Source organism: Glycine max, chromosome 19, assembly GCF_000004515.6.
Source record: "Glycine max cultivar Williams 82 chromosome 19, Glycine_max_v4.0, whole genome shotgun sequence".
NCBI lineage: Eukaryota > Viridiplantae > Streptophyta > Magnoliopsida > Fabales > Fabaceae > Glycine > Glycine max.
This window is the reverse complement of record NC_038255.2, coordinates 3,643,244-3,787,422: the sequence shown is the minus strand read 5'-3', so window position 1 is coordinate 3,787,422 and position 144,179 is coordinate 3,643,244. Positions and strand designations below refer to the sequence as shown.

Here is a 144,179-nt window from a genome sequence, read left to right as displayed (position 1 = left end):
AATATCATATTATTTTAAATAATTCACCAATATGTATCATTTCTCTATATTTTCTTCTTTTTATCTCATAAAAATCTCATGATACCTATATTTTTTTTGTCCAATAAAAAATATATTGTTTATAACAACTTCTCACTTCAATTTTCTAGCTATTTTTATTTTAAAGTTACATTAATTAATTGTTTTCTGTATGAATCTTTAGACATAAAAAATAATATGATATTTCTAAAAATATTTGTAAATACAAGAAATAAAAAAATTGTTCTGAAACTCAATTATTATACTATATAATTATTAATAATATAATAGACCTTTAATGTGACTTTTTTATTATTATTATTATTATTATTATTATTATTATTATTAATAATAATAATAATAATGTGACTGTATTCACATTATTATTGAGTCCATCTCGTATTAAATTCAATTATAATTTATTTCTTAATTATTAATCATTTATTTATTAGTTTCTACATAACTCATATATTTCTCATATAACACATTAATTCTAACAATGTGACGTTAAAATCAACCACAAGTTTAAAATAATGTGAATATAATGTTGAGAGAAAGTCTCAACCCTGATCCATTCACAAAATTGCTGCAAAGGATTTCTTCAAAGCGTGAAATATTTGTGCAGCGTTGATATTTTAACACTCAAAATTTACAACACTCAACCGACCAATACCTTTTATTTATTTATTTTTCTATCACATCATATCATTAATTCTATTAATCATTTATTTCTATCAAAATATCCACATCATAACATTTGATAAAAAAGAGAAAAATAATATTAAACAATTTTTTTTTAAACTTACACATTTTATACTTTATTTTAATTAAAAAATTCTTTTAATTTTATAATGTTTATTTACATTCTCTAAACCAAACAAAACACACTTTAAGTTGTTCAAATATATTTTTTCATATTTTTGAGTAAAATATTCTCACGAGGAGATTATTGTATTTGAAGAATTCTCCACGAGGAGTAGTGGTGACCACCGCACATGTTACTATACTAAATTGGAGCAGTGCTATTTGCTGCAATAAAAATGAAAACGAACCAATATTGTCCTTTAATTATTTAAACTAAATCTCAATTTAAGTATTTAAAATATGTAATGACGGAGAACGAACCTACTTGCACTTTATATTAAATTTGTTTTTCGTATTTAATTAATAGCACTAGCTAATTAATTTCCTATTGTTGGTTAGCTTAAAATATGTTGTGTGAATGCATGAGCTAGCCTTTTGCTGAAGAGCTTCAGAAGCAAAATTATATAAAAACCACCTTTCAGAAGAATGATTGATCATACCAATAGCTATAAGGTTGAAGTTCTTAGAGCCATGGAGCAACCAACTAGTGTGAAAGTTCTTGAATTTTGTTCATTGGCACCACCACAGAAAACAACAACAACCAATCCCACCACTCCAACATCTTTGCCTCTCACATTCTTTGACCTACTATGGTTAAGAAGTCCCCCAGTTGAGCGTCTTTTCTTCTATGAATTCCCCAACCAAACCATTTCATTCTTTGACACCATTCTTCCAAATCTCAAACACTCTCTTTCCCTAACACTCCAACACTTTCTCCTTCTTGCTGGCACCATCACTTGGCCCCTTGACTCACCCCACCCCATCATCAACTATGTCCCTGGCAATGTTGTTTCCCTCACCATAGCTGAGTCCAACAATGATTTCAACGTGCTTTGTTCCAATACCTGTGATGCTTCTCTACGCAATCCCTTGATACCCCACTTGAACACTTCCAATGAAGAAGCTTCTGTGATGGCCCTCCAACTTACCCTCTTTCCAAACCATGGCTTTTGTCTTGGAATCTCCACACACCATGCTGCTATGGATGGAAAAGCCTCAACTTTGTTTCTCAAAGCATGGGCCTATGCTTGCTCCAATAATACTAACCTCACAGAACAATCATTGTCATCATCTTTGTCATTACCACAACATCTCACACCCTTCTATGATAGGTCAATGATAAAAGACACAACGGGAATTGGTGCAATGTATCTGAACAGTTGGTTGAACATTGGTGGACCGAACAATAGGAGCATGAAGGTGTGGGATCTTGGAGGTGCAAATGCAGTGACAAACGAAGCCATTAGAGGGTCGTTTGAATTAACCCCGTCTAATATCCAAAAGCTTAAGCAACATGCAAAATCCAAGCTCAAAGAGAATAATGCTCATGTGTCAACATATTCTGTTACGTGTGCTTATGTGTTGCAATGTTTGGTCAAAACAGAACAACCAAAGGCCAATGGAGTGGCCTTTTTGTTCAGTGTGGATTGCAGGGCTCGCTTGGAGCCACCAATTCCTTCCACATATTTTGGAAACTGCATTATTGGCCGTAGGGTTATGGATGAGACAATGAAGTTGTTGAGAGATGATGCTTTCATCAATGCTCTTGAGGGAATAAATGAAGCTATGAAAAAGTTGGAGGATGGAGTGTTGAATGGGGCAGTGACTTTGTCTACAATGATGCAAATTGCAAGGGATAATAGAATACTTACCACTGCTGGGTCGCCACGGTTTGAGGTTTATAGTATTGATTTTGGATGGGGAAGGCCTAAGAAGGTGGATATGACTTCTATAGGCAAAACAGGAGCATTTGGTGTTTCTGAAAGTAGGAATGACACGGGAGGAATTGAGGTTAGTTTGGTGCTGAACAAACAAGAAATGGAAACTTTCACGGCTCATTTTACCCAAGGACTTGAATCCTTATGAAGTTGTTAAACTTTAGTGTTTCAGGGGATTGGTAAGATAATATTTCATGGAATTTACGTGTGCCAGGCATTTCATTTGAGAAATAAGAATTACTTGATGATTATATATTTTTGAAGGACTTAGTTTTCATATTATTTTATGCTTAGAGAAATTAAATTTTAATTTGGAAGCTTTATGATCTAGTCCAAGTTTTGGTGGGTTTTTAATTCTTTCTGTTTAAATTATGCTGCGATTGCTTTGTCACACAGTTTTAATTCTTTCCATTCCCATGATTATTATTATTTTGCTTCATGTCAATGTTTTTCCTCTCTTGTCACTTAAAAAAACTATTTCTCTTAATAATACTTGTTCCCTTTTAATGTACTTTTGAATATAAATTGAGCTACCTTAGGCCTATAAAAGGAGTAGGAAGAAAAGAAGAAAGATACACTGAGATACCAATCCCTACACACCATCCCGGATACTCAAAGCTCTCTATCTATGTCCACTATCCCTTTTTTTCCTCCTTTATCCATCCCACTTCTCAGCATCTCTAGTAGGAGAAACTCTCTATCTATGTCCACTATCCCTTTTTTCCTCCTCTATCCATCCCACTTCTTCTATTCAACATCAGTCCCTAAATTGTAAAACCTCTCATGGCAATGAGAGGCTAAACCCCCTTAGTTAGGGTCTGGTATGCCTAAAAAATCAAAAGATGTATTGTATGCTTCATATCTATCAATGCAAATAGGTGTTTTCTTTCCTATTATCCTTTTTAATTTTAATTTCATGTATCATTCATCATTGGATCATCTTTAGGGGTTAGGCGCTCAAAAGAGGTTAATCCTTAGTAGAAATAGAATGAAGGTCTTATATGCATGAGTTTTAGGGATTAGTCACTCGAAAAAGGGTAATTTCTAATAGAACTCAAAGGGAGGGGCACCTTAATAAAATTATTGTTAGACATAGAGTGATTGCATTATGCTCATGTATCAAAGCAAACATCTAGAATTAGAACTGTCTGCATGTTATATATTGAGTCTTTGCAAATACATTTGGGAAATGGATAGGTAGGATAGGCTTGTCATCATGAGACACTAGGGGCAAGTGTTCTAATAGATATGAGTAGGAAAAATTAACGTAATTGATAGAGAAAAATCTAAAATAATACATCTTAGACAAATAAGACATGTTACGTCCCAACATTATCACATTCTGTATTCATTCTTTTATCATTATCTTTATCTTTTACTTTTCTTATCTTATCTATTTTATCTTCTACATTTCTTATCTTTTACTTTAATCTCTTATCTCTTTAATTTTTATTTTATCTCCTCATCTTTTATTTTAAATTTTTTATCATTTCTCTCTCTTACTTTTTTTAAATTTTACATTTAAATTTCTTATCTCTTGCAAGTTTTAAGTTTTTAGGTGAGTCAATCAAGTTTTTTAACGGAGATTAATCATTAGTAAATCTGGTGTATAGTCCGTACCAATATCATGGTAATAAAAAAAATATTAACTAATATTTATTGATTAAAAAAAATTATGTCATAACAATAATTACGCACAAGAAGCGAAGTTTAGCAAGTCTATGGGGCAACTCGATATGTACATTATTTTTCCAAAGTTTACAAGTGCTTAGATGCATGCACACCAGGTTAGCAACGTCTTAAAATCTCATAAACAATGGAAAAAAAAAAAAGAGAAAAAATAAATAGAAATAACATAAGAAATTAAGAGAGGATAATTGTTAATGCATCTAAAATCTCAAATTGTCAATCCATTAATTTTTTTTTTTGGTGAATATTGTCAGTCCGTTACATAATGCTCATAATTTAGCTTACCACATTTATAAAGATTAGTAAATAATATTTAATTATCAAATTAATATAATAAAGAAAGGCTAATAATTTTGTAAATGTAATCGTTAAAAGCTTTTATAAAAGTAATAATGGATAATAAAGAAAATACTGTTCAAAATAAAAATAAATGATATTTGAATATTTTATCTAAAAAGAGAAAGAATATAATTATCTTTGTAATAATATATATATATATATATATATATATATATATATATATATATATATATATATATATATATATATCTAAATATATATATAAAATTTCATTATCTTCACAATAAAAATTATTAAAAAAACTAATAACAAAACATTTGATCAAAAAACAAGAAAAAGATAGATAGTACTTAATTTACTATTTAATTCTAAAATAAAAATAATTTCCTAATTTTTTTCTCTTTTATTTGGTACATGAGATGAGTAATAGAAAACAAAGCAAAAAAAAAAAAAAAGACTAAAACAAGCTAATTAGCAATTGCTAAGTCGCAGCCAAGGGAAGAGAGGAACAAATTCGATGGAGTATTCCAATAACTTTTAATTTTATTTTTATTTTTCTCATTTTTGTCTCCTGTTTCTTTTTTCATCTAAAGAAATAAAAGAGCGGTATTTAAATAAAATAGAATTTAAGGTAAATTTTATATGGAATCTAGTCTAATATAATTTATTCAGTTTTTATTTTATTCTTTCAATTTTTTAAATACAAATAATTCATTTAATCCATTTTATAAAAATAATAAATTTATTAATTAGGTGTTTTTCTTTTATATCGTCTATTTATTCATATTAAAGATATTCAATTAGAAGAATTTCTGCAAAGCGTGTAATATAAATAAATATATAAGAGAAAAATGTCTGTGCACCCGTTTGTCACGCGGAGAATATTTTATTTGAAGAATTCTCCACGTGATTTGATGCCATGATCAAAAGCTGCATGGTGAACTGTTGTCTGGACATAAAAGAAAAAAAAAACACCATAAATTAAAAGGTGTAGTGAATTACGATTTTAAAAAGTCATTTTAACATTAAAAAATCTTGTAAATTTTTAAAATTATATAAAAATATTATCATATTTTTTATAAGATTTTTATGATATATACATGATTAATCAGTACACGTGATTAATTGCATATTTAATAGGATTAATTTTATTTCACAAATTATTAACTTATAATTAGATATTTCTCAAAAAAATTATAATTAAATATCTTAATAATTTATAATTTTTTTGAGAAATATCTAATTATAAGTTAATCATCGTACCAACAATTTTTATTTCTTTTTATCTATTTCTTCTTATCATTGTATCATAAATCATATAATATGTTTTCTTCTAGCTCCAGGTGTTTGAATAGTATTTGGAGTGTTTATGAAACATTTTTCTTAGAAAAAATAGAAAGAAAAATAAGATGAAAAAGAGGATAAAAGAAAAAGTAAATATATGAGTATATTTGTTTTAAAAATAATGATACATAAATATCATATTATTTTAAATAATTCATCAATATGTACCATTTCTCTTTATTTTCTTCTTTTTATCTCATAAAATTCTCATGATACCTATATTTTTTACTCTCCTTCGTCCTCTTTATAAGGATTTGAGATTTTCATTAAACATTTTTCTTTTCCTATATACTATTTGGTAAAATATCATATGAAGAGAGTGGGAGAGTCACAAAACCAAAATACGTACTATATATTAGATTGCTACGAAGCATGCTTGGTCATGTCAAGGATCAAATCAATTAGTTTCTTAGCCATGGAGAAAGCAACAAGAGTGAAAATACTTGAAATTTGCCTTGTGTCACCACCACAGGAAAAAACGACAACACAAACATCTTTGTCTCTCACATTCTTTGAGTTACTATGGCTGAGGCTTCCCCCAGTTGAGCGTCTTTTCTTCTATGAATTCCCCAACCAAACCATTTCATTCTTCGACACCATTCTTCCAAATCTCAAACACTCTCTTTCCCTCACACTCCAACACTTTCTACCTTTTGCTGGCTCCATCATTTGGCCCCTTGACTCACCCCACCCCATCATCAACTATGTCCCTGGCAATGCCGTTTCCCTCACCATAGCTGAGTCCAACACTGACTTCAACATGCTTTGTTCCAATATCTGTGATGCTTCTCTACGCCATCCCTTGATACCCCATTTGGCCAATTCACACGAACAAGCTTCTGTGATGGCCCTCCAAGTTACCCTTTTTCCAAACCATGGCTTTTCTCTTGGAATAGCCACACACCATGCAGCTATGGATGGAAAAGCCTCAACTTTGTTTCTCAAAGCATGGGCCTATGCTTGCTCCAATAATAATAATAACCTCATTGGAGAATCATTCTCATCACCTTTGTTGTCATTACCACAACATCTCACACCCTTCTATGATAGGTCAACGATAAGAGACACTTCAGGGATTGGTGCAGATTATTTGTCTGCTTGGTTGCACTATGGTGGAGATAATAATAGTAGGAGCATGAAGGTGTTGGATCAATTCGGTGGTGGTGTAAATGCAACGACAAAAGAAGCAATCAGATGGTCGTTTGAATTAACCTCATCGAACATCCAAAAGCTCAAGCATCATGCACAATCCAAGCTCAAAGAAGAGAATGCTCACTTTTCAACATTTTCGGTTACATGTGCTTATGTGTTGCAATGTTTGGTCAAAGCAGACAAACCAAAGGCCAATGGAGTGGCTTTTTTGTTCAGTGTGGATTGCAGGTCTCGCTTGGAGCCACCTCTTCCATCAACATATGTTGGAAGCTGCATTATTGGCCATAAGGTTCTGTATGAAACAAAGAATTTGTCAGGGGATGATGATTTCATCAATGCTCTCAAGGGGATAAAAGAAGCTTTGCAAAAGTTGGAGAATGAAGTGCTAAGTGGAGCAACAACTTTGGCAGAAAAGGTGCAAATGCGGATGAATAATAAAATATTTACTGTTGGTGGGTCACCACGGTTTGAGGTTTATAGCATTGATTTTGGTTGGGGGAGGCCCAAGAAGGTGGATGTGACTTCTATAGGCCCAACCGGAGGATTTTTCATTTCTGAAAGTAGGAATGACAGTGGAGGAATTGAGATTACTTTGGTGTTATACAAACAAGAAATGGAATCATTCATGACTCATTTTGCTGAAGGACTTGAATCTCTTTGATCAATGTTGTTAAACTTTAGTGTTTCAAAGGGATGGTAAAATTTGAGGGAATTTAAGGATGTGTTTGATTTGTATTTTCATTTCCTGTTTTCATTTTCTGATTATTTTATGCCTTTAGAAAATTTTGCATTATGATACATGTGGCCTATTAGGGTGGGAATGAATATTTAAGTTTTAACTAGTATTTTAATTTCTGCATTAGACATCACAATTTAAATTAAACATCTTAATTTTAATCATGAGCACCAGGCACCAAATCATCTGTACTAAAAATCAAATATTACATTAGAATATTGAGATTAATCCATCTTGATACATTGTTTTACTCATGCTCCTGAGTCCCGAGTCTTTCGTCCATGCTCCTGCTCCAGATCCATGATGCTCCTAAGTGTTTTTTTTTATCAAGATAGCTAGCTAGCTTCACTGGTTTATAACGTTATATAATGTTGAAGGAAAAATTATTATTGAAAATTTAATGTTACTAGAACTTTAATTCAAAGTGAACTTAAATTATGTTCTTTACCCGGACCTGGTTAAAAGTGTTTCAAAAGGATTTCTCTGTATCATATCAGCAGAGGCAGGTGGAGTCGGGGCTGTGTCTATCCAGTTTGTAATGTTCCGTTGATTTCTGTAAGGCTTTTATAAGTTTTTATTTAATGCTGGAAATTTTATTGGTAGGGTCCGTATCTTAGTGTATGCAATTATTGGTCTGTATAAGAGAGTGACGATAAGTTTTAGGTGTGATTAAGTTCCATGGACGTTTAGTTTTGTAGTGGATTCAAAGGAACAAAATTTGTAGGAATACCTTTGGGTTTGGGTATGACTAAGGCCCTAATTAGGATGGTACCAAATAAATAAAAAAGATTAAGATTTGTTTCCTTGTTGGATTTTATTGGTTCTATAGGCTCTCAGGTAGTGCTCTTTTTGTAGCTTGGGGGCTCCCGGTTTGTGCTCTTTTTAATAGATTTCAGATCCTTGTAGAGATATTTATGCCGCTGCATGGGGAACACAAAAACTCTTCATGTCTTGTATTATTTAGCACTTGTGCTGTTAATGAATTGCATTACTGATCTAAAGAAAAACTAGGCAAGCCAGCTACAGAGCAGGGATATCAATCCTAAAATCCATCCATGTTAACAAAATTTATTGATGGTAGCTTCCTTATTGCACAATAAGGCTTCATATTTTAGATATATGGGTTCTTTTTATAATTATAATAACCATTTATTAAATAATATGTTAACAACTTTATAGGATTGACTTCTATGAAGTTTTTTCTAATCTAAATGTGATTCTTGGGTTTGGCTTTGGCTTTGGCATTGTTAGATAGAACAAATTTAATGATTAAAACAAGGTTAAATTATCCTCTTTTTATTTACACTATTCAATATTTTTTTTTTACCTCCGTCTAAATTAACTTAACTTGATGAAAATGGACGTTAGTAGAGCTTAGTCTAAAGTGTGGATATTTTAAGAATTATATGACTGGTTCAATGATTTTGACCGTGTTTATATTTGATAAGATATATTTAATACTTTTACATTATATCCAAAAGAAAAAAAATCCCATTATTTATATACTTTGTCTTGGTCAGGTTATGAATTAAGCTTTCAAGTTTTAATTCCATTTTAATGTGTCTTTATTGTCTGTGTTAGTTAAATAGAAAGTGTAGAGTTTTAAGCTAAAAGATAAGGTGCATTTAATGTATAGTGGAAATTGAATTTTTTATCATTAAGGTTTAACTGGTTTAAATGCAAAGTGAAAAATTACATTTTACTAGATAGAGCTTATTTGAATGGATACATTGAAAATTATTTTTGATTCAACTTCCAAGAGAACTTATTTATTATAATTTGTGGCAATCTTCATTATAAATAGAGAAAATAATTAGTGGAGAAACAACACAATGAAGAGAGAGTGTGTGAGAAGAGAGATTGTGAAACAAAATCACTTTGTTGAGAGAAAAGTATCTTTGTGTGAGAGTGTTATCATTTCTTGTAACCATTGAGTGAGGTACTCGGGTTTATATAGTGATACACTATTTAGGGTGGTTACAATTTTATAATCATTTTTGTGATAGTGAAATACTTTTGAAACGGTTCTGTGAACGTAGGCAAAAGGTGTCGAACCACGTTAAATTTCTGTGTTTGTTATTATTTTTCCTACATTATAATATTTCTTGTGTTATCACGATCCTTTGTGGGAGTAGGTAATTTTATTTGTGGGAGTATTGATTACCCAACAATGGTTTTAGAGTTATGGCCAAGAGCACACAAAGGTTTGAGATACTGTTGTTTGATGGAAAAATAAATTTTATGATTTGGCAGAGTACTATTCAAGACATTTTGGGGAAGCAAGGTCTTAATCAAGCGTTAGAAGATGAAAAGCCAGCTGCTATAAATGAAATCGAGTGGACTAAGATCCAAAGGAAGGTTGTGAGCACGATTTGGTTAGCCTTTGCTCCTGAGATAAAACACAATATGTTGAAGGAGACAACATTGAAGGTCTTGTGGGAGAAGCTTGAGAATATCTATGTGTCAAAGTCACTAACCAATCGTCTCTGTTTGAAGATAGAGTTGTATCAACTCAAAATGGAGATGGGAGGAGATCTCCATGACCACATTAACAAGTTCAATCAGCTAGTAAGTTAATTGTTGAATGCAAATGATAAGCTTGAGAATATCTATGTGTCAAAGTCACTAAGCAATCGTCTCTGTTTGAAGATGGAGTTGTATCAACTCAAAATGGAGATGGGAGGAGATCTCCATGATCACATTAACAAGTTCAATCAGCTAGTAAGTTAATTGTTGAATGCAGATGATAAACTCTTTGATGAGGAGCAAGCGCTGTTGTTGTTGGCCTCACTACCAAAGTCGTTCAAAGCTTTGGTTCAAATGTTTCTTATGGGAAGATCAACTTTGAATTTCGATGAGGTGATCACCGCTCTTAGAGAAAATGATGAGAACTAAAAATGTTGATGATGCACACCATGCAATAGTTATGGTGGAGTCTGAGCGAGGGAGGAAGCATTCAAGGAGACATGATGGACCAAGAGGAAGATCAAAATCACAATCGCGTCCGCAAGAAGATATGAGTAACATACAATGTTACTATTGTGGTGAGAATGTTCATGTGCAAGGAAGGTTGAAACAAATGAAGGAGGACTTGAAGAAATTAAGAGATATGAACAAAGATGGAGTCAACTCCCAAACTAATGTAGTAAAAAAGTGTTGAAGATGAAGATGATGTGTTTTTTGCAACAAACAATGTGGTTGCTAAAACAAAATGGGTGATGGATTTTGCTGCCTCAAAGCGCATTTGCAGAGATCGAGAGATGTTTGATACTTTTAAAACTGATGGAGAATTCGGTCATTTCAAGTTAGGGAATGATGGAAAAATAAAGGTTAAAGGCATAAGGAGCATAAGGATGACGCTCCATGATGGTGCTATTCGAACTTTATCAAATGTGAGGTTTGTACCTTCTGTTGTAGTCAATGTCATTTCTATGGAAGAGATGACATCACAAGGGTAAAAGTATGTTGGTTCAAAGTGGGGATGCAAGGTGTACAACAAGAGACACTTGGTGTTGCGAGGATAGAAAAACAAAGGTAACATTTGTTATTTGGATGGACAAGTCTTAAAGAGGAACCATGATAGCAAAGTGAATAAGAAAGTGAAGTTTTCTAATGTTATAAAAGTGTTGGGAGATAACTCCGTTGGAGGGGAAGTTTGTTCACTTTCAAATTGATCGAAGGATATTTCTCTTTTGGCTTGAGGAGGAGAGTTGTAGAGTTCCAAGCCAAAAGATAAAGTGCATTTAATGCATAGTGGGAATTGAATTTTTTATCACTAAGGCTTAGGTGGTTTTAAACATGGCAATGGGGCGGGGCGGGTACGGGTATTGTCTCCCAAATCCCTTATCCTGACTCCCCAACATATCCCCATACCCGTACCTGATACCCGACGGATTTAAGTTTATTGTCTCATCCCCGTACCCATTGGATATCGGGTATCCCCTACCTTGTCCCATACACAATTCAAATTAGAAAAATATTTTTTTTGTAAAAAAATATTAAAATTTTGATTTTAGAAAAAATAAATTAATTGTTAAACATTTATTTTTAACTACTTATATATCAATAAATTTATTATAGCACGTGTGTCTACAAAAATAGTTAAAAAAATAATATTAAATTATGTAAAAATTATAAAATAAAATTAACTAGTAATAAAAATTCTATGTCTTTTGATTAAATTATGCAAAAATTCTAAAGATTTTAAGTGGTGGGGCGGGTTCGGGGTCGGGGTCGGGACGGATCTAGTAATCTCATACTCGTACCCGTACCCGACTTTTGGTTATCAGGGAAAACTCGAACTCATACCCGGTCAACTCGGATATTACCCGTCAAAACAAGGGAAAACAAGTTGTTTCTTGGCCCTGCCATTCTTGTAATTGGTACATTCTAGGATCTTAACAAGCTCATCAAGGCACCTTGTGGAAGATGCATAGTTCTCTCAAAACACAATGATTAAAATCTTTCATTCTTCAATGGCATTGGATAGAGCAAAGCCAATTTATATTTAATAAATGGAGTACATTCTTAAATTGGTCTTTCAATGACCATAGTTCCCAAATTAAAACATCCATATATGGCTATATTAGTTTTCCAAAAAAAATTGGTCAACATTAGTCTAAAAAATTTAAAACTGTATATCCACCAAAAAATTAAAACATGACCGTAAAAACAAAATTCCAAAAAATAAAATTAATATTCTCATATAAAATTAATCCTTTGTAGTTTATATCAGATTTAATTGTAGTGATGGTTAACTTTAAGCAAACTTGGTCACCTTCACGATATTGAAAAGGAATTCAGCAGGGGAGATGATAATTCTTTTTCATCATGTTTTTGTTTGGTGCTATCAACTCCATCAACAGGAGGCAATATCTACATTGGAAAAAAATGAGTAAACAACATTATAGTAAAAAGATCTTGATCTTGTAAAATGCATCCTAGGCACTTTAGATAGTATGGTGTAAGACTGTAAGTGATAGCAAATGATATTATGATAAGAAAATCAAGGGAGTTAATGGCTACATATCCATGGCCTTTTATCAAGAGTTTGTATTTTATACATTAACCTATGCCTAAATTAATTTTAACTTATAGAATAAACTTAATTCATTTTGGTTTCTCATTTGTTTTCTTGTAAGTGCACATGGTTTCCATTTTAAGTTTGTAATGGAATTCTGCCCTAAGTCACAGTAGAAATTGTTCTTGCATATACTAATGATCACAGATTTGTGTTATCCTCAAGAAACACCTCGATAAGGCCACAACAAAATCTATATTATAGTTTCCCTACCACACAGTCATTGTACATTAAGCTAGTTGAAACTTATTAGCAACTAGATTCAATATCATTCCTTTTTTAACACTCTTATACTAAGTAAATAGCTGATTCCAAACCAAAATAGTGAATACACCCAAAGTATTGCTTTATTGTACAAGCTTTAGACCTTTGATGGCATGTTGGCATCACCCGCATTCTTGTTCTTGTCAACTTCAAACTTATCAATTGCTACCTGCAGTTCATTAGTGCCTCCAACAACCCTCATGGTGTAAAAGTAGGCACCAAAGACAAAAGCTATCAAACCCCCAACAACCAAATTCTTTGCCTTAGGTGGAAGGCTCCTATATCCCAAAATTCTAGCCATCTTGATCAATAGGGGAAGAAGGGTTAGCACAATTTCACACAATTACAATTACCCTTTGTTGATGCAAGTGCAGAAAGCACAAAAGATAAAAAGATAAATAATTCTAAATTGTGATAATGAGGAGAGTGAAAGAAAGTAAAAGGTAGACATTTCCACAAACAGAATAAGGGCAAGGCAGCCCCAACACAATTGAAAGAGGAGTAAAATGAAACGTAGAGAGGTGGTCAAATTATTTCATCAAACAGAAACAGTTTTGATGGGTATTACTCATATTGCTACAAAGAAAACCTTTCAATTAAGTTTCTATGATGAACCAGACAGCATCAACAAAATCAAAATTTTCAGAAATGATGACATAATATGAAATGAAGAAACCAAAGAAAAAGAGAGAGAGGGAATTCGCATTACCTTATGGAACAGAACAGAACAGATCCAAGACGGAGCTTAAGCGTCGTCATCACGACACCGCTGCCATTGCGACACCACACGTGACGGAGCTCTACGGCCTGAACATGATGGCGGACGGAATCCAAGACGATCCGAGTAATGTCACGCGATTCGTGAAGCTGGTGAGAGAGATTATCATTCCGCGCACGAACCATCCTTTCAAGACGAGCATTATTTTTGCGCACGACAAGGGAACTTCTGTGCTCTTCAAAGTGCTTTTCACGTTCGCGTTCCGCAACATCAATCTAACGAAGTTCTCTGTTGATTTTGAGGCCTCCATGGCTGAGGTTAGGGCAATGGAGAAGTGTGAGATGAAAAGAGTGGTGGGAAGGGAAAAAGGGAAGATGCTTGGAGGGGAGCTCGAGAGGCTTTAGGGGATAGGGTTTCAAAGAAGAATAAGGTAGCGTGTAAGTAGGTGAGAGAGTTTTTAGAAAAAGTAACAACATTGGTTTTTCAATAACCAATGTTGTATATTTCTTAAACGATGTTAATAAAATCAATTTATTTGCAAAAATATCACCGCCCTTTTGTTAACATCAGTTTTTTTAGTAGCGATGTTGAAAGTATTTTTTTAGTAGTGGTGGAATAGCTTTCTTGATTTGGAAAAAGTGTATGGAAGTGGAGAAAGTGGCATGGGTTGTGCTTTTCTAGTTTCTAGCATCACCGGCATTCATTTCTTGTTCCTTCTGTTTGGTGTCTTGTGTTGTTATATCCACCACTACTACGGATAAATATTCATTCCCCTAGCTAACTCTATTTCTACTAATATGTACAATTTTCTATTCTGGTGCTTTTTTCCCTTTGGTTTGTGTTTCATTAAACCATTCTAAGTCTAAAGAAAAACATATATGTTAAATAACAATGAAATTGGGCAATTTTATTATATTCAACATATTTGTTTGAGGAGGCACTAATGTAATTCAGGCAGTTTATACAAGATAGAATCTGCATGCATGGTTTATGAGTTCAATGTTTTTTATTATAGTGATTTTATTACTTGTAGCTCCTTAACTCGATTGTATTGTTAATTGTAGCTCCTCGAGAAATGAATTCCTTTTGACAATAAGACAATTGGCCTTGGTTTTAAGATACAATTCTTCCATATAAATGTTTGTCCTATTTAATATAAAAAAACATGTATGCATATAATGTAACCATCATAATGCAAATTGGAGTAGGGGTAGTTGTTGAAGTCTTCTGTCTGGTTTTAGCTTTTGGAGATTTTCTTCCATCAGGAAGGTATGCTTGCACATTTTGAACCAAATAATATATCTCTAATCTTGCTACCATCACTCAATTTAATGCTGGTTAGATCTTGTAGCTATTAACATTTTAGTTTTTATTTCAATGCTCACTTTGAAATTTAATAATTAATATGCTGACAATGCCATTTTTGTTAGCATATGGTATAGCTTGTAGTGTATCCATACTATCTATGTATGTAGTAAGTTGACATTTAATAATTAATATGTTGACAACTAGAGGTAATTATTCGTAATATCATCGAGTCTTTTTATTGATCCAATTCACAAACTCATAGCCTTTAAGTTTATCCTTTTATGTGACAAAAGCCCAATGTAGTGTTTACCGTCCAATCTAGTCAAAGGTGTTTTTTTAAAATACCTTGTTATTCTTAGCCAACTGTATATTCTAGTATTTAGCTATATATTAAATTGAAGAATAAATTCATTTAACCATTTCTTGATTTTTAAGATAAGACCTACTGTTGAAAAACTTACAAAGGACTCCACGAGATTGGGTGCATTGAAAGAGTTGCTATCATTTTGTGAATGTAAAGGAAATTTGCATAACTTACAAAGGGGGTTTTGATTGCCCATTGCTCCTAATGTTCTTGGAACCAAATGCTTAATTAATTGTTTCATAATTTCTTGACATATACGCCTAGGAAGTTTTGTATAGTTGTCTTTCTATTTTACTTGCCTATATTTATAAATTTTCATTTATCACCACTTTGTTTAAATTTGACCAATAAATATGAATTTTTAGATTTTTTTTTTAAATATAGATGCTTATATTTTGTTGAATATTGGCTTATGATATTTGTGATGTTATTCTTAATAAGTGATATTGTTATTTCAGGAACATGGTTTAGATGGTGATGAAGATGTGAGAACGCTTTGATTGGAAAGACATTGATATTTTAGATCTCTTGAGTGGATGTTAATTAAATTCAAGTTTCAACTTTCAAGTATATAAATTGTTGGTGGTTCCTTCTATTTCAAGTTTCAATAATCCTTATTTCAATTATATTATTTTTTAAAAGAAAAAAAATATATTTAATTAAAAATTATAATCAACAAAGAACCTAATTATAAACTTTTATTATTATTATATGACCTTTACCTATAGAAGACCATAAGTACAAGTAAATGACCTTTACCTACAGAAGATCGTAGGATACAGTTCTTACTTATGGATTTTGGATTTCTAGTGACAGTTTTTGTCTGTAAGTATAAGTCATTTTCCTTGTAGTGAGTTAATTGTTTTGTCTCAAATTTAACAATAAAATGTTAATTATTTATTAAAATATTATACAATTAAAGAGAATTGTTGAGATAAAATTGTTAATTATTTATTAAAATATGATACAATTTTTTTGCCTAACGAAATGAGTACTTAATAATATTAATTGGTTAGTAATGACTTACAACAAATTATATCGCATAATGAATACAATTACATAAACAATGCATGTTTAGTCTTCATTTAGGTCGACATAATGTCTTTTGAATGACATAAAGCTTGTGTATTGCTGCATTCTACTAATATATGAAGTTGTCCAGTGCTTTGTCTGAGAATAACAATTGCTTGATCACAACAACGCTGGAGGCAGTAAGGGACAATGGTCTTTCAAATAAACCTGTTGTACATGAACAAAGATTATATCATGCGGTGACCGTGTCAAATGAACTAGCGAAGTCATTGCATAATTGTTATACTAACTATATTCAATGTACCTGAACAAAATGATTTCCAAACACGTCACCGACACATATCATGCGGTGCCTAGAAGAATCAGGTGGTGGTTGACTTCTAAGAGGAAAAAATGTCATGCTTTGTTGTTGGGACAACGATACAAGGATTACGTTATAACGTGATGCAATCACATATCCCATCTCCGTTATATCCATCCACTTGTCCACACTAACCTGAATCAACCAAACATACACATGTAAGTAATTTAAAGTTTGTTATTAAAAAAATTAACCTAAAAACATACCTTCGAAAACCCATCAACAAAGTAGGGACAACTTTAATTGTTCAAATCTCTCTGTGCCACCGAAGAGGTTCATGTACTCATGCGACCACCTGCCAAGTTCTTTAATCAATTCATTACGCACTAACGGCCAGAATCTTCCCCATACCTAATAAAGCGGCAATGGACCGATATCCACAGTTACCATCCGCTTTCACATCCACAACGTCACGAATGAAACCTTGAATGAATGGCGCAAATTGATCCAACATCGGGATGATCCTTGTTGGCTGAGGCGGTTCAGAACATGATGCACTACGTTTGACTGGAGAGTTGCTGCTTTGAACAGAATGAAAAGCATCAACATACTCCTAGTAAGACGGATCACGCTTTGTGGATCTTTGACTTCTTTTCATCGGTTTCTTCGGTGCACCTTTAGTGTTGACCTTTGACGGAGGAGGGCACATAGAGTTATGATCAGGGTATGCAATTTCTCGAAGTTTACTCTTCAGAGTTACTTTGCCAGACACATCAAGTTCATCAAACCTTTTAGATATGGTCTCTATCTCTTCCTTGATGCTGACTTCCGTCTCACATAACCCTTGGTCTGAAAAGCAAAGTCTCCTCCAGAAAATATGGACTGACTCCATGGGATGCTGCCAGCAGTATACCTAGAAAGCTCACATGCACAAGGAAGACCGTGCGTGCTTCTCATCACACAACCACAAGAAGAGGATTGTTGCGAGATAACGTAGACGGTCAACCTCAGAAGCAATCTGATTTAAAGCGTCCCTTGAAACCATCCCAAGAAGCCTCTTGTATAAGGTTTTTTTATATACATGCCCAACCACATGCGTATTGGTTTCAAAGGATGCTTTAATTTCACGTGTTGCAGCGTGATCATGTTGTTCATGGCATCCCAAACACTACATAGGTCTCCAACGCTATTTTGTAGTACTCTTTTGAGATCCCAATGAGCTGATTCAACCCTACATTTAAAATACACAACAAACATGAAAATATACAACAATTAAATACCATTTATTAATAATCCTTACTAACAAATAAAATCAGTTCTTAATACCTGTTTGTTGTTGTGTTGCCTAGGTGCATGACCTTATTCGTCCATGCTGTAATAAATTTTTCCTTGTGGGGGATAATCCATGTGTCGTTAACATAGTCAATGAACATCGGCCAAGGCGAACAAGCAATTTGAAACTTCTGAAGTGACTCAGGAACTGTGTTCGGACGGACAATCAACCAAAGTACCCAGTTATCCATTACATAGTCCCACGCATTTTTTTCACCGATTAAAGATTTGCACTTCGCCTTCACATTCTTATCGATATGAAACCTGCACAACAAATTTGTACACTCCGGGAACACAGTTTTCACTGCATTCATCAGTGCTAGGTCTCTGTCAGTGACAATAACAACAGGGAGGCGATCGTTTCTTAAAAATAGGCCTCGAAATCGTTCCAAAGCCCATACAATATTATTAACACGCTCAGCCTCCAGATATGCAAACCCAGCAGAGAATGTCATCGCCGTTGGTGTCACTCCAACAAAGTCAAGTAGTGGGAGTCTGTACCTGTTTGTTTTGTAGGTACTGTCTATAAAAAACACCAGATGACATGCATTGCATAACTTTACTGCATCTGGGTGACACCAAAACAGATCACGCACCACAACTTCATCCTTCAATCTATGCCAATGAATGTATTGATCACGTTCGAGAAGCTTCATCAGATGTTGCATTTCGGTATCAGCTCCTCTTATTGAAGAACGATATGCACTTCTTGCATTGTAAATTTGCTTTATCGTGGTGCAACTGTTGGCATTGTGTTCCTTCAACGTTAGCAAGATGTTTTTTGGTTTCACCATCGACTTTGTCATATCAGCAATAATTTTCTTTTCATCCTTAGTCAATCGCCCAGCGTATGGATGTCCAACTAAGGACTTGGCCAATTCATGATTGTGAATCCCACAGATCAACTTCACCATCCAACCTTCCCCTCCATGCACTGGTTTCCCACGAAGCCTGAAGGGACAACCACATTTCCTACTCCCAGTGTCTTTTCTAACGAATTCTTTATTCCTACACTTGTACGTACCACTCCTTTCACACCCAATTAAGACAAATGAACTTCTTCCTCTGCTACCGGTATCTGTGTCAGACCTCATAATCACTGCAACAAATCCATTTTCATGGGCAACTGTTCGAGCCCATTGCAAAACATCATCTCGAGTACCGAATACCTACAACGCAACCCAACATATTAATTTTTATACAAACATCAATTCAACCAAATGACTCAAATTATCTATGATTACCTAGACGTATTAAAAGCATTTGAACAATCACATGTGGTTCATTCACCCACATTCTTCTTCATTATCATAATCATAATCCATATAACTTCTTGTGACATCGCATAGTCATACGTCCATTGATCTTGTCCATCTTAAGGACATATGCATCATACACAAGTACATTCAAATTATCATATAACCACATCCAAAAATTTACTACATATTAACTAACAAACATATTAACATGACATATGCATCATACAGAAGTATATTCAAATTATCATATAACCACATCCACAAATTGACTACATATTAACTAACAAACATATTAACAACTAATACAAATATATTCTAAATTTATAACTACATTATTTACTTAAACTAAACTTAACACTATAATAAACAACTAATAAAACATTTTTCTACTACAACAAAATACAATTATGTTACCTAAATCATTTAATATTATACCAAATCATTATACCTAATTAAACCAATATATCCATAATAAAATACAGATATTATAAATGATAATATCACACACACACACACACACACACACAAACAAATATATATATATATATATATATATATATTAAAACAGAATTAAAAAAAATTGTTAATAAACTAACTTCCGGAAGAAGTTCTTCCGAAAGTTACTATGCTCAATTCCGGAAGTAGTAGTTCCGGAAGTGCCTTCCGGAATTGAGAATACTAACTTCTAGAAGAACTTTCCGGAAGTTACTATGTCCAATTCGAAGAAGTTCTCGGAACTTCCGGAACCACTCTTCCGGAATGACATAGTACTTCCGGAAGAATTCTTCCGGATCAATATTCTCATTCTGGAACTACTTCCTCCTGTACTTAAAAGTTATTCCGGAAATAGTTTTTTACTATTCATCTTCTCTAAACAACTACCCAGAAAACGCAAAAAAAAAACGATAAATGCGCACCTCCAACAAAATACGAACAACAACGACTTAAACAACTTCAAATACGGAACAACTACTTCACGGGACCACCAGTTTTTTATGAAAAAGGATAGCAATAGCAAGAAGACGGGGATGAAGGTGAAATGGAAGTGTATAAAATGCAAAAACAGCGCTATAACTTTAAAGAAAACAACCAGGGAAAAATCGTCATTACATATACATTAAATATTATTTTATTTTTATTATTATTATAAAATGAAATTTATTTTTACTTCACTTGTTATAAAATATAATTATTTTTTTATTATATATTAAGTTTTGTAATACAAATTAAATGTTATTATAATAAATATTTTATATTTTTATAAAATATACAATTAATTAATTTTTATGATTTAAATTATACTAAATTGTCACACAAATTATTATTTACATTTACATGCGCGTAAAAAAAGAATTACAAATATTAGTCATAATTATGTTCACTAATAATAATTTATGTATAATAATATTATTTATTTTATAACGTAATTTATTTATTAAAATCAAATAATTAGAAAAATACATCTTAAAAAAAGTAAACAAAATAACTTCCAGAAGACATTTCTTCCGAAACGTATTTTGGAGGTCTTCTGGAATTCCACCTTCTTCTTCTGAAAGAAGGTTCTTCCAAAAGTTTTCCAGAATAAGAGTCTTCCGAAAGCATGATCTTTCAGAAATAGACTTCACAAAAAGATAAAATTACCCATTCACTATTTGGTGGGTGTCTCAACAATATTGCTGGGTGCACCTAACAACTCCCTTATATATTCCAAGTCCTTTCAATTTCTAGAGTGCAACATCTCTTTCTTTCTCTTTCTACTTCTTCATGGCAGAGTCACCAACCTTCAAAGTCCATGAAGTCTGCTCCATTTCGCCGCCACAAGAAACCCCACCAACAACTCTTCCCTTCACCCTCTTCGACGTCCTATGGCTTCGGTTCCCCCCAGTGGAGCGTCTCTTCTTCTATTCCTTCCCAAACCCAACAACAACATCATTTTTCGACACCACCGTTCTCCCAAATCTCAAACACTCCCTCTCCCTCACTCTCCACCACTTCCCTCCTCTCGCCGGCACCATCACATGGCCCAATCACTCACCCCTCCCTCTCATAACCTACACTCCCGGCAACACCATCCCCTTCACAATCGCCCAATCCAACGCAGATTTCAACACCCTCTCTTCAAACCTCTCTCAAGTCAACCACCACCTCCAAAACCTAATACCCCACTTAACCATTTCCCATGAAGAAGCTTCCGTGTTAGCACTTCAACTCACCCTCTTCCCCAACCAAGGCTTTTCGATTGGAATCACAACCCACCACGCTGCACTTGATGGAAAGTCTTCGACTTTGTTCATCAAATCGTGGGCGCATTTTTGTTCTCAGCTTAATACCTCCCCAGAAGAACCGTTATCACTACCAAAGCATCTAATACCCTCGTTTGATAGATCTGTTATAAGAGACACTTTGGGGATCGGTGAGATTTACGCGAACTCATGGATGAACTTCGGTGGAGCCACCAATGACCGAAGCTTGAATGTGTGGGATTCCCTCGGTGGAAGTCAAACCGATTTGGTTAAAGGTAATCTATTCTAAACATCACATCGATATCTCTAATTTTTTTTTTCTATATTTCTTCATGGTACAGAAAAAATTGTTGCACAGAACTTGCTAATAGCAACATTAAAATTTGATCGAGTATTTAATCATCTTCACTTTCAGCATCCATTAAATATGGTTATTAATCTTCTGATTGATCAAACAATTAATTCGTATTATATCGTCTCATATAATTATTTTTTTTGTAACAAATAGCAAAGCTTGTCTAAAGGTAATCCTATTTTCAACATTCCATTAACATTTCTCTCTTTTTTTTTCTGAAATAAACGCACACAAAACTGTACGAATAACAAAAGTGAAATTTTGAATGGTATTTAATCTTCTTTTCCAACATTCATGTATGGTTATTAATTATCTGATTGGTCAAACAAATTAGTTCATCGCGTGATTTTATTTCTTCGTAACAAACAGAAAAGCTCGTCTTAATATCTTTTTTTTTTACTCTTTGGTTAAAGGGTTGTTCGAGTTGACACCGTTGGATATCAAGAAGCTGAAGAAATTAGCGGAGTCTAAGGTTGTTGTCGGAGACAACAAGAAGAAGATTAGGGTGACATCGTTCACGGTCACGTGCGCTTACTTGTTGTCATGCGCGGTGAAAGCGGAGCAACCCAACTGCGAAAGAGTGCCTTTTATTTTCAGCGTGGACTGTAGGGCGCGTTTGGATCCACCAATTCCGGGAACGTACTTTGGGAACAGCGTCGTGTCTTTGTTGGTGATAGCAAAGCGAGAAGAGCTATTGGGGGAAGAAGCGTTTTTTAAAAGCGTTTTAGGGATAAGCGAAGAGTTGAACAGGATAGAGGGTGACGTGTTGAACGGTGCGGACAGGTGGATGCCGAAGATTCAATCGGTGATGTCGGAGAGGCCGAGGTTGTTCTCTGTTGCGGGGTCTCCGAGGTTTGAGGTTTACGATGTTGACTTTGGGTGGGGAAGGCCTAAGAAATGGATGTTACTTCCGTTGATAAAACGGGTGCGTTTTCACTTTCGGAGACTAGGGATCACAGTGGAGGCATTCAAATTGGGTTGGCGTTGACCAAGAGTCAAATGGAGGCGTTTTCTACGGTTTTTGCTCAAGGGCTTGAGTCCTTGGAATAAATATGATGATGATGATGATGATGGAGGCTTTCAAACTTGGTTGGTGGGGTTTCGAAGAATCTATTGTAAGAGGAGAAGAGGATATTCTTGAATCTCGATGTTTGCGGAAAAAAAGAACTACTAAGATGAGGTTATAGCCTTCATTAAATAAGTTTCAATAATTTTATGGGTTAGTATATGAATATTTATATATATCATGAGATGAGATACATGAGTTCACTACAAAAAAAAAACAAGAGTTGATTTACGTTTTTGTTTCAAGTTTTTTTGTTGAGCTGGATTGAATGTCTGGCTAAGTCTAAGTAAGTTTACTCCAATAATAAATCTTGAGATACTTGAGTAAGTTTACTTCAATGAATGAGGATATATCAATTCTCCACATGATATGGTGTGTCATCTTATATTTCTTATTAATTATAAAATTGTCATGTCTAATGTTTTAAGATAATTTTTGGGAACCATCTTAAAAGTGTGTCATAAAAAAAGTCTTTTTAATGGTGGAACCAATTCTTTAATAAACTAAAGATAAGATTAGTTCTTTTCATTTTTCCTCAATAATTTTCCTCTCATTATAAGAAATTATAAGCCATATTGGTAGACTCATCCTCGGACAAAATGACAAAATTTATTTTGCAAAAATATTATAAGTCTGAACTCTGAACGGTTAGTAAATGCATGCTTCACTCACATGAATGTTTTGGGAAATGGATCTCTTCATGACTTTCTTTCTTTATCTTTTTTTCTATTTCATAAATTTCTGGAAAAATAAATAAAATAAAAATTGTGTAAATTTTGCTCCTCTTATCTCAAATTTAATCTTAAATAAAAAATTTAATTAATTTATTTTATTAATATTTTTATTTTTAAATTATTTATTTAAATGAATTATTAACTTTAATAAACTTTTTTTATCATCGGTATAAGTTTTAATAAAAATAAATAAATTAAATATATATTTTTTATTAAACTTATTTAAATATTATTAATTAACTTTCTTAATTAACGTATCATCTTTTTTTTCTTATATTAACTAGAAGAGGAAGTAGGAAGAACGAAACATATTTCTTAAAAACTTACTAATAAAAGAAATGAGACGAAAAAAAAAATGTAAAAGATCTTTTTATCTTCAGAGACGTACGTCTTCTAGAGAAATTGTCGGATTGGGAGGTTACGTTACGTTCAAATTCATCCATGTATTGCGTATACGGTGGCTGTCTAGGGATGCCTTCCTAGCTTTTACATGCAGCTTTTCTTTCTTTCTTTTTGTTATGTTTGGTAATAAAAAATATTAAATTATTTTTTTGATTTTTTAATTTAATTTAATCTTTTAAAAATTTGTTTTTGAGGCTCTATTTGGTCATCTAAATATATTTTTTAACTTCAACGTGCTTATGTCATTTCGGAAGAGAGTAAAGCAACAATACAATAGGAAGCATGATTGAAACAATGTGGATTAGTATAAAACTTAAACGTCCTTGCAAGGGCCTGAGCGACTTGGTTCGCCAAGAAAAGAAATGTTACTTTTCCAACCACATAAAATTAGGAGTGTTGATGGATGAATTAATTCAAATTATTTTGAATAATTTGAGTTGCATCGTTTATATATTTAAATCAAAATCAAATTAAATTAGTCAAAATTATTCATGTATATATTGAGTTATAATTTTAAATTTATAAATATGATAAAAATCAAATCGAATCGAATAAAATTAATTAAAATTTTAAAAATTATTTGACTAGACTTTAAATATAGTTAATATTAAAACTTTTAAGTATTTAAACTTTTTAACGTATTACTTGCATTGTTATTTATTTAAAATTTTTATATTTATTTTTTCTATCATGATTATAGTATTAATTAATTATATTTTATTTATTTATTTTAATAAATCTAGTTGTAACAAATTTGATTATAATAAATTTAATTACAATAAAGTTTATTACAAGAAATTATTTTAGAAAATAACTGTAATTCAAAGTATTGAATTAAATTAAGATTTAAAAAAATGAAAAAAATGGATCCAAACTACCAAGCCAACACCCTGTATAAAATACACCCAAACTCGAAAATCATGCCTGTTGATGAAGTTCGCGCAGCTATAAAATGCCCATTAGAGTCGCGTATAACAGCTTCCAAACTGAATTCTCCCAAAGCTGATAATACGGAGGCGTCGATGTTAAATTTCAGCCTTCCATTGCGAGATTGGATGATAGGTAAAACTACTCTACTCTAATGCTATGCTACGGGACTAAGAAGTAAGCTAATCCAGATAATTGTTCTGATTCCTTATTCATTCCACTTATTCATACATTTATACTACTATTAGTAACTAAATTCTGTTATAACAAGATATTGATAATAACAAATTGCTAATATGTATTGATAGTAATGGAAATATAACATGTGTTGATATTTTTTCTTGGTCTATTAGTATTATTGTATTTTGATGCATCTTCTGCTATGTGGTCTGGTATAATGGATCTGCTATCAACACCATTCTATGTTAAATTGCTATCATTGAAACTGATGGAGGTGGGGAAGAAGTGTGTTGATGATTGGTCTACTATGTCTTTGGAGGGGTTGAGTTTGTTTTCTGGTAGTTAGGGGTGGGAATAGGTCAGACCAGGCTTTAAAAGGTCTGAGTCTAGCCTACGATGAATTTTTGAGGCCTGAATCTGACCTATAGTTTATCAAAGACTTTTGTTTTGACTTAACCTGACATTTTTAAAAGCTAGTCTCTGATAGTTTTTTTAAAAGTTTTTTTCACATTAGATTCCTTTACTATGGAGTAGGAAGTAATAGGAAAGCTAAAGGAAGAGACAACGTTAACAAGAATAGGAAAACCAATAAAAATAATGAGGAATATAAAGGGGCACATGACTCACACCTAAATTGTAATTAAAGTCTTACTTATTATAGGAATGAAAGTTATGGAACAATAATGTGTACTCAAAGTCTGCTATTTTAAAAAAAAATTTAATTGTACCCAAAAAATAATATAAGTATATATATATATATATATATATATATATATATATATAGGTCTGTCTATCAGACTTATAAGACTTTTTAATAAGCCTAAGCCTAATTTATTTAATTTAATAGACTTTTAAAAAAGTCTGAGTTTAACCTTTTTAATTAAATAGGTCAGTTCAGATCAGACTTTATGTAGGCCAGGTCATAGGTTTTTATAAGCCGGTCTAACCTATTCTCATCCCTACTGGTAGTGTCTCCAATTTGATCATTGAATTTGTATCTTGTTGCTAGTCTGCGCCAAATAAGAAAAACTTAAAATAAGTTTTTGAATTTTGTTAGTTTCATTAAATCATTAAATTTATAGCTTGTTGATTTTAGTCCTTAAAACTCCATAATTTTTTTGTGTGAAACTAAGAAAAATTCAAATAAATCTTTGAATTTTTTTAGTTTCATTAAATTTATATCTTGTTGTAATTTTAGTTCTTAAAATTCAATAACTTTTTTGTTATCATAGTTCCTAAACGTAAGCTATTATTAACTAGGGACCAAAACGAGAAAAAAATAATTAATTTTAGAGACTTAAATGAAATTCTAAGAAAATTTGTGGACTTTTTTTATGGAGTTTTTCTTAGTTTTGGAGACTAAAATGATATCAATAAACAAACTAAATTGATTATTTACTATTTTATTTTATTTTGGAGCCCCTCCCTTTTTATAATAATAGTAATTAAAATAACATTTATAATAAAATAACACAAATAATAATAATAATATGTTTTTTTAAAAATAAAATATCAATAATATTAATAATTAATAATAAATAATAAAAGTAAATAAAATAATAATGATAATAACAATAATAATATATTTTTATTTAATATGATCTTTTTCTTTGTTTTCTTTTAATTAAAATATTTCATCTTTCACTTCAACCAAATAAATGTTTCTTTTCAGTTTTGAGTTATATTACAAATTAAGTTTATTCTCCGAGCAAGTTTGAAGAGTAAACAAATATAACCTAATACGTAATTATGAAAATCCGCAAATAATAAATGTTTAACATTTGCATCAAAGTTATTGCACCAAAGCATCGAAGGCGTGATTAATCTGTGAAGACTGCTTGGCCAAATGGGGTGCTTGTCCAGTAGCTGTTAGCTCTTATGTTTTGGCTGATGCCTTAGGAATTTAATTTTCCCTCGTTTGTAGTTTCTTTATTTTTCTTTACACATCCAAAAAGAAAAAAAATGGTACGCTTCATATCATCAATATTAAAATTTTAGGAACGACAATAAAAAATTTTATTGAAGAGGTTGTGAAACAGGTCTTTTAGCGAAATTAAATCAAGGAAATAGCAAGAGTAGTTGAAATCTTTTTTTATCCATGAGAATAAAAAATAATTATCAGAAAATAATAATTTATAATAATTTACACATCTGTTTAATTAATTAAGACTCCTTTCGTAGTAATTGAGGAGGTACGAAGAAATTTATGATATGGTTAGATGAGAAAAAAATTAGATAGTATTTTTATTTGCTTAAGAAAGAAAGAAAAATAAAAATTTAATCTTCTTATTTTTTTGTTTTAATTTTCAATTCTTTTTCTCCTCTTATTCGTTCAGGGAGATAACACATTTGTTTCAATGATATCTTATGCAAATTCAAATCGAGGAGACAATGTTATCATAGTATTAGAGTAAGTTGGATTCTATAAAATAAAATTTTAGTAAGTCGACCGACTATGAGTAACAGAAAAAGTGTTGTGCCTAGGGTTTCGAGTGAACTCTCGAAGGAGGAGGCAAATTTGGTAGACAGGAGTAAAAAAAAAAGGTTTAATTACAAAAAGAGTTTTTCTATTTTTTAAAATCGGTTTTCTTATTTTTAATTTATTATCACAGTCTTTTTATTTTTCACAACTCACTATCTGAGTCTTCGGAGAAAATTGAGTATTGATCGTTAGCTTATTTTACGCGTCTCACGTTCTTGTTGCTCAATTTGAGTTCTTGTTGTTAATTTTGAGAATTGAGAATTTTCGGTAAATTGAAAATAACATAAATAATTAATCATTTAGTTATCAATGATGATATTTTTTAAACACATAAATATGTCTTAAACAATTAATTAGATGTAAATATGTGACAGTCAACGTTCTAAACTATCAGTTCAACTTTTCTTATGAGAATTCAGATAGTGAATTAATAGAAGGATTATGATAAAAAATAAAAAAAAAATAAGAAAACCAATTTAATAAAAAAAAATAGGAGGATACTTTTTAGCATAAGGGAAAAAAAGTCAAAGAGAGAACAAAGTTTGACCAGTGAATCATCCCAGCCAGGATCGTATGAAGAAGATCTTACACTCTCTAGGAGACCGCATAGGGAGAACGATCATTGGTTGCTCTGCGTGGAGGTGGATCTCACGAAACCATTGGTGGCAAAATGACATATGCGGGTTCCTTTTACAAACAATTTCCCTCAGAGGGTTTGTTTCGAAAGAATTTCCTAGAAGGGTTTATTTTTTTAGGGTGTCGTCACTGTTGTTACCGAAAACCTTATTCTGCCATTGCGTTTGGCGAGACACCCCAAAGAGTTACGCCATCACCACTGGCGGCATACATGTGGGTTACGCCAGCCGCAGTTGCGAGAAATACCCATGCATGCATGCATGCACCCCACCCCATGCACACATGGCCACCATTGCACGCCACAACATGGGTTACGCCAATATGGTTGACGGAATACCCATGCATGTGGTTACGCCAATCCCTCTGGCGGAATATTGATAGTCCATGTGCTCCCGCTAATACCTCTGGCGAAATGCCCCTTATATATAGAGTGAATAGACAATTTAGTCCCTGACATTGTATCCATTTTGCATATTAGTCCCTAACTTAATGTTAAATTCAAAATAGTCCATATCTTTACATAAGTGTTGCAAAATAGTCCTTCCATTAAATTCTAAAGTAATGCTGTTAGTGAGGTCAATTTTAGTGCCACGTGGACTACCTAACGCAGCACTAAAGGATGACGTGGCATGACACGTGGACGTGCCTCTTAAAAGATGTCACGTCATTTGATGATAACAAAACGAGTAAATAGACAATTTAGTCCCTGACTTTGTACCCCTGTTACATATTAGTCCCTAACTTAATAAAAAATTCAAAATAGTCCTTATCTTTGCATAAGTGTTGTAAAATAGTCCTTCCGTTAAATTTTAAAGTAACGTTGTTAGTGAGGTCAATTTTAGTGTCACGTCATTTAATGATGATAGAATGAGTGACTTCTTCAAATCTGATGGTTATGTGCCAATTAAGGCACATATAAGAAAAAGAACCCACACATACTTGCACAAATAAAAAGAACCAAAAGTCCACAACAACAACCTTATCTCTGCAGCCGTCAACACCAATGGGCGAGGTCTGCATAACCATTCCCTTTTCCTCTTTTTTTTTCTTCAATTACCATCAATGTATCATTTCGGGTTCTGATTTTTTTTTTTGGTGTTCTGAATAGGAAGAGAAAAAAATAGAGGAAAACAAAGTGGAGGAGAAAAAAATAGAGGAAGAAAAAAAGAACGAAGAAGAGAAAAAACCAGAGGAATCAAAAGATGACAAGGAATCCAAGGAGAAATCTGCGCCGCCAAAAATCGTGCAAGGCACAACCTTCGCAATGCATGAACACTTTAAGCACGATTTCTGACATCTTTTAAGTTAGAGACTATTTTGCAACACTTAAGCAAAGATAGATACTATTTTGAATTTTTCATTAAGTTAGGGACTAATATGCAACCGGGGTACAAAGTCAGGGACTAAATTTCCTATTTACTCGTTTTGTTATCATCAAATGATGTGACATATTTTAAGAGGCACGTCCATGTGTCATGTCACGTCATCCTTTAGTGCACATTGGATAGTCCACATGGCACTAAAATTGACCTCACTAACAGCGTTACTTTAGAATTTAACGGGAGAATTATTTTGCAATAGTTATGCAAAGATAGAGACTATTTTGAATTTAACATTAAGTTAGAGACTAATATGCAAAATGGATACAATGTCAGAGACCAAATTGCCTATTCACTCCTTATATATATGAGAAAGTTAGAGAGGAAAACGCAAGCTTTCTGTGTTTCTATATATGGGTAAATTTTTTTGTTATTTTTGGTATGTTTTGTGCTATTTTTATTTTTAAATTTCTCACATTTTGTCATTTTAATATATGTGTTGTCTTATTTGTAAATTTATGAGATCATTTATAATTTTTTTAGAATTAAGATTTAATATTAAGTATTTTTTAGATTTAGATTATTTAATTTTTAAGGGATTAAAATTGATACCAGTTAATGTTTTGTTAATTTTGGGTATGTCTCACATTTTATTTGTTGTATATGTTAGTTTTAAATCCTTATATTATTTACAAATTATTTTTTAGAATTAAGTTTTCTATTGTAGTATTTTCTAGATTTATAATATTTAATTTTTAAGTTATTAAAATTACTCCGAGATGAAGTTTTAGTATTTTTTATATGTCTGTTATTTTAATATTGGTGGTATCTTTCATTTTAAAATGATGACATTATTTATAATTTTTTTAGAATGAACTTTTAATCTGTAATATTTATTAGATTTAGATTATTTAATTGAAGATTTGTTATTTTTTAGAATGTATAATTTTTTAATATAGGTGATAATTTTTTTTAAATCCTCACATCATTTATATATATTTTTCTAGAATTAACTTATAATCTGTAGTGTGTTATTTTTTAGATTTAGAGTATTTAATTTTGAAGTTATTAAAATTGCTTCGGAGTTGAATTTTTGTTAGTATGATTAATTATTTATAAAAAAATTTTGTAGGTATATTTTGGTATAAGATGAATTCTGTTATAGCAGTGTTATATTTCAATGAAAGGTTATATGGAGAGAATGACAATATAATATTTGAAGGCAGTAAAAAAGCAATTCAAATTAATCGTGGAATGAGTTATAATGCTTTGAAAAAAAATAGGAGAAAAGGTAAGGTTAGCAAATAATAAAATTATTTCTTGTATAAGCTGCAGATTTTTAGTTTCAGGAAAATATATTGCATTACAAATTTGTGATGACGAAAATGTTGAAACTATGATCGAAAGTTTTCGGCAACAAAAACAAATGTCAATTTTAGAATTATATATAGAAAAGGATGTTGCTGGTGGTTTTGCGTTTCATTCTACAAATTCTGTCAGATTATGTGAAAATAATTTATCTAATAATGAGTCGGAACCGCCAAGAAATATAAGCAATTTACATGAGGATGAAGATGAAGATGACAATGATTATTTTGTGTCTAATTCATACTTTGAAGACTCTTTAGATGAAGATGATAATGTTGATAGTATATCTGATACAGATGATGAAGTGGCCGACATGGTTCAACCAGTTACAATTGTTCAACCAAGAGAAGGTATATTTAATTAAATTTTAAAAAGAGTTGAATACATTAATCATTTTATGACATTTGTATTTAATGATAAATAAAAATTTTGCTGAAATTGACATGAATTTTATTTTGTTACATATTTGGTGTAGATGGAATTCAGAATCCATTTTAGAATGACGCTTTCCATTATAGCAATATCAATTGGAGTCATCCTGATGATGAAGACATTTGTGGTTTGGAGATGCCATCTACTTTTAATGTTGGGCAAGAATTATATGTTGGTATGAATTTTGATAGTAAAGATGCTTTAAAAAATGCACTCAAACAATATGTTACGAAGGTGCATCAAAGTTTTAAAGTTCTTGAAACCAAATCGCACAAATATATCGTTTGTTGCCCAGATAAAAGCACAGAGTGTCCTTACCCATTTTATATGAGGGCAATTTTATCTAAAAAACTGATTTATGGAAAGTGACACAATGGGGTGGACCACACACATGTCTGAATATGAGTATGATACAAGATCATGAGAAGTTTGATTCAGATTTCATTGCCACTTGTGTAGTAGGTACATGTTTTATGTTCATATTATCCTACTTTTGCATTTTTTGTTTATTTAAAATTTCCTATTTTATTAACCGGCATGATTAGAGAAGATCCATCAATAAAAGTTTCTTTGATTCAAGAAAGGATAAACAATGCATTTTCCTATAAGGTTTCGTACAAAAAAGCATGAATGGCCAAACAAAAAACGATTGCTATTGAATATGACGATTGGGAAGAGTCATATGCGAAACTTTCGTCGTGGCTAAAACACATGCAAAATCACTCTCCTGGATCCTATTTTCAAATATTGCATGACGATTTTATTATTGGCAACAGGGTGAGTCGTGAACACTATCAGTTTGATAGAGTATCTTGGACTTTCGGTCAATGTAAATAGACTTTTAATTATTGTAAGTCAATCATACAAGTTGATGGCACACATTTGTACGGAAAATATCGGGGGGCCCTCTTAATGGTCACATCACAAGATGGAAATGCTGGTGTCCTTCCTCTAGCATTCGTCGTGGTCGAAGGTGAGATGTTAACAGCGTGGTCATGATTTTTGGCACACTTGCGTGAACACGTGACAAATAAAAATGGTATGTGTCTCATATCTGATCGTCACGCGAGTATAAAATCTGTTGTTGCTAACAATAATATTAATACAAAATTCTGGTCCTAAGGCTTGTCAAAATACACTTAGGATTACAATTTCAACATCTCAATTAAAATTAGTATTAATATTAAAAAATCTAAAAAATTATAACATGACAAAAAATTTCATTCAAATTTTACACTAAGAATAATTACGAAAGATTACACATAGATAATATTTTTTAAATGCACCTACCTAAATGATATTTTTTTATAACAAATGACATTAATTTATTTTTACACTACAAATAAGTACAAAAAATTAAAAACACATAGTATTTTTTAAACGCACATAACCTAATGCTATCTATAATTTTTTTTATGACAAATAAGATTGAATTATTTTTATATTAAAAATAACTACAAAAAATTATACACATATATTTTTTAAACGCACCTACCTAATACTATCTATAAATTTGTTTTATAACAAATGACATTAATTTATTTTTACACTAGAAATAAGTACAAAAATTTAAAAACAGATACTATTTTTTAAATGGACGTAACCCAATATTATCTATAATTTATTTATAACAAATAACATTAATTTATTTTTACACTAGAAATAATTACGAAAATTTAAATACAAATATTTTTTTAATGCACCTACCTAATACTATCTATAATGTCTTTTATAACAAATAACATTACTAAAATTTAAACACAAATATTTTTTTAACACTAGATATATGTATAAAAAATTAAAGGTAAAATTGCAAATTTGGTCCCCTAATTTATCTCCAGTTTCGGATTTGGTCCCCCAGTAATTTGATTCACAAATTTGGTTCCCCTATTTTGTAAAATTGTGCAATGTTGGTCCCTCATGCCATAATTGAACGTTGACCATTAACAAGTGATGTTGATTGTCACGTGTCATATTCTGATTGGATTTCAACTCCATGAAAGATGAAATGAATTATTGTTTTCATTGACCGATCAGAACATGACACGTGACAGTCATCATCCAATAAGAACGTGACACGTGGCAGTCAACATCACTTGTTAACGATCAACGTCTAATTGTGGTCTGGGGGACCAACATTGCACGATTTTACAAAATAGGAGGACCAAATTTGTGAATTAAATTACTAGGAGACCAAATCTGAAACTGGAAATAAACTAGGGGACCAAAAATGTAATTTTGCCAAAATTAAACACATATAGTATTTTATAAACGCACTTATCTAATACCATCTACAATTTTTTAATAAAAAATAAAATTAATTTATTTTTACACTAGCCATAACTACAACAAATTAAACACACCTACCAAATATTATCTACTTTTTTTAAAACACATCTACCTACTACTATCTATAACAATTAACATTAGATTAGTTTTACACTATAAAATACTTCGAAAAATTAAATACATCTACCTAATATTATCTAATATTTTGTTGAATTCAATTATTTTTTATTTTAAATATAATTACTAACTAAAATAATTACAAAAAATTAAATATAAATTCTAATTATATTTCCTGATTGAAAACTTAACTAAAATCATTACTAACTAAAAGAATTACTAACTAAAATAATTACTAGCTAAAAGAATTACTAACTAAAATAATTACTAGCCAAAATTCAATAATAATAATATGAAAATTTAAATCATACCTGATTGAAGCTTTCAATAACACTACCAACAAATTTTTTTTCAAGCACCACAAACTCTAACTCAAACTCAAAAAACTCAAACAGAATGCGTGTATTTGGTAGATATTGTAGGTGCAAACAACCCTATTTAAAGGCAAAGGGAAGAGGATGGCTTCCTTATTATGTTAAAAAAAAAAATTAAAGCCTGTTCTGAAACCTGAAAATATCAGCCATGTTCAATTTTTTTTCATTATTTTTGCAAACCCTATACCTGAACTCTAGCCAACAGTACAAAGCATGCATGAGACCCCTATACTGAACCTACCTCTGCATGCACTATTACACTGCACGAAGGCTATCTCGCCAGCAGAGCTGGTGGAATCAATGCAAAGCAATCTCACCAGGACAAATGGCGGAACCAATGGAAGGCAGTGTCCCGCAACCTCGACTGGCGAGACCACGTGGACTGGCGCTGCAGCAATCTCACTAATTTGACTGGCGGAACCAGGGTGGATGGATGGATGATGGATGAGCTGATTGCATGGGGTATCTCGCCAGTGGGATTGACGGAACCCTTTAGGTGCTTTACGCCATCACCAATGGTGGAACCATGCGTGAAGGAACCCGCTAGTCCTAATGGCGGAACACCCTAAACAAATAGACTTCCCCCGAAAATTATTTTAAAACAGACACTCTGAGGGAACTTATTTATAAAAAGAACCCGCTTACATCATTTTGTTAACCATTGGTTGCTATCTTGGAGATTAATCAACGCCACTACAAGATAGAATATGAAGGAGTTCACTTTTTTATGTTTTTTCTTTTTCTTTTTATGTTTGTATTATTTCTCTTTAACTAAATATCTTTAATTTACACTTCATCAATTCTCACAAATTTCTCTTTATCTTTTTAATTTTCACCCACTTAATATTTTCCCACTCTATCAAAAGCACCTCAAGGCAAATGAGTAAATGCCGCACAAAGGGTTGTTGCTATGTGTAAAGATCTAGACACCAGTACAATTTTCACATAAAATTTTAAATTAAATCAGTGTGAACTAAGTAAATATTTAGAAAATTAAATAAATAATTCAATCCGTTTAAACTTAACTTTTAACATTTTACTTTTAAACATACAATACTTTAAATAATTTATGCTCATGTATATTAATTAATAATTAATATCATAAAATAAAAAATACATCCCTATTAAACAAAAAAATTAATAAAAATATATTATAGAGAGATTTAAAACTATTTAACAAATTAAAATATATATTCTTATATTATAAATTAGAATACATAACTTAAACAATTAAAATTTTATTCTCTCTACTTTATTAATTAGATATTTTCCTGCTTTTTAATTTTTTATGTGCATTGATCAAGAATTTTAATTGTACTATAATTTATTTGTTAAAAATATTTTCAAGTCTGAAACTTCTACGTAAGTTTATGTCGTAATTTGACCACGTGGTGCTTGTTTTACTGACTCAGTAATTGCCTTGTCGGTGATTGATTTGAATCATTTCATACTTATTTTAAGAGTACTTTTTTATTGTAAATTAATAAAGTATAATTATTTATACATTATAAATAAATTAGAATTTAAGTTTAATTTTGTAAATTTTATTATTAAAAAAATTCATTGAGATATATTTTATTTCTTTTAAAAAATTCAATATTAAAAATGAAAATATATAAATATAAATAGAATAGACAACAAAAATAAATCTACAAATTATTTAACAATTAAAAATAACAAAATATTAAATAGTTATCAGTTTCATGTTATCTATAAAATAAATATTAAGTGCATATATTTAATATAAGGAGTGTCAGTAATATACTTTTGAATATACTCTTTAAATAATTAATATTTATTAAAAATTACTGAATGAAATAAAGACGAGATCATTAAAAAATTCTGACATTTTCATTAAATTTAAATAAAAAAGATCTTGAAGAATATATTGGAAAACGTGTTTACCCATTAGCTCTTTACTTTACTTCCTGTACATCCGTTTGGTTTTGAAAAAAAAAATTTACAAAAATATTAAAAAATATTTTTTTAAATTTTTAAAGAAAAATTAATGAAATTTTTTATTCTATAATTTTGTCAAAACTTATTATATAATATAAGAATATAATTTTGGTTATGATTATTTTTATAGTTATATTTAAGAGAATTTTTTAGTTTCTAATTAATACTATAATTTTTTACATTATTAATATATAAAAATAAGAATAATAAAAAAATTACACTAAAAATTAAAATTGTAAAAGAATATTACATTAGTTTTTAATTAATACTATTTCCCAAATTCGTTGGATTTAACCTATTGATTTGAAAGAAAAAAACATGGAGCGTGCATGTTGGAGAGTGAAAATTAGTCGTGGAAAAATTGTAGATAATATATTTTTGATGTATAATGGTGACAATCAAATTTGAACCTAACACCTTATACATATTATTTCAAATCTATCAGTAGACGGACCCTAATAATTTATAGTAGACAATAATATATACAAAAGATAAAATCTTTTTTTTTTTTTCACTCAACGAGACATGCATCATTCGATACACTCAAAACATTCACAATACACCCTTAATTAAGAGTGTACATTTTTAAAAGCTACCTAGCATGTTTTCCTTCCTCCATCGTTAATTCCGTTGATGAACAACATCATCAACAAGTCAACAACACCGATATCCTAGGAAATAAACATTGTAAATCTTGAACACTCTCATTGTTAAGAGCTATGAAGTACTGATATTTCAGTTTGCTTCGCATATCCAATACGTATTCAATATCAATATTCTTAAATACATACCGATATGTATAGGTGAAATACTTAAAAAGGATAAAAAAAAACTATAAAGTACCAATTATTCAATTTGCCTCATTATTCGATTGTCAAGTATCCAACTTTTTAAGCATTTTTATGAAAATCTATTATAACTACATAAATCTCATAAGTGTGTATAATTTAGAAACATTGTCTCTTGATAAATCAAATATAAAAATTGTTCTTTTTATGAACAATGATTTGAAGAAAGGATTTAGTTTGATTGTATTGTTCTTATATGCAAGTAATAGAAAGTAATTTATGATAACAAATGATTTATAATTTCTTTTACTATTGTCAAAGAAGTATGTTTTGTTTTTAATTTGGATTTGCATATTTAAATTTATATATTTATTATGTTTTATGAACTTTTATACATTTCTAAATATGTTTCTTACATGTATTGTATCTTATCCTTTTGAAATTTAATTATCTCCGTATCGAATATTATCCATCGTATTTGTGCATGATGGGTTATGAGTAATTTGTTTGTTAGGAATATTAGTGGGTTATTATTAGTTTGTTAGTAATATTTTTTAATCAAATAACCTCTATAAATAGAACTCATACACAGTGTTTGTTGTATCTCTTAATTAATTAATTAGACAATGTTATTCTATCATTTCTACAGTACTTTTCTTCTCTATATATTTTGTGCTTTATGGTATATGGCTGCACTATGTATCACGTATATTTTTCCTCAAAAGCCATCTCATCTTAGATTTCTGATACTCATCATAATCTCATCAACCCTCCACAACCTCTAGATTTTTGGTAAGTCAACCGAGTTTTGCAAGAGCTAGTGATCATTTTTGACCTTGCTTCTATCGTGGATCTTGAACCATATCTTCTAACAAATGTAGAGGTAAATAGAGGAGACAGGGTGTCAAGTTGTGTATACTTGTATTTGTGATTGGATGATATTTCTAAAGTTTAAGTTCCACCTTGTTTGTTAGAAAATTCTAAAGATGGTAGTGATTATTTGAGAGTTTTGCCAAATCAAGTGAGTTTTGTCTTATGTAGTGATTATTTGTGACCTTGCTTCTATTTGACTTGGTCAATCTATCTTCATCTTATTTACTCTAACTTTCACATTTTTAAGATACCTAGTAATTTTTCAATCCTTTTTTTTTCTCATGTTTTCAACACTCTATTTCTCTTCTTCTATATGTTCTAGGGTTTAAATAATAGAATCTTGCTAGTTTTGTTGTATTAAAAAAAAGTTAAGACAAGCCTGTTAAATCCTGAAAAACTTGCATAACACAGATCAATAAAAAGTTTTTGAAGATAGTGTGAAGTCTCGCCTCCAAGACTACTCTATTTGTGACCAATTCAGTTTGTTGGCTTATGATTGGTTGACCACAAATATGAAGTTGTACATTAGCGATGGTTATATAAGGGAACAGGTGCTGACATGTAAAGTAAATGTCATGTTAGACAATATACATTGTAAAGCCATGTAAGATCCACATATGCAATTGTTAGCCAACTCAAAAAAATACTAACCCTATTATAGAACGGACTCAAAGTAGGGACTAATCCTTAATATTGGAAAGGAAATATAGGAACTCAACTCAATCTAAGTAGGGACTAATCCTTTATTTGATTCTTCTTTTCAACGAAACCTAACAAAATTAAGAAACTCCCCAAGATAATTGAAGAAGAGTTTCAAACTTTTGATGCTTATACATCACAGTATCACTCCAAACATAGTTTTTACATGCTAATAAACAATGCTTCATTCTTACATTTTACAAAATTATAGTAAATCCTTGAATAATGGGGTTGATTTTTATTGATTTATAGTCATTTTAAAGGAATGTTGACAGATAAGCAGAAAAATACAAGAAAACACGGAATGAAATTGATCTGGCAAGCCAAGTAGGCAGACGTTATTTTGTTATGATCCATATTTGTAAATTTGCGTCCTGTGTATGACTCTACTGTGACACATTCATGAGCAACAAGGAACAAAAGGTATGAAATCTTCAAATTTTCTTTTAGCCAATCCTTTTGTTTTTTTCCACTCAGAAAAGCAGGAAGGAAAAAGGAATTATCCTTAATTTTATGTGTTTCTAGTCTGAGTTCAACTTAATGTGATGCTTACGCATTATCTTCTTAAAATGCTGTTAAGGAACACAAGAAAATCTCTAACATGAGGCTATGTATAGTGTATTATGTTAGATTTCTCCAAAATGCCTAATAGAGGAGCAAGATCCTCAAAACTTCCTCCGTAAAGATACTCAGAAAGGGTGTTTGATGGGATCTTATTATTAAATTTGGTAGCTTCATCAGAAAGAATAAGCTTGTTAATCCCATTCTCCTTAAATTTTCAATTAACATTATATATATCTGAAGGAACTTCAGATTTTCTGGGCAAAAAAGGGGTCCAAATTCCAACATAAAATAATTGAATATTTTTCTTGTAAATTGAGTTTAATTGATGTGAACATATGAACATAAGTTTGCTTAGAATTATTTGCATAGAGTCTTACAACTACAAAACAAGAATTATTTTCTGGTCAACTCATTTTGCTGGCTTGATCAAACTAGGGAGACACATATAAATCTTAAGGGTTTCTTAAATTAATAATTATAGGAAATCAATAAGATTTTAAAACTTATGATTCTCACAAATAATAAATAAATAATACGTATTTTTTTTCATAGTGAGATTTTTCTTTGATGCACTTTGATTTCTTGAAAGATGAGAGAAATAAGATTTCATTGTGTAAGCTTGCGATAATTAGAGGATAGAGAGAATACTTTTCTGTCACAAAGAGGATTTTGTTTCACATTAGTAGATATTAATCTCGTTTATAACCACTATTCCTATTAAGTAACAATTATCTCTAAAAACTTCTTTTATTTAATCCTTAATCCTCACAAGAGACATTAATTCTATCATGTCTTCGGAAGAATCAAATACTCATATTTTCACATATCTTAGTGCATCATTATTCAAACATAAGTCTCAAATCATGTGATTCCTCAAGATTAGAAAATGTTGTAATAATCATAAAACTATTTGGTCATCTAGTACTCATGCTACATCTGCATAATTTGATCAATCAAATTTCTGATGCCTATTGCATCTGCCTACGTTCTAACAACTTTATTTTTCATTTTCATTTTTGTGGATAAAACATAAATTATAAATATATATGATGCTTTTGACATCTTCCACACTAAACCTAATTCCTAACCATTTGTGCTATCCTTCAGGAACAAAATTCTGGAATATTGATGCCAACTCATTACAAGACAGTGAGCAGAAATTACCAGTCACATCAAGAACAAGAATTATAGAAAACGAAATCAACAATAACAATGAGAAACCAGTGCAACAAAGTTAAATCACCATCAAATAGAGCCAAAGACTTTGAAAGGAACATGTTGGAGGACTTGTCTTGTGAGTCTAGCAGAGGATACTCTATGTGATGACAATTTTCTCACACGAGCTGTGTTAACAACTAAGTTGAATACTTGAATATAAACTTTTAAATATAGGAAACACTTAAAATATGGTACTACTCCTTCTCTAGACTCTCATATATACAAAAATAACTAATTTTACATTAATTTAAAAAGTTAATTCATATTATTTAATTTTAATTATTTCAAGTAAAAAATAATATTATTTTTTAAATATCCTTCATTGCAACTTGATAGTTGATATCATGAATTGAAAATAGAATTAGAATTAAATAAATGATGTTTTAGGAATGATAGCATTAAATACGAAAAAATTAGTTAGATTTTCTTATACTTCCTTTGTCCCTTATTATAAGATCCTTTTCAAAAATTCGTTTGTCCCTTCTTACAAGACCCTTTACAAATTTTTAAATGCATTAATTATTTTTTTTCTTACTTATTTAATTATTTTCTCGCGAAACATTAATGAGAAACAAGTAAATGGATAAAGAGAAAATAAAATGATAATTTTGAAATGATAGTATAAATAATTGACAAATTTAATGCGATAACTACTTTTCTTAAGGGGTGTGAATTAGTTGAAAGAATCTTATAATTAGGGATAGGTAATATTTAATTTTAACATACAATATTACATCACTTTTTTGCTTATATATGAGTCGAAAGGAAGTAAATTTTTATTTTAAAATTATTGATAATATTACCATTATTTTTGTTTTTTTATGGAATATATGTTTTTTTTTAATTTATAATTTCCTATTATTTTTTTATTTTTAATAAATTTTATGAATTGTTGTTATAAAAGCTTTAAAATTTAATTATAAAATTCAGTTTTAAAAATTCTCTTTGTAAGATAACTTTTCAACTTTATATTGATGCATCCATGGTTGAATTACAGCCTCAAGCTCCAATTTTGAAAATTATAGTCAGCTAGTATAATAATGGGGGTAGGCAAGAATATAAACAAAAACATTCATTAGAGGACGAAAATAAATTATGCAAACTATTTCAAGAAGAAAAATTAGACAATATTCAAAATATTAGAATTAGTCCTCAAATTGTAAAAGTAATATAAGAGACCAAAGAGTTTAACTCGGTTAAGTTGTGGACATGAGTTTGTTATAAATTTTTTAATATTTGAGTTCTATTTCTTCTTACAAATCAAGAAGAACATATTGTATAGATCATGTGGCGTCGAGACATTATAAATCATGAATAATATGTTAAAAGATAATTTTCGTTATTTGTATCTTTTTTTTTTAAATGAAAATATGCTTATACTATTCATTCATAATCAGAGGTTGGATACGATTAGGACTCGGATAAAAAAACATGTAGACTAACATATAATTGAGATATTCTTACCAAGAAATCAACAACTTGATTTGTTTGTCTATAAACAAATTGAATAGATTTCGAACCCGTTATAATACTAATTATTTGGAATTTTAATCATATTAAGTTTTTTCATACAATTTGTCTTTTTATAAATATCAGATAAGTTTTATTGGTTTTTATTTTTATGAATGTAAAACTTTTTAAAAAAAATAAAAAGTCAGGGATAATCAAAACAAAATTATAGGTTTATACTTTAGTGTGTCTTTGAATTTTTATTTATTTATTTTTTTTTACAAATCACGAATTGAGACAATTTTATTCAAATAAAATTAAATTATTGTGAATGGTAAAAAAATTTCTTTAACACAACTACATATTAAAAAATCGAGCTTGAGAATTTATTAAATCGAATATTAATTTTTAATGTTCTTAAACATTTTTAAGAGTTTTTTTTTTCTAAGAAAGGTAATTATTTTTTAGAAGTAATCGAACAATTAAACGCATGCTAAATTATTCAATTACCTTTCTTTAGTAAAAATGTCATCCAATTACATTAAAAGTATTATTTTAGTAGGCATTTGTTCGATGAGTTTTATCCTGTAAGAACATGTTTTTTGGTAGTCATAACGAAAAGTGTGCTGGAAAAAGAAAATGGGGGACATGGATGTAGACTTTGTACCTGCAGGAAAATTATGAAGAGACTCAAGGGAGTTAACGACTTAATGTCGATAAAATAAAATAAAAGTTAACCACTTAAGTTAGTCTTCGATTAATGATATGTTATTATGTTGACCCTTCAATAATGTTATTTTCTTTTTTTTTTGGTGTACTAATGTTATTTAATTAAAACAATACTTTAACCTAATTATTGTCATTCTAATTTAATTGACTTGTACTTAAATTTGTTTGTCAAGGAAAAAGGGTATTTTAAACATTCTTTTAATTTTTTTTTAAAATTAGAAGTTGAGAGTTTTAAACAATTAAAAATTTATTTATTATGTCTACCGTTTAATCCTGCCTAGGGTAGCTTTGCTATTCTTAGCCGGTCCCAAGCCCGGATAAAAGGAGAGGGTTGTGTTAGGCTTTCGACAGTCAACGTTAAACTTTGTCGAATCTCTATGACATGGATCAATTACGTAATAATGTGAATGCTAGGTCGTTGCCCGGAAGCAACGCGCTGTATGGCTCGAGTACAGTGTCAAAAGAGCAAGGGCCGCTGCATCGCCGCCCGGATGTAGTGAAAAGTAAGCAAGGGTTCCCACATTTTCGTGAACGGGTGTGGGTAAAGAAGCTAGTTCATGACAGGAGGATTCGCTTTGGTACATGGAATATAGGCACACTTACTGGAAAATCTATGGAAATAGTGGATGTTATGGTGAGGAGGAAGATCAATTTTATGTGCCTACAAGAAACTAAGTGGACAGGTGAAAAAGCGAAAGAATTAGACAACTCGGGATTTAAGCTGTGGTATACGGGAAAAATCAGATCAAGAAATGGGGTAGGGATTATCGTGGACAAGGAGTGGAAGAAGGATGTCGTGGATGTAAGAAGAGTAGGAGATCGTATCATAGTCTTAAAATTGGTAGTGGGACAGGACACCTTTAATGTTATTAGTGGGTACGCACCTCAGGTTGGGTTAGCAGAACACTTTAAGGTAAAATTTTGGGAGGATCTAGAAGGGGTACTTCAGGATATACCCCAAGGAGAGAAAGTTTTCCTAGGAGGGGATCTCAATGGACATGTAGGTAGCGTGGCTAGAGGTTTTGAGGGGGTGCATGGGGGTTTTGGCCTAGGGGAGATGAATGGGGAGGGTAAATCCATCTTGGAGTTTTCGGAGGCTTTGGATCTTTCTATAGCCAATACATGGTTTAAGAAAAGAGAGGAACATCTTATCACTTACAAAAGTGGAGGGACATGTTCTCAGATAGATTTCTTCCTTATCAGGAAGTCTGATAGGAAGTATTGCTTGAACTGTAAAGTTATCCCGGGAGAGAGCTTGACTACCCAACATAGAGTTTTGGTTATGGATGTAAGAATTAGAGATATGGCAAAGAGAAGAAGTCCTCTGGTAGCACCAAGGATCAAATGGTGGCACTTGAAGGGTGAGAAACAAGGAATCTTCCAACAAAAGATATGGGAGGGTTGGTGTGGACAGTCACAAGGAAGTGCAAATTATATGTGAAACAAGATGTCCCAAGAGATTATTAAAGTGGCTAAAGAGACGTTGGGTGAATCCAGAGGTTTTGGACCTAGGGGTAAAGAATCGTGGTGGTGGAATGAAAATGTTCAGAGCAAAGTTAGAGTAAAAAAGGAGTGTTTCAAGGAGTGGTCTAGGTGTAGAAATTCTGAAACTTGGGATAAGTATAAGATAGCTAGAAATGAAACCAAAAAGGCGGTGAGTGAGGCAAGAGCCCAAGCTTTTGACGGACTATACCAAGCTCTAGGAACCAGGGACGGAGAAAGATCTATATATAGGCTTGCTAAGGGTAGAGAGAGGAAGACTAGAGATTTGGATCAAGTAAAGTGTGTTAAGGATGAAGAAGGCAAAGTCTTAGTGCATGAAAAAGATATCAAGGAAAGGTGGAAGGTGTATTTCCACAACTTATTTAATGATGGATATGGATATGACTCTAGCAGTCTAGACACAAGAGAAGAGGACCGGGAACTATAAGTACTATCGTCGGATTCAGAAACAGGAAGTAAAGGAAGCGTTGAAAAGAATGAGTAATGGTAAGGCGGTGGGGCCAGACAACATACCTATTGAAGTGTGGAAAACTCTTGGAGATAGAGGTCTTGAGTGGCTCACCGAACTCTTTAACGAAATTATGAGGTCAAAACGCATGCCGGAGGAATGGAGGAGAAGCACGTTAGTGCCAATCTATAAGAACAAGGGGGATATACAAAATTGTGCAAATTATAGGGGAATCAAGCTCATGAGTCATACCATGAAATTATGGGAAAGAGTGATCGAACGGAGATTAAGAAAGGAGACTCAAGTTACTGAGAATCAATTTGGTTTCATGCCGGGAAGGTCGACCATGGAAGCGATTTATTTATTACGATGAGTGATGGAGCAATATCGCATGGCCCAACAAGACTTGCACTTGATTTTTATTGACTTGGAGAAAGCATATGATAAAGTGCCTAGAGAGATTTTGTGGAAAGCTCTAGAGAAGAAAGGGGTTAGGGTTGCATATATTCGAGCTATCCAAGATATGTATGATAGGGTATCGACTAGTGTTAGGACACAGGGTGGAGAGTCAGACGATTTTCCCATCACAATTGGTTTACATCAAGGGTCAACCCTTAGCCCCTACCTTTTTACCTTAATTCTGGATGTCCTCACGGAACAAATCCAAGAGATAGCGCCGAGATGCATGCTTTTTGCAGATGACATAGTCCTCCTTGGAGAGTCAAGGGAGGAGTTGAATGAGAGGTTGAAAACTTGGAGACGAGCTCTAGAAACACATGGCTTTCACCTAAGCAGAAGCAAATCGGAGTATATGAAATGTAAGTTCAACAAAAGAAGGAGGGTTTCTAACTCAGAGGTGAAAATAGGAGACCATATTATCCCTCAAGTCACACGGTTTAAATATCTTGGGTCTGTAATACAGGATGATGGGGAAATTGAAGGGGATGTGAATCATCGCATTCAAGCAGGATGGATGAAATGGAGAAAAGCATCGGGGGTGTTATGTGATGCAAAGGTACCGATCAAGCTAAAGGGAAAGTTTTATCGGACTGCGATAAGACCGGCGATTTTGTACGGAACAGAATGTTGGGCGGTCAAGAGCCAACATGAGAATAAAGTAGGTGTAGCGGAGATGAGGATGTTGCGATGGATGTGTGGTAAGACTCGACAAGGTAAAATTAGAAACGAAACTATTAGAGAGAGGGTTGGAGTAGCGCCTATTGTAAAGAAGATGGTGGAAAATAGACTTAGGTGGTTTGGGCATGTAAAGAGAAGACCGGTAGACTCTGTAGTGAGGAGAGTAGACCAGATGGAGAGAAGACAAACAATTCGAGGTAGAGGAAGACCCAAAAAGACTATAAGAGAGGTTATCAAAAAGGATCTCGAAATTAATGGTTTGGATAGAAGTATGATACTTGATAGAACATTATGGCGGAAGTTGATCCATGTAGCCGACCCCACCTAGTGGGATAAGGCGTTGTTGTTGTTGTTGTTGTTGTCTGCCGTTTAAAGTTTTGCTAAAATGTAAAGGACGTTTTAAATCCTAAAAAGTAAAAACATTTAGTAATAAATATTTTAAAAGATACTGTAACATTGTAATCATTATAATATCATTAAAAGATAAATTTAGGCATTTACAAAAATAAATTTAGCAGAACTGCACCAAAAAGAAATTAAAAAAAAGATTATATTCTTTAATAATAGATATGGAATGGAGCTATATGGAGGGGGAAATAATATAATCTGCAATTCTGCAGAATCAACACCAGACTCCCTATCACTTACATTATACTCAAGACATTTACTCAAATTTAGCAGAACTGCACCAATGTTTTTCCTTTCAAAATACATATTCTATTCTTCAATTTTATTGAACAAATAGACATGGAATGCACGTGTATGAAGGGGAAATCAAATATCTGCATTCTTCTGCAGAATCAACACCAAGCCCCCAAACCTAAATATACCTAGTCAAGAGCATGGAAAATTGGGGACACAACTATATAAAAATGTACACGGGGGGAATAAGTACAAATTGGGAACTCAACCTAAATCCACAAAAAATGCTAAATTACAGATTACAAATTCCAAAGGGAATATTTCTAAGATTAATAATGTTAAAGGAACACAGCCACACACACAAGGGGCTAGCATGTTAGGGGTTGAAGTTGCTTAAGCCTTCTTACAACCTGTTTCATTGTAGGTCTGGTAGAGAGAATGTCAACAGTACACACAACTGCTAAGTGAAGCACTTCTACCAAATCATCTCCAGGTCCTGCTTCCCACAACCCAGCAGTGAAGAACTCCTTTGCCCTTCCTTGCTTCAGTAGCATGCATGCCCATGCCACTATGTTGAAACCATTTCTATAAGAAGAAAACGAAGGATCCAATGCCTTCTTGTCTGAGAGCAACTCCAGAAGCACCACACCGTAGCTGTACACATCAGCCTTATCAGAAACACGGCACGTCATGGCATATTCAGGTGCAACATAGCCGAATGTTCCGGCTACACCAGTGGTAGCATGTGTCTCTGAAGTCCCCAGAAGTCTAGCCAACCCAAAGTCAGATAGATAAGCATTGAAATCATCATCCAACAAGATGTTGCTGGGCTTGACATCGCGGTGAAGAACGCGGGGAACACACGTATCATGCAGATAGGCGAGTGCACGGGCTATGTCTAATGCGATCTTGTGAAGAATTTTCCACTCCACATCCCTTGTGGACCTCTCCTGGATAAACTTTTCGAGATTACCACCTGATAAAAAATTGTATATGAGAAACATCTCTGTTTCACAAGCATGATAACCAATCAGAGTGACAAGATTTGGATGATGAAGCCTCCCAAGGGTCTTGATCTCAGCATGGAATTGTTGGACACCTTGGAAACGTCCAACTGCAAGTCGTTTGACTGCCACCAGGATTCCTGGTGATATCTCTGCCTTGTATGTTGTGCCAAAACCTCCATTCCCAATACAGTTACCTGCATTGAAGTTTCCTGTGGCTTGGACTACAGTTTCAAACGTCAATGGGAACCCAATATCAGTGAACACTGTAACTTCTTTTCTTATAGAACTAATAACCCTGGACCTTGGCTTCCACTTCCGAGTGTAAAAGAATAGAACAATCAGGGCTATAAGGACCAAAACAATGGCTGAAGCAGAAGTTATAGATGCTATTTCAATAGAACTGAAGCCATTCCCACTCTTCTTGCCTGTAGTAGCTGGTGCTGTTGCATCAAGTGGCCCTAGTTGCCCTGATGGCACGGTCAGCGAAACTCCACGGCAGGGACTTAGAAACGGATTCCCAACAGCACTTCTGCATTTAATCAAGCCACTATTTGAAGGCAAGGATCCAGATAAGTTGTTGAAAGACACATTGAATGCGGAGAGTGTAGTGACATGTGCCAAACCATTAGGAATGTGACCAGAAAGATTGTTGTTATTGAGCAAAACATCTGTCAGATTTCTCATGTTTTCAATAGCCTTTGGAATCTCACCAGTAAGAGAGTTTGAAGAAAGGTCCAAGACTTCTAAAGAGTACAACTGCCCCAGGCTGATAGGAATTGAGCCATTCAACTTATTACCAGCCAAAGAAAGAAACTTCAGATTCTTCATCTGGCCAAGGTTGGTGGGAATCTGGCCTTGTAACTGATTCCTACTGAGGTTCAGAAATACAAGAGAGACCAAATTCCCTACATCAAGGGGAATCGTTCCTGCAAGTTCATTTCCAGACGCATCCAAAAATTTCAATGATCTGCATATTCCACCAAAATTGGAAGGAATCTGACCAGATATCCTATTATAACTGACATTTAAAAGCAATGCATCTAATTCATCACATTTCTCAAATAAAAAAGTAGGAAAAGGTCCTGTAAGATTATTTTCACCAACAAGAAATGTGTAACCGCACTTCTTTCCCAGCCTGTCATGTGCTACTGGCAACGAGTGAATGTCAGTAAAGCTGTTTTGCCCAAAGTTGTGAACAACAGAAGTGCCAACTCCCCCCATTGACGTGAAAAGTGATCTCTCACGAACCTTTGACATAAAAAAGGATGCATACCGCGGGGAAGCATTGCCATCTGCAAACAGATTTCCATTCCAGGAAGGAACAGGGGGACAAACATTGTTGGAGAAATCAGGAACTGAACCAGATAACATGTTCCCACTAACATCAAACACACTCATACAGGGAACTCGGAGTTCCTCAGAAAGCTCCCCTGTAAGATTGTTAGAGCTTAAATCAACAAAATGCAGCTTCTTGCAAACACCAAGCTGGTTTGGAAACTCCCCACTGAAAAAATTCTGAGCCAAATTCACCATCTCCAAGCTCTCACAACCGCCCCAACTTCCCTGTAAACCACCTTCCAAATTCACCATGGGAGCCCACAATATCCTCAACTTGGGAAGCGACAAAACCTCCACAGGCATTGCCCCTTCAAAATAATTCAACTGATCATTCACAGACCCCAATTTCTCCAAATCACCAGCATCAACATCCCCACGTGGATCGAATAGATTCGACAGCACAAGCACTCTCAACTCCAAGCAATTCCCAAGCTCCCGCGGCACAGAGCCGCTGAGAGTGTTCCTGGAAACATCCAACACCTCAAGGCTCTTAAGTCTCCCAAGCTCACCCGGAATACCCTCTTTCAACAAATTGGAATACAACAAAAGCGTCCTCAACCTCCCACAATTCCCCAAACTCCTTGGAATCGCTCGAACAATCGAATTCGCAGACAAATCCAAATGCTCAAGGTTCCCACAATTCTCCCCAATCTCTCTTGGAATAATCCCACTTAACTGATTAAAAGACAGATACACCCCTCTAAGCCTCCCTACAAAACCGGGAACAGAACCATTCAATTCATTACCAGCCAAATTCAAAACCTCCAATCTCTCAAGAGACCCAATTGAACTAGGTATATCCCCAACAATCCTATTAAACGCGAGATTCAAAACCCTTAAATTCTTCAAGCCATTGATTCTGAAAGGAAGACAGCCACTTATCAAATTCCCTTCTAAGTCGAGAACCTCGAGGTTCTCCATGCCCCAAATCGCTTCGGGGATTTCACCCTCCAACGCATTGAAGGGGAGCGACAAAACCCTAAGCTCCGTGAGCTCGGCGATGAAGCTCAGAGAAGAAGCGTTTCCGAAGAGAGAACCTTTGCTACCGGAACAGGTTCGCCGAATTCCGAAGCCGTAGAGAGGGAATTGGGAGAAATTTGAGCACGGGGGAGATGTTCGGTTGTTGCCGCCGGCGCCGGTGACGTTGACGGCGACGACTCGGGAGTTCGCGTCGCAGAGGACGCCGGAGAAGGAGCAGTGGCCGGAGTCAGAGGTGGCGGTGGCGGAGGTCCACGTGGAGAGAACGCCGGCGGGGTTGGAGAACGAGGCTTTAAGGCGGAGGAGCGCGGATTTGTCCGAAAAGGGCGAAACGGCGTCGTTTCGCGACGCGGAGAAGAGGAAGAAAACAAGGAAGAGAAATTGTGTGAGGGAATTCCATTTGATCGCTGAACTGCTGTGAGAAAAAGAAGAAGAAAACATCTCACAGTGGAAGAAAATTGAATCGAACTGTGAGACCCAAAACCAACCTTGTTACCCGTTTCTGAAAAACCCTAATTTTGATTTTGTGTGGTGTTGAGGGGGGGAAAAGACGATAGAAAATGATGGAGAAGACGGAGGAACAAGACTCAGAGACTCAACAACACAACAGTATTGTCTTCGCAAAACGCGTTTTTTCTTCGTTTTTGTTTTTTTTTTTCATATAAATTGTTTTTTTAATTGCTTTGACACATAAGTAGACCCTGAACTGAACTCTGAAGGCCTGAACAATTTGGAAAATTTTAATTAAGTCTCAAATTAAAAATATAATTAGGTTATTAATTTCCTACCAGTTTTATAACTTAGTGATTAAAGATTAAAGTTAGTAAAACTGTTAGGAATTAATTATTTTCTAGGTTGGATTAATTTGGGTATCCAATATTCATTGGCTCACGGTATATGATTGTGATCGGCTCAAGAATTTTATTTCATAAATAGATCTTTTTCATTTATGTGAGCTAAGGTGGTGTCAATCTTTGAATTTCTGGACATTAATTCTAAAAGTCGAACTAAAAAAATATTAAAGAAATTACAATTTTTTTAATTGATAGATTTAAAATAATTAAAGAAACTGTTGTTGTATTAAACCTTTTTAAATATGTTTCTAAAAATTATGAGTGATATTTTAGGTTATAAATTAATCCTATATAAATTTCAAAATCATTCTTATAAACTATAAACTATAATAATAATTTAGGAAAATACACCAATTGATCAAAAGTGAGTGAATGAAATATTAGTACATAATTATTTCAGTTTTATTAATGGTGAGATTGAGTTATAATTATGTAGTTGTATTCAATGCTTTAGAGAAAAAAATGACATATAATAATTTTACTCAATTTGATTAGGATTGTTTTTTTAAAAAATATTTATAATCTCTTAAAAAACCTTATTATCAATATAAAAAAATTATACCCTTGATTAATTAAAAAATCATTTTCAATTTTTTTTAATCAGCAAATCATATTCAAAAATAACTTTATTGTAAAGTTAAACAGACTTAACATGTGTATATTTATATTCTTATATTAATATTCAGGGTGTATTAGTCTTTAAAAATAATTGATGTGAAATTTATTAAAATCAAGATGAAATTCTTAGAATTGACCTGTCTGTTGTTAAAGCTTCAAGGGTGGAGTTTTTTTTTTATATAATTTTTAGTTTAAAATTTCTAGATGGAGAAGAGTTTCGTGGTGTTTGGAAATTGGGACTGGGTGGTGATGGGCCCGCAGGACATGGCAATTATGGTCATGTGGGGACCACACGTAGTCAAGAAACGAGGAAACCACACATCACATAAAATTCTAACATGGCTGGCCCTGTTCGTCTGCACATGAAAAATATCAAAATAGTTATTATTATTATTAATTAATTAAGATAAAAGATCAATTTAGTCCTTACTTCTCATCTTAATTAATTATTGAGATGAGAAGTAAAGGATGCATTAACTAGGAAGATCCACTAAGAATACCTGAAGATGAGTACAAATTCCTTTTCAGTTCAAATGACTTGTTCATATGTACTATCTTAAGTTATATGATCCCTTGTGTATGTAGGCAAGTTTTATCTAGGGGATGCAGGTTTGATGCTTAAACATCAAATTCTAACACCGTATCATGGTGTTCTTTACCACTTAAAGGAATACTCAGCTAGAGGGCAGCAAAATCTGAAAGAGTTATTCAACCTGAGACATGCATCTCTTAGGAATGTAATTGAGAGAATAATTGGTGTTTCAAAAGAAGAGATTTTCCATTATAGCTAGTGGCTCAGAACCACACTATGGATTTGAAACTATGAAAAATATTGTATTAATATATTGTAATCTACACAATTTTTTATGGAACATGGGTAATCATGACTTCTTATTTAAATAAGTTGATCATGAATTTGATCAGAGTGAGACAGATAGATCTCAAACGCAACAATGTGATAATGATTATAGACTAATCGAAAATTTTCAAAATAAATTACAAAATGAGTATGAAATATGAAGTATGAACCTTATTGCATTTTGACATTTTTGTTGTGTATGAACAATATTCCCTTTTATGAGATGTGTATTTATTATAAGCATCATTATGTTTATTGTTGTATGGACAAATCTTTATATTAATTTTATAGGCTGGAAAATGAACAAAGAAAATGATGAAGGAACAAGACAATCGTCTACTTCATGCAATGATAGATAAAACAAGACTAGGCCATAGAATACATGGAAGTTGGACAAGTTAAGCTATTGTAAATATTGTCAAAACATTGAGAATCAGGATTGAAGGATGTTACCAAAAAACATGTCACGAATAAATTAAAAAAAAAATGAAAGATAGATGGAGTTAAGTCCATGACTTATTTAGTGGGCTTAGTGGATTTTCTTGGAGTCCACACACAAAGAGGTTTGAAGCTGAAGATGGCGTGTAGGTAGAACTCATAAAGGTAAATTTTTTAAAGCATTTACTTATATTTTATTGTCTATCATTGAAGTTCAATTTCTATTACATTGGAATGTTTATTGCTATATGATATAGAATCAAATGGGAGTTGAATTAGTAATCAACTAATTAAAATAGACTTAAATATGTTTTTAATATCTAATAAATATTTGACTTTTGTGTTTATTTTTTTTTATAAATTTTTATCTTGTATTGAATTTTTAATAAAATAATTATTTTATTTATTATCATTGATACTTTTTTTAGTTCTTGATAAATTGGGTTTTATTATCATTGATACTTTCATATGTAATTAGTCGGACTTAAAACAAATTTTACTAATTTATTTGGACTAAAAAATAGTATTAAAGACTAAAAATAAAATTATTTTATTAGAGACTCAACATAAAGAAATTTTTTATTAGGAAATAAACACAAAAATTGAGTATTTATTAGGGATAAAAACATATTTAATCTTAAAATATAACAATATCTTCATGGTTAGTGTTCTTACATTTTTTAATGCTTTCGTGTATGCTTTTACATGTTTACTACATAGGGCCTTCTTTAATTTCTTCATTTTTCACCTAAAAATAATTACTTTTTACTTGTTGGTGTGTGGATGAACGAAAAGAGAATATGTATGGGGTTCGCTTGATCATAATATAGTTGGCCAATTCTAATATAAAATCAATCTTGTACCTAACCCAATGCTGCAAAATGTGATAGGCCTGACGCTTACAACACCATCAAGCTAGAAACCAAAATTGAGTCTTGAATGATGAAGACAAATGAGGAAGATAGTGAGCAAGGAAACTAAATTGTGTAAATGAACAGAAAGATTGCATTAACCTTTTACAGAAACAATAGTTTCACATTTATACAGTTAGCATAGGAACTCTGCATTCTAAAACCAAGTTGCAGATCAATTCTCAAACAAAATTACCTGAAATAACAAAAATACCTGAAATAACATAAATCTAACAAACTAACTACCATGTACAACTTATCAAGGGCTGAATTGATAACTATAACAAACTCCAAGCTTCAACACTCCCCCTCAATTCAGATCCTTCAAGCTATTGACCAGTTTACTACAAATCTAATTGAACCTTGAAACTTGAAATGGCTTTGTCATTAAATTTGCTAGTTGTTCTTCTGCTTAACAGTATTCCTTAACTACATTACCTTTCAAAACTTGTTCTCTGATATAATGAAACCTAAGCTCAATATGTTTGCTTCTGCCATGCAGGGTAGGATGTTTGGCCAAATTAATAGTAGACTTGTTGTCAATCATCAAGCAGATAGGTTTCCTTTCCCTTAGCTTCAATTCTTCGAGTAGATTCATCATCCAAACTGCTTAACATGCACCAAGTGATGCTGCCACATACTCAGCTTCACAAGTGGATAAGGCTACCACATCCTATTTTCTAGAACTCCAAGCCATTGGTGCATCATAATACATGAATAGACATCCCCAATGCTTTTCTCATGTTTTGGATCTCTTTTCCAATCAGAATCTGTGTAACCAAACAGATCTGGTTTTCCTGATTCAACTTCAAAAGGGAACAACACACCATTATCAATTTCCCTTTTAACAAACCTCAACACTTTTTTGGCTGCTTGCATGTGTGACACTCTAGGCTGTTTCATGAATCTGTTGATCAAGCTTACTGTAAAGCAGATATCAGGTCTGCTATTGCATAAGTATCTCAGGGATCCAATCAATTTCCTGAACTCAGTTGCATCAGCCAGTTCCTCTTCAGGATCCTTCTCCAACTTAAGCCATGGTTTAGCTAGTGTGGAAGCAGAATTGCAATTCAGCATACCAAATCTCTTGAGAATCTCCTGTGCATATCTACTTTAGTGCATAAGCACTCCCTTCTGGACTTGGTTAAACTCTAATCCAAGGAAATGTGATAATTTCCCTAGATTAGTCATCTCAAACTCAATCATCATGAACTGCTTGAAACCATGAATCTCCTCTTCACTGCTGCCAGTCACAAGTAGATCATCTACATATAGACAAACCAGTAGTAAATTGGTTGAGCAATTGGCTCTTACATACACACCATGCTCACTCTTGCATTTGCTGAATTTTTGTTTGGCTAAGACTCCATCAATCCTCATATTCCAGGCCCTTGGTGACTGCTTTAAACCATATAGGGCTTTTCTAAGCCTACACTTTATCTTCATGCTTTTCTTTCTCAAAGCCCGGTGGTTGTAGTATGTACACTTCTTCTCCTAGATATCCATTCAAGAAGGTTGATTTAACATCCATTTGGTACATAGGCCAACCCCTATTACTGGCAGCAGCTACAATCATCCTCACTGTCTCCAATCTTGCCATAGGGGCAAACACCTCATTATAGTCAATCCTCTCTTTGTGCAAAAATCCTTTTGCCACCATCCTAGCCTTGTACTTGGCTACCTCCCCATTTGGTTTATGTTTTATTTTGTATACCCACTTAACACCTATGGCCTTCTTTCCCTTTGGAAGTTTGACTAACTCTCAGGTCCCATTTTTTTCAATTGACTGCAGCTCTTCTTTCTTTGCTTCTACCCATTTCCTCTCTTTGACAGCTTGTGTAAATGAAAGGGGCTTGACATCAACAAACAATGCAACATGCACTTCTTCACAGGGTAGGAACTCACCTTCATCAGTAACCTTATCATCTGTGTATACTTCAAAGTGTGGAAGTCTTGATGAGGGGACCCTGGTTCTTTTGGCCCTGCTGCCCCTTCTTGATTCTGATTGACCTAAACCATTGTCTCATGGTCTGCATCTTTATAGTCATTAGCTAATTCTAAAGCGGAATCATTCACTTCAATCTTAAGATCCTACTGCCTTGGATAAGTTTCTGTAGCAATGCTTTCCAGGCTTCTACTTTCATCAAAGGTTACATCACTGCTGATCACCACTTTCTTTGAGCTGCAATCATAAAGCCTGTACCCACCAGTATTGTGATAGCCCAACATGATCATCTACTCAACCTTCTTGTCCAGTTTTCTCCTCAGTTGATCTGGAACATGCTTGAAACACAAGCACCTAAGCACTCTTAGATGCTTGACATTGGGCTTACTTCCACTCCAAGTTTCTTCAGGGGTCACACTCTCTAGCTTCTTTGTTGGACATTTGTTGAGCAAATAAGTTGCTGTTGACACTGCCTCACCCTAGAATTCCTTTGGCAAATGGAAATTCCTTAGCATGCACCTAATCATGTTGACTATAGTTCTATTGAATCTCTCAGCTACACCATTATGTTGTGGTGTGTAAGAAGGTGTGATCTCATGAATAATGCCCTCATCCTCACAGAATTTCCTGAACTCATGTGATGTGTATTCACCACCACCATCTGATCTAAGCTTTTGTATCTTGTTTCCATTTTATGTTTCTACCATCACCTTGAATCTTTTGAAGGTGAGAAACACTTCACTCTTCCTGCTCAGCAAGTAGATCTATACCTTTCTTGAGTAATCATTTATGAAGGACACAAAGTATGAGCTCCCCCTATAGAGACTTTCTCAAAAGGGCCACACACATCAGTATGGATCAAATTTAGAGCTACTGAAGACCTAGTTGAAATTTCAGTATTATAGGACTTCCTTGGTTGTTTAGATTCACAGTAGTTGTCACACACTTTACTAGGTTGTTGTATATTAGCAATTCCTGTAACAACCTTACTATTGCTCATCATTCTAAGCCTTTTAAAGTTCAAGTGACCATACCTCTTGTGCCAAAGCCAGCTTTTAGTATCCTCAGTGACTGAGAGGCACTCTTGATCTTGTTGAATTTGGATTTCAATCTTAAAGGTCTTGTTGCTTGACATAGGTGCCTTGATAATCATCCTACCCTTCAGATTAAAGATTTTCATGTGGTGGTCCTCAAGCATTGTTATGTATCCCTTCTCAAGCAGTTGTCCCAAACTCAACAAGTTGTTGTGCATAGTGGGTACATAAAGGACTTCATTGATCGAGGACTTTTTTCCATTCTTTCTGTGGATCAGCACCCTCCCAAGATCTTCTGCCTTGATTGTGTTGTTGTCTACAAACCTAACATTCTTCTTTATAAATTCATCTAGATTAATCAGTCAGTCCTTCTTCCCAATCATGTGGTTTGAGCACCCTGTATCCAAGTACCATTCAGTGTTGGTAGCCTTATCTGAGTCATTTGTCACCATCAAAAGGACCTGATCATCTTCTGAGTCACTCTCCTAAGCCAGTTGTGTTTGATCATCTCTTGCCTTTTGTTGCTTCCTAACTTTGCACTGAATTGCAAAATGACCCCATTCTCTGCAATACTAACATTGAATTTGTTTTCTTCTGGAGTTACCACTCTTACCACTATGAAGAAAACCCATTTGCCTTAATTGTGACCCACTCTCATCATGATTGGTTTCATCAGCACTTGAATCATCAATGCCATCCTCTCTTGTTCCTTTCAATTTGTGGCTTTTCGATTTGACCTTCCCTTTACTACTGCCTGAGCCATTTTTGTATCTTCTCCCACTCTTAGTAAGTAAGGCTTGTTCATATGACCTATATGTTTCCCTCTCTTTGATTTGTTGCTCATGTGCTTCAAGAGAGCATTGAAGCTCATCCAATTTCATTTCTGTAAAATCCTTAGATTCTTTTATAGCAGCAACCACATAATCAAATCTTGAGCTCAAGGTTCTTAAAACCTTTTCTACAAGATCTTGATACTTCAAGTTTTCACCACAAGCCATCATCTGATTTGATAGGCCCAACACACAATTTAGATATTCTACTATACCTTCTTTCTCATTCATATGTAGTAGCTCGAATTGACACTTCAAGGTTTGCATCTTAACTCTCTTCAACCTTTCTAACCCAGCATAAACCTTTGCAAGAATGTCCCAAGCTTGCTTGGCTGATGTAGCCGAGACAATCTTGGCAAAGTTTTGAGGATCCACACACTGGTGAATGAGGAAGAGGGCCCTACAATCCATTTTCTTGGATTCTCCAAACATTCTTTTTTTGTGCTTCCCCTGCATCCTTCTCTAGTTCCTGAAGTCCTATCATAACAGTCTCAAGGACATCCTGCATTTCGAAGATAACTTTCATTTAAATGCACCATGCATCGTAGTTCTTCCTATCCAGGATTGGTAGATGCGCTGAAGGCTCATTCCCATTCATCTCTACAACACTAAAGCTTCGAGGATCCCGCACTGGGACCAAACAAGACTCTCCCAGGATTGTTGAAACCAAAAGCTCTTGATACCACTGATAGGCCCGATGCTTACAGCACCCTCAAGCTAGAAACCAAAATTGAGTCTTGAATGATGAAGACAAATGAGGAAGATAGTGAACAAGGAAACTAAATTATGTAAATGAATAGAAAGATTGCATTAACCTTTTATAGAAACAATAGTTTCACATTTATATAGCTAGCATAGGAACTATGCATTCTAAAACCAAGTTGCAGATCATTTCTCTAACAGAATTACCTGAAATAATAGAAATACCCAAAATAACATAAAACTAACAAATTAACTACCAGGTACAACTTATCAAGGGTTGAATTGATAACTATTACAAACTCCAAGCTTCAACAAAATAGAGACTTTCTCAAGTCAAGAACTCTGATCTTCTTGAGGAACTCTAGGTTTCAAATCGTGCCATAGTAAGCATGGGATATATTGAATAACAATTATAGGGAGAACCCATGCATTGATCTTAATGATGTGTGTAATGAGACAATGAATGATGCAAAATTCGAAAGCTTTGCTAATATTTTGTCACCCCTTGGAAATTGTTGCTCTTTTAGTCTAATGGCAGTTGAATCTTTTCCCTCTGCTTCAATGCCCTCTCAGTCAATGGCATTGGCTTCAACTAGGACTTCTACACCCTGTGGGACAAAGTGTAAAGTTGTTATGGTTGATGTCACTGATACACAATTTGATAAGTTCAACACAGGTCTTGATAACGTGGTTGAAGCGATTGGGTGTGGTAGTGTATATGCTTTAAAACAATCAAATGTAGCTGAGAAACAAGTCAATATTTCTGAATGTCAAGTTATTGCAATTGAGAAGTGAAATGAGCTTTTGAGGAGGACCAATGCATTTCAGTATTCAGAGGGGGACATTTGGGAGTTATTGGAAGGAATGAGTTCAACTAACCAGCCTTTAATGGAGCAATGTTATGACTATTTATGTAGCAACCAATCCGAGACCCAAAGATTGTTTAGTATGCCTTCCCATTTGCAATGCAATCATCTGATCAAATTGATGAAGGATCCAACCTCATTGCCTAGTGATAGTTGTGTTGAGTAATGAACTTTGATGTCTATGGCACTATTATCTTATGAGCTCCATTAATGTGTTTTGAACTTGTGATAGGCCTATGTGTAGGTAAGATTTTTTTTTTTTTTGGTTATGAGTTCTAGTGATGTGAAATCTATTTTGTGTTAAGGCAACTCCTTTGGTTCACATGTATCTTTAATTAAGACGAATTTTCAGTGATGGGTTGTAATGTTGATAATTAATTTGGTTGCTATTAGGGATGGATGAGTGTTATGTTGGGGGACCTTGCCCCCCTGAATTTTTTTGTTTAAATTGTAAAGTTAATAGAATCTTTTTTGTTTAGGAAAAAAAATAGAATCTGAATGTTATATTTTGTAAAATTTTAGTTATTAGGTAATCAATTTTTTTGCTTAATCACTAATTATGTTATGGTTCTCTCTTATTATATTTTTAACTTTTTTTATACATATTATATCTTTCACTTAATTATATTGAAAATAGATTAAACCCTACTTTTAGGAATTCTTATTTTTTCAATCTCATATGAAGAGCAAGTGCCGCTAAGAACTGGGGAGTAGCAGTTACGAATAATGAGCAAAGCTATACTACATAGGTACTCGACAAGGACACCCAATACCTATCCGGACCCACAACTACAACACAACACATGTCATACATTAATCGGTTACAAAGTTGAATATTCTCAACCCAACTTAAGACCATTGACCCTAGTTGATAATAATCATTGGATTAAGGGTCCTAAGTATGATTAGAGAGTATATTGCCTAGATGGTAATCAATGCATATAGCCTCAAAGATCTAAGGCCCAACAAGGTTAGTATATAAAGCAAAGAATCACCAGGTAAAAATTACTATTCATTTGAATATATTTCTGTTATAGAATTTATAACTCTGAGCCAAACCTTCACTTGAATGTCAAAATGTCTTTTACAAATATCTGTATTTATAACAGAGATACACATTAAGAAAAATTAATAAAAAGAAGACTATTTAGTAGAGTTGAAGACCCTTACCCATAAGGAATAATATATTGTCCATGTGAGTACAAAAGCCAAAATAGTTGCACAAATATAATTATTATATAATTATATATTAAAGTGAAAACTAACAACAATTTACAATATGCTATTCGTATACTTTTAATTGGAGTTTTGTTACTGGGAAAAGATAAAAAGCTAATCACGAAATGCATAATTATTATTACTACTTTTTGTAAAATATAGATTTTTTCTCTCTAAAATATAAATATTTACCGTATGTTAGATTGAACTTATTGGTTTGCTTCTAGTTGTTATTTGTGAGATTTGTAAAATTGTAATTATATTTTTATTATATTTTATCTTTACACGTATTATATCCTATATATTTTTAGAATAATCTTGTCATCATTTATCGGATTGATATCTGGTACATGTATCCTAAAATTTTTGTATAAAAAATTTGATGTATTTAATGTATTAATATTTAGTGGATGAATTTTATTCTTTATAGTTGGAACCCAGTCAACCCATCCTACCTCCATTCATGGTTGCTATATTACATAATTCATGTTCAACAAAATCAACGGAAAGTAGAAAAGTTACTTGATAAATGAAAGTTAGTAGTATGAAGTTTTTAATCTAACTTATTAAATTATAAGTGTTGAATAAAATTAGTTATTGAAGTAGATAAAAAAAATACAAAATAACATATTTAAAAAATGTAATAAAAACATTGAATAAATATTTTAAGGATAAGAAGAGAATAAAATATAAGAATTGAAGTTAGAAATTAACGTTTTAAAAAATGATATTTTAAAAATCGCTAAAAGCTACTAAAAATGCAAGAAATAACTTAAAAACTTTATTTACCAAACAGTCAAACAAACTTTCCAACTAGTAAAAAAGATTAAAAGCTAACTGAAATAACTTGTCTAAAATAGCCTATGTGACTTGTGAATCAAAGCTAAATTTCATGATTTTGCTATTATGTAGTTATTTTATTTTATTGAGAAATGTTAATTTGTTAGTTTTGTTACAGATGGAGATATATGAATCCACAACCTCTTTTCCCTTACTTTTCCAACCATTGGGTCAATCTTATATCTCCTTGCTATTATGGAGTGATGGACAGCTGTTTGTCTAATATGGAGGGATAAATGATATGTTGACATTATCTCAGTTTCCAAATCTATTATACAGGAGATCATGATGTCAATTTTGATGACCAATGCTTTCTTTTTTATTTGGCTATTGCTTCTTTTTTCGTTCTGCTTCAATTTGGATTTTAAAATTGTAATGTTCTTCTCAGGTTATGGGACTAAATTGCGCAACATGAGAAGAGTCTGCAGCAGAGGATTTTTTCCCTTCCCTTCCCATATTTCATATTTCATTTATGTTAGAACCGCTCACTATGTTGAGGCTGACCTATGGTGGGTTGTGGTGGTGATTCATAATAATATTTTATTTGAAGCAGAAACGTTGCAAATGCCAAGTATGGTCAGTTGAGTTATGGTTTGCACCTAACATAATTTTTAGTTTTATGTTTGGAAGTACATGTTACTTTTATGTGCAATCATAAGGACCATAGTCGGATTTATTATTGTGCCTGTTCATTGGAATTATAGGATCAAAACCAGTTAACCAGTTGAAAAGAAAATAAAATCGAAACCAGTTAAGTAACAAAAAAGCAGCTGTGAATGGTAAAATGGCTTATAGTGCTCTGTGATGTAAATATCCTGTTTTAAAAAGGTTAAAATATTCATTTACTCAACTTCATTATTTTATTACTTCCCAACTAATTTTAATTCACATTTTTTTTATTTTATTCTCATCTATTTCTCTTCAATCAAATCACCTATATTTTTATTCTATTTTTTTTCTCTTCCCACCAATTCTCTTCTTTTCCCTCCTCACAACCAAATAACCCCTCAAGATGAAATTGGTCATTTACCCAAAATTAATATCAACACCAGATAGGTGAATTGGTGTAATTTTTAGGCTTTAAGTTCAAAGGTTTCTTGTGTGAGATGTAAAAGCTTTTAAAAAATAATGATTATTTCACTGAAATTTAAGGTGAACCAAAGACATTACACTTCACATAGAGTACAATTCAGAGTCGTCTGTTGATTGAATTTAAGATCATGATCATGGATCATTAAAGATTTGAGGGAAAACTATAAGAAAAAAACATTCATGGACACAAAAGCCACTAATACAGGTAAGTTTTTTCTCCCCAATTTCAAGGACAGGTAAGTAGAGAAATTTAACTTGAAAGTCAGATGATTAGCATTACGCAAAACCTTACGAAGTCAAATGCAAATCAATCTATGACATCTGATAGCTTGAAATAGACTCAATCTCAACTTTGAATATGGAATTCAAAGGTATCAAATACATAATGACACTCATAATCATAAAACTATAACAAAATACACAATCAATCAACGTTTATCAAATTGGTTTGTCTTACTTTGATTCTCAAACAGAAAAATCTATGAATATCTGGATCTTAATGCATATAGCTACAAATGATCTAATGAGAACAATAATATCTGGGAGAATTTGGACTATTTCATTTTTTTAGCATAATAGTCGTTTTCAAGTAATGTTTAATCGATTACATATATCAATATTCGATTGATTGGTCACTTGAGGTTATTGACAAAAAAGATTGATCTCTATATATCATTTTAACATTAAAATCATTTACTTCTCAACCATTTACACCAAATCTGCACATGGAAGCTCAAGGTTTCAAGCTGGAACTACCTTTTCATCTATCGTTTTAGATAAGATATGCACAATGCAGGAAATGATTCCGATGTAACCAGCAGTTCCATTTTTTGTCCATTGTAACCATCATTTTAGTCATTTGGTTATTGCCATTCCAACAACATATGAAGACCTTTGTCTCTTAGAAACATGGTGAACAAGAGAAGCAGAAACACCAACTTTTACCACTTTTCTTTGGTGCTTTTTCTGTTTTAGGACTAGGAGGCTGCTGTGGCTTCTCTGGCTGCTGCTCCTGCTTTTCTGACTCTACTGTTGACGAACTAGTTCTTCCTCCTTCTGCTGTCAATCTGAAAGAATTCAAGAAGAAAATGATTGTCAATAGCAGGATATCCCACCCTCTAAACAAATCAAATTAACTATTGTGCTACTTGAAGAACAAAAACTAAACAGGAAAGATAAATGAAGTTGAAATGATTAGTGCACATCTATTAATTTATCGTTCACATTTAGTGAAGATTAAAGTTCATGACTAAATTTTTTGATAGATGTGAAAAACTATCCAAACAAAATGCAGGTAGTATGGTCAACTGATTTGAAAACATTCTAAAACCAAACCTTGAGAAGCTGGTCATGACATGAAGTAACAAGACTAAAGACTTGCACATCTAATTTCTGTAAAATATCTTCCAAAAAATTTAGTGATGGCAAATTTCTACAGTAAGATATTTTTGAAGTTATCAATACAAATAGCATGAGTTATTGAAAAAGTACATTTTACATCCAGTGTAAGTTTGGTTCCATGACCTCAATCATGCGTTATTGAATGCACTTCAAGCCAAAAGCTACAAACTACAAAGAGTAGCTTTATTGAGAGTATATACGCCAATCTCAACACGTTGTTAGTGATTACTGCTGGATAGTATGAGTCATTAGCAAGCTCTTCAGAAATTGGAAGAACTAGTCTGCATATGTATTACACATTACTCTTTCTTAAGATTCCATCAAACAAGAATTTCTATTTGATTTCAATCATATTTCAGAGCAATTTGAGACAGCTATATGCTTCTTATTGTGAGCTTTGTGTGTGTGATAAAAACACATTCCTAGTCTTCTAATTTGCATGCATGAAATATCCACCCTCCTTAGGGAAGTCATAGCATAATGATAAAACACTGATATAAGCAAGATATGATGAGAACTCACATAGGAAATTGAAACGAACGTGTGCTCATATTGCTTTCCACCGAACGGTATGAAACACTTGCATAGTTCTTGGCTTCCCCATTAGGGATCTTTGCTTCTTTAGAATGATCATCTGGATATTTGTCCAACACTACTTCATCAGTGCCAATTTCTTCTGAATTTTCTGTTTTCTTGAGGTCAACAACTGAACCTGCTGATTCATGTGATGTTTTGTCATGGTCATGCCCCCTAATCGAATCTGCGGTTTCACTTGATGAATCTGATGACACAGACTGTCTCTCCATGTCCACATTTTTTTCTTTAGCAGGTACCTCTTGAACAGATGGCAATGTTGCGGGCATGTTGGGCAAATCACTAGTCCTAGGCAATTCCCCAGATTTGTTGTTGAATGCAAAAGCATAATCCCTTGAGAAACTGCTGTTTCCTAATTGTATGCTGAATAGTGATTCATTTGAGGCTACACTCCATTCCATAGGACTTGTAGGTTTATTGAATACAGAAGAGGGGATTCTGTTTGGATCATAGCCAGGAGAATTCATAAACTGAACTGGAGGAGATTGAGTTACTGACCCTCCTTGAAAGCTCCATACAGGCGAGCCGTACAAACCGTACTTGGAATCAACATTGTTTATGCTATTGTCATTGTCAGTATCATCTGAATCTAATGAGGATTCAGATGAAACTGAAGAACTTGAATGCCTGTGATTGGGAAAATCATCATCCTCAGGAAGATCAAAATGCACTTTTAGTTTCTTACCACTTCCTTTCTTGTTCTCATAATTCAAGAAGGCCATCAATTTTGGAACTCTACAAAAGCAAGACAAGTAGCACTTTTAGACCACAATTGTGACAGAATGTCTAGCCATGTTGCATACAATTTTGGTAATAGAATTAGCAAGCTCTTGTAACAGATTATCTTTTGCCTCTCTAAGAGAATTTTAATATAGGCCATGCACATAAGAACTACAACACATTACATGCATCCTTATATAAGAAGAGATTATTTGCATCATTGGCATACAACATGTGATCTTCTTGTAAAATAATAAACAAATACCCTTTTTCTTATTGTACAATCACCAAATGAATTATTGGGGAAAACCTATAAAACTTACTCAAATTTTTAGAATCAATTCTGGAAACCCTGTAGCTTCAATTTACGACGATCCTTCAATCAAAATATTGGTGCAAGATGAGGTTTATTATGAGATTAACATGTTTTGCAACACAATTCAGGAGATGGAAAATAACAAAGAAAATTAAGATGAAAATTTAAGAAAAAGGGAGAGAAGCTGGCATGGGGAGAAGCTGGGTTTTGGGGGGTATGTGAATTTGTCTATGGAGAAACACAGAAAAGTTTGACAATGCAATGATGATAAAGAAAGGCAAGGAGAGAATCTCGGGAACTACTCCGCTAATGTAACAGAGTGATTAATTAATGATGACAGAAGAACTCAACCAATTTTGGTAATCGTTAGACCTTAGATGGTTAATGCCTAATGAAAATGTTTCATTAAACTACCAAAGATTATATTAAAACAAAATATTATTTTGATTAGCTTTGCATGATTTCTAATAATTTTAAAGTCTATCCATATATCGTTCACATAGAAGAATTTATACCTTTATATCTTTTGTTGGTGATTATCTATACATTCATACTTAATATAGCTTATTTTTAATTGTCAAAGAAGGTTCTTATATCTGATCATTTAATTCTTATTGTTAATTTCTTATACGTAAATCTGATGAACAAAAATTGCCTTTTTTGGCATATGTTCTGTAAACGTGTTTCAAAGCCTTGAGAAATCTTAACCAAAAATCCAAAAATAGAGGGTAGCCAAAACAACAAAAACAAAGGGTGGGTGTGGACAAGTAATGTACAGAAGGGCAATGTTGAAAATATGATAAGAATGGAGGGTACTTAGAGAACTAGAATAAAAGAAGTTATCTCTAGAGTTTGTGATTGTAATTGGCACAGGCTATATGGATTATGTATTTGGTCTGATTGTATAAAGCTTCAAAAACATGAAAGAAGCTTAGCACAAAATATTTGCTATGGTAGGTGTTTTGCAGTCTCAGCCCTTCAATGTTGGAGTTCGTTCCCTCATCTGTAAGCTATGCCCTTATCATTATTAGCCTTTTAAAAATTACCTTTTTAGCACAGAATGCCAAACAGGTTGACATGTTTGCAACTGAAAGAGAACACTTGTTCCCTTCTTGTTGCTAATGATTATGCTAAGAAGTTGCAGTTTTGAGAGCATTTACATGATTCATTCATAACCATAACAGGCAGTTAAGTTTTTGAACCAAATGAAAATTTTAGTTTATGAGTAATCTAAGCGTTTATTTTGTTCTTCTTGTTTTAGAGAAATAATTGCTTGTTATTTTACCAGCATGTGAAGAATAAACGTTTATTTCCCTTAAAAAAATGTGATACCAAACATGCACTAAAATTAAAGGTATATGTAGCCTTATGTAGAAAAACCATGGTCTTCTGTTTACTGTGTTAGTTTTCTGATCATTTGCAGCTGCAGAAAGTTACTATATTCAGAATCGCTTAGTCTATATAACATCACCAGGCATAGTTAAATGTTTTAGTTCTTCAATCCATCAGAGACTGCCTCGAGTTACAGGTGATTGCAGAAGTAAAACTAAGGTACATCTATGCACTATGCTCTAAAATCTTAGTGTTATTGTGAATTCTTAGCTACAACAACTATGATTTGCAGAAATATATGTTGCTCATTGGCCCATTTATTCAAAAAATGAATTCTCGGTACAAAGTTCCCAAGTCCTATGAAATGTTATATGGGTTGAATGCTTCAATTTAAGAGGATATCCAATGTAGTAGCCTTACAAACATGTTAAACTATATAGTAGGAGTTTAATTTTTATAATCTGTTAGTGTAAAGATTTATATTATCAACTATTTGTTTTTTTTGTTACCATGTTATTCGTATGGAGTATCTACGGACTAATTTTTTCCAGAGAATCTGACAGACCACCTTTAGTGGAATTCTCTTTTCCCAATCACGTTTTTCCTATCTACAAGATTTCAATTCAAAATCCTATTTAAGGAGATTGAGTTCAGTATCCTTCAGACTAATTATTTTTTGGTATATTATCAACTAATTATAAACTAACTTAGATATGACTTTTAAAATAATTGTTACAAAAATAAATAATCTTATTATATATCACTATCTATGATTAGCTGAAAGAAAATCCATGCATTCTAATTAAATTCATATAGTGAATCCAAGTACATTATCTGCTTTTTGTTGTAACAATGAACATGCATTTGCTATGATAGGTTTTTGCATTGAGGCGGAGAAGAAGGGCAAATGAGAGAACTGAAACGTATGTGCTACTAGAACCAGGGCAGGATGAGAGATTTGTTTCTGAGGAAGAGTTAAAGGCAACGTTGAAAGAGTTGTTGGAAAATTGGCCTGGCAAGGTTCTTCCCCCTGATCTTTCAAGATATGAGAACATTGATGATGCTGTTTCTTTCCTAGTGAGATCCGTTTGTGAACTTGAAATTGATGGAGATGTTGGCTCAATCCAATGGTATGAAGTTCGTTTGGAGTGATAGTTCCATTAGCCATTTCATTTGTGCAATGTTAGCTTGGTTAATTATGACCTACCATTCTCTTGTTGTAACGGACACAACACATGTTAATTTAATGCTAGAGCAGCACCCTCATAAGATATATAATTTTTTCATATAAAAAAATTGTTTACTCAATGAAAAAAATAGTCAAAAAGAGGTATGGTTCAGAAAATTTTACACGAGAAAGGAATAATATAATTTTTTTTATTTATAGGAATTAAATACAATAACAAAAAATTTATAATACTCACGCACTCTACTTAAGATATATCTTTTTAATATTAAATATTTAAATATACTTTTAATTATTATAATTTACTTTTCTTTCTATTTTAGTCTCTATACTTTAAAGTTTAAGTTTGATAGAAACCCTCCATACCAAATTTACCTCCGGGAGACTTTCGCTAGTATTGTAATACCTGAACTTATTGTGACAAATCATGCACTTCTTTGCATACTCAAAACCAAACTACATTTTCATGGACATTTGTTTCTTGAACTATTTAGTTTATTTTTTTAGAAAAATAAACACAATCGATTTAGTTATTATAGGAAATATAGAAGTGGTAAAAATTATCCAACATTTCTTACTAGGTAATAAAAAAAATCTTTTTCAACCCAACAAATTTCATTCTTATCCAATTAATGTTTTCTCAATTTGATTTGTCGCCAATTTCATTTTTACATTTTAAAATAATTTTTCATTTCTTTCCAATACTCTTTTTTTAATAGAGCAATTGTTGACCACCGATTTCTTAACAATAGTCATTTTTACTACAAAACATGGGGTGTAACAAAAATTTTTGTAACTCAAATGTTTTAGTAATTATTGTGCATACTCTTAGAAAAAAAATAACTCAATCAAACACATTTTTTTAAGGAAAAACACAATTTAATGATGTTTGGGAATATAAAAAATAATTCCAACCAATTTTAATAATACCAAGAAATAATATCGGTATGTTATATTCCTAGGAAAAATATTCTCAAAATTAAAAAAACTATTTGTGAAACAAATTACCCCTTTAGTAACAATGTATGTTTTACTTTGTTACAACATTTTCTTCTGTTGGGCACAAACATGTTAAATAATTTAATTTAATGTCAAGGTTTTTTTTATCCTCATTCTATCAAATCGTTCAATCAAATAATGGGCATATAAATGTTTCTTTAAAATTTTGCAACATGTATTTATTGAACACTAATTATTTATAGAACACAGACACATTATTGCTACAAAAGGTTATCTTGAGAAGAAAATTGAGCATCACAAACTTCAGAGACCTGACACAAGCTTATAATCACAGAACTGACAGTTCTTTAATATGGGAACAAAGAGATAACTCTCTCTCTCTCTCTCTGATATGTATATATCGTTACATCATCTTTAAACTCCCTTTGAACCACTGGCACATGAATTATCATCATGTTGAACAAAAAAAAATCATGTTGAGCAAAAGTCCTTTGAATCCCTCACTCAAGCTGAGTTGATCTTCTCGTCAATCAGCATTGGAAGCTTGTTCTGGATAGGACCAACATCCTTCAAGGGCATGTCTAGAATCTGCAATAGAGCACTGTTATATTATTATACCACACTGAAAATTGAAGGCCACCCCAAAAGAGTAAATTAAGTAGCATAGCTAGAAAAAAGTAAATGCAGAACAATATGTTATTGCCTCACTGGTGTACCTTTGGTTGATTTTTACCACCAGGTGGTAACACTGCACCGCCACCCCTTCTAGTTCTGGCAAGAAGGCCTTTGGTTACTGGAGACATTATCAAATCAGTTGGGCTTGTATATCTGATAAAATTAAAAAAACACACTTTAAGATTTAAGATCTCACATATTGACATCACTGACCCAATTATCAACTAATCTGCATGTTTTGTCCTTAAAATTTCATAAAACCACTACATATGAATATATTTGACATCATTCACATATATGATGAGTTTAATTTCAATGTTGTTTATGTGAAAACTTCGACCGTCAAATAATTAAAAATCATATTATGTATGGTTTATTAAATAAGAAGTATGACTTACAAAAATTGTAATCTTTAATAGATTTCAATCGATTAGTGAAAAATTGTAGACATTATTTGCTCTTAATATATAAAAGGATAATATTACCTTTCTGGGTATTTGAAAGCCTTGGGGACTCTAAGACGATTTGGGGTAACAGGTTTGTGCAATTCATTTGAGGAGTTATTATGATCATTGGGGTCTTGTTGTTGAACTGGAGCTGGTGTTTTGCATTCAGGTTCGGGTGTTTGTGGTTGAATTGGAACTTTTGGAGGCGTTTTGAGCATGTTTTCCTTTTCCATGAGATTATAGTGTGTGCCACCACGGAACAAGGAAAACGTGTGTTGATTGGAACAAGAAGTTTGAGCATTGGAAGAAGTATATGAAAATGGTGGAAGATATAGTGACCATGTGAGCAAAAAGGGTTGCAACGGTCGAATTGTGGTAGGCTTCAGGCGTTAGCAGAAGAATTAGGATTCAAATATGTTGTCCGTTGGGGATGAATACAACCAACTATAAAATAATAAATTTCTAAAAAATTACAAGAATAACTACTAAATAAAAAAACACAAAATCCTCCTTAAAGTAAAGCTCCTCTTCTCTCACTACTTCTAGGAAATGACTTAATACATTCCTCCATACAAATTCTATATAATTACGAATTTGAATATTTCATAATACAAAATACATTATAAATTGCTTAACCCTAATTTAAAACCCTCTTCTCTCACTAACTCTAACGGGCCTGTCCCATTAAGCTTAAATATTAATACTTTTAAATCATTAATTATTTAAAGGTTTAATTACTTATTTAATCTTTATAGTTTTATTATTTATATTTTTTAATTTTTATAGTTTTAAAATGATTTTTTAGTCTCTATATTCTTAATTATCTGTCTATTTATGTAATTTAAAAGTAATTTTTTTAATTCTCATAATTTGTATTTTAATTTTAAGACACCACAAAAATTAAAATATAAATGATGGAACTAAAAAAATTCTATAGGACTAAACAAATAGGAAAACTAACACAATGAGTAATTTAACTTTATTTAAAAAACAGTCAAAACTCTCTTCTTTCACTATAAAGTTATCTTCTACCCTAGAGAAACAAAGCTGAAAAAACACGTTGCCTTACTCTTAGCATTAGGGTTTTCTTTCTCTCCTTTCATTCTCCAGTTGCGGCGCCACCTCTTCAAGTCTTCATTCCTCCTTGTCCTAGACCTTGCGATTGTTTGTTCTCTTAACTTGCTTCTTACTCTGTTTTGACTTCCTATAAAGCCACCAGCAAAAATGATACTTCTCCATATTTTCTGTTTTGGCTTTCTAGATAGTGGTTGTGATAGTGTTGTTAGATGACACTGTTCGAAGCAAGTCCTTCCCTATTGATTTTGGTTGGTTATCTTTTTAGGTTTTGATTTTGGTTTTTGCGGTTCTGCAGTGGCGAATTAGAATCAAATTCACATCTCAGACTTCAGAGATTTTCAAATCAATGAGAATGACAATTCTGTTGCTGAGCAGAATTTGCTATTTCGTTATTATTTTTTATTATTGAATTATTGAATTCTGTTTTTTCTTTTTTTTTTTTTTTTAAATTTAGTAGTTAAGTTGTATTGACGAGAGATTTCTGAGAAGGAGTCTCATGCTTTGTGGAGAGCAAACTCATTACGGTGTTTGCATATTTCTCAAGTAACCGTCATAAATCAATGCTCCCGGCGTCGACGGCACCGCCCTCACAGGTGGCACCTCCGCCGGAGCAGTCTCATATTCCATTGCCTTGTGAAGCGGTGTCGCCGCCTTTACCATTTGGGACTGGCCATGAGACGAACATTACAATCCGTTTTTTCAATTTATCTTTTTTAGAACATAGGGTAGTACTTGCTCTGAAATTTGAAATAATATTTTACTTATTTTGTTTAGGGAGGTTCATTGTGTATATCAAATTTAAACTCAATAAATTGTTAGGGTTTTTATGCTGGCGGGAATGGAACAGTAGAACTTATGTTCTTTGTTCTTTTTAATTGCTTTCTGCAGACAATTAATTCAAAGACATTTTGATAAACAACTGTTCCAATATCGACTCTTGTGGATGAGTAGATTGCTTGGTATTTTTATTCACTTTTCCTCCTTAATTGCAATAAAGGGTTATATTCCTTCTGCCTATCTAAATATTATCACCTGACAGTAAATAAAAGGAGCTGCAAGAAAGTGTGGCAGGGGAGTTCAATTTGGAGAAATGGAACGCCACAACTGCTTGTACATGGAGCTGCATATCTTCTGTATGATAGGTTGCACACTTGATATGATTATCACATTGCTGATGTTTGTTCAATTTGTGGAAGCATGCTTACAACAACATTCATCAAACCTTAAAATTGGCCAGTTCGTAAGATTGGTGGGCCTCCCCCTGGAAGAGTTCCAGAAAAGGGCATTAGTCATACAAAATTAGGGTTTATGATTCCTTAGTCTCTGTTTCACTTTCGAATTTTGCTTTCACATTATGCTTCGCTATCTGGTCGATGTGGATTAACTTGATTCCCATTTGATTCGTTCCCTTGAAGCAATAGCGATTTGTGTTGGTCTTTTTTTATCTCTTCCACAATCCCTTTGGTTTTGGGAGAACACAGGAGCAACTAAATCTAATTTTCTCTTTAAGATGTCATTTGTTTGTTGTGGGTTTGCATTTTCTGGTTGATTGAGTTACGATTATTTTCAACTGTGATGAGCCAATAGACCTGTAATGATTTGCGGCTATGATCGCAATCATTAATGAACATCTAAGGGACTGAGTTATCCAGTGTTTTTTTTCTTTTCCAGTTTTCTATTTTTTCTTTTACATTTTGGTTTTGAAAGTTTGGTTTTTGTTTAATTTTTACAATATGTTCTTTTGAATTGGGGTTAGTGTTTGAAAGGCTTCAGCTTTCTTTGAGATTTTAGCTTGCACTTTTTCCACTGTGTTTGGTGATGCTTAATTGAAGCCCCGATATGTGTTCCTCCTCGCTATCCGTTGTTGCAATTTTGATGCAGCATTTGGATGTCGGGGAACTTAATCACTCTTTTTTGTTTGTCAGAAATTTGGTTTTTCATTTTGAGGTATTTACTATGAAATATTGATGTTATTGCTTTCATTCCATTGGGTTGAGTCATTTATTTGGGGTTAGATCATGTTTTCTTACTACTTATAATAGTTTATTTATGATGTTGTTTTGAGATTTTGGTGGGTTATGATGAAGCTGAATATATAATCCAACACTTGATCTGAGTTATTATGAGTGATGGTAAACAATTTCTATGCTTCTGAATCTACACCTGTTTTTGAGTAACTATTTTCACTATTATTTTTCAATTGGGCCTGTTAGGTAGGTTTTCATGTTCTGGAAATATAACCATTTTTTGTATGGGTTAGGTTATCTCATTTAGTTTTACTGCCACATTTTTGTATCTTCCATTAGGGAAAGTGCTTGAAGCATTTGTGCTTACACACAAGCATTAGCTTTTGTTAATTGACCCATTGACATAGATTGATTAGTGGATTGACGTATGTTGATTTAATATGATTAGTGGATCGACGTATTATTATTTGCTTAGAAGCTCCCTTTATTCCCGTTGCTAACATCATGTGATGAATTTGGAAAAATCTTAGGACACCTTCCTACACAGCAAACATTGCTGTGGATGAGAATAAATTTTCCATGCTGATGATGTGCTTTGTTTCTGTTCCACTCTTAGTAGGCCCAACAAAATTGGTGATATTATGTTTTGGGTTTTGCTTTTTTCTGGTTGATTGAGTTAGTGGGGTTACGCTATTTTCAACTTTGATGAGCCTCCAGACCTGTAATGATTTGCGGGTATGATCACGATCATTAATGAACATCTAAGGGACTGAGTTATCCAGTTTATTTCCTGTTTTTTTTTTTAATTTTTTCTTTAGATTTGGGTTTTGAAACTTTGGTTCTTGTTTAAATTTTAATATTTTTTGTGATTGGGGCTAATGGTTGAAAGGCTTCAGCTTTCTTTGAGATTTTTGCTTGCACTTTTTAACAATCCATTGGTGCAATTTTCATGCAGCATTTGGACGTTGGGGAACTAAATTGCTTATGTCAGAATTGTTTTTTTATTATTTATTTTTGAGTTAATTTTTACCACGAAATGTTGATGTTATTGATATGTTGCCATCGGGTTGAGTTATTTATTTGAGGTTTATAAGATCGTGTTTTCTTACTGCTTATAATAGTTTGAGATCTATGTTGGTTTGAGATTTTGGTGGGTTGGGATGAAGCTGAATATATAATCCAACACTTTATGAGTTATTATGAGTTATGGTAAATGATTTCTTTGCTTCTGAAATTACTTATCTTTTTTTGAATATATAATCCAACACTTATCTGAGTTACAATGTTTGTTTTTTTCTTATTATTTTTTTATCAACTTGGCCCGTTCGATAGGTTTTCATGTTTTGCTATAACCTCTTACTACAGGATCCTTACCTAGCCAACATTTAGATTCGGTTCTACCTAAAATTTTTTGGTTGACTCCAATGTGTCCCACTTGTCTCACCATTGCCGATCAGTTTTTGGATATGAAATGCAGTATTTCACGTATTGGAGAAACATAACACCATTGCCGATCAGTTTTTGGATATCAAATGCAGTGTTTCACGTATTGGAGAAACATAACACCACGATTTGGAAACTCCCTCCACATTCAGTCTCAACATTTTGCCTTGCCTCCACTCTCTTCCGCCCATTACTACCGCCCTCTCTAAACCCTACTCCAGTTTGAGTGGTAGCTTTTCTGGTGGCATTCCAATGGCGCTCTGATTACTGTTCCGGCCACCTGCAACTGTTCCACTTCCAGCAACCTTCATTATTCCTTCAACATCCCTTTCCTTCTTTTTATTTCAACCCGCACTGAGAATGTCTTCACCCACTGATCCATCAACCCTCTCAGCTCGTTCAGCCACCACCAACATAGGGGATCTAAGTAGTCGTCATCATTCTGCTACTGCTATACTGCCATAGCATTTTTGGAGATCCACTATTAACTACTATGATTGACATATGTTGATTAATGATTAGTGTAACATGATTATTTGCTTAGAAGTTTTTATTCTCATTGCTACGTCATGTGATGAATTTGGAAAAATCTTAGGACACCTTCCTACACAGCAAACAATGCTGTGGATGAGAATAAATTTTCCATGCTGATGATGTGCTTATTTTCTGTTGTACACTTGGTAGGCCCAACAATACTCAAATGGAGGGAATATTTGTTTTTTAAGATTGGCGATACTTTGTTGTGGTTTTGCATTTTCTGGTAGATAGGGCTGCGCTATTTTCAACTGTGATGAGCCTTCAGACCTGTAATGATTTTCGGGTATGATCACAATCATCTAAGGAACCGAGTTATGCACTGTTTTTTTCTTCCAGTTTTTTAATTTATTCATTTATTTGGTTTTGAAAGTTTGGCTTTTTTATTTAATTTTTAAATATTGTAATGAATTGGGGTTAATTTTTGAAAGGCTTTCTCTTTCTTGAGATTTTTGCTTGCACTTATTCCAATGTGTTTGGCGACATTCTTAATTGAAGCCGATATCTGTGTTCCCCTCGCTATCCATTAGTGCAATTTTGATGCAGCATTTGGACGTCGGGGAACTAAATTGTTTGTCAGAATTGGGTTTTTTTTTATTCAGTTGTTTTTTACAGTGAAATGTTGATGTTATTGTTATTTTGCCATCGGGTTAAGTTATTTATTTGAGGTTTATCAAATCATGTTTTCTTACAGCTTATAATAGTTTGAGATCTAGGGCCGTATTGACATTTTAGGGGTCCCAGTCAGAACAGGGGTATATATATATATATATATATATATATATATATATATATATATACACACACACACCATAGATCAGTGGCGTAGGACCAAATGGACAAATAGAAAGTAAGAATGCAATATGATAAAACGGAAATCAAAATATAAACTTTTAAAAACACATATCAAAGGCACATCAGAGACCGGTTTACAAATTTCAGGTTTTCATAAACAAAGAAATCGAAGCGGCGACAGAACCACACAGGATCGGTAAAAAGAGAGAAGAGGGATGGAAAATAGAAATTTATTGAAACTTGAAAGAAGCGTTTACAAAAGTTGTTCTTTCAGAGCACCTCTTCTCAGAAACCTGAAAAAAAATGACCAAATGAAAGGGTGCCTCACAATATGATTGAGGATTCCTTATAGCCAAAATTCTTTGACCGGTAATTGTCGGTAGTTTTGACCGGAACTATTTGACTGTTTGTTACAGAACAATTAGTTTTGATCGGGACTTATTTGCTACAGGACAGGTAGTATTGTCCAAAATTACAAATTAATTAACAACAACCAAAACTAATTAATCATCTTCTAATGAGATGCCAAAACAATCATCCTCATTCTGGTAGAAAGGATCATCATCTTGGTCATCAATGTCTTCTGAAGATTCAACATCCTTCTTTGAAGATTCCTCCTCTTCTTCTTGTTGAAGTAGCTGGAGAACTTTCTTAAGGTTCTAGGCAAGGTTTTCTTTGAATTTTGAACTGACCAAGAACGCCGCAAGCTGAGATTTCTGATTCAGAAATAATGATGTTTCTGGATCAGTAGGTTTGAGAAATTCGGGGTGACTCTGGAACCAGTTCATAACTTGGTCTGGAGCAACCTTTGAGGTATCAAATTGTGTCCACCATTTTACAAAAGCATGTTTCTGCAAAGGTGAATATTGCTTGTTGTTTTCAGTTTTCCCATACCTGTATTGCCATGAAAAGATCCATGACAAAGCAAAGGTGGAAAAATACATTAGATCGGCTGGAATTCTTGATTCCTGGTTGTTGAACAATCTATTGAACTGTTGAAATCCTTGTTGGACTTCTTTTGGAAAGATTTGTGGGATTGGATCAAAATAAGTCCACAATTGGAAAAATTAGTTTGGAAAATTGTATACAGTGTTATTTTTGAAATAAATCAACCACGAATGCTTGAATTTATTGTTCTGATGCCAAAACACATTGGTTCAGCCATCAATATAGTCCCAATAAGTATCTTGCTGGGTCAAAAGGTTCAGAAAACTTTTTGGGTTGGTTAAGATTAGTCCCGTAATGTCGTGGCTACATTACTTTCAAAATTTGGATTGTGGAATGAGTATTTAAGCTTGGATCTTTTGAGTCTTTGAAATGTTTGATGGATACTGAATTTGTATCTACTAGAATAAATTCATAGAACTTTCTGGTTTTATTGAGGGCTGTTGGCCTATAGTGGAATCCTTGAGGGAAGATTTTGGCGGTTGCTTTGAAGGGATTTTTGTCCCAATATTTTGGTTCCATTTGGAGGACATTAAAAAATTTATTTTTTGGGATATAGTTGTTGGTGGGTTTTGGTGTTGGATCTTGTTGAGCCAACGTTCGTTTTTCTTTTGGGTTACAAACTGTCTTGGTTTGTTTGGTTTTTTGAATTTGTTTATGGAGATCTGTTTCATAATCATCGTCTGATTCTGAGGCCATTTCTGCCCAGTTTTTTTGGGCTAATTTTGGGATTTTGGTAAGGCCTATGTCTTCTAAAGCCTAAAGGGTTTGAATTGACCAGGCGTAGTCAGCCACGGTTTGTTTTGCTGTTATTGGTTTTGGGGGAGTCCTAAGTAGATGAGTCAGGTTTAATGGTAGCTATTTGGGTCAATGATCTTTCAATTTTTGTTTTCTGGGTTGATGACCCAGTCTGGGTAGGTGACCCAGAGGATGATGAAGTTGTCTTCTTGATTATTGGCTCTGGTAGAGCTAAGAGAACTTCTTTTTCTTTACTACCCGATCTTCTTCCTCTCCTGGAGGAGCTTGACACCTTAGGAGGCATCAGTATTTTTCTGTAAAAATTCACGCGTGAGGTGGTCAGGTAGAGAATTTGAGGTGCCCTTGATGTATTCTATTTCAAAATCAAAGACACTTAAGATTGCTTGTCATCTGGCAAAAATTTATTTTGATGCAAGATTTTTAACATCTTTTTGAAGAATGTCTTTGGCTGACTTGCAATCAACCCTTATTAAAAAATTTTGATTTAGTAAATCAGATTGAAATTTGGAAATGCACAAAACAATTGCTAAAACTTTCTTTTTAACAGTTGAATATTTTAATTGTGCAGGATTCCAATGTTTTGATGTATATGCAATGACATGATCTTGACCATGTACTCTTTGTTTGAGGATGCCACCATAACCTATGTCTGATGCATCGATTTCGACAATTTTAAATGCCTGAGGAATCGGAAGATACAGACATTTTATAGAGTGGACTTTGAGTTTGATTTCTTTAACTGTTTGTGTATGGAGATCAGACCAAGGAGGCAGATTTTTCTTCGGCCTATCATGCAATGGTTTGACAATATTGTTTAAATAGGGGACAAATTCTCCTACATAAGTTAGACAACCTAGAAATCTTTGTAAATGGGTCTTGTCTAAGATTTGGCTGGGATATTTGTTAGCAAACTCTATTGACCTTTCTAATGGAATGTTTGTACCTTGATATATATTGTGACCAAGTAATCGAATTCGAGTTTGAAAAAGATTGATTTTTGATTTGGAGACTGCCAACTCATTCTGTTTGATGATATGGATGAAAGTCTGGAGATGTTTGAAGTGTTGGTCAATGTTTTGGGAAAAGATTAAAACATCATCTATGTAGACAATGACAAATTTTGAATAGGGATTAAAAATATCATTCATAATTTTTTGAAATTCTGAAGGGGCATTCTTCAGTCCGAATGACATCACATTCCATTCATATTGCCCGAAAGGTACAGTTAACGTTGTTTTGTACCTATCTGATTCTTGGATTTGGATTTTCCAAAATCCAGATTTCATATCAAATTTTGAAAATATTGTTGCAGAATTTAATCTGTTAAGTAAATCTTTTTTGTTTGGAATAGGATACCTAATCCATTGTAATGCTTGATTCGATGGTTTGTAATTTATGACTAAGCGGGGTGTTCCTCGCTCAAGCTCAGATTGTTTATTGACATCAAAAGCCGCACAAGACCATGGGCTTTTGCTCTTTCGGATTAAGCCTTTATCAAGCAAATCCTTAATTTCCTTTTGGCAATATTGAAGGAGTTCTTCGTTCATCTGAATTGGTCTGGCTTTTGTGGGAATTTTTTTTCCCTAAAGTCTTTCTCATAAGGGAGATCAACAATATGTTTCTTTCTATCCCAAAATGCATGTGGCAAATCAGAACAGACAGTTGATTCGATATGACTTAATAAATATTGAATTTTTTCTTTTACCTGGGGTTTTCTTAGTTGTATCTGAATATTATTAAAAGATACTTCTTCTTTTAAGAAGTTAATTTGGTTAATCTTATTTTCTATAAGATTTATATTCGTGGATATTGGTTTAGTAGAGAAATTAAATATAATTTTTCTTCCTAAATAATTTGTAGTTATTCCTTCATTAGATATTTGAATGGGAAACAAGGCTCTAATGAAGGGAGTTCCTAGGATCACTTCGTTCTTAAGGTTTTTTACCAGAAGGAAGTTTGTGTTAATCCTAAGACTTTGGTTTTCGATGATTGCATTTGATAACTTAAAATTAATCTTTAATTTTGAGCCATTTGTTGTGCTTAATTTTTCTGAGGTTTTCTCAAAGAATTTTGTAGGAATTAATCCTTCTAAAATATAGTTTGAATTAGCCTCTGTGTCAAATAGGGTCATTGTATCTAAAACAAAATCATTAATAATTATTTTTATGTTTATGTAAAATTTTTAGATTTTAGTCTTGTGGATTAATCCCATAAACATATCATCTTCTAGATTATCTGGTTGGTTTACTTCGCCGTTGTTGACAATTTCAGAATCACTATCTTCCTCAAGCTGAGAAAGAATGATCTGATGAATTTCTTGTTGTTGATGAAGTTCTTTCACTTCCTTTTTTAGATTGTTTATCTTTGTTTGAAGATCTTGGATTGTTGTTGGTTTGGCTGAAGAGTTTTCTAATTTTTTGAATATGTTACTTACATCAAATTTATTATTTGTAATAAAATCCTTTTGTCTAGGTTTTACCTCTAATGTTTTCTTGAGTTTTTTCAGAAAAACCTTCTTTTTCCTGGGGTCAGGTATGGAATTGATTGCTTCAAACAAGAGATCTTGTTCTCTTGTTAGAGTATTGATTTTCCCATCATCATCTGTTGATGATAGTTGATCATCTTGTTGGATTAGGTTTAGGTTTTCATCGGAAAGCATGGAGGATGAAGTTTATGTTTCTTCCTCCGAGGTTTCTATAAGCAAATTGTTTATTTGCTCTTCAATTGCTGGTTCTAAGTTAAGGTTTCTTAACTTCTTTTTTAGTCTACAATATTTACTAATGTGGCCTTGTTTTCCACAATTGTAACATGTTATTTTTTATTTTATTTGTTGTTTAGGATTTTTCATTTCTTTACTGGTTGATGGTTTGTGTGGGTATCTTCTTCTTGGAAATCTCTTTTTATTGACTGGTTTATTCTCATGGATTTCTCTCCTAGAGGATTGCTTTTTCTTTTGTTTCGGACAGACCGGTAGACCAAATTGTTCGCAGAAGGAACCTAAATCCTTCTTTGTTTGAGCCTTTTCTTTGGCTAATTGCCTCTGAATTTTGTCATCCTGACAAATTTTTAAGGCTACCTTTTGGACATAAGAAATTAATTGACCGTAGCTTAAGCTTTCATATGGAATGTCTCCATTGGCAGATTGACTACGGATTTTATCTTTAACCTTGTCTCCTAATGATCTGGGAAGACCGGCTATAAATTTTTCTTTCCAAAAAGGTTGTTGACTATCTTCTCTAATGTAAACCCTAGTTAGGAAAGTATCTTTGTACCACCTAAAGTCTGCTAATATTATACACTTAAGGTTTGACAACAATTCTGCAGACCTATCTTTCCACAGAGATGGGTCTCCAATGAAGTGTTGAGCTATTGTAAAAATTAATGTATTAACAGCGTTAGGAATCTCTTTATCATCGTCATTAGTAATGACTTTTCCATTGAGATTTGTCTTAATCGCACTGTAAATTTTTTATTTTTCTTCATTCGTGAGATAATTATCCCACCAACCTTTTAATTGTCTGGAAAATCCTGCTACTAAAATGTCTATAATGGTTTCTTCCGAACATTCATGGGAGGTTTGGTAGGTCGTAGCTACCATGGTCATATGTTGGAGTGTGTTCATGATGCTATACTCCATTTGTGCATATATGTTCCATTAATAGATGTTCCATTGAGATCTGTCTTAATCGCACTGTAAATTTTTTATTTTTCTTTATTCGTGAGATAATTATCCCACCAACCTTTTAATTGTCCAGAAAATCCTGCTACTAAATTGTCTATAATGGTTTCTTTAGAACATTCATGGAAGGTTTGATAGGCCGTAGCTACCATGGTCATATGTTAGAGTGTGTTCATGATGTTATACTCCATTTGTGCATCTATGTTCCATTAATAGATGTTGTTTGCACTAAAACTCTTAAAATTATTTTCACTTCTTTCTTCTAATAGAAGGTCAGGGACAGTTGGACCTTGATAATATAATTTGGAGGGTACTTTCCAGTGTTTGGAATTAATTGGTGAATATAATATATTAGAGAAAAAATTAATTTTTTGTACATTTGACTTGTATGTCATATTTTAATTTGAATGAAAACGAAAAAACAATTTTAACGTATTTATAAAAATAATTAAAAACACATGGGCTTTTTATAATTATAATTTGTCAAATTTTTTGGATTTCTTTTAGCTATGAGTCCTGGGCGCTGTGTGGACTTGCTCAGGACCGGCGCTGTTGAGATCTATGCTGGTTTGATATTTTGGTGGTTTAGGATGTAGTTGAATATAATCCAACACTTGATTTGAGTTATTTACTAGTGAGGGTAAACAATTTCTATGCTTTTGAATATGTTTTTATTTTTATTTTTCTTTCAATTGGGCGAGTCAGTCGTAATGCTTGATTTTTTTTTAATCTTTATGTTGAGTTCCTCATAATCTTCATGTGTCTTGTGTAGAAACGTAAGTCCTAGAACGTGTCAGTCAATTTGTTTTGAAATTATTCATCAACACGTTTTCAATCATTCCACGACTAGTTTTACATCAAATATTTGAATAGACGAGAGATTAAAAATATATATTCTTTCAAAAAATTACAACTGATCGATTGATGTGGAAAGTGATTGGATTATCAATGTTTATGTTAATTAATGTTATTACTTGATAATATAAAATAAAAATACAAGTGATAATAATAAGAACAAAAATTTCATTAAGAGTTTGATTGGCAACTAAAATATTAAATCCTAATTTTTTAATCCCATTAAACAATTTCATGTCAAACAAAAATTCTCTAGAAAATTGAGCTGAATCTCTCTTTTTAGAGTGATTCAAATGGAATAAAAATGAACACATACCATCTTTCAAGTATGTACTATTAAATTAACTTACATCATGCTAGAGAAGAAAAAGTAAGATGTTCAGTAAATAAAAAGTGCATTTTTTTGTGACCTTGTAAAATTTAAAGTTCAAACTAAACATACGTGCAATTGTGACCTGTACAGAAATTGTTATCAGGACACCACTCGAAAAACTAGTAAGGTGGAAAGTGAAATCATTGCAAGCAAGGAATGAGACTTTTTTTGTGCGGCTCCTTTTTTTCAACGGTCTCTTTTTATATTGTTCTTTACAAATCACATAATTTTAAAATTGAATCATAAAATTAAATATTAAAAAAATTAAATATTAACACAATTACATAAATAATACAAGAATAATTAAAAAAATAACAATAAAAAAAGTCAATTTTTAAAAAATGAGTCGTGTCACTGTCGAAATGACTTATCTATCGGTCAACAACAAATTATACCAAGATATTTTATTACACGCTGTTCAAATCTTGAGAAAATATTTTGAAAATATTTTATTATACAAAGTAGTATACATAAGTCAAAAAAATAATTTCCCAAGAAAATAAAGACACTAGTAATTTTGAGAAAAAAAAATGTTGACATTTCAGGTTTCTTTATAATACAGCTGATGTATCGTAATTTTTTTGATGGGTAGCTGATGCAATGTGATTTGAATCTTTTATGTCATTATTCTTAAATTTAAAATTGACGGGAATTTATAAATCAACTACCTGATTTATGCTTGATTCAATTTGATTGAGTAGAATAATTGAAGTGAAGATTTTGTTTTTAGTTAATGTGATGTAAATAAATAAAAAATTAAAACGTCACAATGCTTGATTTATAACATTCAATAACATAATTAAAAGTAGTAAATTTCTTACACCATATTTTCGTCAAATTTTCATGGAATTTACGTCCTGGTTCATAATCCGCCACGACGGAGCCGGCACCTGGGAGCCATGGGGTCGCCTTGAGCCCAACAACTCTAACGCCGTCGGCTACCGTTTTGAAGTCCTCCCCGGCACCGCCGTTTTGAAGAGGTACCTAATTTCCCCTATTCATCGAAACTCTTTATGTTGCTATTTAGTTAGGTGCTTTAGGGAACCCCAAGTTTAAAAAATGAGCCTCATTGTTATGTTGCTATTTTAGGATAATTAGCTCCTCGATTGTATGTTGATTTTGATTGTAAAGCTATGTGTTTTTAGTAATGGCTTGATTATGTTGAAAGGTGAAATGACAATATATCTGTGATTTTGGAATTGCAATCCATGAGAGGAATGCCAACAATGTGGGTTCAAATGTTCAATGGTTCTGGTTTTTTATGTTGTGTGCTACATAGAGTTTTTTTGAATAATGTTTGTTGTGTTATTAATGTTCTTACTCTGATCTGTAGGCAGAAAAGATAGGACTGGACTGGATGTGGAAGCCTTGAAAAAGCTAAACAAAAATAAGAAGTTGGTGAAGAATCTAGCTAAAAAATATCATGCCTCTTTTGCTTCTGAAGCTGTCATTAAGCAGGATTCATCGCCTTTTGGGTCCTGGTCTCAACAAAGCAAGCATGTATTGCCGTTATGTTTTTCTGGTTTAGGATTGTGAACTTTTTTTTTGGACAAATGATGTTTTTTGGTGATTTGCTTTCTGTTTTTTTAATCATTATTACACGATGGCATTGCAGTCTTTATTAATCCTTGGTCACTTTTGTGGTATATATATATATATATATATATATATATATATATATATATATATATATATATATATATATAAATTTGTAAATGTGATCTGTGTTATGTCATCTGAAATTACTCCCTTTTCCAATGGTTCATGGTATATTCAATCCCTTTCCCTGCATATATTGGATTGCTTAGTTTGTAAGAATGTCTATATTGTGTTGCTTTCTAATAACTTTTGTTGATTTTGATATCTTGTGTAACCTTGCTGGAAAGTTCCCTACACTTGTTACTCACCAGGAAACTCTTGAGTCAAAGGTTAACGAGTCTAAGGCCATGGTTAAATTTCAACTTAAGAAAGAGCTCTGCATGGGAGTAGCTGTGGGCAATGTTAATATGGAGGAAAAGCAAATCTTCCAAAATGTTCAATTGAGTGTTAACTTCCTTGTCTCCTTGTTGAAAAAGAACTGGCAAAATATGAGTAGTAGTCCACACTCAATATTTCTTAAACTCTTTGGTTTTGGTGCCTTCTTTTTTATTATGCTTTTCTTAAAGTTATATGTTCTTGTTGCTGTTTATGCTTATCACGTATGATTTATGAATGGTTATTGGTGTAATATAAAAAGCTCAGCTACTAGAGTAGTCTTCAATATCAGACGTGTATGGATTGAATCCATGATTATCACATAGGTTTTATCTTCTTGTTATATGGTTATGTAGATGATGAAAGGATTCTTTTTTCTATGTCTCTTCTTTTTACAATATGTCTGTCCAATACATTGTTAATGTGATTTCCCATCAGTGAATGAAAGTTTGGCCAATGCTGTTGTAGTTTGCATCTTTGTTGAATTTGTTGCCTATTGACTTTGGCAACATATGGCAGTGTTCGTTGATGAGAATCCTGAAACTGGTCAAATACAGGCTAAAGACCCAAGTGGAGAAGGATGAAGGCCCAAGTGGAGAAGGATGAAGGCCCAGAGGCAGAGACTCTATCAAGACTATTAATTGTTGCTGAAGGCCCAGATTAATTTGAAGACCCATGTCTATTTTTATCTTTTTGTTTAGATACACTATAAGTATTGGTTTTTGTTTTCAATAAAGAAACTTTTGGCATTTTCACAAAATTTGATGAGAGCTTCTCTTTGGGTTCCTTGTTGAACCAATCTCAGACTTATCAAGGTAATTCTTGTGGCGTCTATCCTGACTTATCTTCTTTTTGGAAGTGGCGTCATCCAAATCTCCGTAGCCTGTATCAAGCGATCCGCTCCTAATCAGGATCACATCATCTGGTATTAGAGCTTCGACTTTTGATACAGATTCTATCCTATCCTATTTTTTTTCTTTGTAATTTGTCCAGGTTCGTGTTTTGTCCTTGTTTTGTTATTTGCGTTCTTGTTTGCGTCTTGTTCCGTTCTTGTTTGAGTCTTGTTGCATTTTGGTTTTTTGTCCTTGTTCTGTTATTTGTTTTCTTGTTTGCGTCTTGTTGCGTTCTTGTTTGTGTCTTTGTTTCGTTCTTGTTCTTGTTCTTGTCACGTTTTTGTTCTTGTTTATTGTTTCTTTCCGACTTTCTGTCAAAAAAAATCTGTTTGAGTTCTATTTCAAGTTAAAAAAAAAGTTGTAGAAATTTTGAAAAAAAAAGAAAAGAAAAAAAGAAAAAAAAGTGGGTGTTTGATCTTTGAACACGAAATTGAGGCGGTTAGAGGCATTTTTTTTTGGCAAGTTTGTTATTCAAATCTTTTTTATTCTATCTGTTATCTTATTTGTTATCTTCCTTGTTTATTTTATTTGTTATCCAAATCTGATCTGTTATCCAAATCAAATCAAATCAAAATTTGTTATCCAAATCAGATCTGTTATCCAAATCAAATCAAATCAAATATGTTATCCAAGTCTAATCTAATATGTTATCCAAATCAAATCCAATCTGCTATCCAAATCAAGTTTAATCTGTTATCCAAATCAAATCTAAATCCAAATCAAGTCTAATCTGTTAAGCAAAATCAAATCTGATTTGTTATCCAAATTAAATCTGCTACACAGTCTATGATAATTAAATGGTCTTTCCTGTTATATATCTTGTGTGTCTAATTTGTTTCATCCAGGAACTTAAGAGGAAGTAAGTGGTAAAAGGAAAGAGTGAAAACATCACACAAAACATATATTGAGAGCATCAAATACGAGTGAACTACCATCAAAGAGAGAAACACGTGAGTAAAGTGTGGTGAGGTCCTGAATATTTTTTTTAAATTACTGCAAAATTCTTTGTTCCTTAATCATGGCAAGAGCTGGTGACAATGGTGGTGTATATCATCAATTGGACGAATCTCTGCACTTATAACTGGACGCGATGACTAAACAAATGCAATGTTTGTTGAACCGTAACAATGAAGAGCTCTACCGGCGAATAGAAGGACTAGAGCACCAAATGAATTCAAATGCTGGGAGACCTTATGGTGGCAACAGAAGGGTCAATGATGGATCGAACCGAATAGAGGGGCAAGACAGAATTGAGGGAGTAAAACTCAATGTATCCTCTTTTAAAGGTAGGAGTGACCCAGATGCCTACCTTGACTGGGAGATGAAGATTCAGCATGCATTCTTCTACAATGATTATCCTGAAGAGCAGAAGGTGAAGTTAGCAGCAGCTACATTCTCAGACTATGCCCTTGTTTGGTGGAAGAAAAATCAATGAGAGATGAAGAGAGAAGAAGGGCAAGAGATAGATACATGGACTGAGATGAGAAGGGTTATGCGAAAGAGGTATATTCCAACTAGCTACAGTAGAACCATGCGACATAAACTCTAGAGGTTATCCTAGGGAAGTTTGATTGTTGAGGACAAGGAGATGGAGATGGCACTAGTGAGGGTGAACATTGAAGAGGACACCAAAGCAGTACATGAGGGTTTCACCAACAAGATTTCTTTCCAGCACCATGATCAGAAAATTATTCTTAAACTTCTATCCCTTAGAGAAGTGTGTGATGACCAAATCATAAGGAGAGAAAAGAGAGAACAAGAGAGAGACAATAGTGAGGCACCCCAGAGGAATAGAAAAAGGAATAATGATAGACTTGAGAGATGGAGTGATACACAAGAGATAGAGAGAGTGATAATTCTAATCAGTTAACTATTTATGTTTCTCCTAGTGTTCAACCCTTATTGCAAGAATTTAAAGATGTCTTTCCCAAGGAGATTCCTCATGGATTGCCACCTTCAAGAAGCGTAGAACATCAAGTTGATCTCCTTCCAGAAGTTTCATTGCCTAACAGGCCAACTTACAACAACAAGCCCCAAGAGACTCAGCATAAGGATGCATAGGCCAAAGTTGAGTATGTGAAAAGATTGTATGACCAAGTGAAGGTGCAAATTGCAAAGAAGAATGAAAGCTATGCCAAGCAAGCCAACAAGAAAAGGAAGGAAGTGGTATTGAACCCGGTGATGATCCTGGACATTTAAGGGCAAATGTTTTCCAAGAAGGAGGGAATGATGAGAATCCTGAAACTGGCCAAATACAGGCTAAAGGTCCAAGTGGAGAAGGATGAAGGCCCAGAGGCAGAGACACTATCAAGACTATTAATTGTTGCTGAAGACCCAGATTAATTTGAAGGCCCATAATAAATATGTTCTAATTTTTTATTTATAATTTTTTTGGCCCAAACTGTTTTGAAGGCTCATGTCTATTTTTATCTTTTTGTTCAGATACACTATAAGTATTGGTTTTTGTTTTCAATAAAGAAACTTTTGGCATTTTCATAAAATTTGGTGAGAGCTTCTCTCTGGGTTCCTTGTTGAACTAATCTCAGACTTATCAAGGTAATCCTTGTGGCGTCTATCCTGACTTATCTACCTTCACTGGAAGTGGCGTCATCCGAATCTCCGTAGCCTGTATCAAGCGATCCGCTCCTAGTCAGGATCACATCATTCACTTTGCAATTTTTTCATTCTATTTTTATAGGCTCAATTCTACAATACCTATTAGATTGAATTTACTACTTTCTCGAGTTCATCATCATTGATTTCCTCAAGAATCAATCTGAAGGCTTTACATGTATTTTGGTGCATGTATTTTTATCACTAGAAAATTTGGAAGAGTATTATAATTAAACAAATGTGAATTTGGGAAACAATGCTCTTACTGTGGAACTTCCTTTTATTTCATGATGACTCACTTTGACCTTCTGCTGAGTGTACTGGATGGCTACAATGGGACAATTATGGCGTATGGGCAGACTGGTACTGGTAAGACTTATACTCTTGGATGGTGTTTCACTAACTGGAGAACAATTGTCTTAATTTGATTAGTTGGTTGTATTCATAGATCACTACCTATATTCCAGATTTTGGAAATGCAGGATGTGGACAAGTTATGTAAATGCTATTTTTACCTGTAATTGCTCACAAGCTTATGACTAGTTTACTTATCAGACAATAAAAATACTGCATGTATGTATATCAGACAGGTTAAGTTGGTAATTAATTTTACCTGATGCGCAATACTTACTTTCTCACATCTTTTGATAGCTCCCTTTAACCAAACCAATTTGCCATGCCAAGTTTGGAGGAACCACTTGCTATTGACAAGTTACCGAGCATGAATACCATTGATAGGATTCAGAGGTTCTTGTCTAGTTCTTGCCGTCCTAGAGTAGATAACTTGGGCATGGGAAACTGCTAGATTGAAGGACGAAGTTGCAGCACATCTAACAGCTGCAAGTGAGTCAAGTATTGCAACTTAAGTTAGAGACTTGATACATTTTATTGATCTATCATTCAACCTCCTTTTTCCCTCTTTTATGTTCTAATCACTGTTGTTGTATAGTTTTTAATCTGTTACCTGCCTACTATGTCCGTAATATCTTTCTCTCTGTGCAGTGAAGATGATGAAGAGTATACCACATAGACATTACCATGGAAAAGACACACAAGAGACTTATCTCGAGACGACTTCTTCAGTCAAAAGACTCTGACCAAAGGGAGGAAGTCAATGAAATTTGGAATGATTGATGATTCATTCTCTGATTGGCAAAGCCGTCCAAAATGCCATGCCAAAGATTTGCAAGGTTTGGCTTATAAGGTAATTCAGTGGCTGCATAATCTTCAATACTCTATGTTCAAGTTTTTCCTGCTACTAACTTAGCTATCTACACCTTGCCTCCTCGTGTTTCCAATTAAGTAATATATTTTAAACTTTCTATTGTCTGTTTATTTTATCACTTTTCTTTGTCTAGTAACTAGCATGTTTTCAATTTTTAATTGGAAAATGGCTATGATGCAGTTTCTGAATAGTATACCACAAAATGAATGAATTATGTGCTTTAAAAATAAAAGGCATGTGAAATGGTATATACATTGGAAAGGGACACCTGCCACAAAATGGACCCAAATTAACTAGATTTTGTTGTGTCCTTATAGTAAATATTTTAATTTAGGAAGTAGCCAAACACATGTCCTCATCTGAAACATAGTTAGGAAAATTTGGAATAATTCTTTCACATTTTTTGTGGACATCTAAAAAATTATATTATACATAGTTTCTAGATGAGACATTATTTTATATTTTATTTTGATATATTATTAGTGTAAAATGTTTGAATTTCATTAAAATGTAATAACAACATAAATGGTTTTTATATTATAATTGATTCAATTATAAATTATCATGTATAATAAGTAATGTGTCATTCATATGCTTTTGTCAAATGTTATTTTACACTTTTTTAGAAGTTTTTCTTCTTAGATAAATTTATTTTAAATTAAATTAATTAATTAACCTTACATTGAAAATTATTATATATTTTCAAAATTTTATATTAGTTAACATTTGTTTGGTACTTCGTCGATATATAATTGACAGGATAATATATATGAAAATAAGATTTTTAATTATTATATCCTAATAGTCACTCAATTTTTATAAACAATTATGATAATAGGAAATTATGATTGAATAGTTGAATTGTTAAACAGCATATCACATATACAGTTATTGAAAAGTATGTGTTAAGTCTTATATCAATAGACCAATCCCTATAGTTTCTGATAAACTCTAGAAGTCTTCTTTGTTGATGCATTTATTGCATGTATTGGTGATGCATTTAATTCTCTTGACTAAAATCTTCTTTGTTGTGCTTTGTATTTTCTCACAAAGTGGATGCCGTTCGAGTTCAATAATTTCTATTTCAAAATCAATCTGTGATTTGTCTGGTCAAAGCTAAATGTTTTGATATATATCTCTTCCATTTTCTGAGTTAAGTGAAATATTTCAAAGAAATAAAAATACATACGAAAAGAGTGAGAGAGACCAATGCACCAACTACTTTGAGTTTGATTCAGGATTATGCTAGGGGAGTGTGAGCTACCCAGAGGGTGTAGTTTTTCTTTTGTTCCTGTTTTTCTTTTTATCTCCATTCACAAAAAAATTAAATACATTAAATATATCATCAATAACAAATATAATATTTAATATAACATTAAATAGCATTGAATGCATATATTAATAATATATACTCTCTTTGTTCAATTAATAATATATTCAAAAATAATTTATAAAAGGAATCTATACACATGATATTTTTTTGAGTTTTAAGCAATAAACTTATTTATAATTTAAAAAAACTAACGAAATGTCACAGATTACATTAATTCTTACCATCAGAATGGAAATATGATATAATTATTATAAGCTTTAAGCAATAAATTAATTTGAAATTAAAAGAATAAATATTATAAATTACATTCTTAACATCAGAATGATAATATAATAATTATATTGATTGTTATGATTATTTGATTGCAATCAATTTTATATAATTGTAATTTTAAATAATTAGTTGTTTTAAAGCATATTTTTAATTAATTGATGCTAATTAAAATCCCTAATTGTTAGACTAATTAGACTAATTTAATGATGATTTACTTAATTAATGGATTAATATATAACAAAATCGAATCTATATATTAGTATAGAATAACATATTATAAAGATAAATGTAGTTAAATTTTAATAATATTAACTTGACCAGTCAATTAAAAAAAAAAACTGGACCAGTCAATTTTAGTATAGAGTAACGTATTATAAAGATAAATTAATGTAGTCAATTTTTAATAATATTAACTGACCAGTTATTGTAAAAAAAAAACAACACTTGACCACTTTGGTAAAATAAAAATCTTGACCAGTCAGCTAATTCTCTAGAATTAATTCTATTGTAATTAAATTTTAATAATATGCTTATTATATAATTAGAGTAACGTATAAAGACTCAAAAAATAAAAAATGGAAGCATAAAGCATGTTATTATAAACCATAAGTTGACAAAGGAGCATATAAATCAGTTAAGACTAAGTTTTGATTAAAATCTCCTTTTAAATCACTTTTCATGCAAGACAACTAATGATCAAATTTGTCGTTAATAAATTTTAAATATTTATTCTCGTATTAAGACCAATATCAAATTATATTATAAATAATTAAACGAGGTTATATTCTTTAATGTCTCGTACAATAAAAGTAAAAAATAAAAACAGAAATATGTAAAATCACAAACTACTAATAGGCATAAGAAAATAAAAAAAATTAGAGAACATTAATTTTTTTAATTTTTGTGATTTTGGCATATAACTTAAGTTAAATATCTTTTTTTTTTTCAGAATGTTAAAAATCCTATAAACTTAATTAGTATTTGGTTTTAGTAACGTTCTTTTTTTCTTTTACCATTCTTTTTACAATTCAGTAATTAAGAAGTATAAAATAATAAGTTACAAATTACTGATATTATAGTTCAAAGAAAATAAATATTTAAGAATCACAAAGTTATTGGAAAGCAAATCAAGAAACTATTAGGCATGTTTGTGTTATAATATTAGGATTGAAAAAAAATTCTTAATTACATTAGTTTACTACATATTTATGGTTAAATTAAAAAATAAAAAATAATTTAATTACAAAAAAAAATTATATTACAAATTCAAAAAATATTAATAATTTTTTATTTTTATAAATAATATTTACCTATGTACCACACGGGTCATAAATATATATATATATATATATATATATATATATATATATATATATATATATATATATATATATATATATATATATATATATATATATATATATATATATAACATTTAATGCATTCAAATTAAATACATATATATACACCTGAGTCACCAAAATGGATCCTTTTTGCAACTTCTAGACAACGCGTCGGTTACTTTGAATTTTATCTTGGATTCAGATGCTATGGGAGTGTGAGCTACCATAAGGTGCAGTTTTTTTTTTTTTTTTTTCTGTTTTTCTTTATCTTTTTATCCCCATTAAAAAATGAAATACAATAAATATATCATCAATAACGTATGCTATATTCAGTAAAAAAATAACAGATATAATATTTATATACATAATATTTAAAACATTAGTTAATTACTTTTTTCTACTTTTATATATATATATTCAAAGAAGGGCCTCTGAATCCATTTAAAATACAAAATGATTCCAACTGTGTTAGTTTTACCATATCCAGCTCAAGGGCATATCAATCCCATGATGAGACTCTCACAAAAGTTGGTCGAAAATGGATGCAAAGTCATTGTTGTGAACACAGATTACGACCACAAGCGAGTGGTGAGTTCCATGGGCGAGCAACAACATAGCCTTGATGAATCACTACTGAAGTTTGTCTCAATCCCCGATGGTTTAGGACCAGATGATGACAGAAACGATATGGGCAAGGTTGGTGAAGCTATGATGAACATCTGGCCACCTATGCTTGAGAAGCTCATAGAGGATATACATTTGAAGGGTGACAATAGAATCAGCTTAATTATTGCAGAATTGTGCATGGGATGGGCCTTGGATGTTGGGACTAAATTTGGAATCAAAGGGACCCTATTGTGGCCTGCATCAGCAGCTTTATTTGCCCTTGTATACAACCTCCCTAAGCTTATTGATGATGGGATCATAGATTCTGATGGTGGTAAGAATATCATACTCTACTATATTTCCGAACTTAATTGTTTGACTTCATTTGGAGTCTGTTTGGATAAATTTTGTTATAAGTACTTTTATCTTTTAACTAGTCTTTATTCTTTAAAACTCACTGATGTTTTCCACTGATTTTATTGCCATTTGAACCCAATTTGGAGGAATATCAATATCAATAAATTTGTTGTATATTAGTATTTATTTAATTTTGTTTTACATTGTAGGATTAACACCAACCACTAAAAAGACCATTCACATATCACAAGGTATGGCTGAGATGGACCCGGAAACCTTTTTTTGGTTTAATATGGGTGACACAGTAAACAGAACGACAGTACTGAAATATTTGATGCAGTGTACACAAAGACTGAATTTAGCGGAATGGTGGCTTTGCAACACCGCAAATGAACTTGAAGATGGGCCATTATCCTCTATTCCTAAGCTTGTACCAATTGGTCCATTGTTGACAAGTCATGATGATACAATTGCAACTACAAAATCAATTGGACAATATTGGGAAGAAGATCTCTCTTGCATGAGTTGGCTCGATCAACAACCTCGTGATTCTGTGTTGTATGTTGCCTTTGGTAGTTTCACTCATTTTGATCAAAACCAATTCAACGAACTAGCTCTTGGATTGGACCTCACCAATAGACCTTTTCTTTGGGTTGTGCGTCAAGACAATAAGAGGGTATACCCTAATGAATTCTTGGGAAGTAAAGGTAAGATTGTTGGTTGGGCTCCTCAACAAAAGGTGTTAAGCCACCCTGCTGTAGCATGTTTTGTCACCCATTGTGGTTGGAATTCTATCTTGGAAGGGTTGTCTAATGGGGTTCCTTTCTTGTGTTTGCCATATGTGGGAGACCACATTTATAACAAAACATATATTTGTGATGAGTTGAAGGTTGGGTTGGGCTTTGACTCAGAAAAAAATGGACTTGTGTCACGCATGGAGTTAAAAAGGAAAGTGGAGCACCTCCTTAGTGATGAGAACATGAAATCAAGGTCTCTGGAGTTGAAGGAGAAAGTCATGAACACCATAGCCGAAGGAGGTCAATCTTTGGAGAACCTTAATAGTTTTGTCAAGTGGGTTAAAGAATTAGGATCGACATTTTATGCATAATTTTTTAGTTATGTTAGCTGAAATAAATAAGACCAAAGTGTTGAAGAAATAATATATGAATAAGCTACAACTAGATGTCAATCCTAAAACTTAAGATAGGCATGAAACTGTATCAAAAGTTAGTAAGTTTTTAAAGTGGTTGAAGTGTTTACAGGGTTTTCGTTGTTTGAATCGTTCACTTGGTTTAATTAAGGGCAAGACAGACAGTATGGTGCTGTACTTTTTTTTTCCTTTTTTGATATGGCTTTGTAATAAGACTCTTGTAATAAATTTCGATCGAAATTTATTATGCTTCTAAAAAAATCATGAAAACTTGTGAAAATGTAATTGTTTCTTTTTATTTAAAGAACAACTTAGTTCTGACAAATCCCTTGCAAGATACAACTGAGCGATTACTATCCTATCCAATTTTTCAAAATTTTCCTAGCAATCTTAATTCAACTATTTGTTGTGTGTTTTTGAAGAAATTCATTGACGAAATCAAATAAAATATTGAATTGAATATACTAAAACTTGATTTAAAATAAAACTTGTAAGTGATAACATGTCTTACAAAACCAAATTATTGGCTCATAAAAACAAACTACTCGATAATGTCTTACACAATCAAACTTATCAATGTCTTGCAAAAAGAAAAAGCAAAGTAATATGCAATCAGTGACGTAGCAACTACATGGACCCCTTCCTTTCAGCATTTTCCTGGGCCAAGAAAAAAGGGGCAGGTAAATCACTACTACATATACTACATTTTGTAACATTTAACATGTAAGATGAGTAAAAATGTTTTTTTTGTTCTAAAAGAGTAAAAATGTTACTAATTCTGATTAAATAATATTTTGTAACATTTACTAAAATAAACGTTGTCAAATATATGTATTATGTGGCTCATATAATTTACTTTTCTTTTTCAAGGGGCTTCAAATTGGCCCAGCATCTTGTTTCTCAATGGGCCATAATTGAGAGCTTCCCTTTCTCTTTGCCAAGAGTCCCAAAATCGCCACTGCCTCAGCAAAATTGAGATTGAGTATGGAGGATTCACGTAAAAAGTAAAAACCTAACTCATTTTTTGCGAGTCAAAGAATTTTGTTGTTTGACAATTCCTATTCTAGGTATTCCAATTCCAAATTTAAATCACAAAATGCGTTCTATCTGGATATCTCTCTAAATTTAAACTCGAAATTCCATTTCAATTGATAGAAATTAAAGAAGCAAACAGAGTGAATTCGGAATCAAAATGGTTTGTCTTTGAATTTGTAATCAAATGTTTAAATTAAAAACAAATAACTGTTAAAACACCAAGAGAGTAACTGATACAATCAATTATTAGAATATATAAATACTCCTGTGATCAAGCAACAACACTTGCAGCCTGAAGAAAAATTAACAATGATTCAAACCTAGTGCATCAGGACTTGATTTATCTCCAAGGCACGGTAGCCAACAAACACTATATATGTTGAAGCATCTGAACGTTTATTAATTTAATGTAGCTTCACTTGACACCTGCTACAACATGGATTGAAAATTGGCCACTCCCACAAGTAACCTGATACCTAAAATAAAATATGTACTCATTAAGGATAAGTATATTCAAGGCAACAGTAATAATGAATTCAAAAGTTCAAATATGGTATCTAGAGACTATTTGTATTATCAAATAATATAAACTGCATAAACTAAATCATTTTAGATTTTTATCTTGAGTTGAAGATTATTTGTGTTTGTGTTCAAGAAAATAAAAATAAAGACAAACAACAATTTGAAATAAGAGATATGTATGAACAAAAGTGATTCATATTATGATTTCATATGTATCATTTTCCCCCTAATATTTATTTTAATTAAGAACTCTCAGTTACCAATTAATTGTCTAATATCTCTTATTTTAATTATCAGTCTATGGTCAAGATCTGAGAATACTCTTCCCCCTAAATCAATCCAGCATTGGTCCTTTGGGATTTAACTTACGGTTAAGGATCAGTAACAAATAAGTTTGTAAAAAGGGGATTCATGCCGCCAATTTGGTCATGCAAGCTTTATGAACCTATTATTCTATAGGTCAATTAATTACGAGAAGATGGCTACAAAAACACGCAATTAACTAATAATCAAAGTGACTAATTCCAATATAAAAGGAAAAACAATAGAAAGATACAATTAATTAAATAACATCGAAGAACTTTATTAAAAAGAGAAACTAGAGTACATGGGTACAACTACATCACAATTCAAATTCTAAAGGGTTTAGGCAACCATGGTCATAGAATAACTAAAAAACATACAATATTACATCAGAAATAAAAGAGATCGAAAACCCTTACAAATTCGAATCTCAATTGTTTCTGGTACAATTCTCTTCTCAAAAGTTATTGTTGTTTGTAAAATGTATGATGAATTTCGAATTTATCAATATAAACTCCGATTTCTTATTTGTAAACTCTTGAAGATAATTATTTGAATTAGGTCCAATATAGATAGATATTCTTATATGATCTCTAAAGAAGGAACAATATTGATGATGAGGCCAAGAACCGTTGTAACATATAGTGACTAATGTCTGGGTTACTAGTCACATGCATTGCTTGCTTAGAGTGAGAACAGAAGACAATTATTGACTAAGGCATTTAATAAAATAATAATAATAATAAAGTGCTTGTGCCTAGTTTTGCAACTTGGACCTCAAGCTTAATTATGTCTCACTTAACCACTAAGACATTTTAGTTATGCTTACAATGTTGAGATTTTATGTTTCTTTTTATTTTCTACTTAGTACATGAGAACTGATTTGTATAAATCAATTGTGAAGTGAATGGATAGGGACTTTTGGTTGGTTTTATCATTGATGCGTGAAAATTGTCTCTGCTAGGGTTCTTCCTTGAACCATTTGATCTTATCAAGAATTGCTAAATTCTTGTGGTGATCCTCAAGGCTTATTAGACATCATTGTCTGTGGTGCCTATCTTGTTCTTCCTTTTGCATTTTTTGTGTCCTTGTTAATTTCTGCAATGCTAATTCTATAATTCTGTTTGAATTTCTTATTTTCATATCTCTCATTTTACTTAACCTTTTCTAGTGTTTTTTATGCCTAAATTGCATTTCAGAATGTCCTCTTTCACCTCGATTTGGAATTGTCTCAATCTGAGTTCTATAGGCTAAGAAACGAATAAAAGTTAAAATACATTTTTGGCTTAATTGGTGTACGAATTTTATCTTAGAATTGATCCAAATTGAAGCAAGGCAAGGGGGATTCACATCATTTGGTATTATGCAATTTACTCTTTCAATCATGTTTTGCCTTTTTGGGTAACCCTAAATCCCTAAATTCTATTTGCGCAATTTTAATTATGCAATTTTGTTACAGCCTTTTGTTTGGTCATAATTTACTCTTTCAATTTCCCAGTGTCTTTTTCTTCAGTTCTTGTTCATTCAATACAATTCTGCATTTGTGTTCTTGGAGTTCATCCCATGTTCATCATTGTTCATAAAGTTTAATCCTTTCAATCCATGTGATTTGGGCTATAAGTTGTTGTTGAGTGTTAAATATGTGCTTGTTTTGTTGGGAATTTTAATTCAGTTTCATTCACAATTGTTGCAACTTCAGAGTCTCATTCCAAAATTATATACTTCATTATTAGAAGCATTTAAAAAAAAGAAAAAAAATCTACAACAAAAGAAGTTTAAAAAAAGTATATCAATTGTGTTCATTAAATTCATTGCACCCACTTGTTTGATTAAATTCCTAAGTGTCAAATGTCTTCTCTAATCATTGTTTTTCCATAAAATTAATGTTTGTTTTGCTTGTTTGTTGGTAATGAAATTGTTCTTTACTACTTCTTTGCATTTGTTGGTGCTAGATTTTTGTTTAAGTTGTGTGATTGCTACCTTTAAAAGTGCTTCTTGATTATAGATTGTTGGTTCAAGTAAGAACTTTAAGTGAGGGAAAGAGTGGTAAAAGGCAAAGATTGAAGCATTATAAAAAAAGTCATAAAAGAGAGCACTATACACAAATGATACATCTTTGAGTATAAACACGTGAGAAGAGTGGTGAGGTCCTATTACTTCATTTTTTTTCTCTGGTCCTTTACTTGAAATATGGAAAGTACAAGTGGTGATGGTACCCCTTCTCTAGGGGGAGACAATAGATTGTTGATTGATGCCATTATAGCCTAAATGCAAAGAATGTTGACAAAACATACCAAGGAGTTGTATGGGAGAATTGAACAACTAGAAAATCAAGGAAATGGTGATGATGGTGGAGGTAGAAGGAAGGGATGGAAAAATAATGAGGGTGATGCTAGAGAGGATAAAATTGAAGGAGTAAAGTTGAACATACCCCCTTTTCAAGGAAAGAGTGATCCAGAAGCATATTTGGAGTGAGAAATGAAAATTGAGCAACTATTTGCATGCCACAATTACACCGAGGATAAAAAGATGAAGGTGGCAGTCATGGAATTCACTGACTATGCTCTCATCTGGTGGAACCAATTACAAAGGGAGAAGACAAGATATGAAGAACCCTTGGTGGATAGTTGGGAAGAAATGAAGAGGTTGATGAGAAGAAGATTTGTTCCTTCTCATTATCAAAGAGACCTTCATAACAAGCTACAAAGACTCACGCAAGGTAGTAGAAGTGTTGATGAGTTTTACAAGGAGATGGAGGTTTCCATGATTAGAGCTAATGTTATGGAGGATCGAGATGCTACTGTGGCTCATTTCCTACATGGGCTACATAATGATATAAGGGATGTTGTGGAGTTGCAAAATAATGTGGAGTTCGAAGACTTAGTACATCAAGCTTCTAAGGTGGAACAACAATTGAAGAGAAAGAGTGCCATGAGGAGGAGTTCATCTAATTTTCACTCTCTTGGTTGGAAGGATAGAAATAAGAAGGATGGAGGGTCATCAACAAGCAATCCCAATGTTACAGCTCAAAGAAATCAAAATAAGTCTGATGAGGCACTTAAGAAAGCAAGAAGTAGTGAGATTAAGTGCTTCAAGTGTTTGGGAAGATGTCATATGGCTTTTCAATGTCCAACTAAGAAGACTATGTTACTTAAGGAGGATGGAAAAATAATTAGTGAATCTTCTTGAGAATCTGCCCCATCTAGCGGTGCAGAGGAGCATGAAGATGAAAGAGAGTCAGAAGGAGATTTGTTCATGATTAGAAAGATATTGGGTGGTCAAGCAGTGGCATTAGATGACTGTCAAAGAGAAAATATTTTCCATGAGAGGTGCCTCATCCAAGGGAAGTTATGCTCTTTGATCATTGATAATGGGAGTTGCACTAATGTGGCTAGTGCAAGGTTGGTTTCAAAAATGAATTTGGAGACTAAGCCACACCTACGACCGTACAAACTTCAATGGCTTAGTAAAGATGGTGAGATGACTGTGAATAGGCAAGTTGAAGTGGGCTTTTCCATAGGGAAATATGAAGATTTTGTTTTGTGTGATGTGGTGCCTATGGAGGCTTGTGATTTGCTTCTTAGGAGGCCTTGGCAGTATGATAGGAGAGTCATGCATGATGGTTTCACCAATAAGTTTACTTTTATGCATAAAGATCGCAAAACTACTCTTGCACCATTGACTCCAAGAGAAGTTAGTGAGGATCAACTAAAAATGAGAAAGAAAATAAAATCAGAGAGAAAAGAAAAGGAGAGAGAAAAGAGAAAAGAAAAACAAAGTGAAAAGAAAAAGGAAAATGAGGGTGGAAAAGAGAAAGAGAGAAAAGAATCAAATCTGTTTATAAAAGAAAAAGAAGTAAAAAGGGGTATGCAATTGAGAAAGCTAATACTCTTACTTTTGAGTAAAGAATGTAATTCAAAGGGCACATGTCCTACTAACTCTCTTCCAAAAGAAGTTTCTTCTTTGTTGCAAGATTTTGAAGATATTTTTCCCAATGAAGTGCCTCAAGGTCTACCCTTTCTTAGGGGCATTGAGCATCAAATTAATGTCATTCCAGGAGCTTCATTGTCTAATAGGCAATCCTATCGGAGCAATCCCTAAGAAACCAAGGAGATTCAAAAGCAAGTTGAAGACTTGGTGCAAAATGGGTGGGTTAAAGAAAGCTTGAGTCCATGTGCAATTCCAGTCATTTTAGTCCCTAAGAAAAATGGAACTTGGAGGATGTGCACAAATTGTAGAACCATCAATAACATCACGATAAAGTATAGACATCCCATTCCTAGGTTAGATGACTTGTTGGATGAATTGTATGGTGCTTATGTCTTCTAAAATTGACTTGAAAAGTGGATATCATCAAATTATAATTAGAGAAGGAGATGACTGGAAAACAACCTTTAAAGCTAAATATGAGTTGTATGAATGGTTGGTTATGCCCTTCGAGTTAACCAATGCTCCTAGTACCTTCATAAGATTAATGAATCATGTGTTAAGGAAATTTATATGAAAGTTTGTTGTGGTCTATTTTAATGATATTATTATGTATAGCAAATCTTATGATGACCATGTTGTGCATTTGAGGTGTGTTTAGGAAGCACTTAGGTGTGAGAAATTGTATGCTAACGTGGAAAAATATGTGTTCTGTATGGACCATGTCATTTTTCTTGGATTTATTGTCAACTCACAAGGAGTGCAGGTTGATCCAGAGAAGGTGAAAGCCATTCAAGATTGGCCAACCCCCAAAAATATAAGTGAGGTAAGGAGCTTTCATGGCCTAACAAGTTTCTATAGGAGGTTTGTTAGAGATTTTAGCACTTTGGCTGCACCTCTAAATGAAATTGTTAAGAAAAATGTTGTTTTTGAATGGGGGGATCAACAAGAGAAGGCTTTTATTGCTTTCAAAGAAAAGTTAACTAATGCTCATGTTCTTGCTTTGTCTAATTTTGCTAAATCCTTTGAGCTTGAATGTGATACATCTAGGGTAGGCATAAGGGCTGTGTTGATGCAAGGGGGGCATCCCATTGCATATTTTAGCGAGAAACTGAATGGGGTTGCTCTTAGCTATTCTACATATGATAAGGAATTGCATGCCTTAATTAGAGCTTTGCAGACTTGGCAACATTATCTATTGCCTAAGGAATTTGTTATTCACAGTGATCATGAGTCTTTGAAATACTTGAAAGGACAAGGAAAGTTGAACAAGAGGCATGCCAAGTGGGTGGAATTTCTTGAAAAATTCCCCTATGTGATCAGACACAAGAAAGGTAAAAATAATGTGTTCACTGATGCACTCTCCTGCTGGTATGCATTATTGTCTACCCTTGAAACTAAGTTCCTTGGTTTTGAGTACATTAAGGAATTGTATGACCATGATGCTGACTTTTCTGATATACCTCAAACATGTTCTCATACTGCATCTGATGCGTATTTTAGGCATGATGGGTATTTGTTAAGGGACAAGAGACTTTGTGTGCCTAATGGTTCAATTAGGGACTTGCTTATTAGAGAGGCACATGAAAGGGGCTTAATGGGGGCACTTTGGGGTACAAAAGACATATGAAATCTTGCATGAGCATTTCTATTGGCCTCACATGAAGCATGATGTACATAAGTTTTGTGATAAATGTCTTGTTTGCAAGAAAGCTAAATCCAAGGTCATGTCACATGGTTTGTATACTCTATTGCCAGTTCCTGAACATCCTTGGATTGACATTTCAATGGATTTTGTTCTAGGTTTGCCTCGGTCCAAGGAAGGAAAGGACTCGCTTTTTGTGGTGGTTGACAGGTTTTCTAAGATGGCTCACTTCATAGCATGCAAGAAGGTAGATGATGCATGTCATGTTGTTGATTTGTTCTTCAAAGAGGTGGTAAGATTACATGGTTTACCTAGGAGTATTGTAAGTGATCGAGATTCCAAATTTCTTAGTCATTTTTGGCAGACTTTATGGGGTAAGATTGGAACTAAATTGTTGTTTTCAACTACATGTCATCCCCAAACTGATGGGCAAACTAAGATGGTCAATAGAACTCTTTCTACTCTTCTTAGAGCTATCATTAAGAAAAATCTTAGGACTTGGGAAAAGTGTTTACCACATGTTGACTTTGCTTATAATATGGTTGTACATAGTACTACTCAGATGTCACCCTTTGAAATTGTTTATGGTATTAATCCTTTGACTCCTTTGGATTTGTTGCCTTTACCTAATATTTCTCAATTTAAAGATAAGTCTAGGCAGGTTAAAGCAGAATATGTCAAGAAGTTGCATGAGGAAGTCAAGGCCCATGACAAGAGCGAGCTAAAAAGATCCAAGAAGCGTTGCAACATACAATGGCTAATATGAGGACAATCCAATTGTATGAGAGGACCTGACATCTAGAGGCCTGCATGTCTCACTTAACCACTAAGGCGTTTTAGTTATGCTTACAATGTTGAGATTTTATGTTTCTTTTTATTTTCTACTTAGTACAAGAGAACTGATTTGTATAAATCAATTGTGAAGTGAATGGATAGGGACTTTTGGCTGGTTTTATCATTGAAGCGTGAAAATTGTCTTTTCTAGGGTTCTTCCTTAAACAATTTGATCTTATCAAGAATTGTTAAATTCTTGTGGCGATCCTCAAGACTTATCATACATCATTGTTTGTGGCGCCTATTTTGTTCTTCCTTTTGCATTTTTTGTGTCCTTGTTAATTTCCACAATGCTGATTCTGTAATTCTTTTTGAATTTCTTATTTGCATATTTCTCATTTTACTTAACCTTTTTCGGTTTTTTGTGTGCCTAAATTGTGTTTTAGAATGTCCTCTTTCACCTCGATTTCGAATTGTCGCAATCCTGTAGGCTGAGAAACGAATAAAAGTTAAAATACGTTTTTGACTCAATTGGTGTGAGAATTTCATCCTAGAATTGATCCGAATTGAAGCAAGGCAAAGGGGATTCACATCAATTGATATATATTCTAATATTACTTTAATTAGGTGCACTATAGATAAATATTTTGATTAGATCCCTAAAGATAATTACTTTAATTAAAGACCTAAATAATTTTCCTTAATTAAGCTCACTATGATCATGGTGATATCCACCACGATTGTTATCGAAATCCTGGCACTGAAATTTGAGATCTTATGAAATGACTAGGGCTTTTTTGATTGACCATGGCCTTCGTGGTTGATTATGACCGTGATCAATGTATCACGACTGCTATCAAGTGAAAATAGCATCAGATCATCATGAAATTGTCCATTTTTTATTTTTTCCAATATATTGAGCGATTATACTTCTGCAAGGTAAAAAATAATGTCCAAATGCGAGTTGTACCAAGAAAATACATTAAATAGCACTAAAACTCACATAAAATATCACTCAAATTATGGTTTATCATACCCTATCAAAGCAAACCTCAATTGGTTGGAACAAAAAATGAGCACAGACAATATCGACTGGTAAGGTTTAAAAAATTTAACAAAATAAGGCAAACACTTGGTGGCAATGCTCTATCTTTTTAAACTTGGAGCATTTGTTTCAAACATAATACTCACTTTTTTAATTTTGCTTTTTAGATTCTCCACTTAATTTGGAACAAAGTGTTTTTAGAACCTCTTTGTGGGGTTCTATCATGATTGTTTCAAGGGAGTTATGATTTGCACTTGCTTGCATGATGTTGATATATAAACTTGATTTTGGGCCTTATTAGTCTAAAAGCCCAATTTCTAGAAACATCCTTTGGTCAAATTCTAGAAGCATGTTCTAGAAGAACCTATTTAGAAGATAATTATAGTAGTATGTAAAGTATTCTAAAATGTGTGAGTAACTTTGTATGCTTGAAGAAAGTTTTAGAGACACTACTATAAAAACCATTTTCAAAGACAATTATTTGACATTTTTCACGATAATTTTCAACCGTCTTTGAATCCGTCGTTATGGAAAATCAATACTTTCCACGACGGTTTTCAAACCGTCTTAGAATGCCGATTTTTACATCAGTTTTTTTAGAAACCATTTTAGAATCTTAGATTTTTTGTTTAAATAATGTTAAAAAAAACATCTGGATTTAAAGAAGATTTTTCATAAATCTGTCTTAGAAAGTAGATACTTTTAAAAATGATTTTCTAAAAATTGTTTTTTTAATGTTTATTTTGTTTTACGATTAAAACTCTGACATTTTTTCTTTCTAGTGCTCAACATTCGAGTTGAATACTCACCTTGTTGCCTTAAACATGTGAACACGAAATTCAACATTACAAAATCCCAAAAACAGAAATGTGTACTTGGCGAAAAACATAACTAATGAGAAACAACTTTCATAACAAAATACAAATCTGAAATAATGGCAAAAGATTTTAATATAATTGATAACATGCTTACACTTTAATACATTTCTTAAAAAGTAATTTGATATAAACACAGAAATATACCAATTTTATTTGGTTGTAGTCCCAAAAATCAACATTTGTGAGTGGTGAATGCCATATAAGCAATGTTTTGGAAAAGTGAAAGATAAACAAACAATTGAAGCGACTTAAATTTCCTTTTGGAACTTGGCTTAGGTCTTCCCCACATGAAAAACATACCTTCAAAAATGAGGACATCATATAACCATGTGTTACAAATAAAAAATTCTCTAGTTAAAATTTTAAAGCATTTCATTTTGAAATTAATTTCATAGTAATGTAAAAAAAAACTTCCAAAATCTCATAAGCTTCTTTGAAACAAAAAGTGAATTTTTCTTTCAAAAATGTTGATTGTTGTGTGGGCCATCATCATTGCTTGATTGGTTGGCGAGCAGTAACTTGGAATTCTCCCACTCACTCACTATTAGGAAGTTCTTCTATGTTGTCTAATTCACAGTTGGGCAATGTCCCTTCATTTGCATTGACACTAGAAGGCTGGGTTTTAGATGCAGGAAGTACTTTTGCTTTGGAATTGGAGAGATCCTTGTCAGGTTGAGACTTAATTATCCACATTATGGTTAGACTGATTTTCTGAATGAGCTAGATCATTGTTAGGTTGAAAATCAGTACTATTTGAAGCATTTTTCACATTAGGGGTCGCAACCACTTTATCTTCTTCAATAATAACCATCTTGATTTTGATGTGTATCTTCCTGCTTTGTCTACAAATAAAATTTGTTAGTTAAGGGTGAATTTCAATCAGGAAATGTTTTCCACACAGATACATTAATACGATACTACAAATATTCAACAAACATGAGATCACTAGCCTATTACATATCAAAACTCTCATGCATACTATAAAGGATTTAAACTAATACAGTGAACAAAACTCGGAAGTGGAAGTTGTTCACATCAGATTCTTGATCAACCACTACTCAGAAACCACATAAAACATGGACATGGTGAAACTCAAAAGTGAAAACTAGAACATCAAATCTTCAATGGTCTACCACCGCAAAATAGTTAAAAATAGTACTACTACCAATAAATAAAAAAAACAATAGTCCAGATGAAGCATTTCATCACATGAATAACCAAATCCAATGGCAGGAAACTAAGGAAATCAACAAAGTGTACCATAATTCTATTTAATTGATATCCATGCAAGGAGTGTCTGTAGCCTATAGGATGTCTATAAAGTGTATGTTAAGTAGCATGATTATGGGGAATTTCATTGAAAACCTCATAATTATATTTTACTTACACTAAAAAGTTAAGAACTGCTAATATTTAATATTCCAAGATGATAAAATACTAAAATTACGCAATGAATAATGATTTCTCCCTTCTCTCTGGTGTATATTCTACTACTTTATAGGTATTTCTGATTGGCGAAAAAGAGTCTTTCCATGTTTAAGACTAAATTATATGATATAGCAATTTCCAAAGTGCGATGAAACATAACCTGAGAAGCACCTTGCAGGTTTAGGGCCATATGGTAAGTGTAACATCCCATTTTTCGTAAGCCAATTTAAAAAAAAAATTATTTTTTTAAATAAATAGAGTTTTAGAAAAATGATCAGGTTTTTATAAATAAATAAATAATGAGAAATAATGATTTGAAGGAAAAAAAAAGACATTTGATTTATTCATTTGATAGGGAATAAAATAGAGTTTCTTTTTTTATAAAATAATAAAAATAAATAAATAGAGTAAATAATAGGGTCAGTTTTCAGACCGACTCCTCAGCCTCCCTCTCAATTTCGTTTTTTCTCTCTTCTTTTTCCAAAACCCTTTCTTTTTCCCACAGCCCATCAAACCTATCTCAGAAAAATGATGATCTCGGACTCATTCACCGTTGGATCGTCGTGAAATTTGAGTACCAGGTTTGCAACTCAATTCCGAGCATTCTCACCGTTGGGAATTTTGAAATTCTGTTTGAGCTGAGAGAAATATCTTTCACATTATAGCCTTTTTCTTTCCCACAGAAATCCAGAGCTGTCTTGATAAAACTACGATCCTGGTCTCGTTAACAGTTGTCTTTTTCCCACAGCCCATCAAACCTATCTCAGAAAAATGATGATCTCGGACTCATTCACCGTTGGATCGTCGTGAAATTTGAGTACCAGGTTTGCAAGGCCATACAAACAGATTCATGAACAAAAGGAACATCAATTTTTAATTTAAACATTCCATTACAACGATAACCAAATCCAACAAACGAACCATGTCTTGACAAGATGTACTTGTCACTTTCAAGTACTTGCTTGAAACCACAATTATTTAAAACCATACCAAACAATAAGTTCTTACGAATACCAGGTACAAATAAGACATTATCCAAATACAAACTTTTTCCGGAAGTAAAAACTAAATTCACACAACCTAATCCTAGGATTGGTACAGTTGCAACATTGCCCATCTTCACAATAGAGCCATCATCTATTGGTCTAAATTCCTTGAACCAACGACGATCTTTGCACACATGGCTTGTTGCTCCCGAATCAAACCACCAAGCAACGTCATCATCCTGCACATAGAATGCATCAGATATTAGTGATACATAATTTGAATTCGTATTCGAATTAAAATTATTCACAACAATCTGACCTTGTTGCTTTTCAGGATCATTAGACCCACTTGGACCAGCCTTGTTCTTTCCTTTGAACACCCGGCAATCCCTCTTTAAATGACCAGGTTTCCCACACTTCCAACATGACAATTTTGTCTGTTTGTTTGGACCTTTGTTCTTATTTCCTTGAAATTTTCGTTTGTTACCTTTAGCATTGTAATTTTGCTTAACTGTTCCACTTTCCTCTACCATATTAACGGAAGAGGAACCTGCTACGGTTTTATCATTGACTTTGTCAATTTCCTAAGCCCTCAGCGACTCCTCAATCATGAAATGACTACCGAGTTGAACCAGAGTCAACTCTTCCTTCTTATGTTTCAAGGTATGCTTGAAGTCTTTCCAAGAAGAAGGCAGTTTATCAATTATAGATGAAACTGCAATGGATTCATCCATTTTCAAATCATGTTGAGTAAACTGACCCAAAATCCGCAGCAGTTCATTATATTTCTCCATAACAGGCCTCGAATCAATCATTTTGTAATTAAAGAAATTACTAACTAAGAATTTGTTACTTGAGGCATCTTCTGCCATATACTTGGATTCAAGAGAGTCCCATAATTCCTTAGCAGACTCAACATTTTGATAAATATCAAAGAGAGAGTCAGACATACCGTTCAGAATGTGTCCACGACAAATGTAATCGTCGTTCTCCCATTTCGAACGCTTCCTTGTTTGATCCAGAGTTTCGTCTTCCATATACACCGGCATCGGTGTACTCAACACATACACCACATTCAATGTTGTCAAGAGAAAGTGCATCTTCTTCTGCCATCTTCTGAAATCCTGCCCTTCAAACTTGTCCAACTTCGTAAACTTGCTTGTCATCTTCGAACTATCGTTCGTCATCTCGAAAGATTTGATTCAATCTTTTGTTGGTTAAATTTGAAAATCGAGATAATCCTGGATAAATCTGAAGTCGTGTATAAACACTTTCAGATTGAATCAAATTTCGGGGTTCAACCAAAATTGTTCAATCGGATAAAATCAGAAGATTATAATTCAAGAGTTTTGTTTTGGTCTTGTATGTTTTTCACATCGTTATGCTTTCTGAACCAGAATGATTATTTATAATCAAAGAACAGGTGGTTTTTGGCGGTTGATGGAAGTTTTTTCTATTTTAAAAACTGTCGTTGATGGAAGTTTTAGTAACTTCCATGTAACTTCCAACCGTTGATGGAAGTTTTTGTAACTTCCAACCTTTGCCTAAACCGAACATATCGTTATTACATTAAAACAAGCGTGCACTCTTATTTTAACATAATAAAGAGATCAATTACACTAAAATGTCCAACATCAAATATATTCCACTAATAGACACAAAGAACAGAAAATATCAATAGGATGAAGTAAAATAATCACTAAGTAATTATCATGATCCAAATAGCCCAAATTAGTTGATATATCCCTCTACTTATTTTTGCATAATCAAAATGAAAACTGTTCAGATTTGTATAAAAATCTAAGGTATGTTGCATTTTGGGAATGATATAATAAAGGAGTTCAGCACACTGTCTATTTTTCTAGTTTCCAAAAAATCTATTAGCACATTCAAATCCTCATTTGGGCCACTCTCACACCCGCAATCATAGCAATGCCTTTCCTTTATACTTTCACAAACTGATGATCCTTCATGATACCAACATAGTAGCATCCTTGGTCAAACTCAAAACAATTTTCTCAAAGGCAATTTTACATATCTCTCTGCATATTAGTTAAAATAAGCCCCATTCCGAGGGAAGCAAAACCAAGGAATGCCACCCACAAACTAGCAAAAAGCAAATTTATCCAATAAAGGCATCGTCAATCATTTACATATCACGATTAAAACCAAACATACCAAAATACTTTGCACTATTGTATCCCTAGTACTTTGTGGAACTTTCTTCCACTGGAGCACATTAAGACGGGCATTCTGGTGAACAATAAGAGAAAGACCAGTAATGAAATCATTGTAGCCTGGACCTACTGCTACCAGCTTTGTAGGATGAATGAGAACATCCAACTTCCCATCTGCACTTTGTTGACGCTTCATTTGAAGCGTCTTGTTTGTCCTCTTCCCTTTCTTTTAGACTTGACAATTATATCTGAAACACAACATATAAAATAAGAAAAGTGTCAGATAAAACCTTAAAGCCAGAAAAAAAAACCACCACTTAAATGAACACATCCAATTTTTCATTCTCATTTTGTTGATGGTTCTCTTGCTTTATTGACTCTCTTGGTTGCCATAATCCCCCTTTCCTAGGCATGTCAACTGGATCTTAAACACACAAACAAAAAAAAAGTTGAATTGTTATTGAAATTGTTCCTACCAATTAATTCAATAATGGCATACAGGACAACCAGAAAATTTACCACAACAGAATTATTTAAGCCAACTGATAAGTATGGCATGCCTTTGTGTATAGAACATGATATTTTTCATGGAAAAACAATCTGAACTAAACAATGTCATTTTTTTCCTAATAGGAGTATTATACATTACTTTTCTTTCTAACAAACTTAAAATTGCCTTTAATTAGAGAAAATGGGGTATATAGGTAATAAACAAGACAACAAAACATACATTAATCAGTAGTACCATCCTCCTTCTTCTCCTTACATCCAGGACTAACTTTCATCATATTTGATGGACTTCTGTAAAGGTTCTCGCAATCACAGCATTCTCTTCACAGTACTCCCCCCTTAACCCTCTTGGTTGTTCTTGTCCATTTTTGTAGGGTACAACTGTATTTAAATACAACAAATATTGAATATAAGACTACTATTAGCATACATGTTCTCTCTTCTATCTACTAACCCCAAGGGGATCGGGAGAAAATTGATGACAATATAGGTAACATAGAGGATGATGAAGCAGCGAGAGACGAAGAAACAATAGTGAAGAACTATCTTCTTAACACAGTAACTAATCACTTTAACTTAATCAACATACCAAACAAGAAAAGAAAATCATAATATCATTACGAATGAATATTATAAAGGATAAAAATAACACTTACTATCAGAGCTATTTTAGCCTATTATTATTAGAAAGTATTGCCATTGATAAGCTTCTTGATATGACATTACATTTTCATAGGGAAATAAATTTTACAATAGCATGTGGTTCTCCTAAGTCCTGATATAAATACTAATCCATCAATTTTGCTAGTAAGAGTTATTATAGAATAAAGAAGAGAGGAGATGAAATAAACAATAAAATAAGAGAAATCATAACCTAAGTGTTATCGTAACCACTAAACATACCTTCATCTTTTGGTTCTTCACAGCCAAAAGATGGAACATATAAAGCATGTTATTACATTTTAATAATATGCTTATTATATAATTAGAAGAACGTATAAATACTCGTATAAAAAGATGGAACATATAAAGCATGTTATTATAAATCAATTATCACTTTAATGAGCAAATTAAGAATATAGAAAGACATTTCCCAAAAAAAAATATAGAAAGACACAGTTTTGATTAAAATTATGGAAGAAAAAAATAGAAAATTCTTTTAATTCACTTTTCATTCTGGACAACCTAATGATCAAATTTATAATTAATGAGTTTTAAATAATTACTCTTATACTAAGACCGATACCAAATTATTTTATAAATAATTGAATAAGACCGTATTCTTTAACGTCTCGCACAACAAAAGAAAAAAAAAAAACAGAAATATGTGAAAACAAAAACTACTAATCGGCATAAGAAAATCAAAAGAAATAAAATAAAATTGGAGAACATTAATTTTTTATTTTTTTGATCTTGATATGTTACTTAAGTTAAAGATTTTTTTTACAGGAAGTTAAAAATCCTATAAACTTAATTAGTAAATAATTTTAGTAATGTTCTTTTTTCTTTTACCATTCTTTTTACAATTTATTAATTTAAGGAGGATAAAATAATAAGTTACAAATTAATAATATTAGTTCAAAGCTAAAAAATATCTAAGAATTACAAAGTTATTGGAAAACAAATCAAGAAGCTATTAGTCATGTTACTATATAGTGAAAAACTAGTGGACTAATTAAAAAATATTAATGATGAGTAAGCCTATTAATTAACTACTTAATATTTATAATAAGTAGAAAATATAATCAAGAGAACAAGATATTATTCAAATTCACACCATCAATATTTTGTTATATGAAATTGAAATCAACAATAATCCTTTTAATAATCAATTATGTGTGTATAATTAATTATATATGTATAATGACAAACAATTATTAATAATTAAAATGTTATACTTTACTATCTATGGTTAAAATAAATAAATAATAATTTAATTGCAAATAATAATTTGTATTAGAAATTTAAAAATATTAATAAATTTATATTTTTTATAAATGTATTCATAAATAATATTTATGTGTGGTGTATACATATTCATTCATTCTATCTCTCCACACACACACACATATATATTCAAATTAAATACATATATCCCTTATATAAAAATAAATAAATACATACATATATATACAAATGGGAAACCAAAATGGATCCTCGTAGCAGCTTCTAGACAATGTGCCAATTGCTTTGAATTTCATCTTGAATTCGGATGCCAGGGGAGTGTGAGCTACCAGAGGGTGTAGTTTTTCTTTTGTTCCTGTTTTTTCTTTTTCTTTTTATCTCCATTCTCAAAAACAAATGAAATACATTAAATATATCATCAATAACATATATAATTTTTAATGTAACACTACTTACTTTATATATATATATATATATATATATATATATATATATATATATATATATATATATATATATATATATACTCAAAGAAGGACCTCATGAGAATCCATTGAAAATACAACATGATTCCAACTGTGTTAGTTTTACCATATCCAGCTCAAGGGCATGTCAATCCCATGATGCAAAGTCATTGTTGTGAACACAGACTTCGACCACAAGAGAGTGGTGGGTTCCATGGGCGAGCAACAACATAGAGGAGCTAATGAATCACTACTGAAGTTGGTCTCAATCCCTGATGGTTTGGGACTTGAGGATGACAGCAACAATATGAGCAAGCTAGGTGAAGCTATGTAAAACACCATGCCAACTATGCTTGAGAAGCTCATAGAGGATATTCATTTGAATGGTGACAATAGAATCAGCTTAATTGTTGCAGATTTGTGCATAGGGTGGGCTTTGAATTTTGGGGCTAAATTTGGAATATTTGCCCTTGTATACAACCTCCCTAAGCTTATTGATGATGGGATCATAGATTCTGATGGTGGTAATAATATCATACTCATAATCTACTATATATCCGAACTTGTTTGACTTTATTAATTTGGAGTCTCTTTGGATAAATTTTGCTACATGTACCTTTTTTTCCGAATTGCTATAAGTACTTATTGGAGAATAAAAGAATAAACAAAATATTTTTTCCCTTCTAAAAGTTAAAAGTATAGCTTATGAATAAGGTAATTGTACAAACCTTCTCAAGTTATTAGTTTCTTCAAAAGTTGATTCTTAATTTATACGTAAGTTAATTTTAGTTCACTAAAGAGTTTATTTCATTTTTTTTTTCTTATTTTTTTCCTATAAATGCCTCACGAGAATTTTATCCAAAGATAAATGTTCCATGATGCTATCTTTATACATAGAGAGAGTTGAAAAAGAAAAAGAATTATATATATGATAAGATTTATGATATGATATAGAAAAAGAGAAATAAAAAGAAACTAAAGATGTTAATGAGATGTTTAAAATAGATAAGTCTATATGTATCATTACTCTTATCTAAATTAATAAGTATTTATTCTTTGAAACTCACTGATTACTCCACTAATTTTATTGTCATTAAAACCCAAGAGAGAAGCATAATAAATATCAATAAATTTGTTGTATATTAGTATTTATTAAATTTTGTTTTACATTGTAGGATTAACACCAACCACTAAAAAGACCATTCACATATCACAAGGTATGGCTGAGATGGACCCAGAAACCTTTTTTTGGTTTAATATGGGCGACACAATTAACAGAAATGTAGTACTTAAATATTTCATGCATTGTACACAAAAATTGAATTTGGCGGAATGGTGGCTTTGCAACACCAAAAATGAACTTGAACCTGGGGCATTATCCTCGATCTATTCCTAAGCTTGTACCAATTGGTCCATTGTTGACAAGTTACGATGATACAATTGCAACTGCAAAAACAATCGGACAATATTGGGAAGAAGATCTATCCTGCATGAGTTAGCTTGATCAACAACCTCATGGTTGTGTTGTATGTTACCTTTGGTAGTTTCACTCATTTTGACCAAAACCAATTCCATGAACTAGCTCTTGGACTAGACCTCACTAATAGACCTTTTCTTTGGGTGGTGCGTCAAGACAATAAGAAGTATACCCTAATGAATTCTTGGGAAGTAAAGGAAAGATTGTTGATTGGGCTCCTCAACAAAAGGCGTTAAGCCACCAATTAGAGATATATATTAGGGCAAAAATATCAAATAGGGTTCCTTTTACAAATTATTTACCTAAATGGGTCTGTTTTGAAATTATTTACCCCGTGAATTTGTTTTTTTTCCTACAAGGCATTTCCCTATTAGGCGCGTTTCTCAAAATGGCGACACGTGGCATGGTGGGGATTGGACCCACCCACGATGTGGCGCCATGTGTCACGCCCTGAGTGTAGGCGCTACGGGTCACGCCCTGCTTGTAGGCGCGTTGACTCGCGCTGCTGCCCGAGGCGCCTTAGGTCACGCCCTGCTCCCAGGCGCTTAAAAACAGCGGTCCCCCCCACAAGGCTCCTTCTTGGTTCCCCCTTCCTTCTCCTTGTTTGGTTCCCCCTTTCCCCAGCTGGTTAGTAATTTTTTTTAATGCTTTTAATTTATTTAATTTATATAAATTGTTATATTTTAGTATTTATATGTTTTATTTTTTGCAGGTAGGCATTTTGTGTTTTTTAGTGGATTTGTTTGTAGAGGTAAATATTGTTAGTTTTATAGTGTGTTAGATTTGTTTTTATTTTATAATAATATAAAATTGTTAATTGTTGTTGAAGATAATTATAGATAATAATATTGTTATTTATGATTTGTCATTTAAATATTATATTATTGTTTTTGTTAATATTTAATTATATTAATTCTGATTTATGTTATTTATGATTTGTCATTTAAATAGTTAATATTTTGATTAATTTTAAAATAATTTCTTTAATATGTATGATTTGTGTCTGTATTTTTTAAATATTTTTTATGATAATATTATTATTATTATTATTTATTTGTGATTTTTATAGTTTTTATTTTATTATATTTGTATTTTTAAAAATATATTGGATATATTTGTATTGTCGCATTTAATGAAATTATTATTGTTAATATTTATTTATATGGATGACTTGAATTTATGTGTTTTTTTATATACATTTGATGGTGTTAATGTTTTTAATTATTTGAGTATTTATGGATATCGTTTTTGTTATATTAAAATTATTAGTAAAATATATTTAAATATATCGTTAAAAATATTAAAAATTCTTATATTTATATTTTTAAAAATATATCCAATATATTTTTATTGTCGCATTTTATGAAATTATTATTGTTAATATTTATTTATATGGATGACTTGAATTTATGTGTTTTTTTTATATACATTTAATGGTGTTAATGTTTTTAATTATTTGAGTATTTATGGATATCGTTTTTGTTATAATAAAATCATTAGTAACATGTATTTAAATATATCGTTATTTTTTATTTATTATTTATGATATGTGTGATTATTCATTTTTTTTCTTTCTATGCAGGGGTTTTAATATGACAAGTTCGTCATCTTCTAATCATTATGATGTGGCATCTGGACCAATAGAGAATGATTTATTATGAATGCAAAAAAATCATATATCACAACATATTTGGAATGGTGCTAATGAAAGGATGTTAAAAATCCGACGAGCTACACCACTGTACAATCATACAGAAGCACCGCTAGACGAAATTATTCCTCTATTACAAGTTTCGGGTTTGTACCCGATAATGAAATTTACACAGTTGAAAGTAAATGGAGCATTAGTTAATGCTTTTATTGAAAGGTGGAGGCCAGAAACACATACATTTCATTTGAAGTGTGGGGAGGCAACTATTACACTTCAAGATGTTTCTGTGCTACTTGATATTTCTGTGGATGGAAGACCTTTAACTGCCATTACAAATATTGACTGGTTTGAGTTGTGTCATGAATTATTGGGTGTCATGCCTCACGATGATGCAGTTGATGGGAACTCACTTTTATTGAGTTTGTTGGCTTCTCAATTTGCAAATATTCATGATTTTACAAACAACCAACAAAGGCTTAAAAGATTTGCTCGTTCTTGGATCTTAAGATTCATAGGATGGGTGATGTTTGTTGACAAAAGCAGTAAAAGGGTGCCAATGAGATATTTGAAATTTTTGAGAGACCTTGGGGAGTGCAGCACTTATGCATGGGGAGCGGTTCTTTTGGGTAACCTTTATAGAGAGATGTGCATCGCAATAGACTATAATGTTAAATCAATAGGCGGTTTCACTCTCTTGATTCAATTATGGGCATGGGAATGATGCCCAACATTAGCCCGTAGTTTATTCCTCCACAACAACAAAACACACCACTTTGCCTACAGGTATACTTTTTTTTACTATTTTGAATTGATTATTAATAAATATGCTTGGTTGATGTTAATCATTATTCTATGTAACATTTTATTTTGTTATTTAATTTTTTGTGAAGATGGTTGGGAGGTGAATTTCATCACATAGGCAATGACAATTTACTTGATTTTCGTCATAAATTAGATGTCATAAAACGCGACGAGGTAATAATTTTGACATTTATTTATTAAATGATGTTGTAATTCTTAATTAATTTATTAAATTTAACTTTTATATGCAGTTTGTCTGGGTCCCTTATTTTGGACATGTGGAAATGAATTTGAGCCAAGTTTGTTTTATTGGGTTTGTATTATGGGCATGTATCGTACCATTTATTTGTTTTCAAAAAGTGGAATGACACCAGCCGGATAGAGTCATGAGACAATTTGGAATGCAACAACCTATTTCAGGCCCAGTAATGCAGCCCAGCAACATACATGACTTGACATTAAAGGGAAAAGAAGGAAGGAATTAGATGCGACTAATGCAACCCGCGCTTAATGAATGGAATAGTCGCTATGAAAGGAGAGTAGAGCAAACACCGCCACAAACAGGGACCCTTAGTATGAACTCTGAATATATGAGGTGGTACAGACGTAAAACAAAAGTTTATGTCGACCCAAAACATGCAAGAAGAGGACTATTGGTATACATTGTTCATTATAATTTAGAAAAGAATGTTGCGCTTATTGAAGATTATTTTAATTACTATTCCATTATTTTATATGCAGGTGAAATCGCCGAAACACTACATTTTATGGTGTCACCTGTTGGGAGAAGGGTTTGTACCTTTGACGATTTACTGCCATGTATTGAGAAGATCACTCTTTTGTCTGACGAAGAGGATAGGATACTTGAGGCACATGAAGATGCTCCCCCTTCTCAGCCACAATTTGAACATCAACAGTTTGATATACTACAACGAAGTGTGGAGACTCGAGGCTTAGCCACAATTGATGCAGCACCGTACAGTTTCCCTCCGATGCCAGAACAACAACATGGAATGTATTACACACCGCCGACATTCACCCAAGAACCGTCGCAGATGTCGTCGATGTATTTATACCCACATGATTTTCAACCATGGTACAATATGGCAGGCATATTTGGGTCCTCTCCTCCTTCAACGGGAACTCCTTCATTTACCCAAAGTGGTGAACTATCGACCCCAAATGCCCCACTTGGTGGTCCGTGGAGTCACAGGTGTGAGAAAACACATTATGGATATGAGGGATCTAGCGGCTTAACTTAAGTCACTCCAGGTTGAAATTTCTGAGTCCTTCATGGTGCACCTGATTTTGAATTCACTCCCATCACAGTATGGTCCCTTCAACATATCATACAACACACATAAGGATAAATGGTCAATCAATGAACTTCTGACCATGTGTGTCCAGGAGGAAGGGAGACTTGCTCAAGAGGTTGGTGAAGGTGCTCTTATCGTGACTTTAGATAAGAGGAAGAAGGAAAGGAAGGACAAGAACCATATACCTCCTATTGCCAAAATTAAGAAGGAATCTAGGTGTTTTTCAGTAAAAAGAAAGGGCACATGAAGAATGACTGCTATAAACATAAGGCTTGGCTTGGAAAGAAGGATAATTATTTTTCCTTTGTATGTTTTGAATCTAATATGGCTGATATTTGTCACGATACATAGTTTAGTGACTCTGGATCTACGATTCATATTTCTAATACCAAGCAAGGTTTCTCAAGCCAGAGGAAGTCAGGTGAAGTTGAACGGTTCATCTATTCTGGGAATCATATGTGTTCACATGTGGCGGCTATTGGCACATGTAGACTTAATTTAGGATCTGGATTTATTTTTTAATTGAATAGTGTCTTTTATATTCCTGAATTTTCTAGGAATTTAATTTATGTTTCTAGATTTATTGTTTAAGTCTACTATTATTGGAAATGATGTGTTGAATGACAATTTGTTCAAAATTAATTTATCTAACACGGTTCCATATAATTTGATGGCTACACAAGAAACGTTGGTATTAAAGGTTGTATCATGAATGAAAAATCATCAAAATTGTGGCATAGGAGACTATGACATATCTCCATAGAATGAATTAAAAGGCTAGTGAGTGATGGAGTACTTAAGACTCTTGACTTTACTAATTTTAGCACTTGTGTGGACTGCATAAAGGGAAAGCATACTAACAAGACAAAGAAAAATGCCAAGAGAAGTTTAGAAATATTAGAAATTATACATACTGACATTTGTTGTCCCGATATGGACTCGCATGACAAAAAATATTGTATCTCTTTCATAGACGATTACTCACGATTCATGTATCTTTACTTGCTTAATAATAAATATGAAACGTTGGATGCCTTTAAGGTTTTCAAGGCAGAAGTAGAGAAATAATGTGAAAAACAAATAAAGATTGTGAGATCAGATAGAGAAGACGAATTTTATGACAAATACACTGAAAATGGACAAGCACATAATCAATGGAGTTGTGTTGTGTCCTGCATCAACAACTCTTTTTACATTGTTGTACAGCATCCCCAAGTTTATATACGACGGGATCATAGATTCTGATTTTGGTAAGAACATTTCTAACCAGTAAATTACATTAATTATTGTTGAGATTAATTTTGTGATTTTCCTTTTTGACACCTCTTCTTTTTTACACGTATGGTAACTCTATTTGTGATATATATATATATATATATATATATATTAATATACCATTACTTATTGTTAATAAAGAATAGCTAGGTTATCACGCTTCAATTTGTATTAACATTGTTAAATACTCTCACGTGTGACGTATGAGTGTGAGTATATATGCATATACAACTGATCAACGTAAGGTACTCAGAGGATAATGTAGACTGAATCCTTCTGCAGTTGTGTATTGATTACATTTTAGTAGCCACCAGTTATGCAGTTTTCGGAAAATTTAGGCACGTAAACCGTAAAGAAGTAACATACTAATTGAACATTGAATCACGTACGACTGAAATGTTATTGTGCCATTGAAGCCCGAGAGAAGCATAATAAATAACTATTAATATGTGGTATATTTCTGGTTTCTTTCTCTTTTTTTTTGGATTTTAATTGAAGAATTAACATTGACGACGGGCAAGAGAATTCGGATATCACCAAGTATGCCTGAGATGGACACAGAGGACTTTTTTTGGTTGAATATGGGTCACCCAATAATTGGTAAGAAAGTACTTAAGTATTTGGTGCATTGTACACGAAGCTTACATTTGACAGAATGGTGGCTTTGCAACACCACACATGAACTTGAACCAGGGACATTATCCTTTGTTCCCAAGATCCTCCCAATTGGACCATTGTTGAGAAGACATGATGATAATACAAAATCAATGGGACAATTTTGGGAAGAAGATCTCTCTCGCATGAGTTGGCTAGATCAACAACCTCCTGGTTTTGTTGCCTTTGGTAGTTTCACTCTTTTTGACCAAAACCAATTCAATGCTTGGATTGGACCTCACCAATAGGCATTTTCTTTGGGTTGTGCGTGAAGAGAATAAGTTAGAATACCCTAATGAATTTTTGGGGACTAAAGGTAACATTGTTGGTTGGGCTCCTCAACAAAAGGTGCTAAGTCACCCTGCCATAGCATGTTTTGCCACCCATTGTGGTTGGAATTCTATCATGGAAGGTTTGTCCAATGGGGTCCTTTTGTTGTGCTGGCCATACTTTGCAGACCAACTTTATAACAAAACACATATTTGTGATGAGTTGAAAGTTGGGCTGGGATTTGAGAAAGATAAAAATGGGCTCGTGTCACGCGAGGAGTTCAAAATGAAAGTGGATCAATTCTTCAATGATGAGAACATAAAATCTAGGTTTATGGAGTTGAAGGAAAAAGTCATGAACAACATAGAAAAGGGTGTTGCTAGGTGCACCCAGCAATTTTCCATTTTTCCAAATTGCCCGTATGACTTTCAGGTTATTAACACAATGCTTTAACCAATTAAGTTATAAAATATATAATGGTGCTATACATAACACTAAAATTTCTAATGCATATTTAACGCATATGTAAATTTAAATAATAAATTTTGTAACAATTAATTTTGATATAAATCATACGAATTATTTAATCCGTATGTTTTATTTAAAAATAAAAAAATATTTATTTAATATATATTAAATTTTGTAATAGAAAATATTTTTTATTTTTAAAAATATTATTGATGGGTCATTAATTTTTTTTACAATTACAAAATTTAATATATATTAAATAAATATTTTTTATTTCAAAAAAAATATACGAATTAAATAATTCGTATGATTTATATCAAAATTAATTGTCACTAAATTTATTATTTAAATTTACATGCGCGTTAAATATGCATTAGAAATTTTAGTGTTATATATAGCAACATTATTTATTTTATAACGTAATTGACTCATTAGCTCAGTTGATTAGAATTTTGTATTAATAACTTGAAAGTCACGGGTTTGAGTCTTGCTTGGATCATTAATTTGACAAAAATATTTTTCAAAAAATGTCATTTTATTATAAATTTTTACATGGCATTTATATACAAGTTGTGCTTAAATAGAATTAATGATAATAAATATCATATTCAAAAATAAAAAATAGATTCGGTATAGATGATGGGATTTTTTTTATAAGCATATAAATGAGGATTTTTTAAACTAAGAAAATATCATATAAATGCCATTTTATTTTAGATTTTTACATGACATTTATATTCAAGTTGTGTTTATCATTTATCATTTATAATAGACATGAAATAGGCAAAGCTGGATCTATCAAAATTTTATGGAAATTTATAAAGCAAAAAAATTTAAACACAAAATTTTCACATTATATACTCATATGAGAGTATAACATATATATATAAACTATTTCCATATAATACTACTCATTCTTTTTTATTTTCATTGCAGGATCAATATTAACTTCTAAAAAGAAAATTCGACTATCACCAAGTATGCCAGAGATAGACATAACAAACTTTTTTTGGCTTAATATGACTGACACAATAAATAGTGCGCATTTTCTGAATTATTTGGTGCATCATTGTACCCCAGCTTTAAGTTTGACAGAATGGTGGCTTTCTAACACTGCATATGAACTTGAACCTTGGATGTTAACCCTTTCTCCGAAGCTCCTCCCAATTGGCCCATTGTTGAGAAGTTATGACAACACAAATGCAACAACTCTAAGATCATTGGGACAATTTTGGGAAGAAGATCTCTCTTGCATGAGTTGGCTTGATCAACAACCTCATTGTTCTAACACTTATGTTGCATTTGGTAGTTATTTTTTACCAAAATCAATTCAATGAACTAGCTCTTGGACTAGACCTAACCAATAAGCCTTTTCTTTGGGTTGTGCATCCCCTTATGAATTCCAAGGGCATAAAGGTAAGATAATTGGGTGGGCCCCTCAACAAAAGGTTTTAAGCCACCCTGCCGTAGCATGCTTTATTAGCCATTGTGGTTGGAATTCAAGCACAGAATGTTTGTCTAATGGGGTGCCCTTCTTGTGCTGGCCATATTTTGGTGACCAACCTTATAACAGAAAATACATTTGTTATGAGTTGAATGTTGGGCTGGGATTGAACTCGAATGAAAATGGACTTGTGTCACGGTGGGAGATTAAGAAGAAATTGAACCAACTACTTAGTGATGAGAACATAAAATCAAGGTCTCTGAAGTTAAAGGAGAAGGTAACAAGCAACACAACAAACAGAGGTCAATCTTTAGAGAACTTCAACAAGTTTGTCAAGTGGCTGAAAGAATAAAGATCGACCTTTTGTGCGTGTATTTTTTTGGATCAACTACTCATAAGTATTGAACAAATAGTGTAATGATGTCCAAAACTGAAGATTGTCTAGAGCAACTTGTCAACAAAGATTTGTAGATTTTTCATTTAGTACTTGAATGTTGAAAATATCAAGAATTTTTTCTATTTTCTTTTTTTGATATATCAAGATTTTCTTTATTGAAATCATAAAAATGTTTTTGAAGGTAAAAAATTTCACTTCATCTGAAGGACAAGTTAACTCATGAGGCTATGGATTTCTTTGATCTGCTATATTTATGAACATTTTGTTCATCCATGATAATTCCTAGAGTGGTTTCAAGTATGAAAATATAGCTAGTTTATAGGGAGTTTAAGTGACTTAGGTCGGATTTGGTTTAAATTAAGACTCAAACCAATAAAACATAGTTAGGTTGGTTGGATTAGATTAGTTGTTTTATGTTAAGCAATCCAAACCTTAATTATGCACAACAATTTTTTGTCGAATGCAACATCAACACTGGTTTTTTGCCTCCAAGCTTCCAAATCATCCCTCAACATCAGGGTGTTCTTTGTGTCAGTATAGATGATGCAAGCTCCATTGGAGCTTGTAGGCCTAGGATCTTCTTCATCAATGGATTCCTTTGCTTCTTGGAAGATGAATGGCAGCGGAATGGAGAAAGGGAGAGAGAAAGGAGACGCCACTTCAAGGAGAAGATGAGTCTAGAAGAAGCTCACCACCATAGGAGGTCATGGATAAGAGCTTGGAGGAAGAAGGAGATGAATGAAGGGAGAGGGAGAGAAGAGCACGAAATTTTGTGCTCTAAATGAGCTTTGAAATCTGAAGTTTAATATTCAAATCATCAAAGTTGAAAAAAATGCACACACATGACCTCTATTTATAGCCAAAGCGTCACACAAAATTGGAGGAAAATTCAAATTTCACTTGAATTTGAAATTGAATTTGTGGAGCCAAACTTTGGAGCCAAAATTTCACTAATTATGATTAGTGAATTTTAGTTATGGTTCAGCCCACTAATCCAAGATCAATTCCAAGATTATCCACTAAGTGTGCTTAGGTGTCATGAGGCATAAAAAGCATGAAGGACATGCACAAAGTGTGACTATATGATGTGGCAATGGGGTGTAGTAAGCAAATGCTCACCTCCCCCTCTAAAATTTAATTGGATTGGGCTTCTACCAATTCAATTAAATTTATTTCCAACCACACACATCAAATATCAACTTAGTGCATGTGAAATTACAAAACTACCCCTAATACAAAAACTAGTCTAGGTGCCCCAAAATACAAGGGCTGAAAAATCCTATATTTCTAGGGTACCCTACCTACATTATGGAGCCCTATATACAAGGCCCAAAAATAATGAAACCTTAATCTAATATTTACAAAGATAAGTGGGCTCGTACTTAGCCCATGGGCCCGAAATCTACCCTAAGGCTCATAAGAATCCTAGGGCCTTCTCTTGCATCTCTGGCCCAATCTACTTGGAGTTTTTCTATCCAATGCCCTTGCGGGGTAGGATTGCATCATTTATAGAGCAATAAAAGAAGAGAAAGAAATACAAGGAAGAAAGAAAAGACACAAAGTTTAACGTGGTTCAACACACAATGTATGTGCCTACGTCCACGGCTACACTAGAAAAACTTTTATTACTTGCACATATAAAAGCTTACAAGGTGTCTCTATATATAACACTAATGAGACATAAGTTTTTACAAACCAAGCAATGTAGGACTAAGACTACAAAACTCTAACAATCCAAGCGATGTGGGACTAAGACCACAAAACTCTAACAATTCTCCCACTTGGGGTCTAAGTTCCAAACTCTAGCAGCTCCTTGTAAGCGATGAGTTCATCGACTCTTTACCTAGTGTAACGCCTTTATCTTTAATTATCCTTGAAGGCCAACTGAGGCAATGCAAAGCCTCAGCTTGTCAGTTGTAACAGTTATAGTCAACATATCTACTAGATTCTCTAATCCTAAGATCTTCAACAAAGATAAGTCTCCACCATTTATCAACTCCCTGATAAAATGGTATCTTAATTGAATATGTTTGCATCTAGAATGGAAGACTGGATTCTTAGCAAGACTTATACCATTTTGACTGTCACTAAACATTGAAGCATTATCTTCTTTTTTTCCCTAATTCATTGAGAAAATTCTTTAGCCAAATCATCTCCTTAGCTACTTCTGAGATAGCTATGTACTCGGCTTCCGTGGTTGAGAGAGCAACTCTATTTTGAAGTTTAGACTTCCAACTCACAGCAGTACCTCCCAAAGTAAAAATGTAGCCTGTGGTGCTTTTCTTGGTATCAAAATCTCCTCCCAAGTTTGCATATGAAAATCCCTGTAAAGTGATATTGCTTTTTTTGAAGCACAAACACATCTTTGAAGTACCCTTCAGATATCTGAGTATCCATTTTACGCCTTCCCGATGCTCCTTTGTTGGATTTGATAGGAACCTACTGACAACTCTCACTGCATGTGCTATGTTAGGTCTGGTACACACCATAGCATACATCAAACTCCCAACTGCTGATGCATATGGTACTCTTGACATGTAACATTTTTCTTCATCTGTCTGCAAAGATTGCTTCTTTGAAAACTTCAAATGAGATCCCAAAGGGGTATTACTGGTCTTAGAATCTTCAAGGTAAAACCGGTCAAGCAACTTGTGTATATATTTCTACTGAGACAACTTCAAAATTCCTTCTTATCTGTTTCTAAGAATTCTCATACCAAGGATTTGTTTAGCTGGACCACGATCCTTCATTTCAAAGTTTTTTGCCAACTGCTGCTTCAACCTGTTAATTTCTGCCATACTAGATCCTGCAATCAACATGTCATCAACATACATGACAAGGATAACATAACTATTAGTATATTTCTTAACATAGTAGCAATGGTCCATGTCACATCTGTTGAATCCTGAGTTGCTCATAAACTCATTAAACTTCTTGTACCATTGCCTCGGTGCTTGTTTCAAGCCATATAAACTCTTATGAAGCTTGCACACAAGATTCTCCTTGCCTGGCACTTCAAAACCTTCTGGTTGGGTCATATAGATGGCTTCCTCTAAATCCCCATGCAAGAATGCAGTTTTAACATCTAACTGCTCCAAGTGAAGATTCTCTGCAACTACAATACTCAGAATAACTCTGATGGTAATCATCTTTACAACTGGAGAGAAGATCTCTGTGAAATCAATTCCTTGTTTCTGCTTAAACCCTTTCACCACAAGTCTCGCCTTGTATCTTCTTCTACCGTCAGATTCTTCCTTTAGCCTATAGACCCACCTATTCTGTAACGCTTTCTTTCCTTCTGGAAATTTAGTTAAAGACCACGTCTTATTCTTCTGAAGGAATTTCATCTCATTTTTCATTGCTAGCTCCCACTCAATAGTGTCATTCCCCTGCGTAGCCTCACTGAAACATTATGGCTCACCAGCATCAGTTAACAACAAATAATGCAATGAAGGGGAATACCTATCTGGTGGTACTAAAATTCTACTAGATTTTTTTGGAGGAGTTGATGGTTCTGGTTCTGACTCAACCTCTACGCATGTACTCTGGTTTCTGTTGGCTACATCACTTTCTGAAATTTCTTCAAGTGTGCTTTCTCAGAAATTTCTGACAGTTTACCTGCACATGTAGATTCTGTAGAAAATTTGTCCTTATAAAATAAGTTCTCATTAAAAGTAACATTTTTGCTTCTGATAACTTTCTTGGTTTGGTCATCCCAAAACTTGTAGTCATACATGTCAGATCCATAACCAATAAAATAACATTTCCTCGCCTTCGGATCCAATTTATCTCTACTATTAGATTCTGTCACTATATATGAAACACAACAAAAAATTATTAAATGTGAAAGTTTTACCTCCTTTCCAGACCATACTTCTTCGGGCAACTGATAATTCAAAGGAACTGATGGTCCTCTATTGATGAGATATGTTGTTGTGTTTATTGCTTCTGCCCAGAATGTTTTAGGTAAGCCAGATTGGATCCGCATACACCTCGCTCTCTCGTTCAAGGTTCTATTCATCCTTTCTGCAACACCGTTTTGCTCAGGTGTTCTTGGTATTGTCTTGATCATTCTGATCCCATGTTTTGAACAGAAGTCTTTAAACTCCTGACTATCATACTCCTTGCCATTGTTAGATTTCAGACTTTTAACCTTTAGACCTATCTGATTTTCAACTTCTGTTTTCCACCTTTTAAACACAGAAAACACATCAGATTTATTTTTAAGAAAATAAACCCATACCTTTTTGGTAGAGTCGTCGATAAAGGTGACATAATAGCGTGAGTTTCCAATAGATTTCACTAGGGCTGGCCCCCAAACATCTGTGTGCACCAATTCTAGCCTTTCAACTTTAGGAGTCTTCCCTGCCTTTGATAAGCTGACCTTTTTCTGCTTTCCAAGGATACAGTGTTCACAAACACCAACATCAACATGCTTCAGGCTTGATAGCTTACCCTTTGCCGCCATAAGCTTCATTCCTTTTTCACTCATGTGTCCAAATCTTTGATGCAACATGGCTGAATTATTGACAGCCTCAGTAACTGCTACCATATCCTCATCTGCAATCATGTAAAGAGATCCTCGCTTCTTTCCACGAGCCACAACGAAATTGCCTTTTGTTACCTTCCAAGCTCCATCTCCAAAAGTGGTGTGATGCCCCTCATTATCCAACTGCCCTATGGATATTAAGTTTCTCTTTAAGGCAGGAATATGTCAGACATTGTGCAATGTCCATAGGGATCCACTGGAGGTCTTGATGTCAATATCACCTCTTCCGACAATGTCCAGAGATTTAGACAATAAATCTTCCAGAAATATAGTTAGACAATAAATCTTTAGAGGGACTGGTGTGGAACGACGCACCTGAGTCCATGATCCATGAATCAATAGGACTATCCAAACTGTAAATTAATGCATCATCAAGTTCATCTGTTGCTGCATTTGCGGATTAATCATCATCGCGCTTCTTGTTTTTGTGCGACTTGTTCTTCTTTGGTGTCTTGCACTGATTGCTAGAGTGACCTCTCTTGTCACAATTTCAGCAAGTAATGTCACTTTGAAATTTTCTCTGACCTTTCCCTCTTGACTTTGATCTGCCTCGACCATTCTGACCCTTCTGGGTAGTCCTTCCCCTGCCTTCAGTATTCAATGCTGAATTGGAAACATGACTGGAAAATTCTCCTGAATCTCTCTTGCAAACATCTTTGCTTAAGATCAAGTCACGGATGTCACTAAGCTTTAATGTGTTCTCCCTTGTAGAACTACTAACTGTAGTAACAGTTGCAGCCCAACTATCCGGTAGTGATGACAATAGAATCAATGCCTTCACCTCATCCTCAAATTTAATCTGCACTAATTCCAATTGGGCAATAATAGTATTAAATTCATTAATATGATCAGTTACAGAGATACCTTCTCCCATCTTGAGGTTGAACAACCGGCGCATCAAGTATACTTTGTTGGCTGCCGACGGCTTCTCGTACATATCTGATAACGCCTTCATTAAGCCTGCATTAGTCTTCTCGTTTACGATGTTGAACGCGACATTCTTGGCTAATGTCAATCTGATCACGCCAAGAGCCTGTCGATCCTGCAAGTTCCATTCTTCTTGCTTCATGTCGTCTGGCTTAACCCCTGATAAGGGCTGATAGAACTTCTTCTAATATAGATAATTCTCTATCTGCATCTTCCAAAAGCTGAAATCTCTGTCATCGAACTTCTCGATCTTCACATTCCCCTCTTCTAATGTCATTGCTCTCACTGCCTCCTCTAAACTGAGAAGACTCCCACTAATTCCTTTAAACTAAGGAAATCTCGTGGAGTAACCAAAAGCTCTTAATACCTGTTGTTAGTATATAGCAATAAAAGAAGAGAAAGAAATACAGGAAAGAGAGAAAAGACACAAAGCTTAACGTGGTTCAGCACACAATATATGTGTCTACGTCCACGACTACACTAGGAGAACTTTTATTACTTGCACATATAAAAGCTTACAAAGTGTCTTTATATATAACACTAATGAGACACAAGTTTTTACAAATCAAGCAATGTGAGACTAAGACTACAAAACTCTAACACTTTGCAGAGTGCTAGCAATCCACGCGGAGCTAGCTCCTTGAATGATAGAATGATGAGCTCCAGTGTTATTTTGAAAGGTTCGTGTGGGGGGTGGGGTATTGTGTCCCATGGGAGAGAGAGATAAGAGAATATGGCTGGAAATTGATTGGCATGGTTTCAAGTACGAGTACTTACTCTCAGTAACATTAAAAATCAAAGGAGTTCAACTACTAAACCAGAGATACTAGTATATTACCTCCAGCTACAGTAAATCGGTGCAGCCCCTTAACTTTCTTAAAATCATTAGTTTTGTCCAATGGGGTACCCTTCTGTTGTTGGCCTTATTTCACTAACCAATTTTATAACAAAAATTACATTTGTGATTGTTGGTCTGTATAGTATAAGCAATTAAGCATGACATTTATGTTACCTTAACCATGTATTTGCCTCTTAATATTGAACGTTCCAAATCTGGGAAGCTGCCATTGCAACAACACATCATTTGAATTCGTACTTGGAGAGTTGAATTTACAAAGTGGGTAAGAGAATTTGATGAAGGTTGGTCAACGGATGGGATAACGGAGTGTGGTGTCTTTCTAGTAAAACATGGTTATGTTCAAATAAAGAAAAAATATCCAGTATAAAAAAATTTCAATGATTAAAAACAAAATTATTATTTCTTTAGGAACTCAGTATAAAGAAAAAAATTTATCAATGAACAAACACAAAATTCAAATATTTTTTAAAGATAAAAAAAATAATATTATTAAAAAAAATAATAAGAAAGTGTTAGCATAGCTTAGGCCGAAGTATGACAGTCTATGGTATTGGCCTTAATTTCTCAAGGAATGTGAGATGTGTGACTTTTTCATGTATATATGGCGCTGGAGCTGCTTCTTAAATGTTATTGTAAATTTGTATTGTTCTTTTAAGTACGATTGAATCAAAATCAATAACAACCTCGGATGGGTTAGTGTGTTGCTCAAATCGGTGGGGTATGATGTTACCAGATTGCAAATATTTTCTACCAAAATAATCCTGCATTCGCTTGTTAGAATTACTATCAGTGATAAAAAAAAAATTAAAACATTTAAAATGATTAAATATTTAAGATTTAAGCTCAAGATCATTTGTTAATATCAAATCTTGTGTCAATTAATCTGAGTGTTTCCTGATCTCAGGTGTACAAAAATACTTTTTTCCACCTGGCCAAATATTTTCTTTTTTTTCTTTCATTCAGATATTGGTTACCTTATAAGTCCAAGATCAGCCTGGTTTTGTTTTTGATTTTTATATTCGTTACTATTACTATTTATATGTCTTTGAATTGGACAGTTTTTACACCACTTGTCTATCTCTGACCAATTTATTATTATTATTATTGGTTGACACTTTTCTCTCTTTCTATGTCCTTCTGTCTTTTCTTTTTCAAGTTCAATACAAAAGATAGAAAGAACAAACAAAAACAAACATATAAACAATATAAAAAGAATAACAAATAAAAATTGTCAGCTAGTCGGTTCAGCCATGATTTTTCCTCAGGTACTTGCAAGATACCCTTATCCAAAAGTCAAGCCAATGACCCAAGTCTATTTTCTAGGCCATAAATACAGAGCAGAAGAAAGTTCAAAAGGAAAACAAAATAGAAATCACCAAAAATTCAAAAGTAAATTCAACACTGCACCTGATTGACAAGCAGAGAGGAAGAACAAAACACCTCTTTATTCAACGGTAAGAGCCATCTTATATTTTCATTGCAAATATCATGTTTTATCCTAGAGAAGTACCAACAATACATTCTATCAAGCATACTTTATTAATCATTATATGCATACTGATTCACACAAGCAAATGAGCATGTATAAGACTGAATCCATAAGCACAAAGCACACATTCAATAACAAAAGCACACTACCACATACTATCTGGATCTGACAGAAAGAACAATAGGAAAGGAAAATTAAAATAATAATAATAAATTGAGAACAGCCAGTTTTGTTCCTCCGTCCAGCTATGTATCCGTGCAAACTGCAAATCGATCACTGTTACTTGATTTTGTTTGACTTTATGTTATTTGTGGTATTGTTCATCCATTTTGGAAGTTCAATGATTGTGATGCAGCACTATTAGGGTTGTGTTCGTCAATGTCCTTGAGTTTGAATCATCAAACCCTCAAGGAAGTTGTTATTGGTCCTTACATCATTGTTAATTGTTAATGGTCCCTACCAAATGATTTTTTTTTTTCAAAATTGTCTTTTGCACGGAAACTCATTTCCATTACATAACTGTGTCCAAAATCCACAATGAAAAATGAAAATATGTTTTCACATACAAAATCAATAATAAAAACATATTTCCACATAAGACATTTATAATAGAAATATGTTTTTGTTGTAGATTTTGTATGCATCCCTTATGTTACAAAGAAATCATGATTTTGTTGTTGAAAATAAAAATAAAGAGAGAAAGAGGAAGACAGTGGTGGGATTTGAACTGAGAGGTAAAAAATAAATTTCCACGGATTTTTTAAATTTGTAAGATCAATAGCAACTACCAACCCTAACCCTGAAATGCTCTTCTATCCCGATTAGCCAAGGCCCATTCTGATTTTCTTCTAGGCTCGTGCTATTAACAGCCCCCGTTAATCTTCATGCCACTTTAAAAAATATTGTAATTTTAGTTTATTGAAAATATCTTTCATAAGTATGTATCTAGTTCCTTTTGTATTTTATACATAGATACATAGACAACAGAGAGTAATTTTACTATGTATTTGAAACCCCTTCCCCCTCTCCCTCCGAAAATACACAACGAAAATCATTATGTATCTGAAACCCCCAGCCCCTCTCAAGATACACAACATAAATATATGACTAATATTTTTTCTATATATCAAATGAAATCGGGTCCCATTTTTATAAAAAAAAAATCAAATAAATGAATCACCAATTTAATCCTTAAAATGTAACTCCGTCAAATTGGTTTCTAAAATGATAAATTTCTAATCATTTTAGTCCCTCAAATTATAATGTTTGTCAAATTGTAATGAACTATCAAATTGATTCTTGAAATTTTAAATCATCAGCCAATTTAGTGATCTGTTATTACTCGGGGTCATCTAATGCAGTTAAGAAAATTCAATTGGCATGTTAAGTGCCAAAGTGGAACCCAACTAAAAACACATGGTGATATATATGATAAGTTATCATATGGTTCTGATCACCATGATTTCTATTAACTTTTACGTGACACATATTGAATCTTACTAACTTTTTTTGTAAACCAAAAAATTTAATTATATGTCACATAAAAATTAATTGAAATCATGATATGATAATCTCAAACCATTTAATAATTTTTTTATGTTTAGATATTTTTTTATATATTAAACACTTATTAATACTTATTATTTCTCTGTATCACATTATATTAATCATTATACTTATATTTCTCTCTCTTCTAGTTATTAAATAAAGTTTAGTATCCACCAAACTTTTCTCTCAACTCTAAATCAAAAGAAATTAGAGACGCAAACAACATGAACATTCCAAATGTGTTGATTGTACCATATCCCGTCCAAGGACATGTCAATCCCTTGATGAACTTCTCACAAAAGTTGGTTGAGCATGGATGCAAAATTACCTTTGTGAACACAGACTTCACCCACAAGCGGGTGATGAATTCAATGGCCAAGCAAGAAAGCCATGATGAATCACCAATGAAGTTGGTCTCAATCCCTGATGGTTTAGGACCTGATGATGACAGAAGCGATGTAGGTGAACTATCTGTTTCCATATTAAGTACCATGCCTGCCATGCTAGAAAGGCTCATTGAAGATATTCATTTGAATGGTGGTAACAAAATCACATGCATAGTTGCTGATGTGATAATGGGATGGGCATTGGAAGTTGGGAGTAAGCTAGGAATCAAAGGAGTTCTCTTCTGGACAGCTTCAGCAACTATGTTTGCCTTGCAGTACAACATTCCTACGCTTATTCAAGATGGCATCATAGATTCTGATGGTAAGTGTATCACATTTCACAAGTCAATTTCACCCAAAAAAAACATTTCACTAGTCAACTATATGTTTTCTTTGCCTATTTTTACAAATAGAAAAAATATCACATCTCAAATTGTCAATATGCTATGTTGGTTGGCTTTTACTATAACTACCTTAAAAGTCATATATAGTATGATTTTAATTAGTTAACAACCTAACATGTTTGGATTTGCATTTTCTAACCATGTTTTCGAGTCATATGATATAATAATGCGTAAGCAACCTTATGTTGCTTTGGAAATGACACATGTGAATCCATATGAAACGCGCATCAAAACATGCTATTAAAACATTTTGCGATATATAAAACTTAAAATCTTACAAATAACTATAAAATTGTTATCACATTTCTATTTTTTATATTTGCAAATAATAGTACAACTATCAATTGGTGATTATTTCAGCCTAACTTATGATTTTAAGCTTAAGTTTTCATATACAGTTGTGTTAAATACTCAAAGGAAAAAATTTGGTTGTCCATAGTAGTCTTACTCAACTTGAGCTAGATTGTCTCTGGTAAAAAAATAATTACAAGAAATATTAGGAATAAGATTTAATTTTGTTGTTTGCCACTGCAGGATTCCCAATTACACAAAGAACATTTCAAATATCACCAAGCATGCCTACTATGGACACAGGAGTCATTTGGTGGTCAAAAGTCTATGATCGAGAAACAGAGAAGAAAGTATTTAATTATGTAGTACACTGTACTCAAAATTCAAATCTGGCTGAGTGGTTCATCTGCAACACCACATATGAACTTGAACCTAAAGCATTATCTTTTGTTCCAAAGCTCCTACCAGTTGGTCCATTATTGAGAAGCTATGACAATACAAATACCAATGCAAGTTCATTGGGGCAGTTCTGGGAAGAAGATCACTCTTGCTTAAATTGGCTGAATCAACAACCTCATGGTTCTGTGTTGTATGTTGCCTTTGGTAGTTTCACTCATTTTGACCAAAACCAATTCAATGAACTAGCTCTTGGACTAGACCTCACCAGTAGACCATTTCTTTGGGTTGTACGTGAAGACAATAAGTTGGAATACCCTAATGAATTCTTGGGGAATAGAGGCAAGATTGTTGGTTGGACTCCTCAACTGAAGGTATTAAATCACCCTGCCATAGCTTGTTTTGTTAGCCATTGTGGATGGAATTCTATCATGGAAGGTTTGTCTAATGGGGTACCCTTCTTGTGTTGGCCTTATTTTACTGACCAATTTTACAACAAAACTTACATTTGTGATGAGTTGAAGGTTGGACTGGGATTAAACTCAGATGAAAATGGACTTGTGTCAAGGTGGGAGATTAAGAAGAAATTGGACCAACTACTTAGTAATGAACAAATAAGAGCAAGGTGTCTAGAATTGAAAGAAACGGGCATGAACAACATTGAAGAAGGTGGTGGATCTTCAAAGAATATTAGTAGATTCGTTAACTGGCTGAAATCTTGAAAATATAGGGAGTGTGTATAGTTGTGACCATGCAGTATTCTTGAAGATGGAAGTGTTTCTCTTTATTTGTTAAGTTGATCTTGGATTCTTGGCTATGGTGTTATCTATTATGAAATATAGATTTCTTAAATTTGATCTATCATATGACAAGGTCAATAATGCACGTGGCTTAAACTTAAAAGTGATGTTCCCCTTTTCTTGGTAAGAGTGATGCTGTAATTTTAATGATGCTAAGCTACGAAATTCATGATGTGAAATTTTCAAGCATGTTGATATGGAATATTAGTTGTGTTTGTTACAGGTTGTTCCTCTTGTATATTTCATCTTTTTTATATTAATCAAATTCAATGAGTTACTTTTATGAAACTCCTCTTATGTTATTTGAGCTCGATGACATGTGATCATATTAGATGGGTGTTACTTGCATCACCCATCAAGATTTTGATACATGTAAAATTATTTTTTATGAAAGGTTTCATGAGAGTATCAGAAGTAATCTCAACATACATTTAGTTTTCCTTAAGCAAGGGAAAGAGTTTAATTTCTCATAAGATCTCATATTTGAATTTAATATGAAGAAAATATACATTGAGAGGAAATAGTTATTGTGAGTCTGGTCAACTTAACTCGTTATTTACAGTTAGGATTTTAAAAAATTGCTGTGATGTTGGGTCTAAGACTGAAAAATATAAATTAAGTTTACTTGTTACTACACTATTTTGTAATTGAAATTGTGCCCTAACTGAAAACATTTTATGCTAAAGAGAGTATTTATATTTCCTATGTGTGAAATCACATTTTAAATTCATGTGAATTTGCGTTATTGAAACTATTAAAACTTTAAAAAAAATATCAAGCACTAATAAGACTTTGTGATATTAAGCATTAATTTAAAATTTTATACAAAATCATTCATTTATATCTATTAATTACAATTAGAAAAAGAGTTATATACCGATAATATAACAAATTTTACAAATTCATTCAATCATAACTTATCATATATGATAAATTTATTAACATTTAAAATAATCATCTTAAAGTAATTTAAACAGTGATATGTAATTGAATAACATTGTAAAATTATTTTACACCGCATAAACATTAAACTCAATTATAATTCACAAGTTTTATCATGTTAATTTTAGTTTTCTTTCAGATTGGTTAACAAATCCATCGACATGTATATATGTCTATTAATAATAGTCTTTTTGCAAATACTTCTTTAGTCATCTCTATATCTCAAAGATTAAACGTTACCAATTGGCTGGGGCATACCCATTATGCATGCGTCGAAAAAATATCCATGCATCTTCACCTAGTGGCTCAAACTTTTGGTAATTGACAATATGACAAAAGTTTGTGACCGAGTGGTCTTAAGTTTGATCCTTATTTTCTTTTTCTTCGAAAAAAAAAAAGGTTTAATATTAACACAGGTCAATTGAGTTTATGCATATTGTCTTCACTTCAAATCTAAAATATCCTTACGTGAGAGGACTTAATTCTTGCATACTTATCAAATAAAACGTAAACAAGACGAATTTGTTGTCTATTGGTGTGAGATTTCTTCGAACTAAATAGCATAATTATTCGTAAATTGGGGGGGGGGGGGGGGGACATTAGTTAAGATCTCTTCTATAATGGTTATTTTAGTATTGGAACCGTCACATTTCAACTAAAGTTAGCCTCCAGTCACAAGTCCATTTCCATTTTCACTAATTATGGTTGGTCATCACCATTAGCTTTGAATAGATGGAATTTTTTTCCAGCACTGATCACATATTTTGATCACACGTGTCAGACTACAAGAACATGTCATGAAGACAAGTAGTTGTAGACAACAGTAGGATCAAGTGCACTTTCCTGCTAAGATTTTTAAAAACTTGATAGTAACTTCACTTTGACAATATATGTAGCAAGAGAACTAAGTGAAATATGCCATAGAAAGGGAATAATTAGAATGGCAAGGCCACATGATATAGTTGTCCCTTACCCAGTACAATGGGTATGTGATTCCTCTAATAGAGCTTTCCCTATAATCCTAGTCAATCAAGGTATCATAATAATTTTTGTGAACACCTAAGATAACCACGAGAAGAACAGGAAATGATTCATTATCTCAAATTGTCTAGTGTGGATATCTAGAGGATTAGTATCCTCGGAGAGGAAAAAGCCAGGTAAATCATCTGAAGCAACCTTGGAAGATTATGAAGGAGATAGTTAAGGAGATAATCGAATGCGTAAATAGATTAGAAACGAGAAGATTACATGTATCCTTGCTGATCAGAACATTGGATGGGCAGTTAAGATTGCAGAGAAAAAGAGAATTAGAATGCAAGCCTTCTGTCCTGCATCAGCAGCACAGTTGGTGTTGGGATTGAGCATCCCAAAGATGATTGATACTGGATCACAGACAAAGATGGTGAGTTCATTCTTCACTAATTCTCCATAGCTGCACCATACAACAAAATATTTCACGGTAGTTAGTTAGTTAGTATCACATGAATAGTACGAGGAAAGCAATTTAAGCATTCCATGGACTCAACCAAGATATGAACCACAGACAGGCAAAAGCAAACATTCAACGAAGATGCCACAGCACTACGCATTATGATGGAGGATTACTGTAGAGTATTTAGCAATATGAATAACCAAAATGAGATTTTATCAGACGCGTTTATGCAAGAAATAATCCAAATGATGAACAAACTGTACAACACAAATAAGTAAAATATTGAAAATTTGCCATGCAGAATTAGTAGCAAAATATGAATAATTTCAAGTGCTAAAATAAGAATTTGTTCACAACTGATAAAACACTTGGTAGTTATGCCTAAGACAAAATTGGCCAAAAAACTTGACCCGCTCTCTACATATAATAAATATCTGCCCCCATCCCACCATCTCAAAAATAAAAGCCATAATATGAACGAAGTTTACCCTATTTTACAGGAATTTCTGAAGAAATGCAAAGTTTTGAGTCTGCTCCACCACTGATAACACTGTTACTTTTCCACCAATCAGCAGACAATACCTGAGTTAAATAAATGACAATTCTATTAGTGACAATTTTGGCTCTTCTTGAGCATAAAACAAAGATGTTGTCAGTTGTGGAGAGAAATTTTTGTTATGCTAAAACATGGAAAGAAAGTTTAATACCTTATCACTGTGCGATTCAATAACTGAAAGAGGCCACTACAACATTAATGGAGAAAATTATCAGGAAAAGGCCCAAAGATGGATACATAATCACGTAAGGAGTAAAAATTTCTTGGCAGAATAAGGATATATTACCGCAGTTCTCAGATCCCACAACATAACTTTCCCATCATAGGATGCAGAAAGTAAATGAAACCAAGACTGATCATGCCATTTGCAAGCCGAAATCCAAGACGTATGAGAAGAAAACTGAAAAACAGGAGCAGAAGTGCCTGCAGAGAAGAAAAAAAAACATATTATAAGATACTATCATGCATGTGATTGACTATGGAGGTGAGAGAAAATGGTAATTAGCTTTGTTTAACAGACCTGGTTTACGAGGATCCCAAATCCTAATGACAGGGTCAGAACCCCCAGCAGCTATCAGAGCAGAACCTTCCCCACCAATATCAAGGCAGTTGAGAACCTTCCCACAAAACTGCACATGGAAGACAATCTAATCTAAAATTCTGAATTTTTTAATTGTGTTTCTCTTCTACTTCAGATTGCCAAACATATTCATTTTCAACAATAATTTTGCATAGAAAATAAATTAGAACAATAAAATGAACAAATAGATAACCAGAAAACGTCGCATTCATCAATCACCAGAGTTATGCCCATGACAGGGTTCCACTTACTCCAGCACAGTAAGCACTAAAATTATTTTTTTAGATGAAAAAACATCACAGTTTTTTTTTTTTTTTGAACGGCCAAAATTATATTAAATATATAATAGAAGATACATAGTACCAGAGGTACTACAAGAAGCCACAGGAGGTAGGATCTCCTAAATTAAGTATAAACAAGGGCCCAAGCCAAGATTGCTTCATAACAAGACAATGGACTATTTGAACCATATAAAAATATCATAATGAGGAAAAAATGTTGAAGAACTAGCGTGCACTAAATTTAAAGATTAGACAAAATCTTATCTAGAGAAACAAATAAGTTAAATGTCGCTACAACAAGATTAAGAAACAACGCAATTTTAAAATTCACTGCAAGAAAAAGAAGAAAATTGATAAGCTTGCCCTAATCCAGTTTTAATTTAGCTGCCTGACTACCCACAAATAGTTAATCAATGGCAGAGCATCAAAGAGTAAGATGTCACAGCTTGACCTAAAGACAAAATTAACACTTCAAATGAGTACAATTTTAAACAAATTGGGGTAGAGGAGAGAAAGCATGAAATTTTCAACTTACTAAATCTGTCAAGTTTTTTCCTGTCTCAACATCCCATTTCCTAATAGAATGATCCCAGGATGCAGAATAAATTGACTCCTGTTGTGGCCAAACCACAGCAGACACACACTGTGTATGGCCAACAAGGGTAGTAAAAGCCTCTCCCTACAATGCAACAGAGAAATATTGATGAAAACTTATTTGTCAATGAAAACTAAAGATTGGTAAATCAAACAGAAAAGAAACACCAATTCAGGGGAAAAATAGTAACAAAATCTACAAGGTTCATTCAACAGTTTTCCAGGTCTACAATAACATTAAAAGAATTTTGAACTTGTCTCAGAATTAGATGGTCAAATTTCTTCTAGAATAGTTTCAAAAATATCCTCCTCTATGGCCTCTTGCGCCAGCATAAACAGTAACCTTGATACTTCACATTCAACCAGTAGAAAATACATACAGAAAGTCAGCAACGACCATAACTTTTCACTATTCCAAGCATAAATTACAACAAGTCCGAGAAAGATGAGTAAAATGCCATCTATGAATATCCCTTGGAAGTTAAAACAAACTTCTAAATACAAAATGTTTGGAAGAAATATATGTGACTGCATAAATTCCAATTTCAACCGCACAAGAAGAAAAAAAATAAGGTGTAATGAACATCCACAAACCTCTAGTTGGGACTCCTCAACTTGAGCTCCAATTTTTCTCTTTTTAGACACTAGGTCATCTTCCGCATTAAAGTCATTAGTTTGCCATAGATTGATGGTGCAATCCCAAGAAGCCGAACAAACCTATGAGACACAATAGAAGACTAATGCTACACACTACTATTACTCTACTCATAAATCAAGGAGAAAGAAAGTGGATTAGTGGAGAAGTTAAAAATAGAAAAGCAATACGAACCATCTCTCCAGAAGTCTGCGCCGCAACACAATTTACAGAAGATTTATGACCACGAAAGATTTTGTAAGCCCTAACCCTCATAGGATTATTTACAGGACCCTCTGCATTGAGCTTTAATACAAATGGGAAAACATAAACATATTAAGCAATAGCATAAGACAGCATAAGGAACTGTATCTCAACAGCTTTTATTTACCTTCCATAACCTCAATGTCCGGTCTTTCGAAGCAGTAGCTACTGTAATGGTTTCCTCACCTGAATGCAGTACAAATATTGATATCTTGGACCAATTCAATAACAATAATATGCAACTATATTATGGAACAATATGACATATGGATTACACAAAGAAATGACCACAAATGTTTTCAACATACACACATAATTTTGCATTTTAATTGAATCTTACAATTTGTGTTACAAATGTAATATAAGCATGGTCACTAGAAGAGACAAGACAAATTTTATGTTGTGGTATGAATTAAAGTGTTTGTAAGGAAATTAAAGCATTGAAATACTAACTAATATCAAATAAAGCATAATCATCCCAATCCTAATCCTAAAAAGGAATAGGGAAAGAACAAAATGTAAGGGCCCGGTTGATTATTCTTTTCAAAAACAGTCTAGTTTTTTAAAATTAAAAATCTTGATTGAGTGATAAGCTTTATAAAACTGTTTTTTAAAACTACCTCATATTTTAGTTTTTAGAAGTAAAAAACAAAAACAGCTTTAAGATGTTTTGCTTTTCAGTTTTTGTTTTTCTTTAAAATCTACAAAACACACGAATAAACAGAGAATTTACAGTTTTCATTAATGGAATTTATTTAAATATCTTCTCTTTATCATTTCTGAAACTTTTGTAAGCATTTTTTTGGGATATGATTATTTCAATTGGCCATGATGTTATGTTGGTGCCTTGCTAATTATGTTAATGGGTGGTTTAATGGCCTATTAATATGAGAAATATAGCTTGAGTGGGTGACACTCACTCAGCTGAAGCTTCTTATATTATCACACAAAAGCCAACCAGTACATAGGTATATAGAGAGGTGCAGACTAAGCACCTTATCAAACGGCTACAGCAGAGAAAAAGACACAAAAGGACTGACTATTAAATTTTCAAGAATATACTAATATAAAATACATACTAATTTAACAGTTTGTTTACACTTTAATTATTAAAAAAATCTTATTGTTTAGAGTAAAATTTATTCCAATATTATGTGATTAAATTAAACAATAATTTGTCAGCATCACCCCTCAAGCAGATTTTCCTAGGGAACCTTTTTATTTAATCAAAATTGAAATTAAACTAACATATTAATTTATATAAGCTCAGAATGTTTGAGTAACTTTCACTCAGCAGATTACAACCTTTGTTCCTTTAACAAGAAACAAATGGTGGTATTTTTTAGTCCTTGCTTTTCCTAAAGACAATGCTACATTAATCTTTAAAAGCATGTGATTTTAATCCTTGATGGGGACTAAAACATATTTAAATATATATCTAAGTATTTCAATAAATTTAAAAACCATATAACAATAATACTATCAAATGAGTTTTCTGTTTTCTATTTTTTTAGTTATCAAAACATGTTTTGAAAACAATTTTAAAAAAAAATTATTTACTATTTCTAAAACAGATTTCAATTCAAAATTACCAAAACAGATTTTGTTTTAAGTCTCTTCTCATAAACAATTTCTAAAATTTGTTTTACAAAACAGATTTTGAAGTCGTAAACTGAGAAGAGGGGAAAGAAAAAACCCTAAATAGCTAATTTAATAAAAATGACTTTGATCTTGATAGCCAAGGAAAAATAGCCATAAGATTTCATATACTGTTAGATACAAACTTTTATCATTTTCTCATCAGAAAAAATTACATATTACCAAAAATTTGACAACTGGCAATCAGAAAAATAAACAGTAAAAAGTTGGCAGTATGTAGGAGAATATACTTGTCTCTATACCTTTTGGGTTGATGATACTAACAGAAGTGACAGCATCACTATGTCCCTCCAATATATGGGTACATAATCCAGCACCTTTCCATACCCTAAAATATAATTTAATCATTTTGTGGTGGAAGCTCAGTAGATGAAGAAAGTAATCAAATGATAATGTTAATCAATATTAAAATATGACAATAATTCTAAAAGAACAAAACTGTGCAAGACCATTACCTCCCTAAACCATCATAACATCCTGTCAAAAAGAACCTGCAGAAATAGTAACACTCAACTTTAAATTCTTTGTGAAAGGGCATACAGGTAAAAAATCATTCAACTTACTAAAATAGAACCAAAACTATTATATTTTAGCTAATGAAAATTACAAAATGTCATGGGTTAAACAAACAAAAAAGACTTTACAATTACACTTATTCATCCAATGGCCAAGACTTTAATTAAAGAATTTATTCACAAAGAGGGTTAGGTTGTGTTCTTTGGCAACTGCGATCAACCACAATGCAAAAATGAACCTCAAACAGTGAAAATTTGATAGTGTGATGTAGTCAAACCCTACATTATCAAAAGTTTACACCAATAAGAAATCAGTCTTGCCATCATCACCATGCACCAAATATGATTAAAAAAATTAAGGGAAGCCAATAAAAACCAATCACACTAACTTAAATAATAAATTCAACCTTCCCACCTCAGTAAAATCTTTCACAAACAATGGTTAAACAAAAAGAGTTTCTCATACAAATTTTGGCAAATCGCCAGTTGCTAGCATTAATAAGCATAAGAGTCAACGGAGAACACATTAAAATGGACTAGGATCATTATGGAAAAACTCAATTACTACAAGTCTTTGAGATATTTTCCATCAAACTATTACATATTTGTAAACTTACCGAGAAGAAGAACCATCAACAGCACTGACCCAATCATCATGTAAAGAAGGGTCCTCCTCCTTCCGTGGTGCCACAGCCCTTGTGTACTCAATTTCCAATATCCTTTCCTATAATTGATTATTCAAAACAGTTAGCTATGATCCCTGAAATTGATAAATCCTATGAAATTGATAAATCCCTGAAATTGACATCATAGCAAAATGTAACAATGGTTTGTTTCCTATGTTAGAAAACAAAGATTAAAGAAATTGATAAATCCCTGAAATTTCAACAACTTCCTTGTAAGTGACTAAATGGCATAAGGTTGTGGATTATTCAGTTGCCCATGATTGAAACCTCAAATTTTGTTTAATTTAAGATCTGCATTGAATTCACACAAGTACAGAATGTTCATGATGAGTATCAGCTTCCAATGTCTTGTAGAAAAATTAATTGAAGTGTTGCATTATTGAATACACTCATTGGAGACAATTTATCTTAAAATGTCAACTTAGCAGTTGATCCAAGTCCGACTGAGTCAAAGTCAGTCAATACAGTGCAATTAAGTGTTGTTAAATGGCGGCACTATGGCTGCCATGGTGGGATGCCGAGGCGGTTTTTCGGCCAACTGCCATACGCAGTTTGTGAAGGGAGGCCAGCTATGGCAGCACCATAAGCCGCAATGGCATGTTTATATGGTGGAATTTTGACCAGCCGTCATTGATAACATTATTTGTCACCTACCAATGTTACAACCATATTTTACTGACACAACCTGTTAGGGGTGGTTCCCTTAAGTTCGAGACTAAGGGCAGTCTCCAAGAGGAAGAAAGGAAATAACAAACTTAAGCCTGAATGTTCTACGTTTTATTTAGTGCCTTTTGATATTTAAAGGCCTATCAAATATGTATAATAACCGCAATCCCACTATAATAACCGCACTCCCACTACGATAACCACTACAATAACCACCACAATAACTACTTCTAGAATGACAACTACCCCTATGACAAGTTTCCATGACAGAGCATCTTCTTTCTAACATTCCCTAGCCCATCAAAAACACCTTGTCCTCAAGGTGTTGGGTGCAGAAAACAGAACTTGGATCCCAAATGAAAATGGGTGTAAGAATTAGTGCCTGAAAATGATTGCGGAGACAGAGCCCTTTGGCAGCGACGAGAATGGTGAAGAGGAGGAGGAGAAAGGGGTGGTTGAGATTTGTGTCCCTAACCGTGGCAGCACACACAATAGAAAGGGAGAAGCGAATGTCGAAGAGAAGGATACTGCGACTGGATGGCTTTGTGTGGGACCGGTTACTGGCGGCTGGGAGGGGGTCGGAGAAGAGTGTGTGGTGCTTGTTAACGGGAAGGTGGAAAGTTGTCATGGGAAGGGGAGGCAACGTGGTTTCTACTGTTGGTGGAGGCAGTATGGTTTTTGCTGTTTGTGGTGGTTTAGCAGAGGAAGAAGATGGGTTGGTTACCTTGGGAAGCAAAGGCGACATAGGTGGTGACTTCGCAAAGGCAGGAGATGGAGAGGGTTGTCTGGTACCATGGTATTCAGTATTCGGAGAATGTCATCAAGTTTGGAAGCAATGGAAGTTTGGGCTGCAGTAATGAAAGTTTGGACTGCAACGAGTTTGGTCATGGCGGCCTCAAGACGATCCACACAAGCGGTGTAAAGTTCAGTGTCCGCCATTGAAGAGTGGCAAGTCGAACCAATTGTTAGGGGTGGTTCCCTTAAGTTCGAGACTAAGGGCAGTCTCCAAGAGGAAGAGAGGAAATAACAAACTTAAGCCTGAATGTTCTACGTTTTATTTAGTGCCTCTTGATATTTAAAGGCCTATCAAATATGTATAATAACCGCAATCCCACTATAATAACCGCACTCTCACTACGATAACCACTACAATAACCACCACAATAACTACTTCTAGAATGACAACTACCCCTATGGCAAATTTCCATGACAGAGCATCTTCTTTCTAACACAACCTGAACTACCCAGTTTTAGCAACAAGCACACTGCAGCCACAACTTACTTGACAACCACCTCACATTCCACTGCATCATCACATTTGACACTACCACCATAACAACCATAGCATTTATTTGTTTTACTGATATACACACACTAATGCCATCAAAACAAAACCCTTAATAAAATAAAAATACAAACTAGAATGAAACATTGGAATCTAAGAGATAAATCAAGCACTTCTAGTCCTACTTATCTAAACACCTAGTTCCCAAGCTAAATTCCCATTCCATGAAACTTCACTCCGAACACCTCCAAAAAAAAAAAAAAAAATCGCTTCTCTTAAAGTACACACATAAAATCAAATTGCAGTTTCACTTTCTATCATACAGACATTAAACAGGAATTGTAATAATGGTTTTAAAATGATTACCGCAGAGATTCCCTTGGCCAAAAGAAACTGCTCCAGCGACATCCGAACGAACTCGCCATCGATCAAAAAATCAAACGGCTCCAGCTGATGATCAGCGTCTGCAAACATCAACCAGCAACAAGATTAACCAAATTTCATCAATCATCTAAAATTAACCAAATTAAAAAAAAATGAAAAAGGAGCACGTTGTCGCGTTAGAAAATGAGAAATTGAAATTACCATTGGATTGAAGGAGTGCGTTCACGAGTGAGGAGAGGCCGAATCGAGCGAGGTCGGCGGGGATAGCGATGGCGGTGGTCGGAACTTTGTACGGCTCGCCTAACTTTGTCACGAAGCGCACTTGGATCCTCCTCGCGCTTCCTTCAACACTCTCTTCGTTCATGTTCATCTTCGTTTCTTTTTACACTCTTTCTTCTGCGAGGTGAAGCTGAAAACGAAGTGCGAGAGACGAAGACGCTAAGCGAAGAGGAAGAGGAAGAAGAAGCTAGGGTTTAACGGTTCTCAACCTGCGAGTTCAGTTGCCATGGGTTTTAGAATTTAGAGCAAATTACGTTAATACCCCCAAATTTTGTCGAATTACACCCAACATCCCTTATTATAGCTTATAACAATCTCCCTTGAGGGGTATTGTGTGTAATTAGACAAAATTTAATGTCAATAAAATATTTTTAAGGTTAAAATATATTTTTTATTTCTATAAATATGAAAAGTTCAAAATTCATCTCTATACAAAAATTTAATATGTGTTTTATCATCATGAAATTAAAATATGTAAAATTTTAACTTAGAATTAGATTTAATTATATCTAAAATTAAGTAACTAGTGACTATATGCAAATAAGTCAATCCATTAGTCAACTTAACATTCAACTCCAAATCTCTATCCCCTATCTCCCCACCATCCATCTCTGTCAAGTTGACAAACAATGCAGAATTCTCAAGTGGTCAGAGA

General features: G+C 32.9%; 11 protein-coding genes, 2 long non-coding RNA genes, 7 other non-coding genes and 2 pseudogenes across 20 annotated transcripts; 17 read left to right on the top strand and 5 right to left on the bottom strand.

The window, feature by feature from the left end:
* Positions 1-1,218: 1,218 nt before the first annotated feature.
* Positions 1,219-2,855, top strand: LOC100785084 (phenolic glucoside malonyltransferase 1). Its single transcript, XM_003554846.5, has one exon. It carries the CDS (start codon positions 1,309-1,311, stop codon positions 2,746-2,748), a length of 1,440 nt encoding a protein of 479 aa, XP_003554894.2. The 5' UTR covers positions 1,219-1,308; the 3' UTR covers positions 2,749-2,855.
* Positions 2,856-6,269: 3,414 nt separating this feature from the next.
* Positions 6,270-7,948, top strand: LOC100780795 (phenolic glucoside malonyltransferase 1-like). The gene has a single exon (NM_001317716.2). The coding sequence runs from the start codon at positions 6,316-6,318 to the stop codon at positions 7,744-7,746; it is 1,431 nt and encodes a 476-aa protein (NP_001304645.2). The 5' UTR covers positions 6,270-6,315; the 3' UTR covers positions 7,747-7,948.
* A 13,278-nt stretch (positions 7,949-21,226) lies between these two features.
* Positions 21,227-23,388, top strand: AT133 (malonyl-CoA:isoflavone 7-O-glucoside-6''-O-malonyltransferase). The gene is given in 3 exon segments (NM_001249890.1): positions 21,227-21,997; positions 22,491-22,973; positions 22,976-23,388. Coding segments are annotated over 3 exon segments (1,389 nt in total). The 5' UTR covers positions 21,227-21,243; the 3' UTR covers positions 23,128-23,388.
* Positions 23,389-46,357: 22,969 nt separating this feature from the next.
* On the bottom strand, positions 46,358-50,424 carry LOC100802574 (LRR receptor-like serine/threonine-protein kinase RPK2). The gene has a single exon (XM_003554868.5). It carries the CDS (start codon positions 50,174-50,176, stop codon positions 46,781-46,783), a length of 3,396 nt encoding a protein of 1,131 aa, XP_003554916.1. The 5' UTR covers positions 50,177-50,424; the 3' UTR covers positions 46,358-46,780.
* Positions 50,425-56,756: 6,332 nt separating this feature from the next.
* LOC102661380 (uncharacterized) lies at positions 56,757-57,635 on the bottom strand. The gene is made up of 2 exons (XM_006604920.1): positions 56,999-57,635; positions 56,757-56,827 (listed from the first exon to the last, which is right to left on the bottom strand). Exons 1-2 carry the CDS (start codon positions 57,633-57,635, stop codon positions 56,757-56,759), a joined length of 708 nt encoding a protein of 235 aa, XP_006604983.1.
* Positions 57,636-62,583: 4,948 nt separating this feature from the next.
* LOC102661247 (uncharacterized) lies at positions 62,584-65,219 on the bottom strand. Its single transcript, XM_006604919.3, has 3 exons — positions 64,981-65,219; positions 63,866-64,672; positions 62,584-63,009 (listed from the first exon to the last, which is right to left on the bottom strand). Exons 2-3 carry the CDS (start codon positions 64,657-64,659, stop codon positions 62,844-62,846), a joined length of 960 nt encoding a protein of 319 aa, XP_006604982.1. The 5' UTR covers positions 64,660-64,672; positions 64,981-65,219; the 3' UTR covers positions 62,584-62,843.
* A 620-nt stretch (positions 65,220-65,839) lies between these two features.
* Positions 65,840-67,578, top strand: LOC100801516 (protein CHLORORESPIRATORY REDUCTION 7, chloroplastic). The gene is made up of 3 exons (XM_003554867.5): positions 65,840-65,978; positions 66,397-66,524; positions 67,182-67,578. Exons 1-3 carry the CDS (start codon positions 65,924-65,926, stop codon positions 67,455-67,457), a joined length of 459 nt encoding a protein of 152 aa, XP_003554915.1. The 5' UTR covers positions 65,840-65,923; the 3' UTR covers positions 67,458-67,578.
* Positions 67,579-68,708: 1,130 nt separating this feature from the next.
* On the bottom strand, positions 68,709-69,944 carry LOC100815031 (uncharacterized). The gene is made up of 3 exons (XM_003554825.5): positions 69,612-69,944; positions 69,168-69,279; positions 68,709-69,039 (listed from the first exon to the last, which is right to left on the bottom strand). The coding sequence occupies exons 1-3, from the start codon at positions 69,803-69,805 to the stop codon at positions 68,956-68,958; spliced, it is 390 nt and encodes a 129-aa protein (XP_003554873.1). The 5' UTR covers positions 69,806-69,944; the 3' UTR covers positions 68,709-68,955.
* Positions 69,945-70,607: 663 nt separating this feature from the next.
* LOC106797521 (uncharacterized) lies at positions 70,608-75,166 on the top strand. Its single transcript, XR_001386692.2, has 3 exons — positions 70,608-70,736; positions 71,538-71,608; positions 71,689-75,166. It is a non-coding gene; the product is annotated as an uncharacterized lncRNA (long non-coding RNA).
* Positions 70,936-71,027, top strand: LOC113000596 (small nucleolar RNA R64/Z200 family). The gene has a single exon (XR_003265928.1). It is a non-coding gene; the product is annotated as a small nucleolar RNA R64/Z200 family (small nucleolar RNA).
* LOC113000508 (small nucleolar RNA SNORD25) lies at positions 72,215-72,298 on the top strand. The gene has a single exon (XR_003265842.1). It is a non-coding gene; the product is annotated as a small nucleolar RNA SNORD25 (small nucleolar RNA).
* On the top strand, positions 72,413-72,556 carry LOC113000616 (small nucleolar RNA snoR136). The gene has a single exon (XR_003265948.1). It is a non-coding gene; the product is annotated as a small nucleolar RNA snoR136 (small nucleolar RNA).
* LOC113000609 (small nucleolar RNA snoR31) lies at positions 72,722-72,810 on the top strand. The gene has a single exon (XR_003265941.1). It is a non-coding gene; the product is annotated as a small nucleolar RNA snoR31 (small nucleolar RNA).
* On the top strand, positions 73,312-73,395 carry LOC113000509 (small nucleolar RNA SNORD25). Its single transcript, XR_003265843.1, has one exon. It is a non-coding gene; the product is annotated as a small nucleolar RNA SNORD25 (small nucleolar RNA).
* LOC113000603 (small nucleolar RNA snoR31/Z110/Z27) lies at positions 74,623-74,717 on the top strand. Its single transcript, XR_003265935.1, has one exon. It is a non-coding gene; the product is annotated as a small nucleolar RNA snoR31/Z110/Z27 (small nucleolar RNA).
* LOC113000510 (uncharacterized) lies at positions 74,840-74,913 on the top strand (annotated as a pseudogene).
* LOC113000614 (small nucleolar RNA snoR136) lies at positions 75,022-75,165 on the top strand. Its single transcript, XR_003265947.1, has one exon. It is a non-coding gene; the product is annotated as a small nucleolar RNA snoR136 (small nucleolar RNA).
* Positions 75,167-82,673: 7,507 nt separating the features above from the next.
* On the top strand, positions 82,674-84,733 carry LOC100800975 (uncharacterized). The gene is made up of 3 exons (XR_005890071.1): positions 82,674-82,979; positions 83,333-83,499; positions 84,493-84,733. It is a non-coding gene; the product is annotated as an uncharacterized lncRNA (long non-coding RNA).
* A 2,663-nt stretch (positions 84,734-87,396) lies between these two features.
* On the top strand, positions 87,397-93,931 carry LOC100800437 (UDP-glycosyltransferase 83A1). Its single transcript, XM_006603844.4, has 5 exons — positions 87,397-87,848; positions 88,131-88,322; positions 88,482-88,683; positions 92,141-92,593; positions 92,826-93,931. Exons 4-5 carry the CDS (start codon positions 92,161-92,163, stop codon positions 93,722-93,724), a joined length of 1,332 nt encoding a protein of 443 aa, XP_006603907.1. The 5' UTR covers positions 87,397-87,848; positions 88,131-88,322; positions 88,482-88,683; positions 92,141-92,160; the 3' UTR covers positions 93,725-93,931.
* Positions 93,932-111,467: 17,536 nt separating this feature from the next.
* Positions 111,468-121,073, top strand: LOC100799374 (UDP-glycosyltransferase 83A1-like; annotated as a pseudogene).
* A 7,634-nt stretch (positions 121,074-128,707) lies between these two features.
* LOC100790752 (UDP-glycosyltransferase 83A1) lies at positions 128,708-133,050 on the top strand. Its single transcript, XM_006603843.4, has 3 exons — positions 128,708-128,907; positions 130,640-131,198; positions 131,815-133,050. Exons 2-3 carry the CDS (start codon positions 130,715-130,717, stop codon positions 132,687-132,689), a joined length of 1,359 nt encoding a protein of 452 aa, XP_006603906.1. The 5' UTR covers positions 128,708-128,907; positions 130,640-130,714; the 3' UTR covers positions 132,690-133,050.
* Positions 133,051-134,602: 1,552 nt separating this feature from the next.
* LOC100789690 (ribosome biogenesis protein WDR12 homolog) lies at positions 134,603-143,795 on the bottom strand. Its single transcript, XM_003554791.4, has 14 exons — positions 143,447-143,795; positions 143,228-143,325; positions 140,842-140,948; positions 140,165-140,200; positions 139,952-140,037; positions 138,178-138,236; positions 137,982-138,092; positions 137,747-137,869; positions 137,094-137,237; positions 136,218-136,326; positions 135,984-136,120; positions 135,849-135,884; positions 135,630-135,723; positions 134,603-135,141 (listed from the first exon to the last, which is right to left on the bottom strand). The coding sequence occupies exons 1-13, from the start codon at positions 143,613-143,615 to the stop codon at positions 135,631-135,633; spliced, it is 1,308 nt and encodes a 435-aa protein (XP_003554839.1). The 5' UTR covers positions 143,616-143,795; the 3' UTR covers positions 134,603-135,141; position 135,630.
* Positions 143,796-144,179: the final 384 nt, after the last annotated feature.

What these genes read in the sequence shown, in the direction of transcription:
- LOC100790752 (XM_006603843.4), top strand. Translation starts at nt 130,715, where the DNA reads ATGAACATTCCAAATGTGTTGATTGTACCATATCCCGTCCAAGGACAT. An exon ending in TGGCATCATAGATTCTGATG is followed by an intron (nt 131,199 to 131,814) that starts GTAAGTGTATCA and finishes TTGCCACTGCAG; the next exon opens with GATTCCCAATTACACAAAGA.
- LOC100785084 (XM_003554846.5), top strand. Translation starts at nt 1,309, where the DNA reads ATGATTGATCATACCAATAGCTATAAGGTTGAAGTTCTTAGAGCCATG.
- LOC100801516 (XM_003554867.5), top strand. Translation starts at nt 65,924, where the DNA reads ATGGTAGGTGTTTTGCAGTCTCAGCCCTTCAATGTTGGAGTTCGTTCC. An exon ending in TGGAGTTCGTTCCCTCATCT is followed by an intron (nt 65,979 to 66,396) that starts GTAAGCTATGCC and finishes GATCATTTGCAG; the next exon opens with CTGCAGAAAGTTACTATATT. An exon ending in ATTGCAGAAGTAAAACTAAG is followed by an intron (nt 66,525 to 67,181) that starts GTACATCTATGC and finishes TTGCTATGATAG; the next exon opens with GTTTTTGCATTGAGGCGGAG.
- LOC100815031 (XM_003554825.5), bottom strand. Translation starts at nt 69,805, where the DNA reads ATGGAAAAGGAAAACATGCTCAAAACGCCTCCAAAAGTTCCAATTCAA. An exon ending in GCTTTCAAATACCCAGAAAG is followed by an intron (nt 69,280 to 69,611) that starts GTAATATTATCC and finishes TAATTTTATCAG; the next exon opens with ATATACAAGCCCAACTGATT. An exon ending in GTGGTAAAAATCAACCAAAG is followed by an intron (nt 69,040 to 69,167) that starts GTACACCAGTGA and finishes GCTCTATTGCAG; the next exon opens with ATTCTAGACATGCCCTTGAA.
- LOC100789690 (XM_003554791.4), bottom strand. Translation starts at nt 143,615, where the DNA reads ATGAACATGAACGAAGAGAGTGTTGAAGGAAGCGCGAGGAGGATCCAA. An exon ending in CGCACTCCTTCAATCCAATG is followed by an intron (nt 143,326 to 143,446) that starts GTAATTTCAATT and finishes TGATGTTTGCAG; the next exon opens with ACGCTGATCATCAGCTGGAG. An exon ending in TGTGGGATCTGAGAACTGCG is followed by an intron (nt 135,885 to 135,983) that starts GTAATATATCCT and finishes TTAATGTTGTAG; the next exon opens with TGGCCTCTTTCAGTTATTGA.
- LOC100800437 (XM_006603844.4), top strand. Translation starts at nt 92,161, where the DNA reads ATGATGAGACTCTCACAAAAGTTGGTCGAAAATGGATGCAAAGTCATT. An exon ending in GATCATAGATTCTGATGGTG is followed by an intron (nt 92,594 to 92,825) that starts GTAAGAATATCA and finishes TTTACATTGTAG; the next exon opens with GATTAACACCAACCACTAAA.
- LOC100802574 (XM_003554868.5), bottom strand. Translation starts at nt 50,176, where the DNA reads ATGTTTTCTTCTTCTTTTTCTCACAGCAGTTCAGCGATCAAATGGAAT.
- LOC102661247 (XM_006604919.3), bottom strand. Translation starts at nt 64,659, where the DNA reads ATGGCCTTCTTGAATTATGAGAACAAGAAAGGAAGTGGTAAGAAACTA. An exon ending in CGTTCGTTTCAATTTCCTAT is followed by an intron (nt 63,010 to 63,865) that starts GTGAGTTCTCAT and finishes GAATTCTTTCAG; the next exon opens with ATTGACAGCAGAAGGAGGAA.
- LOC100780795 (NM_001317716.2), top strand. Translation starts at nt 6,316, where the DNA reads ATGTCAAGGATCAAATCAATTAGTTTCTTAGCCATGGAGAAAGCAACA.
- LOC102661380 (XM_006604920.1), bottom strand. Translation starts at nt 57,635, where the DNA reads ATGGATTGTAGGGCCCTCTTCCTCATTCACCAGTGTGTGGATCCTCAA. An exon ending in TCTTCATAGTGGTAAGAGTG is followed by an intron (nt 56,828 to 56,998) that starts GTAACTCCAGAA and finishes CAAATGACTCAG; the next exon opens with ATAAGGCTACCAACACTGAA.